Raw genomic sequence first — 144179 nt, 5'->3', positions numbered from 1 at the left:
GAAGCCTCCAAAGGCTCCCGGCACGCTTCTCTGATTGGCTGTGAGCCCCATAGTGCTCACAGCCTGTTTCATTTACGTGATTTAATGTCTACTTGTCCGTCGGACGAAATAGACATTAAATCTTCTTGCCCACCGATAAAAACAACTTGGTTCGGGCGTCGGGCGATATGATTCCCCCACCCCTGAATGTATGCTACGATATATTGTTCTCCGTCTGGTGTACATCTTACTTTAGGTCAGAAATTATTTTCTCCAATGTATTTGTCCAAAGATCAGTTTCTACCTGAATTGCTTTCTCTTCCGGCAACGCTTTGGGCCACGGGTCCGAACGATGTTGGCTGTCTTGAGATTCCACCTTATGTTGTTACTCTCAAGCCTAATGTTGAATTGCCTCGTATTCCACAGTATAGAATTTTCACTGAAGGTGAAAAGCGCTTTTGGAAATCATTCATGATTTGATTCAGAAGGGTGTGGTTGAAGAAACGAGAGGAAACATATGCAATAGTCCTATTCTTCCTGTTCTTAAACGCACTGATCCTTCTCAGCCTCCTGTATATCGTTTCGTAATTGATCTTCGGGAGGTAAACAAAATTGTTGTACCACAATTTCCTGTTGTCCCAGATATCACTGCTCTGTTGACAATGATACCTTCCACAGCGACTTGGTTTTCTGTTATCGATCTAAAGAATGCCTTCTTTAGCATTCCCATTACAGAAGAAAGTAGAGATATTTTTGGCATCTCTCTTGGAGGCCGAAGCTTCCGGTTCAAGCGCGCACCTCAGGGCTATTGTGAAAGTCCTTCTATTTACAGTCAAGCTTTAAAATGTCATCTTGATACTTTTCATTTGCCGTCTGGTGCTGCTCTTATCCAGTACATGGACGACTTGTTGATCGCTGCTGATTCAGAAGATATTTGCAAAAACGTGACTGTTGCATTGTTACGCCATTTGTTTAATCTGAATCATAAGGTTTCACCTTCCAAACTATAATATGTTCGTCGAGAGGTTACCTATTTGGGTCATCTCCTATCAAAGGAGGGACGACGATTAACTCCAGAATGAATTCAGGCGATTGGGCACATGTCTGTGCCATCCACACAAAGGGAGGTACGTGCCTTCCTGGGCATTACTTCCTATTGTAGACAGTGGATCCCTAACTTCTCTCTGTTGGCCAAACCTCTGTTGGCACTTACTTTGAAAGATACACCTCAGCCCCTTCCATGGACTGACGAATGTCAGAAGGGTTTCACTGACTTACGTGCTGCGCTATGTTCTGCTCCTGTATTGGGTACTCCCGATTACAGTAAGCCATTCACGCTATATGACCATGAAAAAGAAGGTTGTGCGTTGTCAGTTTTAACGCAGCGTTTTGGAAACAAACAGCGACCATGTGCATATTTTTCCAGCTACGTTAAATCCGGTTGCTAAAGCATTACCTAGTTGTCTTAAAGCGACAGCAGCAGCAGCAATTTCTATTCGACAGTCTGCTGGAGTAGTATTAGATAACACACTTATTGTTATGGTGCCACATGCAGTGGATACCTTACTAAACTGAACGAAAACACAGCATCTTACGAGTGCGCGTTTGTTTGGATATGAGTTGACACTTTTGGCTGGTGGTCATGTGCACATCAAACGATGTAACACTTTAAATCCAGCTACTTTGTTGCCTCTTCCAGTAGATAAAAACGATGAAAAACAACATGATTGTTTCCTCCGTACTGAGGAACAAAAGGAAGAATTGACTTGAAAGATACGCCGCTAGAAAATCCGGATGGAATTCTATGGGTGGGTGGTTCTTGCTTTAAGCTTCCTAATGGAGATACAGTTTCAGCCTATGCTGTTACTACTTTACATACAGTTGTGGAAACAGCCCGTATCAGACACAATTCAGCTCAAGCAGCAGAACTGATAGCTTTAACAAGAGCATGTGTGTTGTCAAAAGGAAAAAGAGTGAATGTATATACTGACTGACAGTATGCCTTTGGTGTGGCGTTTAATTTTGGGCGTCTTTGGAAAGAGAGGGGATTTCTTACTTCACATGGCACTAAAATACAACATGGTCAGCTGGTGATTGATCTTCTTGAGTCACTTTCTTTACCTGCTCAAATAGCAATTGTGAAGTGTAGTGCACACAAGAAGATTACAGATGATGTTGGTCGAGGAAATGCGTTTGCAGATGAAGTAGCGAAAAAGACAGCGAGAGATGCTACAAGTCGAATGTATGTTGCGGGTCCTGCGAATTGGGTTAGAGAGAGAGGAATGTATGAGGATACAGTAGAAAGTGTAAGGTCGATTCAGGAAGAGGCTACAGAGAAAGAATTGAGCAAGTGGAAAGAAAGTACAGGAATGTTAGATGAGATGGGATGTTGGGTGGAATTATCTGAGCACCAACGTTGGCTGTTACCAGACGCCTATGTACTCCCAGTAGTTACTATGGCGCATGGTCCAGCCCACTTAAGTGCGAAATGTATATGCAAGCTTCTGGCTCCAGTGTGGCAAAATGAAGGAATCCCAAAGTGTGCAGACAATGTAGTAAAACATTGTATTGTTTGTTTGATGTACAATCCAGGAAAGGGAACCCCAACTCCAGCGGGTCACTTTGCTCCTCCGATATATCCATTTGAGGTGTTGCAGATCGATTACATTCATATGGAACGATGCAACAACCTCAAATATGTTCTGGTGGTAGTATGCGCCTTCTCTAGGTGGATTTAAGCATACCCTCTAAAAGACAATACAGCCTTATCCACAGCCAAAGTTCTACTAAAATAATTTTTCCCTAGATTTGGTTTGCCGCGCATTGTCTGGAGTGACAATGGGAGCGAATTTGTGGGCCAAGTCATGCAAAAAGTTTGTGCAGGTCTTGGTATCAAGCAAAAGTTCCATGCGGCAAACCATCCACAATCAGCGGGTTTAGTAGAATGCTACAATGGAACTATAAAGCTAAAACTAGCGAAATTGCAGGCTAGTACAGGACTTAATTGGCCCGATGCTTTACCATTGGCTCTTCTATCCACCAGAACTGCTGTACACTCTCGTTTGGGACTTAGCCCTTACGAAGTGGTGTTTGGACGCCCAGCTAATATATGGGGAGTGACAATGGGAGCTAATTTGTGGGCCAAGTCATGCAAAAAGTTTGTGCAGGTCTTGGTATCAAGCAAAAGTTCCATGCGGCAAACCATCCACAATCAGCGGGTTTAGTAGAATGCTACAATGGAACTATAAAGCTAAAACTAGCGAAATTGCAGGCTAGTACAGGACTTAATTGGCCCGATGCTTTACCATTGGCTCTTCTATCCACCAGAACTGCTGTACACTCTCGTTTGGGACTTAGCCCTTACGAAGTGGTGTTTGGACGCCCAGCTAATATATGGGGAGTCCCTCGCCCTAAAAAATACTCAGACTTGCCATATCCAATGTTGATTGATTACTTGCATGAACTTACAACTAAATTGCGTGTTCTCCATCAACAGGTTCAGAGTGCTTTGCCGGAGGCTTCCACAGACCCAGCTCATTCCATCCGACCAGGTGACTGGGTCTGCATAAAGAATTTCCAAAGGACGAAAAATGTGGAGCCCAGGTGGAAGGAGCCTCGGTTGGTTCTCCTTACGACGAGAACAGCAGTAACGGCCGAAGGAAAGAAAACTGGATTCACGGCGTGCATTGTAAGAAAGTGCCTTTGCCCCTACCCTTTGTTCAATGGATGCGTAAGGGCATTAGTGACTCTGAGAGCGAGAAGGTTCCACGATTTGTACCTTTCAGTGATGCACGCCTGAATGGAACATTGTCTGAGAAAGAGGACGACGATATTCTTCAGGAAGCAATAACACCACATCGTCGCTTGAATACGACAAATCCGAGAACATTGTTCCGAGACCAAACTGTACCTGACAAAGAACACTATAACCTAAGACCTAGACTAAAGAACACTTAAGATTTTCTCTCTCCTATGTAGTATTCTATACCGGTTGCAGGGTCACGGTAGGAGTCTTGATTGTGACCTGAGTAGTGGCAATAGGCCTGCAGGACTTGCAGTGTCATAGGACGGCAGATAATCATAATTAAGTGATTGAGGAAGATTGCTGTGAGCATCCATTAGAAAGATGGAAACTACATTAGGTAAAAGAGAGAGAAAGGATAAAATGAAGAAAGAATTCTGTAAATTAATGTACAATCGTTTTAGTATAACCTTGTGTATCATTATATTATTGTGTATCCTTTTGGCGTGTATAAGTTGGATTATTTACGCTCTGCAGCAAAAAGTTGTCTCTCCTTCTACCTCTTTGTCTTCTCCTACTGTCTCTCCACATCTATTTCATACCCTTCCTCAACATGAGCTCATTAGAAGAACCGAGTATTACAACAATTCATTTGTCCAGTTATTACATCAACACCAATTAGTGATCAATACAACTGACTGTTGGGTGAGTGGACTTATGCCACATACAACAGAGAAAGGAATGCCGTATTTAGTTCTTCCGTTCTCTTATGAGGGTTCTGCTTGGGCTTATTTTGTTATCTTCTCCAATGCCTACCAAAGCAAATTCAGACGATCCGTTAGTTCATATATTGGTGGTCCGGATTTCAGTCATAGTTCACTGATAAAGGGGATGGTAGCTATGGCTAAAATCATGGAAAATAGTAAGATTTCCGTTGACGAAAGAAAAGCGTACACTAATTGGAACATCACCCATTATGTCACTAGCCTTAGTGATAAGGTTAAACAAGGAAAATCTCCACCGATTTGGACTATTCCTCATCAGGGAAATTGCTGTCTGCAAATTAATGGTCCGTCTACTGACGCCGTACAAAGAGACAACTGTTCCCACACATATGTCTACTCCTCTCAGAACTCGCCTCCTCTAGTACCATCTCAAGGCACGTATTTTATCTGCCACGATAGGGCTTACACGTGGTTGCCAACTGGTTTTTCTGGTACCTGTTATATAGCTTTCCTTCTTCCCCCTACATACACCGCTTCTGCAAATCATCATCGAAACAGATATGGCAGAGGGATTATTGACTCTAAAGACACAGCAGGACAAGAGGGAGGAGATTTCCTCAAAGGAATTCTTCCTTTTTGGGGTCCGATGGCCAACAGCAGAAATACAAGGCAACTGGTTTATGTCGTAGAAACCACTATAGACATCACTGTAGGAGTCTTAAGTAATATCACGGCAGAATTACAGGCAGATCGTCTTATGACGTTACAAAACCGAGTTTCCTTAGACTTTGTTCTTGCGGATCGTGGTGGAGTGTGCAAATTGATCGGGTCAAGTTGCTGTATTTTCATACCTGATGACGCTCCGACAGTATACCAAGCTATCTCTAAGTTACATATAATCTCTGAGTCGATTCATCAGGACGAAGGAGATTGGTCATTATTGGAGTGGTTTTGGGGACTACTGTCCAAATGGGGTTGGAAGGTATTGACATTCCTTGGAGTAGTTTTGACCATCATTTTCTCTTGTTGCCTTTGTATGCACTGTTGTCCCGCCATCTGCGACCTGTGTGATACTATGTGCATCCCTAAACCCAAACCACAAGTAACAGAGAATATTAGAATGATGCTACAGCAACAGCTCGATGACCTCATGGCCATCGACATTGACTCAGATTAACGTGAGTCTATGTATCTTGCCTGAGTTCTGGCAAAAGGAGGGTCTGAGGAAATTCGATTTTCGATCGTGATCGAATCGACCCGCCATTTTGTGCTCCGCCGCCATTTTGTGTTGCCCTCACTCAGGCAGCACGGCGAACATAGTCTTTTCTGCTTTTTCTGCAGCTTCGTGGCAAAATAAGCCTTCTGCCTCTATTTACAAAGCTGGTGTTAGCACTGTCCGAGTACACTAATCCCCGTCTGTTTTTTTTAATCCCTGTCTCAACTATCTGTTGGTTCACACTATTCTCTTCTGACTTTATCTTATCGTCTGGCCTTCGCTGTCCTCTGCTAGTATTCTTTCGTTTCACAACTGTCCTCCAAAACACACAAACGTATCTCGTCACCTGCGAGTCGACCACAAACCTGTTAATGAATTAGTTCTTGGGGAGGGGTGACAAATACAGTTGGAGGAGAGGCTTCTTCGAGTTACCCGATACTTTGTTTTCAAACCTTTCCTATTGGTTCTGTTTTTCAACCTTTCTTATTGGTTCTTTCTATATGTTTTAGGTGTGTTCTTGGTTAATGTATATTTCACATATGACCTATATAAGATTGTGCGCCACGGAGTGAAGTGGCAGTCTCCTGAGAACATACCGTGTGTACTTCTAGGACAACTGTACTAGCTGCAGCTAATAAAATCTGATCTTTTACGCCGACGGAGTGTCCCCGTGTCTCTGTTAGCTGAAGCAGGAGAACCCAGGAGATTAAGGCGTACCCTGCGCCGCCGGACCCAAAGGGTTCTGGTTCTTCAACCCCAGCCTTTTCACTGCCACGGTATCCAAAGGAGACAGCAACAGGGACAGCATGGAGCCCAGTCTTCTGTCCCCCTAGTTGCCCCCCACCCCAAGCCTCTTTAGTGTGCCATTACATCACCCCCTGGCACCGCCTGTGCAGTTCCCTATCCTCAGCCTAGCCTGACCCCCTTCAGACCCCACCCTTCCTTCCTAGCCCATCAGCCAGGGCCTCCTCAGTGCAGAGACTGTGAAAGACCTCACGCTTCTCAGCTCGTGGTTATGAAACGTAACCTTTGTCCCTATTGTGAAACCGCCGCCTGTGCGATTCTTGAGAGAAATAAATAGTTTCTGGAGAGGTTGCAACATTGCACTCCTTATCTTCAAGAGTCCAAATCTTCTAGGTGCATTCTATGGCGAGGAGGAGCAGAACCCCTTGACTCCGAGGGTCTGTGTCTTCTAGGCACCATCTGTAGCGAGGAGGAGGGACAGTCCTTGTTTTGGAGAGTCTGGGTCTTCTAGGTGCCCCCCTTGCCTTGTGGGTATGGGCCTTCTTGGCCCATTTGTGGCACTGAGGAGGGGTAGATGGAAGAACAGGGTTCTCTGAGCCAGTTTGGAGGTGTGGTTTACATTGCTCCAGCCCCTCCGCACTTTACCATGGATGGTACCCACATTTCTCTCTCATGAAGGGCTGCACAGTGGGGATAGTTATATGACCTGAACTGAAATTTTAACTGATTCCCAGAAAGATCTGGCACATTGAGAGTAGTTAGATGTGCAGATTTTCCTCGGATCTCAAGCAGCTCATCCACACGGGGCATAGGATAATATTGAATTTGGGCTTGCTGTTGAATTGGCAGAAGTCGATGCAGAACCTAATGGACTTGTTACCTTTTGTTTTTTCGGTGCTTTTTCCATAGTTTGTCTAATCTCCTCCCATAGGTTGGTAACCTTTGCCTTTAGAATGGCCACATATTCAAGTAACCATAGACCTTTATCTTCCTCCACTTACCAACACTCAGCTGCCATGTCCAACAATATTCTTGGCTCATGGCCAAAAACTAGCTCGTAGGGACCTTAGCTAGTGGAGGACTGAGCGTGCCTACGGTAGGCTTAGGCGGGGAACTCCACTCCACCTGCAAAGTTTGTGGAGTTTTCCATATTCCGCGGAGCACACAGAGTTCCAAAAAATTACCGCTCCTATGCTGAGTGGAGTTTTTTTCTCGCTCGTGCTTGCCAACTTCAAGTTGGCGAGTGGGAGCGGGGATAATCCACATCACGGCGTGATTTCTCAACTTGGACGGTCGCAGATGTTCGCGAATGCTTGCGTTGAGAAATCTTTTGTTCACGTTGAGAAAGTTGCAGCTCGAGTAGAAAATCTACTCAAGCGGCAGAAAAGAAGCGGAACCCTCCTGCGCTGCACATGGTGCCGTTTGCACTTATTTTACTGTGCGGGGCTGACACCTGGCGCTGAAAATTAGTGTGAACGGCGTGGCAAATGCACCCTGCCGCTTGCGGAACTCAGCGTAGCGCAGCAGAGTTTTTTGGTACGCGAAACTCTGCGAACTCTGCCCAGGCCTAGCCTACGGATGGCGAACAGGACGTGTGGCATTCCAATCCCTCTGTGTCTGAGACCAATTTCTTTAGAATGGTCCTGATAGTGTGGGTATACCACTCGACTAGGCCATCCGTTTGGGGTTGGTAAACAGAAGTCCAGATTTGTTTAATCCCCAGTATCTTACATACAGACATTAACTTCAACATGAATGGGGTCCCTTGGTTGGTGAAGAGCTGCTTTGGAAATCACATCCTGTAGAAGAACTGTAGTGCAACTGAGGTAGCGTTCATACTGGATAGTGGTATTGCCTAAGAATATCTTGTGGTGTATTCCACAAGGACTAATATGTATTGATAGCTGCAGACGAAGGTTACCAGGGACCCATGAGGGCCATCCCTACCCTCGTAAAGGGGATGTCGATAATGGGTAGGTGTCTTAAGGGTGCTTTGGATGCGTGAGTGTGTTAACCACGGGACACCTGTCTCAGAAAGCACAAAATCAACAGATATCAGAAAACACTGTGGCCAATATAATCTTCTTAACAAATATTTTTCCATTTTTTCCCTCACGTAATGTCTACCTCCAACCTGACAATGGGCCAAATGGAGAACCTGGTTCTCAAAGGGAAGGGGGACGGCCAAATGGGAGACCAACCCATTCTCCATGTTTATTCTTCTGTATAACAGACCCTTCACTACACAGATATATGGTCCAACCTGTCATTTTTCTTCTGCCATTACATGGCCCCATGCCTGTACTATGTTGGTGTCCTCCCTCTGGACAGCTCTGAAGCTACACTGCTCCCCCACTGTTCAGCTGTAGGTGAAGAAACAGAAGGAGGATTAGGGTCTCCTGCTAGTGCATAGAACGTATTGGCACGTTTTTCATTCCTAGACATTTTTCCCCTGATCTTACCCCCAGCAAGAGTTTCTCCCTGATAAGGTGCTTCCTCAAAACAATACGTCTCAGCGCCATCTCTCCTGGGTTAGGATACTAGTAGAAGGAAAATCCAGATAATCAATTCCTTTGATCAATTCCTTGACCAGGTGGGGGATTACACCTACCCTCAATCCTTCGAAATACCTTTCCAACTTATGATCACTTCAGCCACGCAGTACATCTTACTATCTCTGTGAACACACGTGATGGAGATTTTCTCTCCGCTCTGCAGCTGCTGCGGTTCCACACATTTGTGCCTAACCACATAACAATGGCATGTAGAGTCTATCAATGCCAATACAGGTTTCCCATTTAGCTCCAGTAGCTACCATTACCTCTTCAGGCTGCCATCCACCCACAAGACACGTCCATTTGAATACCCCACATCCATCAGTTTGGGGGTCTGAGGCTTTTGGGGACAGTTACCTGTGATGTGACCTACATTCCGCACACTTTAAGCATTGAGGTCCATGCCCTGGTTCGTTCCTGAGGTTGCTGGCAGTTTCTTGTTTTCAATGGACCTTTTGGGCATGGTCTTCGGGAGGCTTCTCTGGTTCTGGGGTAAGGAGGGCCATGCTCAGGGGTTGCTGACCCTGAAATCAGGGGGTTTGTGGTAACCACAGGTCAGGTTAATTGTGACTGGTACAGCGATTTTAGGATACTGGCTAAACCACGCTCTGGTGGGATGGTGTGTACGGCCTCCAAAACTGCTCCATATACACCTTTTCCAAAACATCTTCCAATGAGGTGGTTGTGGACTTAAACCATTGGTTCCCCAAGTCCTCTATCCTTTAGAACAGGGACCGGGGATTGTCATGGGCGTTCCATTTCTCCTTCCTGACCTTTACCCTGTAGAATTCAGTAGTTTAATCCGGCAGTTCAAATATTCGCTAGGTGCCTTCCTCTACTTGGTACGTCTGTAGAACCGAACTAGGGACATTTGGGTGGACTTTAACGCTGACTATGACATCAGTCAATCTCAAGATAGTGGTTTCCTGGGCCTGATGGTTGTCTGTGATTACCGTGGCCTGGGTTTTCAGGGCTACCTGAATGTTTTCTCTTTCTTGCTGCACAGCTTGTGTGTGTTACTTGACTATGAGCTGCAGATGTCTTTTTCCTTCAGCCAGCTGCTTAATTAAATCTTCCATGATTACTGGTTGAGTCATAACCACGGTCGATAAGGAATATACCGAATATCCTACTTCTGACACCGCTGTAGCAGGATGTCAGATATGAATCGGTGTGATTGTTTTAGTATTGTTTATTATAATGGCTACAAAAGCAATGGCCGAACCACACAAAAGATCTTCCACATGGTCGTGTTGAATCCTGCAGGGGAAACATTTGGGACGTCTTCCACCTCCGCCTTCCTGCACACACCTCCTGACTCACCGTTATTCCTAGAAGTGGGCACAGCCTTTTCAGGGGGCGTGTCCTGCTCGACCACTAGAACACTACTCAGCCTTTCACTCTAGCTGACAGCCATTAAGAGTGTACCGCTCACTTCCCCGTCCCTTGACCACAGGTTGGTTGTGAGAAATTATGACTCTCCGTACACATTTAGCAGAGCAAATGATTAATTCTGTGGGACATGAAGACTCACTGAATAAAAGTAAAAAAGACCGAGTTATACAAATGTATTCTGACAGAGCACACACGCCTCCAGTGCAGCTTCCTGCAGCTCATCGTAGGGTGTGCCTCGTGGTGTGGTTTCAGAGTGCTATAATGTGCGTGACTGATGCACTTTAGTACGGTGATGCGGACACTGTGCTGGGGTGACACCCCTACTGGGCAAGTATTCAGCACAGATCAAAACACTCACTCGGCGTGTGCAAAGGACTCACACATGCCCGAGCGGTCAGCTTCTGTTTATTTAACACCTCTAATGCGACCAGCCAAGGTGGTGCGTGCTGACATCAAGGCATATCGTATTGCCTAGGTAGCTCAGTACATCCCAGCCAATGTCAGATGGCAGGAATCACTATCACAGAGTCTCTCATTGGAGGTCAGATTGGGTCTCAGTCCTTATGAGTAGCTTCTCCCACCCAGTGTAGCCATCAGCACTCTTGATGTTGTGTGGGTCACATTCCCTCTCTGAGCCCCTTTTTGGGTGACCCCCCCCAGCCTCCAGAGCCCTCTGTTGCTGCTGCACCTTCTGATGTATGGTTATCAGTCCCTGGTATGTCATTGCCCTCTTCTTCCTCTCTCTCACGTGCAACAGTTGGTCCATATCATCACATGTTTCATGTGGTGACCTCATGCCCTCGCTTGGCAGTTATTTAGTACCATTTACTTTTGTCGCTGTCCACGCTCCTCTAGAGCACGTGCAGAACTTCCATCCCGGGTGGCAGTCCCTCACCAGGACTTGGTCCCCGACCTCTACACGTCTTTCCACAGCTTTTCTTGCCCTACTGGGTCTTTCTTGGTTTTCCGGTGCCTTACTTGCATGCCCGATGCTTCCAGCATGGCCAGACTCCAGCCTGAGCCATCCGAGATGCTGTCCTTTACATGCCTTTGTAACATCAGGGGTATTGGGATGCATTGGGTCTGCAGTGAGGGGTGTTGAAGTTATACAGTAAGAAATTGGTGCAAACTCTATTCCATGTCCATGTTTTGGTCTATTGCAATGCGGGAGGGCTTTATTCAAGGTCCTCATAAACCTTTCCACAGTGTTATCCATGACGAGCTATAATGGGATAAAGTCTTTTACCATTTCTACTGCAAAGTCATTAAGCAGAGGATTAGCACAGCCCCATCCACACAGAGCTGTACAATGACAAAAGCTGTTTATTACTCCTGGCACAGTATTACAGCTTTGGATTGGTAAAATACCATCCAAGCCAACCTGAAATGAATAAAAGCAATCCCTGACACATGCTTCACTATCATTGACTACCATTACCAAAGACTGCTATGTGGTGAAGCCCTAGAGTCAAAATAAAACACTAGATCGGGTAAGCCAGCAAAGCACAAGCACACTGAGTGGTAGCACACTGGAACATCAGCCCGAATGAGACCACTTCTTCATAAGAGGTTCTTGGATGGTCCAGTGTTAAAGTGCTGATGAGACAGCTGGCTCAATATTCAGCAAATGCTTCCAGGGACCCATCACAGATAAGCCCACGTCCAAGAACCAATGTTAGGCTTTTGTATGTCTGGCAGACCTAAATCAAACAAAAACCAGACTCGGGAACTGGGCTGAACATCCTGGGTCCACATATATGCAGTTTGTGGAGTCCATAGTAGGGCTACCAGGTGATGATATAGCACCTGAGGGCTGTGCAAATGAAAGATCAATAAAATATTTGAGGTCAAAGCAACCTCCAGGTTGGTCCACAAGCAGACATTGACTCTATGATGGTGGATGTTGGTCTTTTAAAGGATGACAAGAGGAAACTTCCAGAGTGCATGAAAGACAATGAAAATGTGCAGAGTGGACTTCCGCCTATCAATGAAACGCTACAATCACAAATATCGGATCTAACCAAACTTATGAGATTTTTAGAATATAGGGCAGAAGATTCAGAAGGATGGGACAGGTGAATCAACATAGTTGTAGTGGGCCTACCTGAAAGCATCAGCAATGTGACTGGAGGACTGGTTCTATCAATCATTGCACTCCAAGGCCAATTAAGTTTCTAGACAGTCAAGAGACCCCACAGGGTCCCTGTTGAATTGCTGCTACCAGGGGGCCTACTGGGGCCAAAGTTTACCCAAATGTTGAACTTTGAAGACACGGACATGATCCCAAGAAAGGTCAGGAAAGCAATACACCACACAGTGGAAAACAGCTTATAATTTTCCCAGATTATACTGCAGCAGAGCAACAACAGACAGCCTCTTTCCTGACGGTCAAATATAGACTGCACGACATGGGTGAGAGGTATGTGCTAAATAAGTTTCTTCATAGATTCAATAGAAGCCTGGGAAGAAATGCAAAATGGTGACCAGAGGCCTCCTCTTATTATGAGGCCTCAACAGCCTAAGAGCAGATGAAGCCGGAAACAAAGACCCAATTAGCTAGACAACCATTGCAAGCAAAAGTACATAAAGAAAAGTGCGCTGCAATACCTGCTGTCACTGACAGCTGAAAGTTCCCACTGGCAGCAAATCAGATAGCACTGATGGACACTTGATCTCAGTTTAATCAACAGTAAAAGATACAGACATGCCAGATGAAACACCTAGAAATGCTGATGATTTACTTTGATAATCTTAGTATGCCACTCTGAATAGCGATAACCAAAGTCCTGTGCTCTGAAATGATGAGACAAGCCTACCAGCCTCCAGTGGATGTAATGTATACTTGAAATGACTCACAGAGCAGCCGGGTAGGGGATCTTCCCCATTCGTACTACGCCAACATCCCTAACTATATCAGGCTCTCAGAACATTGAATGGAGGCTGAGAGATCATTTTGAAATCTGTTATTTGTTGTTGGTTTTGACCATTATCTAACCAACCTGGGGATCGTTACTTGGGAATGTTCTAAAGTAAGTGTTAGAAATTGGATTTCTGATTCAGGGGAGTGAAAACTCTTCTCAAGCAACAACCGCAATCTTTCTCAGGTTGAAACACAAAAGGCACCAAACGAACGTGTGTAGGAAAGTAGGATCTGCTTTTATGTATGATTACCCCCACTTTTTGCCTGGTGTTATGCTGTTTCTGACTAGTCTGACTGGGATCCTGCTAATCAGGACCACAGTCTCTGTGCTTTCTCCCCTAAATTGGATATTAATACGTCAATATTGTAGCAAAAGGTGGCAAATTAGGAAGCACCCTCACACAAAACCGACCGACCGCAAAAGCCTCCTACACTTTGAAAGTGCTCACCCACGATTGCTGAGGGAAACTCTGCCTATCGGACAATAATTGAGGATCCAGAGAAATTGCTCTTATCTTGACAGTTACAACAAAGAAGCAGACAACCTAACAAAGAAACAGTGGGAAAAGGCCTACCCAAAAAAGGTAATAGAACAAGCATGCAAGAGATCTCGTAATATACCGCGCTCCGCCCTACTGGAGATTAACATTAAAGCAGAAACGGAGGCACTTATGTGTCACCACGTACAGCTCCTCATCTAATGCCATCAAGAAAATTATTAACAAATGGCAGATTCTTACCTCTAACCAACTTACATTTGAGAAGCCCATGTTTTCCTTCAGACATAATAAGATCCTTAGGAACACTCTGGTCCATACAGACAGTTAAAAATCAAAACATAACAAACAAGTTACGTTGTGGAACCAATTACATGTAAAGGGCCACTATCCATGCGGCTCATGTGTTGTTTGCCAGTTCACTACCCACACTTCACACATTGATTTGGGCCTCGCCTACCCCCTGGGAACACCGAGACCACACAAATTGTAACACAGAGAATATAGTGTACATGATCACATGCCCCTGTAAATCCAAATGCATTGGCATGACTACCAGAAAGGCAAAAGTGTGAATAAGTGAACATAGGATCACAATGAGAAGAGCAATCTCAGCCACCAAACTCACAGCCCACTATCTTGAGAAAGGACACACAAACAACTGAACCATAAATGAGTATGGGTGACCTACACTTGGGACATCAAAAAATGTATATGGGCATTATACGGTGCCCTCATGATACAGTCCTACATCTCCACCTAGTACAACTACTGGTATACGAGTTAACATGGCTCCCTATCTGCCCAGTGAGCCCCAAGTCCATATCATGTTGCAGGGAACACCATACAGATGCGGCATTGACTACCGTACCCCCGCATAATCTTCACACATACATAATAATGATGACTGGTCAGCCGCTTTGTAACCGCAGTACTGATTACACTTCAACTCTGTGCCCAAGAAATAGTGGATACTAACAGTCACGTCAGGGGCGGTCTACCATCACCGCCTTACGAGATCCCTGATTTATTAGTGTAAACAGGGTTTAGTTGATAACTTACTATGGCCGGGGCGAGTAACCAACCACAATCCCCATAATGCCACCCGTCATGCAACTCAACTCACGGAACGAACATCATCAACAAGCACAGGGGGGGGAGCTCTGTCCAGAGGCCACCCGGAAATGCTCTGAGAATGACTTGGAAAAGTAGGTTCCCGGCACTACTCTTGACAAATGCTGGGAGACGCGGACCGAATAGGTGAGGCAGCGGGGCAGGACCTTTGAGGAAGTAAGCTTGGAGGTGATCTGAACTACGAGCACAGTGCGTGTGTAAAAAAACGAAAAACAACAACTTCTAATGAAGCAAATGTTTCTTTGATTTTGTCTCCTCTTTAACTTTTGACTCGTAATTTAGAATCCGACTACAAAGCTACCCCCCTCTAAACCACAGTCTCTCGAGACACTTTAATACCTACACACTAGGGTAAGATGATCTTTACATTACGAGTAGTCTTGAGATGAAATGAAAAGAATCACAAGCAGTACGCTAGCAGCAACTTTTGTATGAGTGGTGAGACGCATGATGAATGTTACGTGAAGATGTGTACAATTACACTTATTTCATGGGTTAGGTGGTTGGGTGCAAATGGCATCACCACCTCACATTAGTAAACGCCTTAGGTGAGTTTGACACCCTTAAGGCTTGGTTACGATTGTGATAATCACAGATTATAATTACACAATAGTGGCGAATTTGCACTTACCAATCATCAATGAAGCACATCAGCATATTTCCTGTTACTATCCCTCAAAGCAGAGCAGCGAATCCCAGTTACCACACCTGAATCATAAAAATACGTACTCTGTTACCATCCCCCAATGAAGTACAGCAGAGTACACCAGTTATCATCCCTTGAAGACGCACAGCAGTGTACTCCAGTTACCACCCATCTTTATAGCACAGTGGAAAATTTGCAGTTACTAATCATCAATAAAGCACAGCAGCTTATTCCCAGTAAAGAACACTCAATACAGCACATGAGCTTATTCTCACCTCACTGGAGCAAAGCAGTGTACTCCCAGTTACTACGCTTCAATGTAGCTAATTTGCAGTTACTGATCATCAATGAAGCACAGCAGCTTATTTCCAGTTACCTTCCCTCGAAGCAGAGCAGCGTAATCCCAGTTAACACACCTGAACCATAAAAATATGTACTCTGTTACCACCCCTCAATGAAGCACAGCGGAGTACACCAATTATTACCCCTCAAAAATGCACAGCAGCATACTCCAGTTACCACACGTCATTGTAGCACAGTGGAAAATTTGCAGTTACCAATCGCCAATAAACCACAGTAGCGTATTACCAGTAAGGAACGCTCAATACAACACAGGGAAGGACAGCAGCATACTCCCAGTTACCCCCCCCCCATAGTCCATTCCACTTTTCAATGAAGCACAGCAGCGTAGTCCCAGTTATCACTCCTTAATATAGCACAGTAGCGAATCCGCTGCTGCAAATTGTCAATGAAGCATAGCAGCATATTCCCTGTTACCGAAGTTCAATAAGGCACAGCAGCGTATTCAGTTACGACACCCAAGTGAAACACAGCAGAGTACTCACAGTTATCACCACTCAATGTAGCACAGTATCATTTTTATAGTTACTAATCATCAATGAAGCAAGGCAGCCTATTTCAGTAACCAGCGCTCAATACAGCATAGAAGCATATTCTGTTACCACATCTCGGTAAAGCAAAGCAGTGTACTCCCAGTTACTACTCCTCAATGTCGCACAGTGGTCAATTTCCAGTTACCAATCATCAATGAAGCACAGCAGGATATTCCCAGTTACCATCCCTCGAAGCAGAGCAGCGTAATCCCAGTTACCACACCTGAATCAAAAATCTGTACTCTGTAACCGCCCCCCAATGAAGCACGGCAGATAACACCAGTTATCACCCCTCAAAGACGCACAGCAACATATTCCAGTTACCACCCATCATTGTAGTACAGTGGCAAATTTGCAGTTACCAATCGCCAATAAACCACAGCAGCGTATTCCCAGTTACAAACTCTCAGTACAACACAGCAGCATATTCCCTTACCTCACCTCAGTGAAGCACAACAGCATACTTCCATTTACCACTCCACAATGTAGCACAGTCGTGAATTCACAGTTACAAATCATCAAAGGAGCACAGCAGCGTATTCCCTGTTATCAACGCTCTATAAAGCACGGCAACGTATTCTGTTACCACACCTCAGTGAAGGACAGCAGCGTACTCCCAGTTACCACCCCTCAATATAGCACAGTAGCAACTTTACATCTGCAAATTGTCAATGAAGCACAGCAGCTTATTTTCTGTAACCAACGCTCAATAAAGCACAGCAGCGTATTCTGTTAACACACCTCAGTGAAACACAGCAGTGTACTCCCAGTTACCAACTCTCAATGTAGCATAGTAGCGAATTTGCAGTTACCAATTATCAATGAAGCACAGCAGCGTACTCACAGTAACCAACGCTCAATACAGCACAGCAGCGTATTCTGTTACCACAACTCATTGAAGCAAAGCAGTGTACTCCCAGTTACTACTCCTCAATGTAGCACAGTGGCCAATTTGCAGTTACCAATCATCAATGAAGCACAACAGCGTATTCCCTGTAACCAATGCTCAATACAGCACAGCAGCGTATTCTGTTACCACACCTCAATGAAGCACAGCAGTGTACTCGCAGTTACCACCCCTTAATATAGCACAGTAGCAAATTCGCCATTGCAAATTGTCAGTGAAGCAAAGCAGCTTATTCCCTGTTACCAACGCTCAATAAAGCACAGCAGCGTATTCTGTTACCACACCCCAGTGAAACACAGCAGAGTACTTCCAGTTACCACCCCGCAATGTAGCACAGTAGCGAATTTGCAGTTACCAATCATCAATTAAGCACAGCAGCGTATTTCCAGTAACCAGCGCTCAATACATCACAGCAGCGTATTCTGTTACCACAACTCACTGAAGCAAAGCAGTATCCTCCCAGTTACTATTCCTCGATGTAGCACAGTGGCCAATTCGCTGTTACCAATCATCAATGAAGCACAGCAGCGTATTCCCTGTTACCTACGCTCAACAAAACACAGCAGCATATTTTGTTACCGCACCTCAATGAAGCACAGCAGCGTACTCCCAATTACCACCCCTCAATATAGCACAGTAGCGAATTTGCAGTTGCAAATTGTCAATGAAGCACAGCAGCGTATTCCCTGCTACCAACGCTCAATAAAGCACAATAGCGTATTCCCAGTAATGAACGCTCGATACAGCACAGCAGCATATTCTGTTACCACACCTCAGGGAAGCAAAACAGTATACTCCCAGTTACTACTCCTCAATGTAGCACAGTGGCACATTTGCAGTTACCAATCATCAATGAAGCACAGCAGGATATTCCCAGTTACCATCCCTCGAAGCAGAGCAGCGTAATCCCAGTTACCACACCTGAATCAAAAATACGTACTCTGTAACCGCCCCCCAATGAAGCACAGCAGATAACACTAGTTACCACCCCTCAAAGACGCACAGCAACATATTCCAGTTACCACCCATCATTGTAGTACAGTGGCAAATTTGCAGTTACCAATCGCCAATAAACCACAGCAGCGTATTCCCAGTAACAAACTCTCAGTACAACACAGCAGCATATTCCGTTACCACACCTCAGTGAAGCACAACAGCATACTTCCATTTACCTTTCGACAATGTAGCACAGTAGTGAATTCGCAGTTACAAATCGTCAAAGGAGCACAGCAGCATATTCCCTGTTATCAACGCTCAATAAAGCACGGCAACGTATTCTGTTACCACACCTCAGGGAAGGACAGCAGCGTACTCCCACTTACCACCCCTCAATATAGCACAATAGCAAATTTACAGCTGCAAATTGTCAATGAAGCACAGCAGCTTATTTTCTGTAACCAACGCTCAATAAAGCACAGCAGCGTATTCTGTTACCACACCTCAATGAAACACAGCAGAGTACTCGCAGTTACCACCCCTTAATAAAGCACAGTAGTAAATTCGCCATTACAAATTGTCAGTGAAGCAAAGCAGCTTTTTCCCTGTTACCAACGCTCAATAAAGCACAGCAGCGTATTCTGTGACCACACCCCAGTGAAACACAGCAGAGTACTCCCAGTTACCACCCCGCAATGTAGCACAGTAGCGAATTTGCAGTTACCAATCATCAATTAAGCACAGCAGCGTATTCCCAGTAACCAGCGCTCAATACATCACAGCAGCGTATTCTGTTGCCACAACTCACTAAGCAGTATCCTCCCAGTTACTATTCCTTGATGTAGCACAGTGGCCAATTCGCTGTTACCAATCATCAATGAAGCACAGCAGCGTATTCCCTGTTACCTACGCTCAACAAAACACAGCAGCATATTCTGTTACCGCACCTCAATGAAGCACAGCAGCGTACTCCCAGTTACCACCCCTCAATATAGCACAGTAGCGAATTTGCAGTTGCAAATTGTCAATGAAGCACAGCAGCGTATTCCCTGCTACCAACGCTCAATAAAGCACAATAGCGTATTCCCGGTAATGAACGCTCGATACAGCACAGCAGCATATTCTGTTACCACACCTCTGTGAAGCAAAGCAGTATACTCCCAGTTTCTACTCCTCAATGTAGCACAGTGGCACATTTGCAGTTACGAATCATCAAAAAAGTACAGCAGCATATTGCCAGTTACCATCCCTTGAAGCAAAGCAGCATAATCCCAGTTACCACACCTGAACCATAAAAATACATACTCTGTTACCACCCCTCAATGAAGCACAACGGAGTACACCAGTTATTACCACTCGAAGACGCACAACAGCATACTCCAGTTACCACTCAACATTGTAGCACAGTGGAAAATATGCAGTTACTAATCATCAATAACGCACAGCAGCTTATTCCCAGTAAAGAACACTCAATACAGCACAGGACCTTATTCTGTAACCACACCTCACTGGAGCAAAGCAGTGTACTTCCAGTTACTACTCCTCAATGTAGCACAGTGGCAAATTTGCAGTTACTAATCGTCAATAAAGCTTAGCAGCTTATTCCCAGTAACAAACGCTCAATACAGCACAGCAGCGTATTCTGCTACCACACCTTAGTGAAGCACAACAGCGTACTTCCATTTACCACCACTCAATATAGCACAGTAGTGAATTTGCAGATACAAATCGTCAATGAAGCACAGCAACGTATTCTGTTACCACACCTCATTGAAACACAGCAGAGTACTCACAGTTATCTCACCTAGATTACAGGCAGTTAGGCATTAATCAAAACCTCCCGGGGTACCAACCGCTTAAGTGCGGGAAAGGAGGCAATTCCTCTTTGTTAACCCCTTCGCCGTGGGGGTAATTCCCCCGCAGGGCGGGGGGTGGGCGTCGGCGCTGTGCTCGTGACGAGCCTAGCTCGTCATGAGGCACAGTGGAGTTGTGCTCATGACGAGCTGGGCTCGTCACGACTCCGCCCACTAATTGATTCTCCTGCACAAGCGGGAAATCAATTACGCGTGGGAGTGGCACGACCGTTATGACGAGCCTAGCTCGTCATGAGCACAGCTCCACTGTGCCTCATGACGAGCTGGGCTCGTCATGAGCATTCAAGGGGTTAAATAACCCTCACACACTCTAGTAGTGTCATGCTTCATCATCGGGTTCACCTTGACTCCTAAAGGTCAGGGTTGGCTCGACCATATTTCTGAGAGCACTTAGGAGAAAATGGCCAGGTTGTTTAAAGATTAAAAATCCTCCTACAGCTCCAGGTATCCCTTTATTCGTGGAATCATTGGGGATATTCAAAATGGAAAAAGGGGGGTCGCAAGGAAGTAATGGTCCTATGACCCTAGTGCCGACATGTTTCAGTCCTCAAAAAATGGCCTGTATGGGTCCTGAACTTTCTCCCGTCAAAAATGTTTCCCTCCCTGGTGTTATTTATCGAGGAATTTCTTATATTTTAGTAGAGGGCAGAAAGGTAAGTAGATCACTTAACTCTCATCCTGTTCCGTAATTTTTCATATCCATCTGTAAAAGAAACACATATTGGAATTATTAAGCGCATACTTGTCCAATCCACTCTGCACCTATGTCACCCATACATGCCATTCGGAACGGGTGCTATAGTGTGATTATAATCTTTGGTTATCACAATCGTAACCAAGTCTTAAGGGTGTCAAACTCACCTAAGGCGTTTACTAGTGTGAGGTGGTGATGCCATTTGCATCCAACCACCTAACTAATGAAATAAGTGTATTTGTACACATCTTCATGTAACATTCATCATGCATCTCACCACTCATACAAAATTTGCTGCTTGCGTACTGCCTGTGATTCTTTTCTTTTCATCTTGTTCTGCTTGGGTTTTCGGATCAGATAGAACCCGCTCAACAGAGCCTCTCTAACCCAGCCAGAACGTTACCCCCTCCCTAGGGCCTATCCTCACCTAAGAAACCACATATATATATACCACCTAAGGACAGGGAATTCCTATATATATATATATATATATATATATATATATATATATATATATATATATCAAGACCTCTTATAATACAAGTGGCGGCCTCGCGGTCCCAAATGGACCCAGGACTTCCTACCCAGACGGCAGCCTTAGCCTCGCGGTCCCAAACGGACCCAGGACTTCCTACCCAGACGGCAGCCTCAGCCTCGCGGTCCCAAACGTACCCAGGACTTCCTGCCCAGACGGCAGCCTCAGCCTCGCGGTCCCAAACGGACCCAGGACTTCCTGCCCAGACGGCAGCCTTAGCCTCGCGGTCCCAAACGGACCCAGGACTTCCTACCCAGACGGCAGCCTCAGCCTCGCGGTCCCAAACGGACCCAGGACTTCCTGCCCAGACGGCAGCCTCAGCCTCGCGGTCCCAAACGGACCCAGGACTTCCTGCCCAGACGGCAGCCTTAGCCTCGCGGTCCCAAACGGACCCAGGACTTCCTACCCAGACGGCAGCCTCAGCCTCGCGGTCCCAAACGGACCCAGGACTTCCTGCCCAGACGGCAGCCTTAGCCTCGCGGTCCCAAATGGACCCAGGACTTCCTGCCCAGACGGCAGCCTTCACAAGTTCATCCTATAATTACCATGACATACAACAAGGGAACCAGTGTTACTATGTATCAGATCACACAAAGACTGCTAGTTGAGCACAACCTGTTCCCCAGTTCGAGGGGCTCCTTTCTCCCTTATTCAGTTACCACTTACCTGATCAGGATTAACATCTGTTCATATCAAGTCACAACTGACTAGAAGAATAGGCTACCCTCTTATACAAGAACACGCAGTACATGTTGATTCACTACAAACTGGATACTTTATTTAGTCACTACATACACGCTCACAGAACATAATACATATTACATATGACCTGCAAAGAAAAGCGATAGATTAAGTTGTACACTCTAATAATAAAGGGGTTGACATCACCTTGGTCGTATGTAGCCTGCACTCAATGGTCATCTAGGTTCCCTTCTCGTCTGTGCCTTGGCTTCGCCTGGAAGTCACACCTCCGCAGTCACGGATCTACTCCCTTCTCCTTCTCCGAGTCACTGGGACCTCTTCCTCATCGGCTACTCTCTTTTCTTTGGCTATTCTGTTAGAAGAATATCTATCTCTCGGTTTTTCTCCACCTTCGAGTTTGTCATCTGTCTTCCCTGGAATAAGTAGTAGCTTTACTGCTTAACGGCCAGGTGCCGCCTACGGACTAAAAAGCAAGTGCCAGTATCTGCCTCAGACTTTCACTAATATAGAGGTGCATTTTCTCATGGAAAATTCCAGCCCGTAACCTGCCGCCCACCAAATTCTTGTACCTCCCCGTGCCTAGGACACTTTCCCAGCCGGCCGGCCTGATGTAGCGTCTTCGGCATGAAGAAAAATACAATCCTTCGATAAGGGCTGGTCTGAACCGGTTCTCTCCAAGCGAATAACACCTCATAACTAAAACATCCCCTTTAACCTAGAAGCATCTCAAGCTGCTGGAACAGAAAGAAAGATGGAGTCTCCCCCGTTTGAGGCCTACCAGGCCTGAATTCAGCACGGCTCCATGAAATACCCTCACTACAGGGCAGGCTATCCCTAAGACTAACGAATCTATCCCCTAGGAAATGTGTGCAGGCCCTGATCTATGGGGAAGAACACAGGATCACGTCGAAGTGCCTAGAAAATAGACTTCATTCACTACTCTAACCCTTAGGCTTGAATGTTAGAGAGACTGAAGTCACCCTAATCACCCATCAACACAATAGGGCCGGGAAAATCGAGCAGTACATTTCACCCTTGACTTCAGTCTATTATACATTCATTAAACAGAACTAACATCGGTGGAAGAATAATATGAAACAAAACTAACTGATCTATGTCTAGTACTGAGTGTACAGAATTGAAGCAGTGAAGGAATACACTGAATAAAGCAACAGATAGAAATCAAAACAGCAACAGCAATCAGAATACCACCTAATGTGTGACGTAGCATGTGTGCGTCAGGCAACCAATTAAAGAGCCAGTCAAACCAGCTCTGGTCAACGTGTTTTCTAACTTCTTCCGTTAAATCACGCAACTTGTCAATGTGTGCACGAATGGATTGTGTATGATCGGACAAGTTAAAACAACAGAGACCTTCGAAATCGGAGCAGTCATGTCCGTGTTTAAGCAAAAGATAATCAATGGCCGCTCTGTTTTGCAAAATGGCCCTACGTTCACCCTGGGCATCTAGTAACATGTCGGACAGGACTGTAGAAGTATGATTAATGGATTTCACCATCCAGCAGGCCATTTTCCCAATGAATTTGGCATTATAAACTGCCAGAGCAGGAACACCAATAATTGAAATAGCTAGGCTAAGGTATTCAGACTTGGAATATAAATGCAAAGATGAGTCACAATCCTCCTGTAACATCACAGTATCTCGAATCACACGAGAGTTGGCATTCGGATGTGATGAAAACATTAACAAACTGAGTCTCGTAATAGCACAAGGGCCTCCGGAAATGTTTGCAGGGACATATGGCCAGGAAGTATTACCACATGAGAAAAGCCATCCGGCAGGTAGTAACATCGTGCGATAATGACTGGGGGTAACTACCAAACTATTGCAAGTCATATTGTTCTGAACTGAAACACATGTGGTCGGTGTCCTTTGAAAGCACAAAGTCCGTTCATGAGCGGTAAATGAAGTGGCGCCTTTTAGTTTGAGGCGTAGACATTCAGAGATCGCACTAGGATTACACGTAAGAAAGAAGCATAAATCACCTTGTGTGATATTATAGGTAACTATTTGGGACTGGATGGGGGGTGGCTCGTTCGGCAGTTCAGTACATAAAGGGCAATATACATGGGTAGCAAAATCACCCAGGAGAACATTGGGACGAGCCTTTGAAACATTAAAAATGTGAATTAGGGTTTCCAACGAGGCAGGGACAGCAACCAAACAGGTCGCCAGAATATCGTGTACAGATCTCATCGGTGTCAAACAGAAGTGAGGGGCATCAGTCACCCTCTTGGCCAATGATGTCCAAAAGTTCGATGATAAATCCCACGCAGCGAAGGAACGCAACACTCGGGTTCTCAGTTCATCCCGGGTTGACGGGATCCCTCCTTTCTCGTCGTACCATCCCAAAAGGAGTCCAGTACCGACACATCCTGCAGCAACAGTCCAAAGAATGATCTGAAAAAGAATCAAATACAGGCATTAATCATTCTCGTAAATAACATTTGTCAGCCGGGACCGCCTCCCAGCTATCTTTCCCTGGTCTCATAACCAAAATGGTATTGTCCTGACCAGTGGCAATAACCTCTGCTTGTTCAGGGGGATTTTTAGGCGACTGCACCCAAACCCTAGCCCCAGGGTTATCCGTAGAGCCAAAACCTTTCTGGCCTCGTACAGTTAGCAAAATTGGGGCAGTGCCTTTCATTAATGTACCACTGAAAACAGGCATAATGAGTAATTGAGCCACTCGGTCAGTGCGGTGTATCAGTAAGTCAACCTCACTGCTATTCAGCAGGAGCACCTTAATCTCTCCCTGATAATCACTGTCAATAATTCCTCCAAGCACCTGAATGCCTTTTACAGCCAGCCCCGATCTAGGGGCGATTAATCCGAAATTCCCAGGTGGTATATGAATACCAACACCAGTAGCAATGATGACCCGATCCTTACTTTTTAAAACGGTGTCATCCATGGCATGCAAGTCTAAACCTGCCGACCCTGGGGTTGCTCTACATGGAGCCAAAGCTCCAGGAGTAATTTCCCAGTACATCACAGTCTCTCTTATTTCATTGGGCTTAGCATCAACATTCGGAGGAAACAAACGCATAAGTGGGGATTCAGCATTTAGGAAAGGACGGTTATTCAAAATCAATAACGCTTGAGGCAAAAAGTCTCGCCAATTCTTATACTTGTAATTTGTTAACTTACGCAGCTGGTCCTTTAGCAGGCCATTCAATCTCTCCACCAGGCCCGAGGCCTGTGGATAGTAGGGTATATGGAATATCCATTCAATATTGTTTTCCGCACAGAATTCCTGTACCAATCTTCCACGAAAATGGGATGCATTATCAGATTGAATTTGGAATGGCACACCATAATACATCATAATCAATTCTAATGTTTTAATGGTATTCAATTGGGTAGCTTGCTTACAGGGAAGGGCTACCAGCAGGCCACTGTATGTATCAACAATAGTGCAAACATATTGACAATTCCTACTCATAGGAAGTGGACCAATGTAATCAATCTGCCAGATTTGAGCGGGCAGTTTTCCGCGATGTAAATGACCTTTAACAATTTGGGGCACTTTACGCTGTCTGATATGTTGACAAACGGGACAGTGTAAGATAACATTTTTAATTAAATCTAGGGGAATATAAATTCCTCGATCAGCAGCCCACCTGCTAGTGGCCTTCTCTCCAAAATGTCCTGCCTTCTGGTGTGCCCATTTCGCCAATCCCGCAATGTCAGAATCTTGCCTGTCCACCACTGCCTCAGCAATTTTAGATTTCTCATCTGCAATGTTATGAAAAAATTTGTCAAGAGAATCTATCGGGGTGTGAGCATCCACATGGAAGATTGTAACAGTACTCTGTGGGAGCATCTCCCAAATCTCTTGCCATAACTCTTTTCCCCACAATTCCTTGGAATGTAACTTCCAATTATGGGAATGCCAAGTCGGCAACCAAACAGCCAGTCCATTGGCAGTAGACCAAGAATCAGTGAAAATATGACATGTACCAGGTAACTCTTGTTTCAAAACTTGATAAACAGCATACAGCTCGGCAAATTGGCTGCTTTTACCTTCACCAGTTGTGCTCAGCAATTTCTGTGTAACCGGATTATAGGACACCGCCTTCCAGTGCCGTGTCGTTCCTATAAACCTCGCTGAACCATCCGTGAACCAAACATGGTTTCTGTCCGCTGCGGACAAATCATCAAAAGGCTTACCCCACTTGACAGGAGACTCCTGTGCTAAAGGTACGGAACATTCACTCTCAGTCTCAGTTGACGGCGCTCGCGCCACCTGCTCATGTAAAGAAGCAACTCCTTTCGGGCCCACACGTGCCCTATCTTGTATATACCATTTCCATTTAATCACACTCGCCTCTTGAGCATGTCCAATTCGGTGAGTTTTCGGCGAACTCAGAACCCACTGCATGATAGGAATTTCAGGGCGCAAAACTATATCATGTCCCAAAGTCAATTGCTCGGTATCCACCAGAGCCCAATAACATGCAAGTAACTGTTTCTCAAAGGGTGTATAACGCTCACCAGCATCAGGTAACTTTTTGGTCCAAAAACCTAACGGTACTCTACTCCTGCCTTGTTTCTGCCACAAACTCCAATTTGCATAAGGGCCCTGTACAGACACATTCAAATCCACATCACCATCACGTACAGGCCATAAATCCAGAGCATGTTGAATTGCTTCTTTTGCCAGACTAAACGCATCTTGCTGTGGTTTACCCCATTCAAATGCATTCTTTTTACGCGTGACCCGGTACAAGGGGGCCAATATTTGACTCAAATGAGGAATATGCTGGCGCCAAAAACCAAACAGGCCAATGAAGCTCTGGGCTTCTTTCCTATTCCTCGGAACTGCAAAATCAAGAATCTTCTGTTTAACCTGAGGGATCACTTCACGGTGCCCTTCATGCCAATTAATACCCAAAAATTTTACAGACTGGGACGGACCTTGCAATTTATCTGGGTTGATTTCCCAACCTTTCCCACGCAGGCACTCAATGATCCTGTCCAATTGGCTCTGAACTTCCTCCTGTGTATCGCCTTGGATCAAAACATCGTCAATATAATGACATATCTGAATTTGGGAATGAACCGGTACCTCAGCCAAATGCTCTGCCACCAGCCGGTGACATATTGTGGGACTATGCACATAGCCCTGAGGAAGACTCCTAAACGTCATCTGACGCCCGTTCCACGTAAAACTGAACTGTTCCTGACACTCAGGGGCAATTGGAATAGAAAAGAAAGCATTAGCAATATCAATGGACGCATACCATGTACCTGGATGCTTTTGGATTCTTTCAATTAGGGTAATAACATCCGGCACTGCAACAGTCAAAGAGGGCGTGTGTTTGTTCAATTCTCGATAATCAACAGTCATGCGCCAAGAATTATCACTCTTACGTACAGGCCAAACAGGATTATTCCAAGCAGAAGTAACCGGGGTTATAACACCTGCGTCCACCAACTCCTGAATAGTGGTACTAATCTCCTCATGGCCACCTGGAATACGATACTGCTTTTGACAAACCACTTTTGTCGCCTGGGGAACTTGTATGGGAGGCATTCTTAAACGACCAACCCGTATAGGTCTGGACGATATATAATGCGTGGTTCCAAATTGGTAACACCCATCGTCTAGATGCAACGTCATTCCTTTCAAGATATCAATTCCAATTATGAATTCTAAGAGTGGCACCACTAGTACAGAATATTCTTTTCTAGGGATTCTACCTATTCTCATTTCAAGCAAAGTTTGAACTGCAGGGGTTTCTTTTCCACCTAATCCGGTAATAGTAAAAGGCTGACCTGTAAACTTCTTTGATTTTCCATGAAAAAGAGTGGCCTCCGCTCCTGTATCTACCAATGCTCGGGCCCTTTGGATATTACGATGTCTCCAATAAATATCAATATCTACATAGGGTCTATTATCTCGGTGAGCCCATCTGTGTACCGGAGCTTGACCTATTTCCTAGTCATTCTTGCTGCATTCTGTGTACCAGGACAAATCAGGATAAAGACTCTCACGTTTCTTAGGTATCGGTACCTCCTGTTCATATCCATTCCCCGTACGGAACGGATTTGAGTCTTCAGCATTGTACTGCAGGTTACAATCGACCAAACTGTGACGATCCTCTCTCCTCCTCAACTCAGGGGATTGATCCCTATCATCTCTACGTCTGCTGTAAACATAATCATTTCTCCCCCTTTCTCTTTCCCCCTCTCTCTCCCTGTCTCTCTCTCGACGGGGGGACACATCACGTACATAACGTCGATCATCACGACGAACAGAGCGCCCACGGCGGTCGTCATCACCGCTACCGTCAGAACCACCACGATCACACTCAGTGGTCCGAACACGCCGGGCACCCTCCTTCCGATCCAAACCACGTTTACGAAACAACTCCCACAAACGAGCGGTAGTCTCACCGTCAATGTCCTCCCTACGCACACCATCAGCTAGAAGACCAGAAAAGATATCACGCCTAGTAAGTTTATTTTCACCCGGAGTACGGGTGTCAGGCCGGGACTGACGTTCAGGTTTAAACCACTCACCTAACTCACCGAGTTGGCGTACCGACTCCAGTACCGTAGATAACACATTACCAGTCTGATTAATCAATAAAGTCATCATGACCTGCTTATAGGCAACAGGGGAAGACCGAATAATGCGATTCCGCACAGAAGATGTCAACAAACCATCAAGCAACCTGTCAGCAGTACCCAAAAAAATTGCCGTTTTCATCACCTCCTCTTTGAGACGTTGTGCAGCGTCGCGCAAAGTATACCACGGTTTGTCATTCACAGGCCAATCAGACTCAGTAGGATACTTTTGATTACAACCCTCAGTCGCCAATTGAAGCAAAGAAATTTGACCACCACCATTATAGTTACGAAAATGATCCTGTACAGTAGAATCCGAACTCAAGGAACAAAACTTCAAACAATCGCCAATATCTAACATAATACCAGCAGCGCCCAGTTCATAAAGGCGCACCATCCATGTGAGCAAGGTCTCACCAGCTCGCTGCCGAAATCGCTGCAAAATATCACTAAATTCCTGTTGCGTAAAGTCCTCTAAAGAGTCCAAAGAAATACCCTGCGGAGCAGCGGGAGACTGCTGCAACTTCCGACGAAAAACTGGATGCGCAGAGACCGCGGGACGAGCATCACAAGGAGCCCGATCAGTACTCGTAGAGGGATAATCAGTGTAAGAGGTATCGATCCCACCCGAAGAACGAGCGCAATCACGGGGTGCACCAGCAGAGGTGCGAGAAGCAGACTTACAATCATGACGGGAACGAGAAGACTCGCGCTTGGCAGACTCCTCACCCGAGGAACAAGAATCACTCGAATTCCAGATATTACCATCCCATTCATCAGGATTCCAATCCAGTCCGGCTTTCGCCACGACCAGACGCACCTTTCACGTCGAAACCCGACCGCGCCTGTTCTTGTATTTATAACGAGCAATTCGCACAGCCGCCCTTTCGGCAATAGTTTGGTAAGTCTCCAGCTTATCAGCAATCAACTTATTTTGACACCGCAACAAAGTATGAGAATTCTGAATCTCAACAAAGTGCGCTTCCACATCTTTAAGAGATATCAGTAATTTCAACAATCTCTCATGGAGAATCCGATACGCAGACAGAACAATCCAACCTCTGCGCCCCAAAATAGGAATCTCTTCACCCTTCGATATGGGTGCCTTCTGCAAACAAGTAATCACATTAGCCGGCTCCGCCAGCTCCAAAGAAGAATTCCAATTCTCACTCAAACCAGTAGAATCAGCCCACTCACGGGCCAAGGCTTCATAAGGCGTTGAATCCCATCCGGGAATATCAACGGGCAACTTAAAAGTAGATTTACATCGTCTAGAAAACATCGCGGAAAAGAAAAAAGAAGAAAAAGAAAAAAGAAGAAAAATAAAAACTATACACAGAAGTATACAAAAATAAAATGCAAACAAAACCACGCACGCGCCGAAAGCAAACACAAGACAATCACAACGCACACAGGTTTCGTAAACGGTTCGTGACGCCAAATGTTCTGCTTGGGTTTTCGGATCAGATAGAACCCGCTCAACAGAGCCTCTCTAACCCAGCCAGAACGTTACCCCCTCCCTACGGCCTATCCTCACCTAAGAAACCACATATATATATACCACCTAAGGACAGGGAATTCCTATATATATATATATATATATATATATCAAGACCTCTTATAATACAAGTGGCGGCCTCGCGGTCCCAAATGGACCCAGGACTTCCTACCCAGACGGCAGCCTTAGCCTCGCGGTCCCAAACGGACCCAGGACTTCCTACCCAGACGGCAGCCTCAGCCTCGCGGTCCCAAACGGACCCAGGACTTCCTGCCCAGACGGCAGCCTCAGCCTCGCGGTCCCAAACGGACCCAGGACTTCCTGCCCAGACGGCAGCCTTAGCCTCGCGGTCCCAAACGGACCCAGGACTTCCTACCCAGACGGCAGCCTCAGCCTCGCGGTCCCAAACGGACCCAGGACTTCCTGCCCAGACGGCAGCCTCAGCCTCGCGGTCCCAAACGGACCCAGGACTTCCTGCCCAGACGGCAGCCTTAGCCTCGCGGTCCCAAACGGACCCAGGACTTCCTACCCAGACGGCAGCCTCAGCCTCGCTGTCCCAAACGGACCCAGGACTTCCTGCCCAGACGGCAGCCTTAGCCTTGCGGTCCCAAATGGACCCAGGACTTCCTGCCCAGACGGCAGCCTTCACAAGTTCATCCTATAATTACCATGACATACAACAAGGGAACCAGTGTTACTATGTATCAGATCACACAAAGACTGCTAGTTGAGCACAACCTGTTCCCCAGTTCGAGGGGCTCCTTTCTCCCTTATTCAGTTACCACTTACCTGATCAGGATTAACATCTGTTCATATCAAGTCACAACTGACTAGAAGAATAGGCTACCCTCTTATACAAGAACACGCAGTACATGTTGATTCACTACAAACTGGATACTTTATTTAGTCACTACATACACGCTCACAGAACATAATACATATTACATATGACCTGCAAAGAAAAGCGATAGATTAAGTTGTACACTCTAATAATAAAGGGGTTGACATCACCTTGGTCGTATGTAGCCTGCACTCAATGGTCATCTAGGTTCCCTTCTCGTCTGTGCCTTGGCTTCGCCTGGAAGTCACACCTCCGCAGTCACGGATCTACTCCCTTCTCCTTCTCCGAGTCACTGGGACCTCTTCCTCATCGGCTACTCTCTTTTCTTTGGCTATTCTGTTAGAAGAATATCTATCTCTCGGTTTTTCTCCACCTTCGAGTTTGTCATCTGTCTTCCCTGGAATAAGTAGTAGCTTTACTGCTTAACGGCCAGGTGCCGCCTACGGACTAAAAAGCAAGTGCCAGTATCTGCCTCAGACTTTCACTAATATAGAGGTGCATTTTCTCATGGAAAATTCCAGCCCGTAACCTGCCGCCCACCAAATTCTTGTACCTCCCCGTGCCAAGGACACTTTCCCAGCCGGCCGGCCTGATGTAGCGTCTTCGGCATGAAGAAAAATACAATCCTTCGATAAGGGCTGGTCTGAACCGGTTCTCTCCAAGCGAATAACACCTCATAACTAAAACATCCCCTTTAACCTAGAAGCATCTCAAGCTGCTGGAACAGAAAGAAAGATGGAGTCTCCCCCGTTTGAGGCCTACCAGGCCTGAATTCAGCACGGCTCCATGAAATACCCTCACTACAGGGCAGGCTATCCCTAAGACTAACGAATCTATCCCCTAGGATATGTGTGCAGGCCCTGATCTATGGGGAAGAACACAGGATCATGTCGAAGTGCCTAGAAAATAGACTTCATTCACTACTCTAACCCTTAGGCTTGAATGTTAGAGAGACTGAAGTCACCCTAATCACCCATCAACACAATAGGGCCGGGAAAATCGAGCAGTACACATCTCAAAACCACTTGTAATGTAAAGATCGTCTTACCCTAGTGTGGAGGTATTAAAGTGTCTCGAGAGACTGCGGTTTAGAGGGGATAGCCTTGTAGTCAGACTCTAAATTAAGAGTCAAAAGTAAAAGAGGAGACAAAATCAAAGAAATATTCGCTTCATTAGAAGTTGTTGTTTTTCATTTTTTTTTACATACGTACCGTGCTCGTAGTTCAGATCACCTCCAAGCTTATCCCAGCCTCTTACTTCTTCAAAGGTCAAGATATAAGAGGAATGAACACAAGAAGTCAGACGAAGGACCAACAAGCAGGCCCAAGTTCAATGTAGATCTGGTAGTCAACCTCACAGATGAGACACTTACCCCAGAGGAACAGCGAGTTCTCAACAAGGGGCTTGCCTTTGTCCCCACCACCCAGATTGACAAGTTCAAGACCAGGTGTGAACTGAGTGAGTTCTTTAGGAAAATCCGGGTGAAGACATTCTTTGAAGGGAAACCCGAACAACTGGCCATGACACCCCTACGGCTTAAGTCTACATTTTGCCCGCCTACATCAATGATGTCCCCAGCGGTTATGGCGTTTGAAGAAGCAGTTACCAAAGAAGTGGAATTACTACAACTGAGGAGAGATGCCTATAACAATCCGAGCAAAAAAGAACGAGAAGCGCTCCAGTCGTTGAGCAACAGGAACAACATTGTAATGAAGCCAGACGACAAGGGGGGAGCCATTGTGATACAGAATGAAGACACCTATAGAGATGCATGTCTTACTCTCCTTTCGGATGAGAGACGTTATAAATAAAATACAGAGGGACTCCACAGCACGTCTTCAGAAGACCATCTCGACACTAACAGCAGAAGCACTGGAGAACAATTAGATCACAAAGAAGGAAAAGGACTTTTTCATCACAGAGGAACCCAGGACTCCCCTACATTACACAATACCAAAAATCCATAAGGGCAGGATCCCTCCCCTGGGCGGACCCATTGTGTCTGGCATTGGAACCCCTGTCCAAATACACGGCTTGTTTCCAAAGACCTCTCATCACCCAGATCAGATCTTATATAAGGGATACTAAGCATCTGCTCAATATCCTAGCGGACCTAGAGTACAACCACACACAAGAAACTATGACCTTCCTGGATGTGGAGGCTCTGTATACCAGTATTCCGCAAGAGGAGAGTCTAAGCATGTTTGAGAACACACTGCACACTCAAAAATGGCCATGGGAAGCAACTATTGAATGGATCATGACTTTGATGCACATGGCTCTCACAGATAACTTCTTCAGGTACGAGGACCAACTCTACCTACAGGTCCATGGGACTTCCATGGGCAGTACTTTTGCCCCTAGTATTGCATGTCTGTACATGAGCCAACTGGAAGATGAACACATCTGGTCCAATAACCCATACTCCGGCAGAATCTGCAGCTGGCTCAGGTACATTGACAATATCCTTATCATCTGGCATGGAGAGGAGGGAAGCACAAAAGATTTTGAGAACTGGATTAACAATCTGAATCCCTTTTTACCAGTTTCCCCTTTCATGTATTGTTGATTCCACGTGAGTAAGTAAGTGAGTAAGGAGAGTTCAAATGACCTACTTATATCGGAGGAGTGGCATTTCAGACAATAAATTAGGGTGAGCTATTTCAGACAATAAATTAGGGTGAGCTATGACATGTGGTAGACGATGATATGCGAGTTATGAGATGAATCACAGCAAGCAAACATACAATGACAATTCAACTGCTCCAAAACCAGAACATTAGAACTCAGACCAGATAAGACATCCAGCGAATCCCCAATAAAAAAGAAGCAGAAAATAAAATAACCCTGTTGTGAGACAGTCCATTCATAAAAGGATTCTACAAGGGGGAGAGTAATCAACCGCAATTATATAACATTAGCATGCACAGAGAATGCAATAAAAAGATTGAATAATGCCCAAGAGCAATAATGTATTAGTAATAGCCAAACAGGTAGTACAGACATTGGAATAGAACAGTCACTTGGGTATAGGAATGTTAGGGTGAGGTGGCTGGTGAGAGACATCTGGACAGGCAGAATCCGGTGATGTCTGCCTGAGATAAGGACACTTTGGAAAACAGTATCTTACAAAAGGCCACCAGGGTATCAAAGATTCAGGTTTTCCCACTATGTTCCTTGTAGAGTCTGGCCGGGTAAAACATTGCGTACCGAAGACCATATTTATGAAGTGTGTCCGAGCCAGTCCGGAGGAGCCAGTTGGGGAGACAGCTTACCTGCCACGTTGCTTCCCGTAGCCTCCCGCTGCCGCTTTGTTTTCGCCTGAGTAAACACTGAGTGGAGGGGAGGGAACATCAACTCCCAGCCATCCCCGCACCGGGACCCGGAAGCCGGAAGCCGGCGGTGACTTTCTCGCGCCTGGAGGCGCTATATCTGCAGACTCGGCCCCCGCGTTGCGGGACGCGCGCGGGCGTCGCCGGGCTAAGCCCGGGCATAGGGCGGGCTGTCTGTGGCCGTCCGGGGCTGGCCGAGGCTGGGCTGGGTTACTTTCTGTTTCAGTGATTTTTTAAGTTATCGACTATACACACCTGGGATATAGTGTATTTACACACCAGGTTGTATTCGCAAACAAGGATCGGTTATTGTTGCGTATTTGTATTTTAACATTGATTAAGGAATTCTGGTAGATCCAGCTTAAGGCTTTTTTACTGGTGTATATTTTCATTATAGATTTGTTTGTATATTTAGTGAGCCAACCATGTCTACAGCTAACAAAGAAAATGGACGTTCTAATATAGCCACCCATGATAATTACCTTGTGAAAGTAGTCGACAAAATTAACAAAGAGCGTCGACTTTCTTTGAGTCGGGGGAGTACTTCGGTCCCCTTACTTAGCACTCCCAATTCACCCACTTTATTGCCTACCTTATTAGGGAATGGTAGTGGCAATCTAGAATGCCCTGTACTTTCAACAATGGTTACCAATGAAGAACCAGACTCTACCCTGACCGCGCCAGATTTGCCTCAAGTACTATTAGCTTTATGCTCTCCGGCTCCGAGAGTGCAGAGAGTATTAAGATCAGGGAAGGGTGTTGCTAGGTCAACTATCCCAAAACGGGGGGGAATCATCATAACAAAAAAAGATTGGACCCCCCTACTAAGTGTGTTGTTAGTGATCTAGGTATAGAAACCAATAACACCCAAGTAAAACTAGATCCCAAGCAGTTAGAGCTTTTGATTAGCATAATAGATACGAAGCTTGATAAAATTATTATGCCTCTAATGGATAGACTTGATACTCTTTCAGAGGAAATTAAGAGGCTGGGTGGTCTTTTGAATACGCATACAGGGACAAAGGTAAACTCAGAGGACTCGTTAACGGTTAAGGCTTCTGAATCAAAAACTCCCAAGATTCCCAATGGGGGTTTATGTCCTAATATTGTAGTTGTATCTAACTCAACGGTGGGCCAAAGCACATCACCTAAATCTACGGCAGTGGATAAGCCAGGGAACATCGCCATTAAGCCTAAAAGTTATGGTTACTCTACGCCTAATTTACCCCCGGAATGTGCACCATATGTGGTGGTTTTAACAAATGTTCCGCCACTTCTGGACACCGGGTCTCGTAGTAATCAAGAAACCCACGAGTCCCTTAAGAATAAAACGGTGGCTTGGCTGAATCGAGAGTGTGGTTACCCAGTAGCACTGTCTGATCAAATTTTAACCACTACCAGAGCTAACTGGATAGGGAATTCTTCCAAAAGTATTAGTGGCGATTGTGTGATTGTCAATTTTAACAATCCCCAACTAGCTACTACTTCTCTGCTCAGAGCCACATCTCGACCCTTGAACGATCAGGGAATTTCACTCAGACCGCTGGGGTTTTTCTATCAACATGTAATTAATAAACCATCTAATGTTTTTAAAAGGGCTAGTGGCAGTGCCCCTAGTGTGCCCAGCAGGTTTGAGGTGGTTTCATCCAATCGGTTTCAATGCCTGAGTGGTTTAGATTGTAACGATTGACTGGTTTCTGATGTGGCGCTCTGTGAAGATGGAGCAGTATTCTGTGGTGCAGTGTCCGAAGGAATTACCTCCGGGCCGCTAGGTAATGTTAGTATCCCTCCTGACTTTTGCCCGTTAATTGGCCTTGCGGGCGATGTTGAGGGGGCTAAAGGAGCAGTTCCTGCAGCTGACAACCACAGTTTGAGTCTAAGCATATTTCCCCAGGTTGAAGGCATTGAAACATCCTCTGGGTCTATGAGTAGCTTTTTTGTCAGCTGGAATGTTGCTGGCCTAACATCCAAAGAAGATAGCCTGGGGTGGTCAGAGTTTATCAATCTTTTTGATATTTGTTGTTTTCAAGAAACATGGTGTAAAAAAATTTCAGGTTACAATGGCTTTGTTTCCTATGAGGTACCTGCTATTGCATCCATCTCTGGTAGAGCTAAGGGAGGGCTTTTGGTTTTGATTTCCATCAAAATCCCCATTTTTGTTAAAAAACATGTTCTAGTGGGGGCCCATTCACAGATTTTATGGCTATGTGAGAAGGATGGAAGAAACATTCTTTTAATTAATTTTTATAATAATATATTTGACAGCACTAGGCACTTGGTGGTAGATGCACTGAGAAGCGCACTAGATGATATTATCGAGGGTTCTAATGTTGTTTTCGAATTTATTTTGGCGGGGGATTTTAATACTGTAGTTTGTCCCCTCTCTAACCATTGTTTGTGTGGGATTACCAACCGCTTTGGGGATGTGAACCTTCATTTTCCTCATAATAAGTATGGGGATTCTCTGAACCATCTCTTAGCGGCCCTTGATATGGAAATATTGGTTACTGAAAAGAATGATCAAGGAGAAAGTATCCCGACATTTACAGGGAGGGGGCAAATACTGTCATTGATTTTATTAGTATATCGTCAAGCCTTGTCCCATGGAGTTTGGCACCTAAGGTCGTGGATATTGTGCTTAGCGATCATAACTGTATTGTTGTAGAGTTTGTTTGGTGGAATAAAAAACCTGTACTTATACCGGAGATTATAGATAATATTGAACCACACAGACCCAACGGTACAAGGTTAAGATGGAATGGTGACAAAGCGGTTATGACGTCCGATTCTATTATCAATAGCTGCTTACTTGAAATCACTGTGATTCTTGAGCAGGCTGACGTCACTGCCGATCTCGTTCAACATTTTATCCGAATTAATTCCATTATAGACCGAAAATTTACTAAATCAACTGAGTGTAAGTCTAAACAACATAGGGGTTGGTTCGATTGTGCTTGCACTCGTGCTCTTAAAGAGCTTAAAGACGCACTGGCAACAAAACCTAGAGCTAGGGACCAGGTGTCTCAGCTTAGATTAAACTATAAGAATACAGTTAAGCGCAGGAAGATAGAATTACAACACGAGGCCTGGGATAAATTGACACAGGCCGCCGAACGGAAAGATTGTACATTATTCTGGGCCACGGTTAATTGCCCTTTTTTAAAAGATGAGAAGGTTCCGGAATTAACCTCAATGGTTAGTATGGATACATGGATTTCCCATTTTTCTATTATTTTTGATTCAGATAATGTTTTGGCCAATCAAAATGATTGCTGGCCCATAGTGCCCTTGGATATTAGTATCACGGAGGTTTTAGGTAGCATTGGTGCTAGCAAAGGTGGAAAGGCCCAGGACCCCTATGGGGTGCCCATTGACGTTTATAAATTAGTGCCGGAGGTATGGGGTCCTATGCTGGTTAAAGTTTTTAATGCCGCAGTCTGCTTTGGGGTGCCCCCAACTTGGGAGGAATCAATTATCATACCTATCTTCAAGAAAGGTGATCGGGGGATGTGAAGAACTACCGCCCCATTTCCCTGTTGGATTCCTCTGTAAAAATAATGAGCAGGGTACTCCTGGTTAGGCTGGAAGAATGGGCAGAAAATAATGGCATTCTGGCAAATTGTCAGTATGGGTTCAGAAAGGGTCGCGGGACGATCGAGCAATGCCTGAATCTCGAACTTTTGATTGGGAAATACATCCAGGCTAGGAAGGGCTCTATTTATCTCTGCTTTGCAGATTTAAGTAGCGCCTTTGATTTGGTGGATCATGCTATTCTCTGGGCCAAGTTGATTGAAATGGGGGCCCCTGAGGGCATCATCTTTTTCTTGGCCCGTCTTTATGCAAAACTTCGAACTAGTGTTGGTATGGTTCTAATGGGGAGTGTACCACTAAATTCCGGATCGGGCGGGGCATAAGACAGGGATGTGTTCTTGCCCCCCTGCTTTTCACCCTTTTTATCAATGAAGTGGACTCTGTCCTACAGTCAGTAGTGGCAGACGCCCCTAGAGTTAATAACATCAATGTCCCGGTATTACTCTATGCGGATGATGCCGTTTTATTGTCCAGGACCCCGATAGGTCTTCAACGCTTAATGGATAGGTTTTCACAGTTTATTACATCTAGAAAACTAGTGAATAATAAAACCAAAACTTATACCATGGAGTGTGGTCCGGAGAAGAGTAAGCCTCACTCTTATTATATTGATCAACACAGGGTCAAACTAGTGGATAATTTTAGTTATCTTGGAATCACTTTCTCCAAGAACTGTAGTTGGGTCAGTGAGCATACTAGTGTTAGAGCTAAGATGGCTAGAAGCTCCAATGGGGTGTTTACTTTTGCCACTAAACTTGGGGACAAACTGATAAGTGATATGCTCAAGATCTTTAAGTCACGTTGCCTTTCCACCGCCCTTTATGGGGCGGGGATCTGGGGCTTTGCCCCGGCTGGGTGTTTACAGGTGGAGGAGAATGTCTTTCTCAAAAAATTGTTGAACCGACACAAATCTGCTTCTAACGATTTAGTTCACAGTGAACTTGGTATCCCATTTCTAAATGATCTGATTCTCCTAAGGCCATTATTGTTGTGGCGGTCAATCTGGTTGAAAGAAGAGACGTCATTAAACAGAGCCATCATTAACGACTGTCTCACTGCTGATAATTATTTAAAGATCCCATGGATTAAATATATTATCAACCGTTTTCAGGAGATTTATGGTATTGATATCAAAGCTGATAGATATGGGGCCACAGTAATTTCCAAGTCAGAAATGAAGCAAATTTTTCTGCTGTGTAAAACTGAGAGTCGGATTTGTAATAATGGAATTCTATCTACCTGTGTGCAATATAGCACTATGAATGAATTGAAGGGTTATCAACCGTATTTAACCCAGGTGACTAGAGTCTCTCACAAGTTTGTTTTAACCAGATTCAGAATGGGGATTGTGCATAAACTGGTCGCATTCCCTTCTGTAAACAAGCAGCCCGTTGGTCCCTGTCCGTGTGACAATTTGTCAGCACAAAGCACGATGCACTTTCTTTTGTTGTGTCCATTGTATGGGAACTTTCGTGTAGCTTTTTTAAAACCTATCTTTGTAAAATTTGGTGTTAGGACAGTACATGATTCTTTTAAACTGCTTTTTAATCTACATCATCCTGATATTTGTTTCTTTACTGCAACATTTTTACTAAAAGCAATTAATGTCAGGAAAAGTATGAGTTTTTAAGTATTTATTCTCCCCCGTCTGTATTATATGTCTCTATTTGAGTTATATGCCGTTTATTGTGATGTTCTGTATTGCTATCAATTTTTATCATGTATGTGCTTATATGGACATTATTTTTTGCTCCGAATAAAGCCTTATGAAATGAAATGAAGTGTATTCTTGACATCACCAAACTTTCCGCAAGCCGCTTGCACCGTGGGGGCAAAGTCCGGGTAGAGTGGGATACTGGCACCCTGGTGGTGGAGTGGACCATGATCCCAGGAGAGGCGAGGGAACTGTCCCTGTCCTTATAGTTGAGAAGAAGGGTTAGGAGATAGCGAGGTGGCATGCTTTCTGGGGGCCGAGTACCAAGGAAGCAATGGACCCGTTCCACAACAAAGGTGATAGAAAAACTGGAGCGGTCGAAGAGATCGATAAGAAGTTGCTCCATGAATGCATCAGGTCATCCCGTGTTGGTGGTTTCTGCAAAGCCAGAAATGCAAATGTTTTTCCTGCGAGATCGAGTTTCAATATCCTCATTCTTAATTGCAACTTGCTTCAGGATGCATTCCATCTTGTCCAACATTTTCTGCATGGTGGCAGCGCCATCATCGACCAAAGTATGTTTTAACTTCTAAAAATACTAGAGGGACTTAACCAAAGCCCTAAAAAGACTTTAAAAATTTGGAAAAATGTTCATTTAAACAATAGAGTGAATCTAAAGACAATTTTTGGATTGTAGCCGTGTGTTCACTTATTGTCAGAGTGGCCAGGCAAATGCAAATCTGTAGACCCCACCACTGATCCACCAATGTAGGAAGCTGGCTCTGTATATACTATTCCAAAGTAATGTATAGTGTGCACAGAGGCCAGTGGATCCCCAACAAGCCTTGGTACCCGCAACTGACGTGGAGTACTAAAAGGAACAACCTTTGGGACCACTAAGGTCCAAGGGACTCACCAAGTGCAGGAGAGTCAGCGCAGGCCGCAAGCAAGAAGGGGAACCCACTGAAGCAAAGGAAGACCCTCAAGAGGACCCACAGGCTGAAGGTACAGGGGTCGCAAGAGGACCTCAGGCATCTCACCAAAGATGGAGGCCACGGTAAAAGGGATGCTGTAGGAGGCTGGCTTAGTATATAGTGTTCACTCATGTAAGTGTAGCACCCGGCACTAAACCAGACAACCCTTCTGGTGATTTTAGTGGTCTCAGACAACCTTAGAACGATCTCTAAGTGGTAGCTATAGAGACCAACCTTCATGCTTAGTCCAGAAGGAGTGTGAAGCAGCTTGTTTTACGAGTACTTAATCTTATGGTATAGGTCAAGTGAAAAAGAACCACACAGTGTAGTTATAGAAAAATATATATTTATTATTAACACTCACTACAACAAAGAAATATCTTCTACCCAGATATATAGACACAATACACACAATAGTTTGTCAATAGAATACGTAAGGAGCAGAAATACACCGTGTTCTCCAAACCAAACCAGACTAAACCATATACTAAAATAGTGGACTGTGAACCACGACTTAAGTCAAGAATGGATCCAGAAGACGTAGAAAAGTCAGGGACCCAAGGAACCTCCCAAGGTGAGTATCTAGGAGCTAAAAAGCGTGAGAGGGGCACTCCTGTTGTACTTCTCAAAACAGTTTTATCAATGTAATTCTATGTTGCGTGCAAACAGGGATAGGGATCTGCCTGTGTCCCTAGAACTAATTGAGCGTGTATTCAAGATTGTACCTGAAGAATCTATTTGCACTGCTATGTGTATTTAACATACAATATCAACAGTTAAATCACGTTCACCAATGTTAAACCATATGATATACAAGATCTCAATAACAAACTTCTGACAACCAATTTGTTTTTTCACTGATTCATGTATTTAACCCCTTCGGTGCTCATGACGGAACGGTTCCGTCATGAGCCACGGTTGAGCTGTGCTCATGACGGAACCGTTCCGTCATGACCACGCCCGCGCAAGATTCCGTCAGCACAGCGGCGGAATCTGCGCAGCATGGAAGGGGTTAACTCAAATTTTTCAATGTATCAAAACATTAACAACATTAATTTGTTTAATAAACAGTGGTATAGTTACAGGTTATACAGCGCCTTAGGAACAAACGCACATAAATCAGTTCAGAATAGTATTGACCAACCTCCCCCAAAGTTGTGGCCAAAGCCAACATAGAAATTCCCAAAATCCTCAGCACATGTCTCGTACTTGAGGACCGGACAGACTGATCTAGTTGCGGCTGTACTACGGCATGGAGCGGGGTGCTTTTACTGATAATTACGGATATGCTCACTTCAAAGCAAGGATACTAGACTTACTCGCAGTCTAAAGCATGTGGGATGGAATTATCACCACATGGAAAGTTGCTACTAATGACATTGAAGCCTTGAGAAAGTCGCGGGACGATTTCCCAGTTTGTTCGACGAAACACGTGTTGGCTGATCAGAAAGAAAAGAATAAAAGAAAGAGAAGATTTCTGAAACTGTGTTTATAATTTGTGTATACTTGCATTGGTATTTAATATTACACTACGGACGTGTGCTGAGGATTTTGTGAACATTAATTCGTTGTTTGTTAACAACATCTTCATCTGTATCATCCTCTTTATAAAGTTGCCTTTGCCCGATGCATTTCGGGACATAAAAGTCCCTTCTTCAGGGGTCACTGTGTTTAAATGAACATAAAAAACGTAATTACCAAATAAAACAGAAAAAAAAAATTCTTTATAAACTTGAGGAATCTGCACAACTGCCAATAACACCACGTAGAGCTAGTGAAGTTAGTGTGTTGAATAAATGCGCTACGTAACATCACCACTTGTGGCACCTCCAAACTGAAACCGACACCATAATTATTCTGTGTAGAATAAACAGAACCAAATCTGCCATGCATACTCACCATGCAAACAACCTTTCCTGTAAAATAGTATGTTTTATCAGTAATCAGTATGCTGATACTGATCTTCAATGTACAGCCATTATCACGCACTCACGTACCACGTACCTTATGAACAAAACAGATTCAACCAGTTTTCCAGCGGAATTCCGTCCTCTATGCCTCTCCACCAACACAAACTGCAAAATGAACCCACCAGTTAGCGCTATAACTAACCAACCTGACTGAGTCTCTTGCTGTCTATTAACCAAAAACGCTAACCTGTTCTCTGTTCTGTAACCCTTCAACAGCTATATGCGTGGGCTCCTTCCGGGAGGACTCAAGTTTCTCAAACCTCCATATGATTAAGCCTTTAAAGTCAATAGTGAACACTGAAATCAGACTACGCGACAACAGATGGAGCAGGACCTGCTGTTACAGGGTGGCCATCTTAAAGCACCTGCTTACCCGAATGATCAACAACAGTGCTCCATATTTACTCTTTGATACATAGTCCTGTGAGCTTGTGCTAAAACCAGAATAGGGACAATTGCACCATAACTAATAATCCAATCTCTGTATATCGCCGACAGACAACGGTGGCCATATTAGGTTAGTAGTGGCATGTGGCGACGTGAACCCTGATACCTGCCATGTCAAAACATTAAAGTTTTATCTGTGTTTCAGTTCACCTACAATAAGCAAGAAAATGTATACTGATTTTCTAACATACATTGATGACACTCCAATTTTGATAATATTAATTTCTCCTAATAAAATCAGAAACAAGAGCAGAGGTCTTCCTTGATGTAATTTATCCATCTCTTGCTAGGAAGCTTTATTTGCAGTTAAGGCACGGTACCTTACCGCTCAGGGCATTCACTCACAAATGGGCAAGATCAGAAAACGCAGCCTGTCCGGCTTGCAATCACAACCTAGAAGATAATATTAACATTAAAAAAAATATACGTGTGAATAACAATACTCATCCTATTTTCTGCAGTGAAATTCTAAATGTGTGTGAATAATATGTGGTTTCACAAACTAGCCACAATTCAGTATATTGAAGTTATCTGAAGGACGTGCCAAATGAACTATAAAAACAACTCATTTCCATTTCGTCATTTAAACCAAATGGCATCATGGTATTACTTTCTTTTATCCAAAATGTCTCTCGTTGAAAAACAATTTTATTGGGATCAGATGAAACTCTAGGTTTGACTATTTCAAGAACCAAAAACTGTAATTGAGTAATATTATGACGCTGATCTGCCCAATATACTGCTATATTGGAATTCATATTTTTGTTCCCAATGGTACTTTTATGCTCAAATATGTGTGTCTTCACTTTTCGTTCAGTCTTCCCGATATAAAGAAGGCCACAGGGGCATTTGATGCAATATATAGCATTCTTTGAGTTACAATCTGCAGTATGTCACAAACGCACAATTTCTCCTGTTCTAGGGTGAATGATGTTATTCCCACAGATTACATTATAGCAATGTACACAATTTTGAAATGTTCTCATGCCTTTCAGATTTGACTCTTGAGCTTTATCTGATATTGCTAATAGTTTTAAGACCGAGTATAAGCAAAAAAGGGCCGTTGGTTGACAATATGTCTAAAATCTGCCTCATTTTGCAAAAGTTCCCACCTTTTCACAATGATTCTTTTAATGTGTCTTGATTGCACAGAGAATTTAGAGACGAACACCATGTGTTTTCTCTCATATTTAAATTGTTTTTTGAGTGGTTCATTTAGTTCTTCAAGACCTATACGTTGTTCAGCGTTCTCCAAAGTTGTCACTGTATAGCCCCTATTTATATATTTGAGCTTAATCTAAGCTATTGCTTCTTTGCAGATTTCTTGTTTTGACATGATCCTTTTGAACCTCATCATTTGTGAGTCAGGTAGATTATCCAGTAACTGTGGAAAATGAATGCTTCGAAAATGTAAAGCATTGTTCCTGTCAGTGGGTTCACTTGGTTAAGTTTCAGTCTCATTTTTTTCAATCCAAACGTGCAAAAAGCGATATGCGACTTACTGATGATATGGGTGAATTTGATACTCTCATGTATGTTATTTAAAGCTACAATGTTAGCCTGTAATGCTGACTCAGTATGTCGCCAAATTCGAAAAATGTAATCTATGTACCCATAGTAACAAACTAAATGTTCGCTCCACTCTTTCACAGCAAAACCATGATCAGACTTGAGGGGCTTGGCTAAATGAGCAACAAGATGGCCGCTTGCCGGCCGAAAACAAAATCCGACATTAATCCGGGTGATTGGGGCTAACTACTAGGCTGAGTCGAGCTGTACCGCTAGCGGACTTGACCAGTCACTATTCCTGTAAATTTTTAACTTCTACAGCAGAGTGGAGCCCCTGCCGTGGATGATAGACAGGGTCAAGCCTACCCGGGGCCTGGGCTGCGGTCTATCTGTGTGGGAAAAGCGAGACGAGATCTGCGCTCACTGGCCCGGACGACGTGTCAGGGATAGCCTTACCAGTGGAGGAAAGCGACAGGTGCAGAGGTAGGAAACACCGCAGATGTACATAGCCGTAAACAGATCCCTCTAAAAAAAAAAAAAAAACGGATGTACCGCTCAGCGAACTGTGCTATCTGACTACTTGTTGGAAGGATCCGTGATAAAGCAGTCCAAAACTGAGCGTTCAACTCCAGTGATGCTTGAGAAGGAAGACTCTCAGCCTTGACTGAAAAACATTCCGGGTGGCTGGGTCTGAGTCACCCTGTGTCGCCGAGACCGACACTGTGGGTCGCAGTGAGTGCAGCGCGATCCCACGACTGGAGCCATAACGTAAGTGTGGCTGCCTGGACGGATCTGTGATAAAGTAGTCCAAAATTAATCGTGCAACTCCGGAGATGCGAGAGAGGGAAGACTCTCGATGATGCTGAACTGAGGTGGCCCAGACTGAAGAGCATTCCGGGTAGCCAGATACGCATCGCCTGCGTCGCTGAGACCTACAACTGCATACCCAAATCAAGGTGGGTGCAGCGCGATCCCAGAACTGGCACCATAGCGGTGGTGTGGCTGCCTGGACGCACAGGGCGCTTAAACCCACACAGTATACGCGAGGGGACCCAGACTGCGATCAATTAAGCACCAACACCGTAGTGATGCGACCTAGCTAGTCACCTACATGCGAGTCGATATTCAAGTGACTGGGTAGGATACAGTTCTACATACTGATCTCTGACAATAGAATGGCGGCAGGGCTTGAGCCACGCACTCCGTGGAACTAACTGAACCTGAAGTTGCGTACCGGGTGCGGACCACTGCCAACTAAGGCACAAACACATCCTAGCAACCGGTCATTAGCGAAGGTGCCTTGAGGTACGCAACCTAACATCCCCACCCGGTAACAGCACACTTGTGAAGTGACACTTGGCACAGGTCCTTCAAATGTGCTTACCAAGATCCCAGGCAACTACAGTGTAATACACAGTAATACCAACGGCAGCCAAAACATACTAGAGTGTAAGCCAGTGGGTCAGACCGAGCTGGGCCAGCTCGGTCTGCGGAAAGCCACAGACAGGGCACGCTGACACACATGTTGACTGGAGGCGCTGCATTCCTAGACTGGTCAAGCCATCACATCTAAGTGCTGACGGATCCTAACCAGCTAGGAGTGGAAACTTTGCTGCTGCAAGCTACTGAAAACCAGGCACAAGGCACAAGGAGACCACGAGCGCACAGCAGGGATGGAAAATGGGGAAAAATGATGCAAAACAAACCAAACTGTCGTTCGATAACAAAAGACTCACAAATAACACTAAAATCGGGATGCAGAACCAGCCCCTAGCGAAGTACCAGAAATTCAGGAAGACGACCTTCAGAACATACTTCTGGAGGTAAAAACCAGCCTCAAAGCGATCAACACAAAACTGGACAAGCTCCCCGCCCGACTCGACCAAGTGCGGAAACGTGTTGACACTCACAAAACACGAATAGACCAACTAGAAAATAGAATGTCAGACGCACATAATTATTAAGTAGAATCAAAGGAACATTTACAACAAATGAAGAAGGTCTTAAGCATAATCAAAGCGAAAAATTAGGACTTAGAGGCCCTTTCCAGAGGGAACAATATACGTATTACTGGCATACCAGAGACCATTGCGGCACCCATAATGGAGACATATGTCGAGGGCCTGCTAAGAGAGATTTTTGGACAAGACCTATCTACAATGTTTATTGTGGAAAGAGCGCATTGATCTCTGGCCCCCAAGCCCCCGGTCGGTGCTACTCCCAGACCACTTGTGGCCAGACTGCTAAATTATAGGGATAAGGATGTTATCCTACAGAAAGCCAGGGAAAAAGGAAATATCAATCATCAAGGAAATAATATATCCTTTTACCCGGACTTCACCCCCACAGTCCAAGTGGCCAGACGCAAATTCGGACCAGCTAAAGGTCTACTACAACAATCTGGCACCTCATATGCGCTCTTCTATTCAGTAAAGTTAAAAGTTACACACGATGGCGTAGCTCATTACTTTACCGATGCCAAATCTGCCCTTAAATTTGCTAGACACATAAGCAAACTGAAAAGCCCTTCATCCCAAGCTGGATGAGTAACATCCGATGCGACCCTCAGTGACAATGACAAAATCCCAGCAAACAACCTACACTAATTAAGTCTCTGCTCCCAAAAACTGTGCTGGAGCCAAGGAAAAGAGGCAGGAATAGAGGTGAAGAATCAAAGGACTAAAGTCTCATTGGCGCACTCGACATGGTCATCTATACCAGAACAATGTATGCCCCATAGCTACTGACTCATAGTTCGGCCACCCTGCCACACGGTAGGGCAGTAAGCCGGTGACCCCATGCCCCCGGGAGATCTCCCTTGGGATTTCACAAATGTTAGTATTGTTGTTAGTAATATTAGGAGGTGGGTGGGATCAACTGCACAACCTGATTGGGGGGTTGGTGTGGGTGGCGGGTTGGGGAGGGGAGCTGTTATTGTTTTTTTATGGCAGCAGACAGACAACACTCAGCAATAGATATCACATGGTCACTCGTCACAATAGATACAAAACATGCCAGACATGCCGTAATTCCTTTCCACGGACTCCTAGGTATGATATAAAAGCGCGACAAATAAATCTGACTAGATCCCCAACAGGTCAAGTCAGATATATGCATGGGTGCCCTCTGGGTAGAAATGATGGCCTACGCATTCCTGACCTGGAACATCCGTGGCCCCAACAATCATAGGAAGGCACGCCTCATCCAAGCTTACCTTGCTAGACACAGCGTGGACATATGTTTTCTTCAAGAAACACATTTAAGCAGTACTGAATCCAACAGATTACGACATAAACGCTGAGAGGGGGGTCTACTCCTCCATATACTCAAATTATGCTGGGGGGTTGCCATATTGATACGCCAGGGTGTTGACCGGGTGCTGCCCCAATCCCAGATAGACCAAGAAGGTCGATATATTATATACAGTTGGGGGTACAAAGATTATCATGGTTGCGATTTATGGTCCAAACACAGACAACCCAGAATTTGTTAATGATATGTGGGCTGAAGTGGTCACACTAGGTTGTGATACCATCATATGGGGCAGCGACTTCAATGCCATTTTATGCGACACCACAGATAGACTGGGCACATCACGAAGCCTACATCCCCAGGCAGGTAAAGCACTCAACACAATTATTTCTGATAATCAACTAGTGGACATTTGGCGACCGCGTAATTCTAGGAGAATGGAGGGCACCTGTATCTCGGCACAACACAAGGCCTGGTCCAGGCTTAACCTCTGGTTGGTGACGGGAGACGTGGCGACATGGACAGAAGAAGCTACACACTAGCCCAGAACCCTGTCTGACCATGCCCCCTGCACACTCAAAGTGCTGTTCCCTATGTTAATCCGGTGTGAATTCACATTGAGATTGCCCCCCATGCATTGCTAGATGCGGCATTTTGGGAGGAAATATGCGGGGACATTGTCGAATACTTCTCCTTAAATCAGGGATCGGTTTCATCCCCTTCAACACTATAGGAGGCCTTCAAGGCCGTAATCAGAGGAATATGTATTGCTAGACAAGCAGGGGTTCTAAAAGCCATCAGACCAACAATTAAGAATTTAGGGCCAGATGTATCAAGCAAAATTGCGATCGCAAACGGTGAAATTCGCAGAATTTCACCGTTTGCGATTGCAAAATCGTAGTGTGCAATGTAGGGAAGAAAAAACCCACTTGCAAAATAAGGATTCGCAAAATTTGTGATTCCCTATTTTGCGCACGCATTTAGAGGATCACAATTTGCGATTCGTTAAATGCTATTCTAGTAGCCAACGCAAATTGCGATATTGCTTTAAGGAATCGCAAATTACCAACAACTTCAAGTTGGTGGTAATTTGCGATTTCCTAGAAAAATTCAGTTTTAACATTTTTCAAAGTGCCATGTGGCTCAAATGCATGCCCTTAGGGCATGTATGTGCACCACATGTGCACACATGCACATTTCAGGGGTGCAACAGGGTGTCCTTTTGGAACCTTTGCATCCTTGAAATTGCATGCGCAATTTGCGTGTACCTATTGGGTACTCGCAAATTGCGCATGCAATTTATATTAATTCCTATGGGCCTCTTGGCCCATAGAAATGAATGGGAAGCCATTCCTCATTTGCGACTCGCAATTTACGAGTCGCAAATAAGGAATGCGTAGGAATCGCAAAATATTAGCAGATTCCTACATACATTGCATTTTGCGAGTCTATAATAGTGAATCAGTAAAATTCGCTATTATAGACTCACAAAATGTAATGTTGATACATCTGGCCCTTTGAATCTACTATCGGGGATTCGGAACTTAAATATTTCGATACCAATGATCCGACACATCTAGCACCTATCCGTGAAAAAATCTCAGAATTCGAGGAGGAAGCAAACAGAGAAGTAAAATTTTGGGGGAAATACGCATCAGCTAAGAGATACGGTGAAGGAGACCGTTCAGGCAGAACACTTGCCAACATTCTTAAGCCCTCACATAGTGCACCATACATAACAGAACTACTGGACAGTGACAATAGCCCAATCAGAGGCCCGCAGGGGATACATGATCATTTTACTAAATTTTATACCACGCTGTACACTTCTAATTCATCCCACATAGACAACAAGCTCGCAACATATCTTGACTCACTTGAACTACTCTGGCTCAGTAGAGGAGCACACAGAGAATACTTGAATGAACCATTTACTACTGACGACATAGTACAAATTATAAATAGGCTCCCAGCTGACAAAGCTCCGGGGAGTAGAGGGTCTGACAACTGCTTTTTACAAAGGCTATGCTATGCTCCTCGCACCTCACCTCATGGCAATGTACCAAGAGTCACTTCAAAATGGTTCCCTCCCCCCACTACTCGGGAAGCAGTAGTCTTAACACTACTCAAACCTGGCAAGTTCCCAGATCGTTGCGATTCATAGAGACCCCTCTCGCTTATCAATATCGATAATAAAATGTATGCAAAACTCTTTGCAAACAGACTGCAGCCCCTCCTCCCCCTCCTCACCAGAACAGATTAATCCGGTTTCATACCTGGGCGATCAACATCACATAATTTGCGGACCTTTTTTTCGGTACTACATTACCTAGATCCCCAGACTCCTGCCTTGGCGTCGTTGCTTGATGCCACCAAGGCCTTCGACTCACTGGAATGGTCATACCTATTTTCCATTCTAGCCAGGTTGGGACTAAGCCCCCTCTTCATAACGCAAATCAGGCTATTCTACTCTCAACCGACAGCCCGACTGCTCGCAAACGGCTTATTGTCGACCCCCTTTAACATTACCCGTGGTACTAGGCAAGGATATCCTTTATCACCCCTCCTGTTTGCCATAGCTATGGAGCCACTCGCCGCCAGAATTAGGCAACACCACAAGACACGAGGCCTGGACTTCACAGTTAGGGAATTAATCATTTTCCTTTATGCTGAATATATTCTATTATATATAAGAGACCCTAGGGAGAATCTGCACCCTGTACTCCGTGAACTTACCACATTTGGTGGCCTATCAGGCGTACAGATAAATTGGGCTAATTCAACTTAACTCCCTCTCATATGCTCAACTTCCCCATTTGACTCGGACTACCCTATCCAATGGTGGGCTATGGGCCCGGTCAAATATTTGGGGATTTGGCTGAGTTGCGACATACAGGATTTCTGGGACATGAACTATGGGCGGATAGTAACATGGCTGGAGGGGGAAATTGCTATTTGGTCTAAGTTTTCTATATTCCTTGCCGGTAGAATTGCGATTGCCAAAATGATTGTGCTGCCCAAATTACTATACATATTCGCAAACCTGCCTCTACAACTAACTCAAACCTTCTTGAGAACACTGCAGTCTTTGATGGTCTCCTTGGCATGGGTGGGTAAACAGACGCACATATCGTGGTAGATACTAATGATCCCATTAGCTCAGGGTGGATTGGCTGCACCAGACATCGCCCTGTATGCTTTTTGCGCTCTGGTGCAGTATTTACACCACTGGATTTTTCCCACTCATTTCCAACTTCATGTGGCGGTGGAATCTGACAGAGAAGCCCCAACACCATTAAGTGTAGTTTTATATTGACCCCATAGGAGGCAAACTACTGCACTAAACACAACCGAAACACTGAGCTGGGCCTGGGACATGCTGCGCAACATGACAGGTTACCCGATCCTATATGCACCTTCTTTTACACTTGCTCAAAATCCACAGATGCCACCACTGGAAGATAAAGGGAATATCGCGCGGGCACATAGGATGGGCCTTGTTACGTTTGCTGACCTCTACCTCCACATAGCCTGGGAGTGTCCTCTAGTGGCAAAATTCTGAGTTGAGGTATTCCAAAAGATCAGTGAGATTTTGGTGTTCAATATAAACCCATCACCCAAAATCAAACTCCTGCGATATGTCAGGAGGCCCCGGCCGGAGGCCGCAGATTATTGGCCATGCTCTTACTCCTGGCGAAACGAAGAGTTGCCATGCACTGGGGCAAGCGGTACGCTCCCACCATTAAGGCGTGGATCTTAGACATTACATTCTGTCAGGAACAACTGAACACATTCTGGGAACTGCTACCAGTGGCATCTAGACACAGAGACATTTGGGGGCCCTTTCAAACTTGGCTAAGCACTTATAACTTAACTCAAGACCAAGCTTCAGCATTAGTTCACATTTCAGATCAGGACACACGGCAAGTAAGTGATTAGCTGCCCCTAAGACGTAAATAACACAACCGCACCAACACTCTATCTGGTGAGTTATATTGCATAATACAGAGTTGGAAAGAGGTGCTCTTGTAAAGGATAAAAATATGGTGGAGTCAGGTGTACCCTAATGTGCAATTTAGGAATGTAAACGAGCTGTCTTGCTTCCTTTAGTGTTGTTATGGTTGTTTTTGTTCAATTGAAACTTCTATAATAGGATACATGATATCACATGTACACTTGCTGACGTATATATACTTTGTTCAAATGCCAATAAACAAATATAAAAAAAGAAAAAGAAAACATGATCAGACTTGAATATTTCCATGAAAATATTGGCGTAAACTGGGGCTCCCCCAAAACCCATGGAGGTCCCACTGATTTGCAGAAAGAAATCGCTTTGCCACTCAAAATAACTATGGTTTAAACGAAATTGCAAGATTTAGAGTAAAAACACCTTGTTGACTCACAGTGCTGTCTGAAACAATGCCCATTCTGTTGCTTCCATTCCCTCAAGAAGTGGGATAGATGTATAAAATGCAGTCACATCCATGGTGCATAGAATCCAATTTGTCATGTCTTCCTTAGGTAAAGCCATCAACTGATTCAGAAAATCTGTTGTATCCTTTATATATGATTGCCAAGATTGCACAATGGGCTGTAGAAAGTGAACAATATATTTACCCAAAGGCTCAAATAAAGATCCACAGCCTGATACGATTGGCCTAAATGGAGGGTTCCTTAGATGTGACTGCGTTATATACATCAACATCAGATAAAGCTCAAGAGTGAAATCCGAAAGGCATGAGAAAATGTCAAAAGTGTGTACATTACAATAATGTAATCTGTGGGAATAACATCACTCACCCTAGAACAGGAGAAATTGTGCGTTTGCGACATACTGCAGAGTGTAACTCAAAGAATGTTATATATTGCATCAAACACCCCTGTGGCCTTCTTTATATCGGGGAAACCAAACGAAAAGTGAAGACACGCATATCTGAGCATAAAAGTACCATTCACAACAAAAATATGAATTCCAATTTAGCAATATATTGGACAGGTCAGTGTCATAACATTACTCAATTACGGTTTTTGGTTCTTGAAACCTAGAGTTTCATCTGATCCCAATAAAATTCTCCTTCAACAAGAGACATTTTGGATCAAAAAATGTAATACCTTGATGCCATTTGGTTTAAATGACAAAATGGAAATTAATTGTTTTTTATAATACATTTGGCACGTCCTTCAGATAACTTCAATATACTGAATTGAGGCTAGTTTGTGAAACCACATATTATTCACACACATTTAGAATTTCACTGCAGAACATAGGAGGAGGTGTGTATTGTTATTTACACATATATTTTTTTTAATGTTAATATTATCAAAATTGGAGTGTTATCGATGTTTGTTAGAAAATCGGTATGTATTTTGTTGCTTATTGTAAGTGAACGGAAACACAGTTAAAACTTTAATGTTTGACACCACAGGTATCAGGGTTCGCGTAATCACATGCCACTACTAACCTAATATGGCCGCTGTTGTCTGTCGGCGATATACCAAGATCGAATTATTAGTTATGGTGCGATTGTCCCTATTCTGGTTTTAGCACAAGCTCACAGGACTACGTATCAAAGAGTAAACATGGAGCACTGTTGTTGATATACATTGCGATCGTTCGGGTAAGCAGGTGCTTTAAGATGGCTGCCCTGTAACAGCAGGTCCTGGTCCATCTGTTGTTGAGTAGTCTGATTTCAGTGTTCACAAGTGACTTTAAATTTAAAGGCTTAATCATACGGAGGTTTGAGAAACTCTTGTCCTCGAAGAAGGAGCCCACACATATAACTGTTGAACTGTTACAGAACAACGGAGAATACGTTAGCGTTTTTGGTTAATAGACAGCGAGAGACTCAGTCAGGATGGTTAGTTATAGCGTTAACCAGGGCGTGCATTTTGCAGTTTGTGTGGCGGAGAGGTATAGAGGACGGTATTCCCTAGGAATCTGGTTTGTACATAAGGTACGTGGTACGGGAGTGCGTGATAATGGCTATAAATTATAGATCAGTATCAGCATACTGATTACTGATGAAACATTCTATTTTACAGGAAAGGTTGTTTGCATGGTGAGTAAGCATGGCAGATTTGGTTCTGTTTATTACACACAGAATAATTATGGTGTCGGTTTCAGTTTGGAGGTGTCACAAGTGGTGATGTTACATAGCACATTTATTTAACACACTAACTTCACTAGCTCTACGTGGTATTATTGACAGCTGTGCAGATTCCTCAAGTTTATAAAGAACAGTTTTTTTCTGTTTTATTTGGTAATTATGTTTTTTATGTTCATTTAAGCGCAGTGTTCCCTGAAGAAGGGACTTTTATGTCCCGAAATGCATCGGGCAAAGGAGACTTTATAAAGTGGATGATACAGATGAAGATGTGGTTAACAAACAATGAATTAATGTTTGTATGACATTGTAAAAATGTATATTACTAATAGCATTAATGTTTTGATACATTGAAAAATTTGAGTTAAATACATGAATCAGTGAAAAAACAAATTGGTTGTCAAAAGTTTGTTATTGAGATCTTATATATCATATGGTTCAACACTGGTGAACGTGATTAAACAGTTGATATTGTATGTTAAATACACATAGCAGTGTAAATAGGTTATTCAGGTACAATCCTGAATACTCGCTCAATTAGTTCTAGGGACACAGGCAGATCCCTATCCCTGTTTTTATTTTTATTTTTTATTTTATTAAAACAACAAATAATTTGCATATACAGTTTTACAATCACGGTGTTATGGACATACAGTCATTCTGTATACAGTTTCCACAGGGACAGCATAATTTATATGACCGTAGTAATGTTATATGTCATCATCTGAGTCATGATCCAACCCCGTAGATGTACAGATGTTCCCCCTATATACGTTCCATTTGCCCCATACCCTTCCCCATTTCTTTGGGCATTTTCTGTGAATGAATGTGGCCTTCTCTGCTACCATGGCTACATCCATATCTCCACACCAGTCCATTAAAGTTGGTATACTACCTGCTCCCCATTTTTGTGCTATGTTTCGTTTGGCTATCATCATGCCTGTCGTTGCCCACTGACGTTCAGCATGATTGAGGTCTGTCGGTCCCCAGATGTTGAGGAGGCAGCATTTAGGCTCAGGCGGGACTTGCTTCTTGATGACCTCTGTGATGGTTTCCATCACTGCCGCCCAGTATGGTGCAAGCTTTGTACATTTGCACAAGGTGAGATAAAAGGTACCTATGTCGCCATATAGGCGTAAACAGTATGGATCAGGAGTTCTTCCCATCTTGTGCAGTATTACCTGTGTATAATAGGTCCTGGGTAATATTTTAAACTGTACCAACCGGAGTCTAGAGAAGATTGCCACCTCTTTAGGTGATGCAATCGCATCTCGCCAGTCGGGGTCGTCCATGTCTCCAACCGCTGTCCGCCAGAGCGCCCTGAGTCAGTCAAGTGGGTCTGTCCGGTTATTGATAATTTTTTTATAGGTGAGTGAGGTGGCTTTTTTGTGTCGATGATCAGTAAGCAGTCGGTCCTCTAAAGTTGATGATTCAGGGAGTATTTCTGCTGTTGTTGGGAGGGCTGCATCTATCGCGTGTTTAATTTGCATATATCGGAATTGTTCTCCCGGAGTCATCATGTATTGTTCTTGTAGGTAGGCAAAACTGACGACCTCTCCATTGTGCCAGAGGTTCCCCAGCCGGGAGATTCCTATCAGATCCCATTTTTGAAATCCTTTGCTTTTTCCCAATGTTCCTAGTTTGCCTGTGTCCCACAGTGGAGTGTGTTGTGTCAGTCTGTCTGACCAGCCCAGGTGCTTGGTTACCGTGTGCCATATATGAATTGTGTGTGCCATTGGGCCCATGAGGTCTCGGGTTTTCCATTTGTTATAGAGCGCCCTATTGACGCCACCTTTCCCCAGGATCACTCTGTCTAGGCGGTAGGCAGGGTCCGTGTCAGGTACATGAAGCCATTGATTGATGACTGTGAGTTGTGAAGCCCAATAGTACACCTTGATATCAGGTAGGGCAATCCCGCCATCATACCAACTTCTAACTAGTTTATTCGCTGCCACTCTTGCCATTTTGCTATCCCATAGGAGAGCAGCGACCTCCGAATTTACTGCTCTAATGTATGAGTCGGGGACTGGATAGGGCGTGTTGGGTAGGGCATATAAAAATCTGGACAGGGCCATCATTTTGAAAAGAGCCGCTCTACCCTGTAGGGTGAGTGGCAGTGCTTTCCAGTGCTTGATGTCGCGTTTCAGCCTTTACAGCGGGGCTTGCAAGTTAAGTGTTATGAATGTGTCCGGATCTGACGTTACGTGTGTGCCAAGGTATTGGAAACTATCCGTCACTATCTGGTCCATGCATCCCTTTGGGAGACGTGGAGGCCATCCATGTAATATGTAGAGTACGGACTTATCCCAATTAATGGCATACCCCGACACCGATCCAAACACTGCGCAGATGTTGAGTAATGCGTGGGGGATCGTGTGGGCGAGACGATATATAATAAAACATCATCAGCGTAGAGGGAGATACGATCTTCCCATCCCTCCCTCCATTTTAGACCTCGGACCACGGGGTCCCACCTAATCCAGGCCACCAGCGGTTCCAGGACCAATGTGAACAATAAGGGTGACAATGGGCAGCCCTGTCGCGTTCCCCTACCCAGAGTGATCTCCCGTGATATGTGTCCATTGGCGACTACATGCGCCACAGGGTTGGTGTAGAGTAGATGTACCAAGGAGTAGAACTTCGGCCCGAACCCTAAATGTTGAAGGACCGCAAACAAGAAAGCCCATTCCACCGAGTCAAAGGCCATTTTTGCGTCCTTCGAGAGGACCGCAGAGTCTTCCTGTACTGTGTGTTTCCGAACCAGTACACCATGCAGGCACCTGAGATTCAAGGCTGTGTTTCTGCCAGGCATAAAACCCGATTGGTCCGGGTGGACCAGTTTGACGAGATGGGGTGTCAGCCTAAGCGCCAACGTTTTGGCTAAGATTTTTGCTTCTGCATTGATTAATGAGTTCGGTCGATAGGATGTGCATTCCGCCGCCGGCTTACCAGGTTTGTGAATGGCCACAATGGTTGCCAGACGCTGATCTCGTTTCGTTTTCAGCATATACGGGGCTATCTTGTCCGCTGTATGCTTATATAGTTCTATTGGGATGCCATTAGGACCGGTGGATTTGCCCGATTGTATCTTTGAGATGGCTGCCTTAAGTATGTCTACAGTAATGTCTGCTTCTAGACCCTCAGTTTCTTGAGGCGTGAGCCTCGGCATGTGGATGTCTTTGAGGAATGTCAGTGCTTCCTGGACAGTGGTGATATTCGTGGATGTGTAGACTCGTTCGTAGTGTTACGCTAGTGCAGTCACCATTTCTTGTGGGTCTGATGTGACATCCCTGGCTTCCACTCTAATCTGCGCTATCCATCTATTCGCCCATTCCCTCTTGTCTAACCAGGCAAGATGTTTGCCTGCTTTGTCCCCGGATTCATAGATCCGGAGTTGAACTGCTTGTAGACGGGACTTTGCATCAGCCCAAAGGTATTCTTTATATTCCTGTCTTTTAACGCGCAGTGTATGTGCCGTAGCGTCAGTGGGATCTACGGCATGTTGAGATTCTAATTGCAGTACCTCCTTCTCCAAGGTCTCTATTGCATTTTTCTTTTCTTTTTTATGTCCCTCGATGAGGGAGATGGCCTGTCCACATATCACTGGTTTGTATGTCTCCCACAGCGTTAACGGGGAGATGACTGATGTCTCATTTTCTTGAAAATATTGCATGGTTGCAGGGACTAGACATTTCTTGATTTTTGAGTTTAGGAGGAATCCTGGATATATGGGGTACATGCGACTTTGAATAGCGCAGTGCTCCAGAATCTCCGCCTTTACCGTGGAGTGATCAGAGATCCCTCTGGGTAAGTGTGATATCGTCCCCTTCCTCCCCATGTTATCTAGTGCCGTGAATATGTAGTCTATGCGGGAGAGGCTATTATGAGCTCCTGAATGAAAGGTGTATTGTCTCTGGAGTGGGTTTTGGAACCGCCATATGTCCAATAGACTGTGGGCTTCTAAAAATTCTGCCAGGGATGAGCTTAAACGATGTTGGGGGCGGGCAGGCGTACGGTCCAGTGCATCATTTATGGTCATGTTAAAGTCTCCCCCTAGTATTAAATCCCCTTCCGGTAATGTTAGGAGGAATTTGCCCAGATCTTAGAAGGCAGGGGAATGTAGGGCGGGCGGAATATAGACAGTCACTAAGTTAAGCAGACGACCCTCCCATTGAATCGAGATTGCTGCAAATCGGCCCTGGTCATCTTTAAAAGTGCGGTGGACAATGAGAGGGAAACGCTTTTGAGCCAAGATTCCCACCCCCGGGATCCTGTGGTGAACTCTGAATGCACTACCAATTGGAACCCCCACCGGTCAAGGGCTTTACACATGGATCCCATCAGGTGCGTCTGCTGTATCAGTATAACTGCTGGGGCCGTGCGTTTCAGATATTATAGCATCAGTCCACGTTTTATCTTGTCCCTCAGCCCATTGACATTCCAGGAGAGGAACAATAACGTTGGCGTTGTGGTGCGTTGTGTCTTTGGATCAGACGAGGCTATAGAAGGTGTGAGTGTTCGTGTCATGTTGGATAGCAAAGGTTAGTGTGAGCCTATTCCCGTAATGACTGTGTGTCATTATTTGCAGATCGGTAACTATCAAAACGTTAACATTAAAAAAAAACTTGTATTGCAGATATACATTGTTTACATCTGAATTTGTCACTCCTCCGCCCCTACTCAGTTTGAGTAATGACATAAGCATAGAATCGCATTTCCCATTCCTAAGGGGAATAAGTGAGAGTTCAATCATCATGCCAATACATAATAATAACATTATCCTCCCTACCCTACCCATGAAAAACAAGTCCCCCCTCCCTGCATCCCTGCCTAGTAGGTTCAGAACTACCCACCACCCCAATAGCAGAGTGCCTATGATCCCAAAAATAATGAACATTAAACGTAGGGTCGTGCGGTGTTAGCGCCCAATAGTCTCTCCCTCCAGGGCCCGCAACAATGCCCCAACAGTTTTGAGGGTTAATAACACTTTCTAAAGTTCCATTGTTGATTCGGCATTATGCCAGTCCGATATTGAGTTGGCAGAGAGGAACATGTCGTGTCCAAAGGACGGGTGACCCCCCACCCCCACAATCCAAAGGGGCAAAAAAGAGATATATAACTACAGACCCGTAAAGTTCATGCAGTCTTTCATTTTCCAGCGTGTGCCGTATCACTGCCAGGGCTGCCAGAGCGGGAACTTCTGGATCTTGATGGCTATCTCATTTTGTCTCCACACCAGTGTAGAGAGTCTTTAGGACGTTGCCCAGTGATCCCACTGTCTTTTTCCTCTCTACGGCGATGCGTGTGGGATGGGCCTTCGTCGAGGCAGCGTTGCGCCTCCTCCAGTGTCAGGAAGAACCAGGATTTGTCCCCATCAATTACTTTCAACTTGGCTGGAAAAAACATCATGTACTTGAGTCCCTTGTCCCTAAGAGCCCGTTTGATCCCTTCGAAGGAACGTCTTTCTCGCTGCACTTTCAGAGTGAAGTCCGGGAAGAAACGGACCGTCGCATTATCGTAGGGGAGGTCGCCATTGACTCTAGCTGCTTGCAGGATTGCATCCCGGTCGCGAAAATTTAGAATACGCGCTATGATAGTTCGAGGCAGCGCACCAGGTTTTGGCTTCGGGATTGGGGCTCTATGTGCCCTTTCTATAGAGAACAGTGGAGACAGTCTTTTGAGCTAGAGGTGATGCAGGATGAGGTCTTCGAGGAAGAGATCCATACTTGGACTCTCTGCCCCCTTAAGCACTCCCATCACCCGTATGTTGTTGCGGCGGGCTCGCCCTTCCTGATCATCCAGGTGTAGCGCCATTTCTTTATGTTGATGGAACAATTTTTGAACCTTTTCCTCCAGTTTACGTGTCGCAGCCTGCAGCTCCCCTATATTTTCTAACGTGGCACTGACCCTTTCAGACGTTTTCCGCATATCAGCCCGCATAAGGTTCATCTTGATCGTGACCTTGTCGATTTTCGTTTCTAGATTAGTTCCAACTGTTTGTATAGCTGCCATTATTGAACTGAGGGATGGTTCTTCCGCGGTTATGGCGTCGTCTCGCGCCCCTTCTTCCTCAGCGAGCTGCCGCGGTACCGTGTATTTGTCCATCTTGTTGACTTGGACGGAGGCCGTAGCTCCCTTTGGCTTTGTCATGGTGTAGTGCGACACCAAGGCCAGGCGTCGTGTGATGGACGAGGATTGTCGTGTCACCCCCAGTCAGTATTTGTTGCTGTCCAGGGAGTCCGCTATCAAGAAGGATTCCAGCCTGCCTTAAGGCGGGAGCGCAGTGACCTTCAAAGAATGTTGATCTGACCGTTCAATTGGCCACCCACGGGCAGGCAAGGGGGGGGCCAAGACCACACCTATACACTCTCTTCGTTTGGGTCCAGCAGGTTGCCACGTGTGTCACTCCTTCCCATCTGTACTGTCTCAAACCAAGGTATTGTGTTTGTACTGCACAATCTGATTATCGTATCAGGTTCAGTGGTCTAAGGCTGCCATTCGTAAGCGGTGATATCTGGCCGCAGGCCAAGTTCTCGTCAGATTTTGTTCTACTTTAGAACCCCCATTCACGCTACGGTGTTCTCACGGCGCAGCATTACTGCGCCATGCGGGATCGGGCGTGTCTAGCATGCCGGGGGGTGCAAAAGTCTCACCGGGTCTCACCTCGTTTGGCGCGATGGCCGAGTCAAACACTAGGTATGCTGTCACTCGCGGTAGTAGGCGCTCTGGTGGTCTGAAGCTGCCGCTCGTAGGCGGTGATATCTGCCTGCCGGCCAAGTTCTCGCCGGCGTTTATTCCATTTCAAGATGTTCCCATGGGTAGCCCCCCTGTTCAGTCTCTTGGGCCCCCGCGGTGCAGCGTTGCCGCGCGAACCGGGATCAGGCATTTATCCTGCCGGGGGAGGGGGTTCAGAAAGTCTCACCGGGTCTCACCTCGTGAAGTATAATGGCCGAAGAAAGCTCTCGGGAGGCCACCACTTGCAGCGATGAGCGCTCTAGTCCCAGGCCACAAGCCGCGGGCCTTGTGCAGTTCAAAGCCCCGGCCTCACGATTGCGCTGTAGGCCGGCGCGTTCCACAACTCCGCCTCCTTCTTGCTGGGGCCGCTGCGTCACTGTTGAGTTGAGTGACGGCTCGATGTAGCGGCATTTTGTACAGCCAAGGCTCGGAAGACGTTCTCTCCGCCGCACCTCGATCTCGGGGACTGTTTGCTGTGTTCTTTCCCCCTCAGGCTGTCGGAGTCATATCGGATTTTACGGGCTATGTCGCAGGCCCTGATGGAGCTCAAGAGCTACGCCGCCATCGTGGTCAGCACCAAGCCACGCCTCCCATCCCTGTTTGCACGCAACATAGAATTACATTGATAAAACTGTTTTGAGAAGTACAACAAGAGTGCCCCTCTCACCCTTTTTAGTTCCTAGATACTCACCTTGGGTGGTTCCTTGGGTCCCCGACTCTTCTACGTCTTCTTGGTCCATTTTTTACTTAAGTCGTGGTTCACATTCCACTATTTTAGTATATGGTTTGGTCTCCCCCAGGTGACCACTGTGTATTTCTACTCCGTACGCATTCTATTGACAAACTATTGTGTGTATTGTGTCTATATCTCCGGGTTGGAGATATTTCATTGTGTTAGTGAGTGTTAATAATAAATACATATTTCTAATAACTACACTGTGTGGTTCTTTTTCACTTAACATATACCATAAGATTAAGTACTGGTAAAATAAGCTGCTTTACACTCCTTCTGGACTAATCCTGATGGCTGCTTTCCATAGCTACCACTTACGGAGCTTTCTAAGGTTGTCTAAGACCACAAAAATCCCCATAAGGGTTGTCTGGATTAGTGCCTGGTGCTACACTTACATAAGTGAGCACCATTTACTAAGCCAGCCTCCTACAGCATCCCTTGCACCGTGGCCTCCATCTTTGGTGAGCTGCCTGAGGTCCTCTTGTGACTCCTATGCACGCCTTCAGCCTGTGGGTCCTCTTGAGGGGCTTCCTTTGCTTCAGTGGGCTCCCCTTCTTGCTTGCGGCCTGCGCTGACTCTCCTGCACTTGGTGAGTCCCTTGGACCTTGCTGATCCCAATGGTTGCTCCTTTTAGTACTCCACGCCAGTTGCGGGTACCAAGGCTTGTTGGGGATTCACTGGACTCTGTGCACACTATACATTACTTTGGAATAGTATATACAGAGCCAGCTCCCTACATTGGTGGATCAGCAGTGGGGTCTACAGATTTGCATTTGCTGGGCCTATCTGACAATAAGTGAACACACGGCTACAATCCAAAAATTGTCTTTAGATTCACTGTATTGTTTAAATGAAAAATGTTCCAAATTTGTAAAAGTCTTGTTAGGGCTTTGGTTAAGTGCCCTAGTATTTTTAGAAGTTAAAACATACTTTAGTCGATGATGGTGCTGCCACCATGCAGAAAATATTGGACAAGATGGAATGTATCCTGAAGCAAGCTGCAATTAAGAACGGGGATATTGAAGCTTGGTCTCGAAGAAAAAACATTTGCATTTCTGGCATCTCAGAAACCACCAACACGGGACGACCTGACGCATTCATGGAGCAACTTCTTATTGATCTCTTCGACCGCTCCAGTTTTTGTATCATCTTTGTTGTGGAGCGGGTCCATTGCTTCCTTGGTACTCGGTCCCCTGAAAGCACACCCCCTCGCTATCTCATAACCTGGCCTCTCAACTATAAGGACAAGGACAGTTCCCTCTGCCTCTTCTGGGATTAAGGTCCACTCCACCACCAGGGTGCCAGTATCCCACTCTACTCGGATTTTGCCCCAATGGTGCAAGCAGCTTGCCTAAAGTTTGGTGATGTCAAGAATACACTCCATAAATATGGACTTCGGTACGCAATGCTTTACCCGGCCAGACTCTGCTAGGAAGATAATGGGAAAACCCGAATCTTTGATACCCTGGTGGCTGTGACGACCTTTTGTAAGATACTGTCTTCCAAAGTATCCTTATCTCAGGCAGACATCGCCGTATCCTGCTTGTCCGGATGTCTCTGACCAGTCGCACTCGCCCAAACATCCTATACCGAAGTGACTGTTCTATTCCAATGTCTGTACTGCCTCTTTAGCTATTACTAACACATTATTGCTCTTGGGCAATATTCAATCCATTTATTGCATTCTCTGTGCATGCTAATGTTATATAATTGCAGAATCCTTTTATGAATGGACTGTCTCACAACAGGGTTATTTTATTTTCAGCTTTTTTATTGGGGATTCGCTGAATGTCGTATCTGGTCTGAGTGAGGGTTCTAATGTTCTGGTTTTGGTGCAGTTGAATTGTCATTGTATGTTTGCTTGCTGTGATACATCTCATAACTCGCATATCATCGTCTACCACATGTCCTAGCTCCCCCCACTTTATTGTCTGAAATGCCACTCCTCCGATATAAGAAGGTCATTTGAACTCTCCTTACTCATTTCCTTACTCGTGTGGAATCAACAATCCATGAAAGGGGAAACTGGTTTTGTCTTATCTGGCATAAAGATCTCCTTCCTCCAGGAGACCCATCTACCTCCTAGAGCCGACCACATGTATGCCAAAACCTGGGGAATCCACTGTTATTTCCCCTGTTACAGTTTGTATTCTTGTGGCACATGCATTCTCATCCATAAAAGTGTTCCTTTCGCACATGCCATTCTGACCCCAATGGTCGTTATGTTCTCCTTCAGGGTATCATTGCAGGTAAATGTGTTGCATTGTTGAACATCTATGCCCCAAATGTAGATGACCCTGATTTTTTTCAAGACCTATTTGCTCTATTGAGTCGAGTAGACGCCGATCGGGTGATATTGGGCGATGACCTCAATATGCTGCAATGTCTACATTCCGATACCACTAGCATACACTCTACTGATAAACCTCGGGCCGGAGATGTATTTAGACACATATGCGCTGCGTGAAGCATGGCGCATGCGCTATTCATCCACTTCTGGATTCACTTTTTGCTCCACTCCCCACTCTCCAAAGTCTAGATGAGACTAGACTACTGGTTTCTCTCAGCTATTGTTTACTTCTGGGTTTAGGAGATATCTGTCCTCCTTTGGATGCTTTCTGACCACTTTCCCATTCTGCTCCAGCTCCAGGTGCCCTTTGGTTGTGGTGTGGAGCACACCTGGCGGTTCCATTGTGAAGCCTTTTATGACCCGGTGTTCCATAGCAAACATCTTGAATCTGTTACTAAGTATTTTTTGTGGAATGTGGGAACTGTTTATACCCAGGTCACCCTTTGGAAGGACTTCAAAGCCTATATTCGCAGAGTGTGCATTTCGAAACATACTGGTATCCTTCGCGACATCCGTACCCAACAACAATGCATCGAGACAGAATTGCGAAACATAGATTGCACAGTCACTACTGGTAGGGAATCTCATCTACATCAACGTTCCATTTTGTTGACAGAGTTCCACGATCTCGCCGACAGGGATGTTGCTTACCTGGGAAAACATGCCAGAGCCCGTCACTACGGGAAGGGGAATCGTCCTGGTCATACTCTACCTCGCCTGCTGCGTTCAAACCGACTGCATAATTATAATACTGAACTACAGATGGATTCTGGAATGCAAATTGTGAGTTGAGGGGAAGTTTCAACAGTATTACCAATATTGCTATGCCTCCTGAATCTCAGATGTACCTTCTGAGATCTCTTTTACCTAGAGGGAATCATAATTGTCTGACTTAGGGATGGCCAGCATCAGTTTCTTAGTGTGACGATCGCCTTGGAGAAGGTGACACAGGCCATTGGCACTCTTTACTGCTCTAAGGCTTCTGGCCTTGATGGCCTTACAGGGGCCTTTTATAAGGCTTTCAAGCAGCAATTGGCTCCCCATCTAGGAATTATAGAATGAGTCCCTGACTACCGGCACATTGCTCCCTGCACTCCGCGAGGCAGTTCTCACACTAATGTTAAAAGCAGGTAAAGACCCTGTGTGCTTCATATTGTCCCCTCTCTCTCCTGAATTTAGATAATAAAATCTTGGTTAAAGTCCTCGCTACCAGACAGTCACTGCTGATGGAGCAGATCCTTTCGCCTGTACTGGTTTCGTTCCCCACCGATCCATTTCCTTCAATCTATGCATATTTTTTTCTGTACTCAATAAAGTCTCACCAGCTACCTCTGCAGTAGTGGCCTTATTGGATGCCAAAAGAACATTTGAATCTCTGGTGTGGCCTTTTTTGCATGCCGTTCTGGCTAAGCTTGGTATCCCTCCCCTTTTTATGTCTCTAATTAAGCTCTTATACTCCAACCCTCTGGCCCGCATACGTGCCAATGGTTCACTTACTGAATCATTTCCTATTAGGCAAAGGACCAGACGGTGCTGCCCTCTGCCCCCCTTCCTTTTCATAATAGCCATGGACCCCATGGTTCAATAGTTGCAAGACCACCATGTACATACATCATGGTCTACAGCTTACTCATGGTCCTGTATTGCTTTCTTTATGTGCAGATGATATTATGTTATTTAATTGTCACCCTCCGGATAACCTCCCCCTCTCATGCAGGAAATCGTCCGCTACGGTAATCTTTTTGGTCTTCAGATCAACTGGCCCAAATCAGAACTACTTCTGTTAACAGACTCTGCACAGCCACGTCCTGCTGAATGCCTTTCAAATGGGCTGTGGACTGTACCAAATATCTTGGCAAAAGGACTCACAGAGACAAGGACCAAATCATGTAACATAACTATGGTCCGACACTGGCTGATCTTGCTATCCAGGTAAAACATTGGATTAAACTACATCTCTCTATGGCTGGTTATGTGGCTACTGTTAAGATGGTCGCACTCTCCCATTTTCTGTACCTGTTCTTAAACATCCCTATCCCATTATTATTGGCTTTCTCCAAATCATTACACAGCCTCCTTTTACGCTTGATCTGGCAGGCGGCCGCACCCTATCCGCTGGGAGACTCTTAACCTCTCTTATGATCGTGGAGGTCTCTGTGTTCCAGACCTTCACCTTTACTATCTTGCTGCCCAGTGTCAATACACTGTGGGTACCACCCTTACGCCCGCATCAACCTATTTGAGGCCTCAGCGGGATCAACGGGACGGACTATTGCCCACCAATATCCTGCTGAAGGGCATCCCACTGGATGCTACTGATGTTCAAACCGCCTACACAATCTGCTGGGCATGACACAGTTACCAACAGACTTTCAGCCTTGGCCTTCTTTTTTCCTCAGCCCTCCCTCTTCATGATAATCTGTGGCTCCCACTTATGCGTGAAAAGGAAGTAGGATATAACTCGGAAAACACTGGAGGGAATGCAATAGTATTTTCTAATGTGTTGAAATGGGGCCTGCCCACGGATATACAAGCAAGCCTAGACGGAGTAGTGGGACTAAAGGCTAAACCGTGGCCAGAAATACAAGCCCATATAATCATTATTTCAAGCGAAAACAAGAAAAGGACAAGGAAAGTACAGAGCAGGCAGAGAGGGCCACAACTGAGTTGGTACTACAGAAACTTAAAAAGGCAAGTACAGATGGGGCACTTGTAGCAGCACCACAAATTGCTGTCACAACGCCAATGCAGGTGCAGGCACCAGGAGGGCAGTCAGTAAGTAACACAGGAAAGAGAAGAGGAGGTTATTCAGGGGGCCAAGGGCCAATGCAGGGAAGAAGACAAGGAGGATATAGGGCAGGACAACAGTTTTATTACTGTGGCAATATGGATCATTTTGCAAGGGAATGTTGAACAAAAAAAACAATGAGCAAGCGCAGAGATGGATTGCGACACAGAGGCAGACGAAGCTTCAAAATATGCAATGGGCTCCCTAACAGCAAGTAGCACAGGGACCCCTCAGGTTCAGTGGACCGCATAACAGAGGCTAATGTCAAAGAATATGCCCCAAGTTGTCAGAAATACTAAAGGAGGCACCACACAGGTCCAGATGGGAGATGTAATTGCACAAGGAGGTAATCCCTTTTCTGCACAACCCCAAATGTTTGGAGGGGCCCAACCATCAGCTTTACACAAAGAGAGAGCCCAAAGATAACCATTATGTGTTCTATACTATTGCTGACCCACAGATCATATGAGGAATGCACTGTGATGGTAGCCATAGACGGTCACCCCTATGTGATTTTATCGATACTGGGGCTGGTAAATCTTGTATAAAAGAAGGAACACTACCATTTTCTCACACGTCAATTGACACACAAGGGTTTTCTAGGGTAGTTACAAGGGTTTCCTTTACTGAATCAGTGAACATGACAGTAGGAGATATGCAAGTTGAAGAACCATTGTTATATTCTCCAGAGGCCCCGATCAATCTTCTCAGAAGAGACCTGATGAGTAAGCTGAATATGACTATCTCTTTTTTTGGAAGATGGGCTGATCGTATATTACACACCTGATATCAGACCAGGTAGGATGTTGTCACTCATAGCTCATGAGGACTTGGGACAATAGGGCAGAGCAATTCCTCTGGATACAGAGGGCTTTTTGTGTGTCATATATGTTTTGATAGTGCATACACCAGCACTCCTAGGGAAGACATTGCAGATACCAAAATAACTATTGTTCATACCTGGGAGACCTGTGGATCCCATGGAAGAACCTGACATGGTGTAGAGATAATTAACCCTGGGCGGAGTATGCAGACTGGTGCTCCTCGTAGTTCCGCGGAGTTGAATACAAACTCTGTGGAACTACGCTCCAGCTCCACCACGGGTCCAAAAAAAAAGGGTAATATTTTTTTTTTTAAACCCACTTCCCTTCTCTTCTGCCTGCCCTCCTCCTTGCCATGGTGTCAGCTTCTTCCGTTGTCCTCCTCCTCACGTCCCCGTACGTATTACGTCTTGCGTGAACTGCGCATATGCAGTTCACGCAAGACGTAATACGTACAGGGAAGCGAGGAGGAGGACGACGGAAGAATGGAGATACTGGGGTGAGGAAGAGGACAGGCAGAAGAGAAGGTAAGTGGTTTTTTAAAAATGTTTTTAATTAAGGGTCTGGCCTCGTACTCCGCTCCGCCACGGAGTCAGAGTTTTGCGGCAACTTCGCAATCCCAGCAAGGCACGGAATTGGTAAAGCTCCGCAAACTCCGCTGGCGGAGAAGAGTACTCGGCCCGGGGTTAGAGATAATGGCCCTTGAAATAGAGCCACATTACATATTATTAATAGTATGTGACAGGAGGCAAGCAAAGTGGGCATCAGTAGTATTTATGGATGAAGAGGTTAAATTGAGAGACATATCAGATGAAGAAATATTTGATGATAGCCCATCAATTGAAACAGTGGTATTTCAAATGGACATTCTAATCAGAGTACAGTTGCAATACAGGACGATGCCAAAAGATACATAAGACCGTACAATGTACAATGTGAGAAAAAGATTTGGCAGAGGTACCACAGAGTCTGTGGACAAAGGGACCACACGATTGGAGACTGATTAAAGGAGCAGAGCCTGTGAATATAACACAGAAACCCAGGGTGATACTGCCCAGGGTACGTCAGTATCCCTTATCCAAAGAAGCAGAAGGCATCTTTCCCACAATAGAGGTGTTACTTGAGCAGGGAGTAATATGCGATAGAACATCATTGTGTAATACCGCAATTTATCCAATAAAAAAGTCTAAGGGGGGACCTTGGAGGATAATTCATGATTCCATCCCCTGAGCAACATAGTAATTCCAAAATTTCCAGCGGTGACAGATTCATGAGGCATACTGACAATCATTCCTACAGATGCCACCTACTTTTCAGCAATTGATTTGAAAAATGCAATTTTCAGCATTACACTGAAGGCTACCTCGATTGTGAGTCACCGAGTATCTTTAACAGGACAGTGAAAAAGGATTTAGCAAACATAAAATGCAAAAAAAATGTTTTACAGTCCGTGGACAACATTTTGGTGTGTAGTCCCACTGAAAACATATGCAGGTATGATGTTATTGGTCTCCTTTGCTAATTGCAGAAAAAGGATACAAAGTGGACAAAGACAAATTACAATATGTGCAAACAGAAGTTCATTATTTGGTACAGATAATATCCATAGATGGGAAATGGGTGACACCTAACAGAGCCGAAAGCATCAGAAACATGCCCAAGCCCACCACAACAAAACAAATGCAGCCGTTCCTAGGACTCTGCAATTATGTGAGAAAGTGGGTATGTTATTATGCCACCCTGACTGTACCACTTTTTTTTGTTAAAAAAAAATAAAATTATTTATCCATTTTACATCATAAGAAAATCGTTAACAGATACAGGTCACTTCACAGCAACAGCATTATCAGAGAGTGATATTGGGCGGGCAAATACACTTGTCGCAGCATACATCAGTACATAACATCTTTCAATGTGAATGTCAGGCAGTGGATAGCATTACACCGATTGACATAGCAGCAAACAATTAAAAGTATTGCATATAGAGGCGTGTCCCGTTTTACTTTGCCCCCATCCCAAAGCGCATGCTGCCCGTTGAGGTCATTCCCGATGTCCACATATGGAGTACAAAATAGGAGTGTTGCATGTCCCATAGCGAACTTGGGAGTGTGGTTGACTGTTAAGGATAGGTTATGTGGTAGTCTGAAAGCGTGTAGACATGGGCTCACAGGGCGCCAGGATTGTTCGCTCGTTGGGTGTGCTGGTCCATGCCACAAATGGGGTCCAGCTCTCTTTAGGCCTGGACGCTGTAGGCATTAAAGCCCAGTATGCCATCAGCATCTCCTGGCAGTAAGCAATGTCATGTATCCATGTGTCTACTTTGGGTGCCCTGGGAGAGCCCCAGTTTATTGCAAAACGACGCTTGGCCAAGAGGAGCATCATGGCCGACAAACGACCAGTGCCCGGAGGGGCCTCGGCCACATGACCCAATAGTTCAGTTAGTGGAGTGGGGTCCAGCCGGGATCCTGTCACTTCATTAATAATGTCAAATACGTTGTCCCAAAACTGTGAGATGGGTTTACAGGCCCACGCCAGGTGGAGCTGACTGTACCAATTTTGACCGATTTAAAAGAGTACCACACTAATGGGAATAAAATAAACTCAACTGATGGCAGGGATCCTCTGATACATTAATCATTAGAACTCCGTAGCCAGATGCCACTACCATCTCATTTTTAAGCACAGGTGGCTGAATTAGTGGCCATGATTCAAGCATTGCAGTGAGCTGAGGGACTAGAGGTCACCATTTATTCAGATTCAGCATACGTCACCACCACTGTAAATTCTGGCATTCACAGATGGGAAAGGAGGGGATTTCTTAAATCTGATGGGTCCCCCATGGTACATAAAAATGTATTGGCACAGCTAAGAACAGATTTCAGCCTCCCATCTAAAGTAGCAGTGATAAAGTGTGCAGTGCACACCAATCAGGATGACCTTATTTCCAGGGGTAATGCTCTGGCAGATTGGCCAGCAAAAGAAGCAGGTAAAGCATCTCCAAATTATAATCAATGTGAATAACACACATTAGGTATGGTGACAAGTAGGCAATAGGATGGTACAGACTTATCGCCCAGAAAAGCTTTAGGCCTCCCATCTAAAGTAGCAGTGATAAAGTGTGAATTGCACACCAATCAGCAAGACCTTATCTCCAGAGGCAATGCTCTGGCAGAGTGGGCTGCAAAAGAAGCAGCTAAAGCATCCCCAAATAATAATCAATATGATGAACGAACATTAGGTATGATGACAAGTAGGCAATTAGATGCTACAAAATTACCGCCCCTATCTGCCGAGACAGCCAAATTACATTTGTGTGAATTTCAAGAACCTCACGAAAGAGAGCAGTGAGAGCAGTGAGGCTACACTCAGTCAGCAACATATTTCATTTACAGACAAGAGAGGACAGGCAAGCCACTAATGCCTCAACCCCTATTGTACACAGCTCTAGAGCATCTACACCTCCCAGCACACACCGCTCAAGAATATCTTCTTGCTGCATTACAGGCATATTGGTTTCTTCCACAACTATCTGAAATTATCACTATGTACATTGTAGAATGCACAGTATGTTAACAGTATAGCCCCAAGCTGATCTTAATGGTGATCACCTCACCAATATCAAGCCCCACAGGTCCATTTAAAAATCTACACTTGGATTTTGTTGACATGGTAGAAAGATGTAACAATTATGATATCTTATAGTAATTCTTTGTAAATTCTCACTATGGATAAAGGCAGAACACTGTGTACATAATGATGCTAAAGCATCAGACAATTTTCTGATATGAGAGGTGACACTGACGTGGTGCGTGGCAGAAGCACTCCGCTCCGATAACTGGCCTCGTTTTGTCAATGCAGTATTTCAACACATTTGCACCTCCCTAGGAATAAAATATAAACTGCCATCTGTTTATCATCCCCAAAGTAATGGTATTGTGGAGCACCGGAATAGACTCCCCAAGAATAAAATAAGCAAATTATGTTCTACTCTGCAGAAGAAATGGTTGCACTGCCTTCAGCTTACTGGGTATGTCCTCAGAAATCAATCATTAAGCTAAACCCGTTTAACACCACATCAGACAGTGACAGGGCATCCCATGCACACCCCTTTAATGAGAGCACGGCAAAAGACAGATGCCCTTAAGATAGCTGAGGTTTTAGGGTGTGAAATGAATTATTTGTCTGAGTTAATGAAGTCTGTCAAGTTCTTCTCTAAACAGGTATTGCAAAAGGAGAAGACCGCCTCTGCCCAGTAGACCAGTATGATACCTATTGACCAACAAGTTTGTGTGCGGAATTTTGTCCACAAATGGAAGGATCCCAGATTCGACGGCCCCTTCTCAGTGACAATAAATACCCCCACTGCAGTGAAAGTGGATGGACTAAAACCATGGATCTATGTGACAGATGTGCGAGTGGATCTCGCCTTGCCTCAGACACTTCCATACACAGAAAGAAGGGGAACAAGATGGGGAAAGGGAGGCACAGGAGTAACAATGTCTCCCTTCAAAGAGTAAGTGGAGCATTTCGTCGACTCTACTAGCGGACAGCTATGTATTGCTGTTTTGTTTTTCTTTTTATATCTTCTAATGCAAGTGGCTACAGTGTAATGGTATTTTACCTCACATATGGGACTATGTAAAAACATCACATGCTTGCAGAGAGCAGTACCCGAATAGAAAAATACATCCCATAGTATTCATGCTCGCTTATTAGATAATATATGGTATCAGCACATAGCAGAGATAGGTACGTAGACTTCTAACACTTCTTGCTTTGTTTGTTCTTTGATTCCACATGCCACCAACTCAGATAGGCTACAGTCGTCCACAGACATACTAAATATTACCATGTATCTGTTACATCTTTTCCTTTGCAGAATACGAGCGCAGATGCAACCACCGCGGGTCAAACAGGGAACATTCCTAGTACACACCCCATAATATGAGAAAGAGTTAGCAGATGTATGCACATTCTATCAGACCGCAAAGAGCTAGTAGTGAAGTTAGATGCAATGGTCAAGATACGGATTTTCAGGTAAAAGGATGAAACTTGAAGAGCTAAAATATTGCAGCAGGAATTTTTAGTTTAGGGGCATCCTGACCTATACTCATCTACAAGAATTACTCCTCCATACCCCGGCTCCACGATTGTCAAGAAAGACCATATTTCTGAGCAAATGGATCAGTATACGTCCATGGTCATTGTCACCATGGCGCTACATTTTGTTGCAGGGCACTTTCTCTATGGAAGGTGAATCGGACTGAAAATAGCACATGACAAAAGTGGCAGGCAGTGTGGGATGAGAACATATCTAGACTCACTCATAGGGCAGGTAAAAACCCCATTCTTTTCTCTTTGTGTTTTTGGAGAAATGGAACAGTCCCTGTGGGAAACAACATCAATTACAATGTTACAAGATAAAATGCTGACGTGCAATGAGGCACCTCAGGCCTAATGGATTACTCTGCAACTGTGGTGAGTGGCTGTATACAAAACATCCTTCAGCTGGAGAGGTCTCTGTTCTTTGGTCACTGTGCACACCCCTCGCTGGTGTTTCCAGGACCTTCCTGCACCATAACTGTAGGAAGAGAGCTGCAGAGTATTTCAATAATACAGCCTGGCTGTTCAATAACACACAGCTCTACCTCTGAAGCAACCTTGCGTTTGTTCAAGCAAAAGCGTCTGCCATTGGCTTCAGATTACTCGATCAATGCCACTGAGGATGGCTTTAAAGCAGTCAAAAAAGAGTTGCCAGCTATGAGAGTAATGCTTATGACGCATAGATAGGTGTTGAACCCTAATGATGGCTATGGAGGGTGGAGTATGTGCCAAGATTCAAACTGCTTGCTGCAAGCATATTGCAGCCAATGACCAAGATACTGGAACACTAGCAGACGCCATACAAACTCTGAATACCTTGCAAAAAGAGGATGGTGGGCAAGGGGGTTGCCCCCGAAGAATGGTTTTCAGGGTGCTTCACTGGGGTACCATCCTGGATGTCAGGACTATTTAAGGCCTTGTTACCTGTTTTTGTAATCTTGCTATTGATGTTCTGTGCCTTCCAGATAGTGATAGGATGTTGCAAAAGGGTTAGTCAGAAGTTGGGTGGGATGTTCACTGCTAGATTGGTCAATAAAATGCAGGACGTTGAGGAGAATGTATACACATTAATGACTCCCAGCAAAAGGGAAGGTGAGCAAATAGTTAAAATCACAAACAAAGGGGGAAATGTTACAATGAATATAGAAAATGAAGAAGGCTTACTCATGTCAATGAAAGAAGTGTACAGATGTATGTGTTAAAGGAAAAATACAGGCCAAAGATGTCTACAATAGCAGAATAAAAAACATAAATGGAGTCAGGACCTGGGGGTAGGGAATTAGATACAAGCTTTAATAGAATAAAGAAATATAATTTGACACAGCAGAATTGGAAAAAGTCACACAGCGGCATTGCAAAAACACGTCACTGAGAAAATAGCAGCACAGGATAAGTGTGAAGTTAGGCCTTGCAGAGCAGTAGGCGTGTAGGGAGTAGAGCATTGTAAGGCTTCAAAGCACGAGACAAACCAAAGACACCAGTAGTGCAGCAGTGGCTTGAAAATGTAACAATAACATGTGCATGAGTCGCAATCCGTAAATGTGTTGTTAGATGTTTTTGCAGAAAGTATTAACTTTTGATATTAAACGATAATGTTGTGCTTAAGCAAATGTTTGATTTAATATGCAAATGTATGACATATTTACGGTTACAAAGCTATAAAAGAAACTGTCTGGCTCATGGTAAGTTGAAGTTCAGATTCCAGCTTCACAAAGCTAACTGATCTTCTGCGCACATTTTATAAACTCTATGCTATACTGCCAACAGAAGTCGTTTCATCTTTTCATTTGTGCGGCAACATAAGGGTCCTTTCACTCCCAAGGTGATTAAATGCTGTAAGTGTCACCAAAAGAGACACTTAAAGTTGGACAACACAGTGAAGGACACAGTGCCAGTGGCACCTGTGATAGCAAGTGTGCTTTCAGTTCAGGCAGACATGAAGAGAGGCTTAACTGAGTTTAACTTAGTCACCAGGGACATCTGGCAACTCAACCCAGAAGCCCTTAAGCATGGCAAGTATCAATGGAAGGAAGGTTCCTGCATGAGGGATACTGGTGCCCACAGGACTATGGCTGAATGGAAATATCTCAAATCCAAGGAGATCAACCCTGGTTCCAAGGGTTATGGACTCATAGCTAGCAATGATGATGTGGAGTACCATTCTGCCAGAGTGGAGGTAGAGGTGAATGGCAAGAAGGCCTTGGTCAACATGGGGATACGATAGAAGCAGGGCTCTGGGGGCTTTCTGGGGAATGATCTGTTTGAACCTGGGTTAGTACCAGGCCCTGAAGCCTATATGCCCTGTATTTCATCAGCTGTGCTCACTAGGGCACACATGGTAAAACCACTTCCTAGTGAGATGGGAACCACTCTAGCAGAAGACAGAATAAGGGGAATAGGCCATAACAAGAACAAAGGACAGATTCTGAAAAGGTACATGTCCTGGTGTCTGCACCTCCTGCTCCAGTTGGAGGGGAGGGTGAGCATCCAGAGACGGATAAGGTGTTGAAGTCTGGTTCACTGAGGAGTTTTGTAAGGCATAGGGTGAGTGTCGTACACTTGTTGGCCTGTGGAGTACTGCTCCGGAACAGGTCTCTTCTGGAGTAGTTGGAAAGCACAAGGTGACTTGGGAAGATGAGCTCCTTTACAGTGAGCCCACAGACCTAGAGCCAGGATCCAACTAACGGGTGGTGGTTCCTCAGGTACACATGAATTTACTGTTGCAGCTAGCCCATGAAGTACCCTTAGCTGGTCACCTGGGCATCAAAAAGACAAAGGACAGGTTAGCATCTCTGTTTTACTGGCCAGGAGTTGGTCACGATGTGGAGAGGTTTTGCCGTACCTGTCTGGTCTGTCAGGCCAGCGGTAGGTCTGGTGGCCAGACGAAGGTACCCTTGGTGCCCCTACCTGCTGTGGGGGTACCCTTTGAGAGGATGGGGATTAATATAGTTTGTTATGTGCCTGAGTTAGGCCCATGTAGAAAAGCTTCACTTTTCTAACATTGTCCACTTTCTGCACAACAGCATTTTACTATACCCTTTTCCAGACATTTGCGTGCGTACGCCTGTTGGATTAGTTTCTCAAAAGCTGCTTGGCTTATGCATCTGGCTTTGTGCAACATTATAATGATGCCCTGAACACAGAGTACAAGGCTTTTACGCACGCTGTACAAATGTTGTTCTATCTTTATCAATGGGGCGACAGGGCTATCTGTATATCCATAACAATGCTAATCTACACCACGTACATCGCAAGGATGCTTTTTATTATAAATTAATAAGAATTTCCGGGGGTTAGCAGAGAAAACACTTCAGCTGACATAGAAGGTTCCTGCATGCTGAGGCTTTACCAAGCAGTTGCCTAACATCTCCATGAAGTGTGTCCAGTTAATGACCAGGACGGGGTTCTACATTCTTTCCCCCCATGTAATGGGGTTGGATCATCCCTTGGCATATTCTTGGCTATACACCTACATACACTCTAGACACACATAGAGAATGGATTGCATAGTAGGAGTACATTTGATCACTACCCTGTACCATATGACTGCATATGTACACTGTTTTAGCACCATGGTGGAACTATACCAGCTATTTACCATTTTGGTGCTTGTGATCACTTTCATCTGATTCTGGCTACTTATTATTGCAGCGTATGTATTCTACACATGAATAACGGTTCAATAAATATATTGAAAACGTCCCATTGTGTATTTTCTGTAAATTTCTCCGAGAACAAGAGAGCACAAGTGACTGAGCGAAAGGGTTCTAAATCTGTTAACATGATCCCTGAGGGGACATGGTTGTCATGTTCAGTGGATGCCAGAAATTATTCACTGCCTGTTTGGGTTAGGGGGGCTGACAGTGGCACTGTTAGATAGTTGGCCTCTAGGCCAACATATATTGCAGGGTGAATAGAATCAGTCTAAACACCTCACCCAAAGTTTATGTTGTCTAACAAACACGCAGGTCCTATGGATTAGTCGGAACTACATGACATGGCGCCGCCAATGTTGGTTAGGTTCTTATTTTATGGATCGCCTAAGTAGTTCAATTGTGCTACTTCAGATACTCCTGCTCAACTCCAGGAGACAAATCTGCCTCAACTGAGTAGGTAGACCCTATGAATTGACTGTAGGTTGTTCAAGCTTGAAGTATAAAACTCCCCATAGTGTTTAAATCCTATATCCATAGTCCATTCATTTAATTTACTTTTTCCCCCCAAACATTTTAAAACAATGGCTGATGAGGAGGGAGCAGGGGCACTAAATATCACAGAGTACTGCAGACATGCAGTTACTCTAAAACTAATAACATTTTGGTCTCCCCGTCACAGGAGATGTTACTTTCGTGGTTGAGGAAAACAAATCATTCAGGACAAAAGTAATCTACTTCTGGGTTCGATTCCCAGTGGCAGATGCTGGTACACAACTGTTTCATATCTATATTGAGGAAGGAGCACCATATGAATACACTCCATATGAGGACATAGAGATTCCTCTCTCGTACCAAGAACATATTAATTGGTTTAAAGGCACTCTCCCACACACTACAGAAAATGTGAGACTTGGTCCGCTCAGTAAAGCAGGAGCGACATGGCCAGTCTTAGCAGCACACTCACCGCATCCTAACACTGCTAATTAACTGCAGCAAAAATGCGTAGACTATACAAAGATTTCATGAAAATTTACAGAAATCTCACACAGTTCAAAATGCAAACACTTACGGTAAACCCTGCGCGGACTGCTCAAGCTGCACAACCACAATTGGCTACTACAGATATACACCCATAAACACTGAATGCCATAATAGGAAAGATTCCCACCATTCGGGAGCAAATTCCCTTCTGGATAGCACAAAAAAACAAGCCAGCTTGAAGCAGTGTTTCCCCATATGAGTCAGCTGGAAAAACACAGAATATTGACTATTTGCTTGCCAATGGGGGTGGCTCCCCCGATGTAAGACTGCGCAACTTGGGGTACAGTCTTCGCTCCCGTTTACAGATTTTACCACTTCTCTAGCTGTTTTGCCTGACGTACTGAAACAAGTACAGAATGAGTATGGGGCAGCACCTGCTCTGGACTTAGGAATGAAACTGATGGGCAATTTTGCCGCAGTGTCAGCCGTTATGTTAAGTAAGATAAAAGAGGAGGCAGCAGCATTGGACATACACTAACGCCTGTGGGATTTCACTCCTGCATGCCAGGAGAGGGAATTGCCTAAAATTGTTGAAGAATGCAACACTATGGAGAGATAAGTTGGAAACCAGATCAGGGAAACCACAAATTAAGAGTAATTCTGAAAAGAATTACTTTAAGCAAGCACCCGATTGGTGGGTCTCCTCAGCAGGACTCCACTGAAAAGAAATATAATTTTAGAAATCGTGATAACATTAGAAAGCCTGATAGGTATCAGCATACTGATACGAGTTCCTCTCATTCCTTTCAGGAGTCATCTGATACACGTTCGAGAGAGGTGGACGGTCAAAGTGCAGATCAGAAGAGTACATCAAACCGAAGAAGGAATCACAATGCTATCAGACTACATCATTAAAAAAGAAGAGAAATCAAAGACTCCTAAACTTCAATTTCAAAAGAAATAGGTATCTGGATTTAAACGTAGGCATGCCCAAAATACTCTGCTATTGAACGGGGGTGGTGAGTGATGATACTGGACAGCGCAGCAGAAGTCACGATAGCTCGGCATAACCTGATGGATTAACTAGCGGTAGTAGCACTAAGTGAGCAGATCATGGTGGAAATGCCTGATACTAGAGTAAGTGTACCCCATCGTTTATACAAAATAACAAAAGAACTTGGCGTACAGTTACGATATTCTCTTGGTTGAAAAGGATTGGCCAACTGAGTTCGTAACGGAGTACCCAAATGGGGAAATGGTAATTTTACCAGGCTTTCCCGACATTGTTACAGAATCAGTGAAACATTTTTATGTCAAGCAGTGGGTGTTTGAGCTAGCTCCTGCACTATATCGCAATCAGGTGGAGTAAGATGATGAGTCACCTCGTCACGAGATTTGGTTGAAATCAACTCCTCAACCCCAAACACAATACCCCATAAAACATGAAGCTAAAAAACAAGGTAAGGAAGTCCTTGAACAACTTGAATGCCAAGGCGTAATAGAAATTTGCACTTCATCAATGAACTATCCCTTGTTTCCTGTAAGGAACCTAGACAATTCATACCGTTTGGGGATCACAGACATTTGAGCACATCTACTCGCACATTCGCAGTACAAAATGCACACAGTGCTGTACTAATAAATAACATTGTGCAGAAAAAATACAAAACAACATTAGATATCTCAAATGCATTTTTCTGCCAAGATATAGCACCAGGAAGCAGATATTTGACAGCATTTTCAGCGCTAGGCTCACAGAGGCAATTTTGTCGATTGCCCCATGTGAGAAGTTGGCCTGGTATATGCTGTCCACTAATTAAAATGGGCACCTTGCACTAGTCCAAACGAGCCTTATGATGTATGAGGTCAAAGGTAACCTTTAGAAAGCTATCCTAGTGGTAGCTGTGGAGAGCAGCCTTCAGGCTTAATCTTGAAGGAATGTAAAGCAGCTTGTTTTACCAGAATATCACCTCCTATATTGACCAAATGAAAGGAGAACCACACAGTAGTTATTTAAAAATATGTATTTATTAATATAACACTCTTTAGTATCCTCTACACGAGGATAGAACACAAAGCACAGATTACGAGATCAACAGAACAGTTGTAAGTAGCACAATACACAGTGGGCTCCAAGAGACCAAACCATATACTAAAATAGTGGTATAACAATCACAACTTTGGTCAAGACACAGTCTAGAGCACGTAGAATCACTGGGAGCCCAAGGAATCACCCAAGGTGAGTAGATAGGGACTCTCCGGAGGACAGGTGCAGTGTGCTAACACGACCGTGGGCTCCGTACAATTCTATGGGGAAGTAGCGGTTACAGTTTTAAAGTTTAAGGACCCTTCTAGGAGGACTTCGAGCAAACCCTTTGGAATTTGAGAGGTTGGAGAGCCACCCCACCCGTGGATACCATAGTACCTGAGCTACCTATCCCAGAGAAGCCGGGTGCATAGGTCTGGAGTGTTGTTGGAAACTGCCGTCGTTCTCAACGGAGGGCTGTGAAGAAGTACTGCTGCCTTGAAGGTGAAAAGTGTCCAGAGGAATCCAAGCCTGGATTCTGGAGGGAAGGAACCTAAAAGCAGAAGGGACAGAGTCTGGGTCACTTCAGGGTGACTAGGGGCTCGGTAGACGAATGCCCACCGATGTCAGATGCTTCAGGTGCGGAAAAGGGATGCTTGACTCTGCAGCCTTGAGGACCAGGAGACATTGAGGACAACCAGGAGCCAGAAGGATGTCGAGTGCTGAGGGGTCGGTGTCCGGCGGGAGCACCAACAAGCATTGGCAAAAGCAACCCACGCAGGAAGGTCAAGCAGGTTACGGTGTGGATCAGCAAGGTGCAAGAGACTAACCAAGCAATGGAGAGTCAGGGCACATCTGGAGCAACCAGGAAAGCCCAACAGAAATCAAGATGACCCTCAGGGGGACCCACAGGCCAACGGACCAGGAGTCGCGAGAGAACATCGAGCAAGATTGCAAAGTACCAGCTCATGGACCACTCGGTGCGTTGAAGCCAGAGTTCTTTGGTGCAAATACTGCACTAGGTCAGGACTACACAAAGTCCAAGGCACAAGCTTGGGAATCGCCAACAAGCATATGCAACTGAAAATGGATGTGGTGCACAGGGGTTCGGGTAATGCAGTCCCCACGAGGGATACTGGCCTCAGACTTGCTGAGAGGGCAGATCGACCTCAGGGACCTTTGAAAACCTACCTCCTTTGTTAATGAAATCTGTGGAATCGGCAGGAGGTGAGGTGCAGCAGACCGGTCAGTTGCGTTGAGGTGCCTGCAGTTGCAGAGGAGTGACTCCTTCACTCCAAGGGAGATTCTTCAGTTGTCCTTAGTGCACCACAGGTCCTGTATGGAGCCTGTATGGAGCAATGGCACAGGCAAAGCTTTGGACGGAGAGGGAGACAAAGTCGAGCCCAGTCGAAGTCCAGAGTGTCCAGACGGTCAAAGGTCAGTGGTTTCTTCTTGTAGAATCTTGTCCATGTAAAATCTAAAGTCTTACAGCCAGGTAAGCCCTTTTTTGCCCACGGTAGAGGGTTGGACAGATTCGAGGGGGCCCTCCTAGGGGAGGGTCAGGACAGAGGGGTGGTTACACCCATGTCCTTTGTCCAGTTTTGTGCCAGAGCAGGAGCCAGTGGCTCCCAGAACTGGCTTGAGCTGGACTATGCAGAAGGACACCAAATGTGCCCCCAGTGCAGACTTTCAGGCACTCTCAGAGTGCACCCACCCAGCCCCAATACACTAAATCCTGTCTGGGAGGTGGTCACACCTCCCTGTGACAGGATGCCTATTGTGCTGCCTTCCTCTGCTCGAGCTTGACTCAGCAGCAGGAGGGCAGAAATGTGTCTCTGGTCGGAAGCATTCATTTTGTGCTGTCTGGGTCGAGAATACTGGCACTGGATAGACCTGTGACCCCACAAAGCTTGCTTCTGAACGGTGGAATCATACCTCCCACACCGATTACTGGTGTGGAGGTATGATTTCAAGGTGTTTGATACCAAACATGATATATTTCTATGCAGCTGTTTTCAAGATAACATTTACCGCAAGGTTATAATGCACCTCTACCTATATGTCCGGCTGAGTCACAGACAACCCGGGAGAATGGTTCCAAAGGCTGCAGAGGGGCTTTGCTCATGCAGGGGCACCCTCTCACTAAAAACCCAGCACCCTGCTTTCAGGATTGATAAGGCCTGCTATTGGGGTGACTTAGAAGTTTTAAGTGTAGTGACCTTTAGATATAGTGAACCTATATCTAACGTAAGTGGTGCAAGCACCATCTTACACAGGTTGCAGTAGCAGACCTGTAGTTCAATTTTGCATGGCCTCTCATGGGTGGCAGAATACATGCTTCAGCCCATGGGAGGCCTCTGGGATACCTATGCCCTGAGTAGATGGGTGCCATATACTAGGGACTTATAAGGCTACCCCAGTATCCAATCTGGAGTGTACCAAAGTACATGTGTAACAAGTTAAAGGAGAAAGCAGGTAGACTGGGGTCCTGATTAGCAGGGTCCCAGTCAGACTAGTCAAAAACAGTGAAACATCAAGCAAAAAGTGAGGGTAACCTTAAGAAGCAGATCCTACTTTCCTTCACCCCAGGGGTATAAGAATAGCCCTGGGACGTTCTCAGCCAGAGTAATAGAGTTACTTCAAAATTTTGATGAGGAGGCATTATCCTATGTGGATGATATATATCTAATGGGCGATTAATTAATGGAACACTTGGACAGAGTAGTTCTGAAGTTTGCTTCCAATAGACTACAAATTATATTTAAAAAAAATCTAAAATGGCTCAATTCAATATCTTATTTTTAGGATACAAATTTCCAAGTGAAGGAAAAAGTCTGGCAACACATTTTTTAATAAAGTGCGTGTTGCTTCAGCTTCCAACAACTCTGAAAAGACAGCAAACCATTTTTGTATTTTTTTATTTTAGCGGGACATTCATTTTGGATTACGCAGAACGGGTATGACCATTCTACGACTTGATAAGACCAGATACTTTAAGCATACACAGAACACAGGCTCACACAAAATAATTGTTGTAATCCCGGTCCTGACCTTAGAGACCATCACCATAGCAAGAGTTCCCAATGCCAAAGCATTACTCCACAATGGATACAATGGGCTAACTCTCTCATTGCAACAGTTGTAGATTACATACTTGACTCAACATTACAAACACAAGTCTTTCTGCAGTACAAATAAGAATATACTCTGCAGAATGAAATAATGCCTCTAAACAAATATGATTACATCATCTACACAAATGGGTCTGCGCAGCCTGCAGTATGTTCAAGACACCAATATTCTGCAGCGTGCGCAATTGTAAAGGGGTGTATACATGAAGGAGAATTTTATCCAGAAAAAACTTGCATGCAGTCCCTTGGGGACTGCACAGCGCAGCTGGAAGAACTCAAAGCCTTGGTACTTGCATTGCAGAATACGGATTATGGATTCCCCACACTAATAGTGTGTGATTCGTATTCGTATTTACCTTCACTAGTGGGGCCAGAATGGATTTTGTGATTCTAAGGGTTGCACAATCAAGCACAAGATACTTGGGAACAGGTAGCAAAGCTGAAAGAATGCTTGCCACAGGTTCATGTAAATCACACAATGAGTCATGAACATTTGGGCGTTCACGTTGCCAGGTATTGCATGGCTGATGATGGTAAGGCAAGAGTTTGTACTGCTGCAATCGCTCGTTCTAGCATGAGAATAGACAGAGACATCATGGTGGCTAACAATGCTGTGCACAACGACACACACCTGCCAAAAGGCTTTCCACTCAAGTACTCTTTCAAGTTAGATGCACAGAACATACCATTTGCTTACATTCCAGGAGTGGGGGATTAAATCATACCAAACACTGACCACAGATTAGGATTAATACTAACTGCACATGAGGGTCTGGGTTCAGCACACACAGGAGTTACTGCTACAATTTCACTATTGCAGCAACGCTATTGGTTGCCAGGTCTTACTAAACAGACTAAGGACTTTGTCCTTAAATGTGACATCTGCCAAGAGATGAAAGGTTCCACGTCTGCTGATTTCAAACAAGCCTCTGGCTTGTGTATATTTGGATCACTGCGGCACCTTACAATCTGACGGGCCATACAAGTACATCTGGGTTGCAGTGGATTTATGCTCCAGATTCCTATGGGTAAGGCCACAGCGGCCAGCTGACGCCTGAACTGATATCAAGGACTTGAGAGTCTTCATTGGGACACATGCAATTGGCACACTAAATTCCAACCAGTGTCGAACATTTAGCTCTCTAGCTTACAAAGAAGCCATAGGAAGTTTGGGTGCAACCTTGCGGTACTCCCCCCTCTATCATCTGGAGGGAAATTTGGTAGTTGAGAGGAAGAACCGTGACTTAAAGCAGTCATTAACAGTGAGGGCACTAGGCTCAGGTCACAGTTGGGTCCATCACCTATATGGGGTCCAAATGGCTCTTAACAACATGCAAAGAACATCCCTAGGTGGTCGTACTCCATATGAAATCCTGTTTCGAGTGAGAATGTGGGTTCCAGACCTCCATAATGTCAGCACAGTGGCGGCAGACACACCATTTAACATAATGAACGTTTGGCTGTTTTTCAGGAACTAAATAAATTCCACAAAGCAAAAAGCAATATTCAAGGAAAACGCACCACCACTGAGAAAAAGTAAAGGTTGTTCCAGCAAGAATTTGCTGTGTCCCGAAGATTGAATATCTGGCCAGGGAGAAAAATGTGCCCCCAAAAAAAATTTGCCCATCTTACAGAACACCCATTCGTGTCCTAGCTGTCGAAGGTATCACAACTGTACTTCTTCCGCCCCTTGCCGGTCAGCAAGACAAAAGGTTTGTCTCAATTGATCTGATCAAACCACATGATGTGCCAATTCTCAACAGTAGGCCCGTGGATTCCTGGGTAGCCACCGCACTTCTCTCACTACCGTACAGGAAGTTCAGATAGAAGCTTTTAAAGCTAAAGAAAATTCTTCTCTTCAAAGAGAAGCAGTAAACAACAATGAAGTATTTCTTCTTCCTGTTGAAACAACTACAACTGTACAGTCAACTACTAGTAAACAGCACACTGGCAATGTGGGCTCCAAACGGTGCACTGGTATGTAATTAATACAAATTCTGTTTTCTCCAATGCTCTACATTTGTGACCCCGTTTCCAAGGGACCACCCGAACACAGGCTCAAGAAATAACCAATGAAAAGGAGCGATCAATTCTATACACGATTATCCGTTCCAAATTCAACAGATGGTTAAACTGTTCCCTAGCAATAGATCAAGTAGTCATGATGTGATGAATGAAAGTTATTCAGGAGTCTTGCGAGTTGCTGTGAATCCAACTTTATTTAAAAAATGCCAATTTGACAGAAGCAATCCATTCGGCCAAGCCAACGCATTTCCTCCCAGTGGGGCTTCATCAGGGCTTGATCACTATCCCAATGTTGTCATCCACCCAGTGTTGGATCCTGTTGTTATCTCATAAATCTTCATAGATACAATTGTGAACCACTAAATGGAATGTTGCGCTCCCCTCTTATATTCAACCTTTCTGTTTCCTGGTTCGTTTTCTCTATAATTTTTTCTTACCATCTTGTCTTTACATGTATGACTACTAAATTGTCACAATATGCTTTGTTTTTCCCTAGCCTTCACTTACTAGGAATATACAATTAATACCCAAAACTGATTTTATTTTGCACCCATAACTCCCAATACACCACTCGGGAGGCACTCTTTGTCCCGTTGATCGGTGGAGACCGGAAGACTACCGTTACTGGCAGCCTTGGGGCTCTCACCAAAAAGCAGTTGGAAATCGTCAACCTGCATTACAAACGGGTAGCAGGCTCTCGTTTCCAACGTACATTCCTGTCCCCCAGCAATGCATAGAGGACCATCCTGGATCACAGAGGTAAGTTCATCATATTAAGTCTTTCACTCCTGCTGGTTATATTTCAACAAAGCGGAGTATTACGTTAGTTCCCTGCGTACCGCTACAATTTGAAATAATGCTTGGTCCATAAGACTGCGTGGTACGGAGTGCGTGGATTGCCATCTGTAATTTCAGCAAAGCGGAGTAATACGGTAGTTCCCCGTGTACCGCTTGCAATTTGGAAATACTGCTTGGTCCATAAGACTGCGCGGTACGGAGTACGTGGTATGCCTTTTGTAATTTGAGCAGGCGGTCTACTTTTATTCCTGCAATATGTTTCCCTGTGTACCGCTTACAATTTTGAACACTGTTTGGTCCATAAGACTATGTACTACAGAGTAGGTTGTATTCCTTCTTGTACTCCTAGCGTGCCGTCTACTTTTATTCCTGAAATATGTTTCGGCAACACATCCTCCTGGTGTTGTTTGAACTCCGCAAGCATGAATGTAAATTAATAGGATTTGGCCCGCCAGTCTTTAGCCTACGGCGTGAGATATGTGCCAGCTCATGATCTTATGGGTTTTGTAAGCTTAGAAGCAATGCGAGACTGCTCAGATGATGTAAACACGCCTTGATCTTGCATTGGACAGGTTTTTAGTTATAATTCATGGCCAAACTTAACGATATTGCCAACATCAATACTCCCTACTTTTCAGAATGAGTCCCTTGTTTTGCGCTCATAGGTTACGGTAAATGTATGTAAATGTATAGGTATTTATATAGCGCCGATCACCACTACGGGTATCTCAGTGCTGTACTCATACCGCTGAAGGAACCCTTCCTGGCTTTCCATGTGAGGTGTCCACTCCTGGGCACCCCCATGGTGAGGCCAGGCATCCCAGCACTGTTGGGGCCATTGTGGAGATTAAGCAAGCTATTGCCCAGAGTTGCAGCGTGGGACCCATGATTAGAATAGGCACTGAGGCGAGAATATCCGTTCCGTGGAATTTATGGCCCGAGACCCTGCCGCGACGGGAATCGAACTCTGGTCCTGGACCAGTGCTCTGCATCGAGGTCTGCCGCTCTAACCATTGAGCCACACTTCTCCACAAAGGATGTCTAGGATAAGAAGCACTCACCTGCAGAAGTCAGGCATGGTGCCTCAGCTGTCCATAGCATAGATGCTTAAGGTGCAAATCCGTCTCTAACCTGTCTGATAAAGGTTTTAGTATTAATGAAGTGTCTAGGTTTTAAAATTGTAGCAACAAGCATAATAAAAAGCAGAGACCAAGTCAACTTAATGTATGATAACAACATCTCAATTGAGGGAAGGCACTACTCACTCTGTGCTCATGTTGCTGCAGACAGAGAGAGTATGCCTAAGTGTGTCTAATGTCAGTGATACAGAGTAGAATAAAGTTTTGTTGAAAAAACTGTAAAACACTCAATGGAAGTTGAGTGTTTGAAACCTAGACACTTCATTAATACTAAAACCTTTATCAGACAGGTTGGAGACGGATTTGCACCTTAAGCATCTATGCTAGGGACAGCTGAGGCACCATGCATGACTTCTGCAGGTGAGTGCTTCGTATCCTAGACATCCTTTCACGGTGTCATATTAATCCCTAGGAACTGCCTAAACACACTTTGTGAGAGGGATCCTTGTGGGTGTTAGTTGGGGATTCTTTTCCTTTGTTCATTCAATGTTTATGTAAAATTCTGCCTTGACAATCTTTCTGACTCCTAGTTGACAAAATTGGCTGCTTTGTTTTAAACTATTCCATAAACTGCTTGGTATGTTGTTTATGTCCCCTTACAGGTACCACCGGTGAATCCATCATCTTGCTTTCCTTGGGTCACTGGTTTTGTATCAAATCCAATATACCTGCTCAATGCCTTGTTGTATAATTTTTGCACACCTTTTTTGAAGATATCATTTTCACAGCAGTAGCTTACTTAAGATGCTGAAGAAAGCCACAACAGTCTCTAGGTCATTCGCTGAAACATGTCGATCTAAGCTCAGCTCGATTAGATCTAATGGTTTATGTCGTACCTTTTGTTTTTAATCCTAGCACAAGGTAGCCAGAATACAAATGATGTGGTAAACGCTGTAGCTAGTTTTAATCCACTTCACTACCAGCATTGCATTGCATTCCTCTTAACACTCTGTTACCTCACATTGGGTTTTGGTAACAACTCCACTTACAAAAAAACCATCTCTGAGCTCCTCCCTCGCAGTGAGGGGGTAGTAGCACGCACCATGATTAGGCTTCATGGTGCGAGGGGGATTTCAAATGATGAAGCATGCCACCTCTGGGTGAGAAAAACTGTTTTTTAAAGGGAAGCCTTCTTAGTCAGCCTTCTTTGTCCCCCTTTTCTCTTGATAGACCCGAGGACTCTTGTGTGTTTTGTTATTTGAATTAGGGAGTTCGCCCTCGCTGGTCTTGGAAATCTCCTCAGACCCCCTTCTGTGTGTACATGACCACATTACACTCCAGGATATATTCAGTGGGCAACATAGTATCTTCTGCAATTGAAGTCATGCAGCAGGATATGTCTATTTTACAATATGGACAGTCACCACTCCGTTCAATTGTGTTATTAAACTGGACCCTTCAAGCCTTACGTTCTATACAACCTAACTGAACGACAGATATTAATGGCATGAAGAGATGCAAAGTATACCATGTTGCACATTGAAAAATTAGATCAATTACCTTTCACTGTTGCTGAGACGCGATACACAGATTGTATAATCCATGGTTATATTACCCTGCCAGTCACGACATTCCAATTCCAATATTGCCTACAGCACCACCAGGTAGGCAGATATGAAGTGTTAGGGGAAGGATTTGTGCATGAATACCGGGAATTGCCCTTCAAGGTTAGCTGCAGGAATGAGGACACAGAAGCTTATCTCAGTGGGTCAGACTGTGAGAATAGAACCCGCAATCACTTATCTGGTGACGGTTAATTCCTTGGGTGCTCGTTTCCACCTGCCCACACAGTTAGGGAGGCAACGCTATGGCCTTTGATAAATATTTCCAACATATGCCTTGATTCTCTGAACAAGCTGAAAGCATTGCTTTTTCAAATGGATGTGGCCATAGCATTTGATCTCCAGGTTGCCAGGTCTGCGTCAAAAATAGAGATGCTACTTAATACTAACTTCCCACTGTGTTTTGGGGAGCTGGTACACCATATCTTTAACATGTCTGATATGAAGGGAATAGCGCACTTTTTAAAATATATTGGCTCTGGAGCGGTTAGCACCTTTCAGTCAATTTTCAGAGTTATTCCATCATTCATACACTGCAAGCTGGGAAGTGTTTTTGGAAGTTTCTGCTCCACAATGGACGTCCCATTTCGATCTTGAATGGAGACAGCACTGCCTGTGCTACAATGCTGTGAGCGCATGATACACTGCCTCTGCACACATCTGCTTCAAGAACTGAACGAGCATTGGTTCATAATGTTCAGGCCTTTGTGACCTCACTGCGTACAACCTATATTTTGCTGCCTCTTGTCCAGTCATGAAAGCGTGCTAGATTTCTGTCTCGGATCGCAATTGAATGCGCCATTGGACATTGAGGTGCTGATGGACCCCTTAAAGTCCATGGGTATAGTTGTCCCCAGCGTATTCCATTGCTACTGAATGCCTTTTTCTAACCTTCCTGGAATACATTGTCTCCTAGAGAACTGGATACCGGCTCTGCAGAACACTTACAGGATGTAGTCCCTCCCACAGCGGCTGCTGTGGGAACTAGATGGACCCACCTTTGCTCTATAGACTTGTTTTAAGGTGCGCCCCCTGGGAACGCTGTCGGCAGTTGCTGGCAGCAGCAATGTTGCAACTACCATTTGGAACACATAAACAATTGCCCTTTCGATTTGGTGGGAACTATTTGGCTTGTTTTTTAACAAAGTGATTTTTTCTTCTCTTCTATTACTCTACTTTTGGGCATCTTGGCTTTCTTTGTGCTTATATTTCAAGCAGTATGTTTTAAGATGTTTTTTAGAATACTTCTAAAAAAATTGATTTTAGAGTGATTTTAGATGTTTTAAAGTTTTATAATTTTATATGACTGGCTGGTCTGTAGATAGCCTTTTAGTTCGACCCTTAGTGTGGGTGTTATATGCCTGAGTTAGGTCCATGTTGAAACGCTGCACATTTCGTACATAGTCTGCTTCCTGCACAATAACATTTTACTATAACCTTTTGCACGCATTTGCGTGCATACCCTTGTTGGATTAGTTTCTCTGAAACTGCTTGGCTCACGCATCTGGCTTCACGCAACATTATCATGGTGCCCCGAACACCGAGCGCAAGGCCTTTATGCACGCTGAAGAAATGTTGTTCTATCTTAATCCATGGGGCGACAGGACTATCTGCGTATCGATAACACTGCTAATTTACACGTACATCGCAAGGATGCTTTTTATTATAAATAAATAAGCATTTACGAGGGTTAGCAGAGGAGACAATTCAGCTAACATCGAAGGTCCCTGCATAATGAGGCATCCCCAAACAGCTGCCTGACATCTCCGTGAGGGGTGTCCAGTTCGTGATTAGGACGGGGTCCTACATTCTTTCCCACCAGGTAATGGTGTTGGATGATTGCTTGGGGAGATTCTTGGCTATACACCTACATACACTCTAGACAGACATAGAGTAGGGATTGCATAGTAGGCGTACGTCTAATTACTACCCTGTATCATATGCCTGCATATATACACTGTTTTACCACCCTGCTGGAATTATACCTGCTATTTATTTTCCATGTTGGTGCTTGTAAAAACTTTCATCTGCTTCTGGCTACTCATTATCACAGCACATGTATTCATATAAGAATAACGTAAATATATTGAAACTGTTCTATCGTGTATTCTCTGTATGTTTCTCTGAGAACAAGAGAGCATGAGTAACTGAGAAAAAGGGATCTAGATCTGTTACCACGACCCTTGAGAGGACAGGGTTGTCATGTTCAGTGGTTGACAGAAATCATTTGCTCCCTATTTGGGGTTAGGGTGGGCTGATGGTGGCACTGTGAGCTAGCTGGTCTCTAGGCCAACATATACTGCAGGGGTTGCATGGAATCAGTCAACGCACCTCACCCAACTTTATGTTGGACAACAAACGCGCAGATCCTATGGATTAGTAGGAACAACACAAACAAGTTGGTCAGTTCCTCATCCTCAGTCAACAAATACATTCTAATTCGGGTGTATCATGTCAACAGGTACTCTGAGGCTGTGGCTTTCAGGAGCACTACTGCCAAGGTGGTAGCTAGGGCTCTTATAGGGATCTTTTCCAGGATTGGATTTCCACACACAGTGGTTATCGATAGGGCAACAAACTTAATCTTGTCTTACATGAAGGCCATGTGGGAAGAGGTAGGTGTGACTTACCACTTTTCCACCACTTACCACTCCCAGACCAATGGTTTGCTGAAGCGCTTCAATATGACCTTAAAGAGCATAATGAGGACTCTATCTGATCCCCTCAAGAGGAAGTGCGATCTCCTTTTACCATGCCTGTTGTTTGCTTACAGGTAGATAGGGTTCAGTCCCTTTGAACTACTTTTGGGCCATCCTGTCCGAGGCCCACTGACTTTGGTCAAGGAGGGCTGGGAGGGCAGCCCTAAGTCCCCCTACCCATGATGTGGTGGACTATGCCCTGGGCCTCTGTAGACTGATGGCCCAGCTCATGAGTAAAGTAAAGAACAACTTTCAAGTCAGCCAGGAGCTGATGAAGGAGTGGTATGACCAGAAGACTATGTTGACTGGGTATAGAAGTGTGGATCCTGAAGTTGATTTCAAACTTAAAGTGTGGAGGACAAATGGTGTGGCCCCTATAAAGGTATTAGGAAGATCTCTGATATCAACTATTTAGTCGACACAGGTGCCGCACAGAAAACCCAAAGGGTGTTCCATGTTAATTGGCTGAAGCTGTGTCTTCGCATGGATTACACGGTTTCTTTACTTGTAATGGCTGAGAAAATGTAAGAGGAGAGTTAGCCGCTCCCTGACTTATTGCAAAGTGAGCAGGAGGATGGTGTGGTATATTGGTCATATAGGACACCTAGGCATGGGTGGGGTTTGTTGGGGTTTTTAATGATCAAACCGAATGGTTACAAAGGAGGGTTAACAGTCGAGATCTAACTGAGGCCAGAAATTAACAAAACAAAACAAGACGGCTTCGTTTCTTTCACTACAGTCACTGTATGTTGGGGTGGCTCTCTCTTTCTCTGGGACCGTCGTGGGGGTCGTCTTTTGGTTCTTCGCTTCGTCTTTGGCAGGACACAGGAAGAGGGGAGTATGGATATGACCCTTGGAGGAAAACAAACAATAATCAGCCTGGTATGCCCCTTCTACGACAGGATGCTTACCACCAAACTTTACCCAGGACCGGGACCGGGAAGTTTTAAAGGGGTCTAAAGGAAAGGGGCCTCAGTGTCAGCAAATAGGTTTGTGCTGTTACCACCCTGACCGCCACCAACCCGTAGTGAAATAATGGTGAAGTGGTACTTGCCGGAGGCCACGGCCCTCCTGGGTCATAGCAGGGGGATTCTCACTGCCCTCTTCCTCTCCAGGCCGGCTAGACTTTCTGGCATTGCCTCTAGGCGGTTCCTCTCATTGCGTTACCGTTTCCTTGTCCTCCTTACAGCACCGGAACTCGTAGCTGGCTCCGTGGCTCCGGGTCTTTCGCATCAGCCTCCATCAACGTCTATTCGTGCTTCTTGGCGTTCTTTTTGTCCTCTTCTCGCCCCTCCTCTCGACGGACCGACGTTCCATCACACACAGGGTCTGGGCTGCTAACTTCCTCATTCCGGTGTCCGATCTCGGGCGCCATGTTGGAAATCCTGCCCGAGAGAGGTGCGGGATTACAGATGGTTAGGTTAAAAGAGTTAGGCTTGCCCCTGAACTGTCACCTGAACAGCAGGTGGAGTGTAAAGAGCTGCTAGGGAGATATTTCATTTCTTATCATTTACCCTTGGGCTGACACGTGTCTGTATTCATGACAGACACAGGGGACACCCAACCTATTAAGAGCAAGACGTACAGGATGTCAGAACCAGTTTCAAGAGTGCATCAAGACTAAAGTGGCCAAGATGCTGGACCTGGGTGTTTTTGAGCCTTGTCACTGTCCCTAGGCCAGCGCAGTGGTGTTAGTGACTAAGCAAGAGTCAGTTCACCTGCGCATCTGTGCGGACTATCACGGTCTAAACACTGTGACAAAAACTCATGTCCATCCTATTCCCCAAGCTGAAGAGCTGGTGGATAGGTTGGGCGCTGCAAAGTAACTTAGTACTTTTGATCTAACCAGCGGTTACTGTCAGATTGCCTTAACCCCTGGTGCCAAGAAGAAAAAACAGCATTTACATCCCCAAGGGATCTTCTACCAATTTGAAGTTATTTCGATTGGATTGAAGAATGCTTTTGCCACTTTCCAGCACTTAGTCAACCATGTATTGCCTGGAAGAGTTCTATGTGGCTTATCTGGATAACATTGCTGTGTTCAGTACCTCCTTGAAGGACAACATGGAACACCTGGAACAGGGGTCCAACCAAGTGTCAAGTTGGGCAGCCATCTGTTGGTTATCTTGGGCATCAGATGGGTAGTGGGAAGGTATGCTCCCTGGAGGCTAAAGCGCAGGCAGTGTTGGACTGTGTGATTACCACTAACCAGACCCAGGTAAGGGCCTTTTTGGGCCTTACTGATTAGGACCAAAGTTGATCCATTAACAGTCCTGACCTTTAAGAGGCAGCCCAGGAAGGTGATCTGGGCTGAAGATTGTCAAAAGGCATTTGATGAATTGAAAGCAGCACTAAGCAATGCACCTGTGTTGAAGGGAATTCTCGACAATACTGGACAGGGAAAGGAAATACCCGTCATAGTGTGGACGCCATACTAAAACCAGCCTGTCTCTTTAAAAAGGTGGGTCTGAGGAAGACAACAACCTATTTAGAAGACACAGGGTGGAGGATGAAGAAAGTCAAAGAGCAGGAAGAGGGCATAAAGGTGGCAGACAGAGGGAAGACGAATGTCAAAGCAGACGCAGAGAGTGAGGAGACGGGACCAATTCAGGAAGGAACAGGAGGGGTAGCACTCCAGGCATTTTATTTTATTTCTTTTTCTTTTCTTTGGGGCACAAAATATATATATCTTTTTTGTGTGTTAAAAATACCAAACAAAGGAAGCACACGGGTACATCTGTCCCAGAGAGGACACAGATGGGCATAACAATTCCCAAAGGGGAAAGAAACACACCTGGTGATTACTACTGGTGTGGGGAAGAAAACAGATAAGCATTTCAAACCCATACTCACTGCTCGCCTACTTTTTTCATTTATTTTCTTTTTGTTTCTTTTTCATGTAACTCAGAGGACCTCCACTGGTGCTGATGAACCTGGAGGAAAAGAAGATCCTGATTAGCCCAAGTAGGAGTGTCCCTTATGAATGTATAAACCTTTCAATATCAATAAGCAGACATCACTGAGCCACCACAACAGCCTCCTCACATTTACCTCCGACCCAGCCTTGTAAAACCTCCACAAGTAGTGTCAGAAGTGGGATCTGGAAGTATGGAGGCCGTGATAAATAAAATGTCTTAAAGTCAGGAGAAATTAGAGGAAGCACTGGAGAAATTTTGCAATGCCGCTACAGAAGATCGAGAGGTCATCCACAAGGTGTTGGCATCCCAATCCACCACACAGGAAGCTGCCTTAGTGAGGCTGGTGAATTCCTTAGGCCAACAACGGGATCATACTTACCCTACTGTTGCACCCCCTGGAGTTAGAATAGTAATTTTTACCCCTATACTATCCAACACTTACCCTACTGTTGCACCCCCTGGAGATAGAATAGTAATTTTTACCCCTATACTATCCAACACTTACCCTACTGTTGCACCCCCTGGAGTTAGAATAGTAATTATTACCCCTATACTATCCAACACTTACCCTACTGTTGCACCCCCTGGAGTTAGAATAGTAATTTTTACCCCTATACTATCCAACACTTACCCTACTGTTGCACCCCCTGGAGTTAGTATAGTAATTTTTACCCCTATACTATCCAACACTTACCCTACTGTTGCACCCCCTGGAGTTAGAATAGTAATTTTTACCCCTATACTATCCAACACTTACCCTACTGTTGCACCCCCTGGAGTTAGAATAGCAATTTTTACCCTTATACTATCCAACACTTACCCTACTGTTGCACCCCCTGGAGTTAGAATAGCAATTTTTACCCCTATACTATCCAACACATACCCTACTGTTGCACCCCCTGGAGTTAGAATAGCAATTTTTACCCCTATACTATCCAACACTTACCCTACTGTTGCACCCCCTGGAGTTAGAAAAGTAGTTTTTACCCCTATACTATCTAATACTTACCTTAAATGCAATTTAATATTATGCGTTGTAATGGTATGCGTTGTAAAGGTAGTTTTTAAAAATGCGTTGTAGTGTCATGCGTTGTAAGTGTAGTGCGTTGTAATGGATTATGCGTTGTAAAAAATGCGTTGTAAGTGCATGCGTTGTAAAAGTGTGCGTTGTAACGTCATACATCCTCTAAACGCACATCACCTCCTTGAGTAAGTCTTGAACTGCTCTGTCTCGCTACCCTGAGAGAGTCAAGTGCTGTAGAGGAGTACTTGGTTATCCAGTTTTGGGTCCACTAGTACCAAGGCCCCAGGACACCAGCTGGGAACACTCCAGTTGATGCGGTTGGAGCAAAGTAACCCCTGAGTGCCCTAGCGCCCAGGAAGCCGGGTCTAACAGTCATATTCTAATTTATGGACACCTCTTAATCGAGAATATGGCCTCAGATCAGAAACTCATCTAGGAATGTATCAGCTCTTTTTTTGCAGTTTTATACAGTGCTAAATCGACTCCCCACCACCAAAAAAACAGGAATGTTATGGGGAGCCAAGGCCAACTGGTCAAGGGAGCCACTGGTTGAGAAAGTTTGGGAATCACTGGCATAATACCTCCCATCAATATGAGTCTTAAATATCTCTGACCCTGAATAAATAAGACCTCTGTAGCAACATATGGTACAGGACACATTCAATGAGCCAGCGCACATAGGCGATAACATAAGATCCCATCCTTTGCCATCAATATTTGCATATGTAATGGGGGAACATATCCACCCTCCCGTTCTTGTTTTTTTACTAAAGCCCTTAGTGACAATACTTTATTTTTGTAGCTGGAAATATCTATCATATCATATTTTCTTACCTAAGAATTAGCGATCACAGATTTTTCACCCATGTCTCACAAAATCTCTCAAAAACACGCCCAATAGCCAGATGATAACTACAAAACACTGGCCCAAGGCAGTTGAGGCCACACAGATAGAGCATGCCAATGTCTGCAGCCCTTGGCACCACAAGAAGAACAAGGAAATGGCTCCACTCGTGACCTCCATTTTGGGAACAAGTGAGCGGCCTAGTTGCTCTATAGGGTGCAGCAAGGACTCACAGCCCACGTGCCCGATCACCAGCAGATATTATATGAACAGCTAAGGAGGTGAGAATAGTAATATTCAGGCCTCGGTGCAGCTCCTTAGATGATTGGGCCACGAGAATGCCTTGAAGTAGTGAGTATGGCACAGTCGTTTAAGTGCCCATACGGCATAGTTACTTCTACGAGTTAGCTCATTCTTACGAGCATGACATGATGGCTATGATTTATTGTTTTTTTTACCCCATAGAGTATGACTACAGGCTTGCCTTGTCACCGGAGGACCTATGATGCAAAAGTCTTGCCTCATTTTTGTATGTCGTGTTTGTGCTTTGTTTATGAGTGTTATTGTGCTTTGTTTTTTACGTCACAGGGATCACTGTATTATTGGATGTGCTCACCTCAGCAAGCATTGTATTTTAAATCACATGTCCTGCCACGTAGAAGTGATTCATAAGAATATATAATAAGCATATGCAGAGAGCTTTGTTTAATTTACTAGCATAAGCGCCATGTTATCCTGTTTTCTGCAAAAACTTTGGCAGGCTAACTCTCTCATTATATATTACAGGCTGCCAAGCAGTAACACCAAGTAGGTACGTTTTATATTAGTATGCTTAGTGTGTGAAGTCACTTTGCCAGTACTACTTTAGGGGTGGAATCAGGGAGTTAGATCTTTGGTCCTGTGGGTCCTGAGGAAAGTCCATGTGGATTGGCTTAAAACATGTAAACCTAGAGAAAGCAAGGTATATTGCAATCTACTCCTTCTATTCTCTCTCCCACCTTTTTAACTATACCGGCTTGAGGAAATAAAAATTATGAGACCTATGTGTCCCCTTGGGCCCCCCCAACGCTCTATGTACACATGCATGTATCCCATGCATTTCCCCTCCATGGCCTGTCTATCATGATGCTTATGCTATGAACGTGGCCTGCCATCATCCAGTCTCCCATGAGAGAAACGACAAATCTGCTCTGAGGCCTACACGTTTTGCATCATGTTTTCCCGTATTTTCATGAAGCCCATTATTGTGGCTCAGCCAGAGCCGAAAAGAGGTTTCAGGCCTCAGACGCTCTGAAAGCTGCAGCTGCGTATCCTTGGCCTTGCACACTTGGGCCTCAGCCAAAGGGGCCCCGTCCGGGGTGCCGAGACAGTATTGAGCACGGTTATCTGCTTACTCCTACCGAAACCACATTCCTGCCTGGAGAAGGAGGGATAAACACGACCCGTCTGCAAAGGAGAAAGCCTAGCCTCTCTGTCTCTTTTTGTGTGATTGCAAAGCTCACGTCAGTAAAAAGCCCATAGCCCCCATGTAAGGCCTCTGCAGTAAATGAAGAAATAGATGCCACATTGGCTCTTGGTGATGGGCAACCTATGTCACAAATCAGTCCCTGCTCCAGACTTTAGATATCAGATAATACAAGATGTGCTGGTCGTCCTGACACTGAAGGCCTCACTGAAGGCCTCTCTTCCAGACTTCCCGACTGCACAAGCAGCCCTTCCCCACGTCAATTACACGTCATGCTCGAGTTGAGCACAAGTAAGGCAAAGTTCCAGTAAAGTTCCAGCTGATCACGCAACCCCCTCCAGGTATCCACCCACCTATGACACTCACCTATGACTCATCAAGTGGACGCCCACATGGACGCCCACCTTCACGCCCACTTACACACCCACATGCTCTTATCTCATTCTCTCTTGCTCCGCCTGAAGCACTCCTTCTTACGTATAATATCAAATGTATATATACTGTACTCTGTGAATAAAGTTTGAGAATATTGAGAATATATTGAGAATTCCCAGCAGACGACCCTTCCTGATCCCTTGTGGTGATGGAACTATTCTCCCTATAACTCGAGTTATTGGAATAAAGCCCTTTTGAACCTGATACCACAGACTCAGCCTCTTGCTTTATGCATGATCATATTGATAAAGAAATTCTGAGTGCGTAATACTTTATTTACGACATTTAATGGCGCCCGAATAGGGACAAATCTCTTTTCCCACACGCCGGAGATGAAGGTCCAGTTTTGCCCCCTTCCACAGCCGTGACGGACTTCAAGTGCGCACGTCGCGGGTTTTCCCGCCAACTCCCTCAGGCCAACGAAGGGGACGGACTGCGACCAGGCATCCATACGAGGCGGTGAGGATTGCGGATCGTCCCGACCCAGAGCCCACCCTGCGAGAGAGCTGTGTCTGAGGTTTCTAGAGATCCACCTAAGATACGCCATTCCCTGCGCAGCGTCAAGTGTCCGAGGCCTTCAAGTTCAAGTTCAAGTTCTGCTTCCCGGTGAGTTTTTCATGGGGGTTGCAATAAAGACGGGTTCATTTAATGAACACGGTAAAGACTTGTCTCACTTGTGAGACCGGTATGTTCAAGAGCATGCATCAAGAATTAAAGAATTAAAGAATTACAGTCCAAGTTTTCAGGTGCACCGATTTAACTGTATGAATGTTATTGTCTTAGTCAGGTTCAGTTAGGTTTGAATGTGTCAGGTTTTTTATGTAAGTTTGTTTCATTGTGATTTTTGTTTTTGGGTCATTGTGATTTTTGTTTTCGGTTACATTCCAACATGCCGTTGTTTTCAAAACTGCGTAAGATATGTACCAGAAAAGGTGTACTAGAGGAACCAGTTAACATTCCGCCTAGAGACACACCTGGACATTTCATGTACTGTAAGCATGGTTTAGATGCCGTGTTGTTTTTAGAACTATGGGTGGATTACACGAAGGATTTAGAGACAAAGTATCGATGGCCTATCACGGGAACGTGGGATGCGGAATGCATTATGAAGGTAGAGGAAGAGTTATGGAAGAGAAAATGTAGACCTGCTCAGAAGGATGCCATTGAATTTTGGCGCAAGGAGTCACATAGAAGGACAGAGTAAGTGTTTCACAAAGCCGAGAGAAGTAGACAGGAGTCTGAAAAAGCCAAAGAAAATAAGTTACAGGAGGAAGGGGAGCGGGTAAAAAGAGAACAGGCTGAAAGAGAAAAAAATACTATCGTTGCTGGTATTTATCGCGTCCTTTCAGAGGAACTAGCAAGAGTGGCCCCAGTAGAAAGACCAGTTAGAGTGCCACCGCAAGTACCCCTATACATGTAATAATGATATAGTAGCCCAAAGGTTCTTGAGCCTCCCACCAAACGAACAGCGCATAGCTGGTGTTTACATGGTCCAACATTTGATTGCGTTGTCAAAAGGAAATTGAGAGGGGTGTAGCTAGAGAAAGAGCAACACCTGTGATTTGATGACACCCCTAATGTACAAAGTGTTAACGAAAAAATAATTAGTGATCGGTTAAAAGTTTAGCTTGAGAAAAATTGTGGGTATTTCGAATTTGCAAATTGTTCAAGAATACAGGTTTGTGTTCTTGGTGGTTCAGTGAGCCAATGTGCTGGGTCCAGACGGTTGTGGGTCCTGATTCACGCTGAACATGCAGAGACTCCCAACTATTAGAGGTTGATAAAATAAGTACGTTATGTGCTGTACATTATTCACAGTGAGCGTTTCTACTAAACTGAGATTAGAAAAATAAGATTACGACCCCCTGAGAACAAATTGTATATAAAAACGATCTTTCAATAGGGCGAATTATTGCAGTTTATATGGAATTGAGAAGACTTTTTGTCTTTGACAGCTTCAGAGTGAGGTCCGTGCACACCGCAGCGGCCCTCCTACTCGTCGCGGCTTAGCCCCCGCTTCAGAGTGAGGAGGGGGTGGGGGCTGAATAATGCAAAGCTATGCAGAAATCGGAGACAGATTCTGACCTTGAAGCCAAAGTGGGGGCCGGGAAAGGAGCAGAACAGAGACACTGCTTAGAAAGCTTCTCTGACATAGCATCTGTGTAATGCCTGCAGCCGGAGAGCCTTGAGGGCCAGGAGTAGATAAAAAAAAAACAGATGGCTGGCAGCCCAGGCTCAAGCCGCGCTGAGGGGCTATTTTTAGCTTCTCTGATAAGACAGGGCAGCTGAGAAATGAAAGTCGAGAAACATTTCCTTTGTTCGATTCTGTACAAGACCAGTGCCCCGAGGAAATGTCTATGTTTTATTTTTTAGCAAATGTTACATTGCTTCTAGACAAAAAGTAAAATGATGCTCTTGCTTGAAATTTTAAGGGCTATATGCCTATATAAAAACGATTTTCAAATTCAGACAATTTTAAATTGTGGCCCAAAGCTGCCACCAGTTGGATTGGCAAAATGATCCAAAGGTTACAAGTATGAGAAGACACATGAGATATGCGCCTTCAAATAGGAAATCAGGGTACATTGTGTTGAAATAAATGTATTTTTATGTCATAACACCTTTCCAAAAAGAAATGTTCGTGTGTTTTTCATTTTTGATTATTGTTGCTGGTCCTGTGTGTTAGAAATAACGCAGTCAGTCCAGCTGACAGCTGCTCATCATTAGGATGAGCTTCTGTCAGATGGGGGTGAATAGGGCAGGAAAATCAGTTATTGATAATAAGCCTGACAAATTAAGCAGGCCAGAATGTTCGCCTCTGAGCTGTAGGTACGGTAATTGCGCATCACTGCTCATTTATATATGTTATTAGTTATTACTAAATTTCACAGACATGATATTACCATTATCATGCTGTCAAAATAGCAGACAACACGTTATCAGTGTATGTCTAATTGGTATTGGAGATGAATAAAATAAAAAAGTTTATGCAAGACTAAAATATGTGTCACATGACTGCCTTTCTCTTATAGACAGGCAGCCTCGGTCATATGTTTCCAGATTGGACATTAAGGAACAATTATGATCTGTACACTGGCATCTTAACACTTGAAATGTCTGTTTTAAATAAGGACTGCCACCCCAGAGTGACAACTCTGCCTTTTAGAATGTTGTAAATGGGCTTCCACAAATGAGGCTCGGTATTTAGGGTAATGAGAAAATATCTGACAGGATTTCCTTTTTAAAGTTTGCTTTAGTAAGCTCATTCTTGTAAATGGTGGCGCCAAAAGTTGACATGTTTTTAAATTAGGCTATTGGGTTTGGGCTTCTGAAGGGAGACGTTTGAATATGAAAGGCGAGGGATGCAGCTTATTGTATAGGTGGAAATTATTGCAAAATGACTGATTTCTTTAGCAGATAAATTATTAATTATGAAATTATCAACATTAATAAATGTTCTTAAACTTGGTTTTCCAAATATTTAGAAAGCTTAGCATTCCTAGTAGGGCCTCCTAGCATTAATATTGACTTCAGGTTGGTGTAGGTTCACATAATAGGGACATTTGCATATGAGATGTCATTTGGCCAGCCTATGAGCTAACACAATGAGGTTTGTACATTTGTTAGAAGGATTTCTCGCCATTTCAAATACGCTGTGCATCTCCTATAATTTTGCTTACGCCCAGTAGCTACACACAGGGATTAATAGTGTTGACAAGACACAGGGTTTGATAGTGTTTGACAGCAGTGAAATCTGTTTCAGATTTCCTCCTGTCAAAAAGGGGGGAAGGAGGAGAATATTGGCTTCCTGCTGGCCCCTGAGGAGGTTCGCTTCCCGCTAGCCCCTTAGAAATTAAGCCCCTTGGAAATTAAATTAGCCCCCTTAGAAATTAAGCCGAGGAAATAGGTATGTTGCTCTTCCCTTTTCTCATGTTTTATTGTGATCTTTCAGGGGAATTAGTTGTGGGCAGTTTTTTTTTTGTTCTACTAAGCTTAGGCGACTGACACCAGAACGTATTCAATTGATTTCTGGCCTTTCACAGCCCAAGACACAAAAGGAGGTACGTGCATTCATTGGCCTCACTTCATATTGCAGGCAGTGGATCCCCCAGTATGCTTACATAACCAAGCCCCTAATACAGTTGACGACACAGGAGATAGCTTCTACTAATGTCCTCCCTTGGACACAAGAACACACTGTGGCATTTGAAGAATTAAAAAGAGCTTTATGTCAAGCACCAGTTTTAGCAATCCCTGATTACAACAAATCTTTTATGCTTTTTGTGACAGAGCGAGATGGAACAGCACTATCTGTCCTAACACAAGATCATGCAGGAAAACACAAGCCCTGTGCTTATTTTTCTAGTACATTGGACCCAGTAGCACAGGCTTTGCCTGCGTGCCTAAAATCTGTTGCAGCAACAGCCTTAGCCATAAGACAAAGTGACTCGATAGTGCTGGGCCACCCCCTGACAGTACAAGTACCGCACGCAGTGGAGGTTCTCTTGAACCGAACACAAACCCAACACCTGACTGTAGCGAGACTGACAGGTTATGAGCTGACGTTATTTCAAACCACACATAGAGATCAGACGATGCAACATACTGAATCCTGCTACTCTTTTGCCCTCCAGTACAGAAAACGTTCCACCACATGACTGTGTTGAAGTAATACATACCGTGACTAAACCAAGACAAGACTTGACAGACGTTGCACTCCCAGACCCTGACCTAACACTCTATGTTGACGGCTCATGCATGAGGACGGGGGCGGGAGAATTAGTGGCAGCGTATGCAGTGACCACTGCTACTGAAATCATAGAGACTAAAAGAATAGACATACTGTCAGCACAAGCAGCAGAGCTCATCGCTCTGACACAAGCGTGCATAAGAGCTAAGCACTTGAGAGTAAACATTTACACCGATTCACAGTACGCATTCGGGGTAGTTCACAATTTTGGAGTACTGTGGAGAGAAAGAGGTTTCTTGACCTCTCATGGGGCCAAGATACAGCATGGCCCCCTTATACAAGCCCTTCTGGAAGCGATACATTTGCCGACAGCCATAGCTATCCTGAAATGCAAAGCACATACTAAAGCCACAGATACCATTTCTCAAGGCAATGATCTGGCAGACCGAACTGCTAAACAGACAGCTCAGACCCCACTAGACATGACGAACTCACAGATACCATTAATGACCAAAGCCATGACAGTCAGGGATCCTTCCAGGGATGTACAAGACATACAGACACATGCTACTCTAGATGAATTAAAGAAATGGTCGGAACAAGGCGGGGTACTGACTGATCAGGGTTGGATGACTAAGGGCAAAGCAACATGGTTTCTTCCTGATTCGATGGTACAAGTGATCATAAATACCGCACATAGTCCTGCACACTTAGGAGAGAAAGCAATGCTAGACAGCTTACAGAATATATGGTTCAACAAGCACCTGCGTGCAGCAGCGAAACAAAAGGTCAGAACATGTATGATCTGTTGCCAATTCAATCCAGGTAAAGGCATTCCGATGGAATAAGGTGGATTCCATCCACCTGACCATCCTTTTGAAGTCCTCCAAATGGATTATATCTAAATGAACAGATGTAGAGGTTACAAATATGTCCTGAACTCATGAAACAGGTGTCCCTTCTGTTAGGGTATACCTGGAAGTTCCACTGCGTACGACATCCTGAAGCAGCAGGCCTTGTAGAAAGACACAATCAGACCCTAAAAATAAAACTAGCAAAGATTTGCGCAGACAAATGTGTAGATTGGATGGTAGCCCTGCCGGTTGCCCTCTTTTACATGCGAATGGTAGCCCATTCTAGAACAGGCTTATCTCCCTATGAAGTGGTCTTTGGTAGACCACCGAATATGTGGGGCACTCCAATGCCTAAAAAGATTACTGATGTTGATAGTAACATGCTGACAGATTGCCTGGCTTCCTTGATGTCTGCACTACTCTCTTGTCGTTCGCAGGTTGCTGCCGCCTTCCCTGACAACACCCAGGTCAGGGAACACTCCATCGCTCCTGGATGGAAGGCGCCGAAGTCAGTGCTCTGGACCACGAGGACAGCCGTTAAAGTCAAAGGGCGGAAAGGATGGTTGCACCTTCACCACTCTTTTACAAAGGAAAATAACTTTTCAGACTTTGAGCACCATTTACTAGAGGAGACTCCTCAGCAGGAGTACAAAGCTAAACTTAGATCTAAAAAGTCAGAACCCGTTTGATCAATTAAGTCCACTAGGTGGTGAAGCGGTTGAACATGTATTCTGGCTTGCATAAGATCTCGAACAATCAGAATGAGAAAAAGAGCAAGATGAAAAGCAAATACTGTAAAATATTACGTAGTAGATGTATAGTGACTTTGAGTTTTCTATTTCTTCTGTGCATCACGATAATATGTATCAGCTTAATACTACATGCTATTTTTCCTCCTATTGCCTCACCCGTACACTCTTCCACTAATGATACTATACTGCACACATTTAGTGATCTGCCATCCCATGAGCTATCATATCGACTTGCCTTACGCAACAATACCTTTATTCAGATGCTGCACCATTCACATCAGACTAGCAATGCTACAGACTGCTGGGTCTGTGGCCGACTTCCCCCGTAACAGAAGGTGAAGGGAGTGTTGCCTCTTTTCCCTTTTCCATTCTCCCATAATGGTTCTTGCGGAGCATGGTTTGCCTTAATGACATCCATCAACGGTGATGCCAAAAAATGTCAAGACAAGGAGTGTAGAGGCGACTGGGTATGGGGTAACTTGAATAAAGTCATGAATGAAGCATGTTTCCCAGATGAAGAAGGTCTTCCCCAAAGGAAAGGTAGAGATCTAGAAAATGAAGAGTATCTGCAAGGAAATGCGACCCTCGACTTTATAGTGTTGAATGTTAAGCCCATACACAATTTAGGTCCATCCTCAATTACAGTCCTGCCAGTAAAAGGGAACTTGTGTGTCAGAAAAGAAGGCTCAGTACATTTGGGGCACAGCGAGTGTGATACTATAATAGTGTTTAAAGACATAGGAAAGTCCTATTTCAGAGCATCACGACACACCTACTTTATTTGTGGCCAGACAGCCTATGTACAGCTGCCCTTGGACTGGGGTGGGACGTGCTACATATCATTTCTTTTATTCCTAATAACACACCGTCTGTATACAAAGCAATAACAAGGCTCCACAAGATTGCCCAAAGCATACACCAAGACCCAGACACGTGGACTTGGTCCAGTTGGCTCTGGGGAATAATATCGGCATGGGGATGGAAAGTGTTGACCGTCTGTGGGTTAATACTACTAAATGATATTCAGTTGTTGTCTATGTCTGCAGTGTGGCCCGGCCATTGCGGCCTGTGTGCTACTGCATGTGTTCCACATCCCCATTTACAGAGCATTGAAAATGGAAAAATAATGCTGCAAGAACAGATCAACTGTCTCATGAGAATAGATGTGACATGAGGGTCCACTAGGGGACAAGGAGGGAATGAGGAAATAAAAATTATGAGACCTATGTGTCCCCTTGGGCCCCCCCAACGCTCTATGTACACATGCATGTATCCCATGCATTTCCCCTCCATGGCCTGTATATCATGATGCTTATGCTATGAACGTGGCCTGCCATCATCCAGTCTCCCATGAGAGAAACGACAAAGCTGCTCTGAGGCCTACACGTTTTGCATCATGTTTTCCCGTATTTTCATGAAGCCCATTATTGTGGCTCAGCCAGAGCCGAAAAGAGGTTTCAGGCCTCAGACGCTCTGAAAGCTGCAGCTGCGTATCCTTGGCCTTGCACACTTGGGCCTCAGCCAAAGGGGCCCCGTCCGGGGTGCCGAGACAGTATTGAGCACGGTTATCTGCTTACTCCTACCGAAACCACATTCCTGCCTGGAGAAGGAGGGATAAACACGACCCGTCTGCAAAGGAGAAAGCCTAGCCTCTCTGTCTCTTTTTGTGTGATTGCAAAGCTCACGTCAGTAAAAAGCCCATAGCCCCCATGTAAGGCCTATGCAGTAAATGAAGAAATAGATGCCACATTGGCTCTTGGTGATGGGCAACCTATGTCACAAATCAGTCCCTGCTCCAGACTTTAGATATCAGATAATACAAGATGTGCTGGTCGTCCTGACACTGAAGGCCTCACTGAAGGCCTCTCTTCCAGACTTCCCGACTGCACAAGCAGCCCTTCCCCACGTCAATTACACGTCATGCTCGAGTTGAGCACAAGTAAGGCAAAGTTCCAGTAAAGTTCCAGCTGATCACGCAACCCCCTCCAGGTATCCACCCACCTATGACACTCACCTATGACTCATCAAGTGGACGCCCACATGGACGCCCACCTTCACGCCCACTTACACACCCACATGCTCTTATCTCATTCTCTCTTGCTCCGCCTGAAGCACTCCTTCTTACGTATAATATCAAATGTATATATACTGTACTCTGTGAATAAAGTTTGAGAATATTGAGAATATATTGAGAATTCCCAGCAGAAGACCCTTCCTGATCCCTTGTGGTGATGGAACTATTCTCCCTATAACTCGAGTTATTGGAATAAAGCCCTTTTGAACCTGATACCACAGACTCAGCCTCTTGCTTTATGCATGATCATATTGATAAAGAAATTCTGAGTGCGTAATACTTTATTTACGACAGGCTGGAGGACGGATTAAAGTCTTACTTACCTACCAGGCACGTATTTTTAAATCTCCCACAATACCTCTCCCACTCTGATTCTTTTCATAATTTAGAGCATACTAATTAGTGTTCCGACATAACTCGCAGGTAGTAGCATGCCACGTTCTGCAGCAGAATGGGAGGAAGCCAATCATGAAGCATGTCACAAAGGGGCAACCCTGGTGGGTGAGGGTTATGTAAGAAAACCTAGAGTTTTGTCTCTATCTTGTGGCGGGTTAGCGCAAAGAGTACGGATGTGCTCTCTTGTTTTGAAGATAATCAAATAGGAAAACGAGCCCCTCTGTGATATTTCTCTCATCTTCCCTTTTCTTTTGAGAAAACAACATCCTGCCCATGATCGATAATGGAAGAAAGCTCCAGAGCTGGATACTACCTTTCAGGGGTGTCACTGCCCTAACTATATTGCTCTCAAGAATGTCTAGCGACAAAGAAGGGTACAAAGTTCCTCATGTACAGTGACGAAGAAGAGCCATTAAGAGAATCTCTCAGCTGGTTAGTGCTAAGAAAGGCCGGTCAGAAAAAGGGGAAGGAATTCCCCTAATTTGAACTAGTGCTCTCACACACCCAGCAAGCTAGGTGTCATGCTTCATCATATGAGCACTGCCCCTCGTCAAGTCGGCGCTGCAATCCTTGATGGGCTCCCGAAACCGGGGCTCTTTATCGGGGATCTTTTGTTCGAGCCGAGGGTGCTTGGGGGTGAGGGGCCTAGTGTGGTGTAATGTAGCAGAGAAATCTGAATTAAAAGGGGTTAGTTGGTCCTAATTCAACTTTATTCCAAAGGTCAACTACCCTATTAAAAATGTGTAGAGTGGCTGATATGCTAGGAGTTAGGTGTCTAGGTAAAAGCTCTACTCTATGTGATCAACATGTTTCTTGCCACAGACGTCAGGAGGATCAGGGCAATTCGTCAGGATCAAGGTAATACTGTCTACAAGGTGCTATCTACATACCACTTCTTATAGTTTGTTCCTGTAGGGAAAAAGAAGAAACTCTTTATAACAAATAAAATAGCTCTTTATGCTGTACATAGCTATGAATATTGTGTCAAAGTGATCACCGTGAGAATGTCTGCCTCATCATGGTATAACTGAGCCCCCAGATAGTGGCACAAGACAGATTCCCATTGAAGACCCCATTCGCTAATGTGCCTGTCAGGTCCAATGGGATTGGGTTTGTCAGAGAAAATGCAAGCCTTCATCCAATTGGACCTTAATCCTGGCAACTTACCAAAGGTGTGCACTACTGCCAACATTGATAGCAAATCTGATGTAACACTCCTAATATAAAGCAGTATAACGTCTGAGCATAGGGATATAATATGTGTGGTGTGCTGTATGAGATATGTGGATTCCTCTATCTTTCTTATCACATCTTATTTCATTAGCCATGCCCACCATTGCCATAGCAAAAGTTAAGGCTGAGAAACCATTCATGGTGAGTCCACCTCTCTATCTTGTATGACTCTCACACCGTTCACCCTGTCTTAAAGCATGTGAGTGGTTGAGCAAATATGAGAGAGCGACCCATTGCATGATATTAGGCCTATGGATGAGTATTCTTTTGACTGTGAAGTTAGTTTGGAATCCTATTGTGCCAAAATCTTTTTCTAGATCAGTTATGACCACTACCCACCTCAATATGGTGCAAGGGGTCATGTCCAGGTTTTGTAACTTCATAACTTTTCTTGGTGAGTCAGAAAGCAGTAGTGTATACCTATGGCTGCAGGGGTTTTGCTCCGGGCAATTCAATTATCACTTTTCTAACCCCATGGACATTAAATACAGCTTCTAGAGCTGCTTTTAAGTTGGAAGTTAAGGACCCCATTCTGGACATGCTACAAAGTTTTCTAGAGCCAAGCCAGAAAACTCAGTATTTTCCTTACAACAACTCAAGAAATAACCAAAGAAAACTTCACTAATACCCTTTTCAGTTGTTATCACCTTGCCCTCTGTATACTGTATTCTAGTGCTTTGTCTCCTGCAGGGTTTCGGTTTGGTCAATCAGGACAGTAGCCTCCTGGATTTATCCTGCTTGCTATGCCATTTCATTGTGTATTCTTTGCCTCTTTATTATTTCCATTAAGGTGGCAGAGTGTTTCTCCCTGGGTAAAAGTTGCTCTTTTTTATGTCCAAGTCTAAACAGAGATCCTGTTCCCATTCCCTGGTGCAGTGGTCTAGCGCAGTCATTTGCCTCTCTAATTCTTTCCTGTCTCTCTAGGCCATTCCTTATGATGTTCCCATGATCGCCATCTACTATTCTATCAACCTGTCAGGTGATGTACCGATGTTCTCCGTGAAATAGTGGCAAATCTATTCACTCATAGTGTCCCTAAACATACAGTCCCTAAACATAGAGTCCTCCTGTGCAGAAGATTGAAGTCTCCGAGTAGAGACTGCTGACCCAGGACAGACCCAGGACAGAGGATGGCCCTAAAGAAGCGATCTTGGCCGAAAATAAAAAAAAAAAAATAACAGAGATATGAGATACTCTTTGTATTCATGGCCTTTGCTTTTGAAGTTGTGAACACATTAGAAATGTATTCTCTTATAAGGAGGGACCATCACTATATTCAGGACAGGTGACAGGATGGAAACTGCTCCCTACAACTGATGCACCAAGGATGACCTTTAATTACCAACAACCATGTGTTGCAGCATAAGATGGAGTGAAAATATTCAATTTGTCAAATTCTGAACGTTGCGTCGGACAGCCTTAGGGTGGTCTTTTCCCAAACTTTTTGCCTTCTCCCCTCCTGTTTTGCTCTAATTCGTTTTTTCTGGCTTTCGGACTCTGTACACTCTGTTAACCAGTTCTAAAGTGCTTGTGCTCACTCCTTAAAACATAGTACCACTGCCCTTCTCATGACTGGCACATATCATTTATATAGAGTGGCATAACATGTATCCAGGCCTATAAATTAAATGCTATTGGTGGGCAAGCAGCACTTATTGTGGAGTGGAGAAGTGTGGCTCAATGGTTAGAGCGGCAGACCCTGATGCAGAGGTCTGGCCCGGGACCAGGGTTAAATTCCCTGCCTCGGCGGGTCTTGGGCTCAAAATTCCACGGACCTGACAGTTCTCGCCTCGGTGCCTATTCCAATCATGGAGTCCCACTCTGCAACTCTGGGCAATAGCTTGCTTAATCTCCACAACGGCCCCCACAACGCTAAGGATGCCTGGCCTCCACCTTGGGGGTGCCCAGGAGTGGACACCTCACAGGGAAAGCCAGGATGGGTTCCACAGCGGTATTCGTACAAGCGCCTTGAGACCCTTGTGGGTGAGTAGTGCGCTATACAAGTATCAATTTACATATATCAATTTACATTTATTGTGCTACCCACTTAAGTAGCCCTTTCAAACATGTCTCGGGCTTGTCATTGTAGCCTATGTGCAGTTTTAAACTGCCAATTCAACTTGGAAAGATAACCCTTTGCCAGGCCTAAAAATCCTATTTTTAATACCAATAAGGTACCCCTTAGGCAGGCCCTAATCAGCCCTAGGGCAGGGTGCCGTGTATTTGAAAAGTTGGACATGTCGTTTTAAGTTTTACATGTCCTGGTAGTGAAAAAACTCCCAAATTCGGTTTTTACTACTGTGAGGCCTACCTCTCCCATAGAATAACATTTGGTTACTGTATTCCTTTTATTAAGCTGTTGGGAAAGAAAAGTCCTCTGCACGGTCAGTGACGTGTACCCCTGCCACGAATGACCTACTGTACTGTTGTCTGAATCCCTAATTCTGATTTTTTTGTCATAAGCGAACACGGACATGACCATAACCATGACATCATGACATCGGCCTGTCTTTCGGACTGCGGTCTTGCTGGACCAGGAGGGATGCCCAAAGCACAACCTCATAGTGGTGGAAGGCTACTGCCTTCGCCAGGAGTTGAGCAGCACAAGCACGGTGGTGGCAGCATACCGTGTAGTGATCAGCAGTAGGGTACAGGTCTTGTTTACCCTCTGCCACTGAAGTGAGGCCTACAGACTACTCACCAATTTAAAAGTTCTTCTGCTGTGTGCTTAACTCACCCTTGGCCTACATCAGTTAGACGTGGAAGTGCTACGCAACGCAGGAGTAGTGCCTCTGCATGTGTGCCTGTGAAGGGTACAGTGCAGGGATAGTTCTGCACAGTGTATGTTTGGTTAGTGCACGTACAGAATGTATGTATGCTTGTTGGGCTACAGTACACAAGAGATGCAGTCCTGGGCAGTGCCGCTCAAGGAAAGCTTGTGCTAAGTCTATATGTGCTTGCATAGTGTAAAAACACATGAAGGGTGAAGTGTTGTGTAGCAAACACGATGATAAGTGTGTGTGCTGGCAGCGTGTGTGTTATAAAAAACAAAAGTCCACCCTTGTATAATGCAAAAAGGCTTCAGTGGTGAACAGAACGCAGAGATTGAATGTGTGTACTGAATGAATTTGTGCATGTAATGGTACAATGAATGGAAGTAGCAGTGCTGTACGAATGTATGACAGAACAACGAAAGCCTTTACAATAAAGGCTTCTACAGCAGCTGCGGAAGAACGACATTACCATTACAACGCCAGTTACAAAACCAAAGCTCTTATCGTACCGCATAGGGTATCATGCAAACTAACGTAATCACAAACGTAAATATCAACCATTTATTTACCTACCCATACTGTTAAAACGCCAATTTTAAATAAACATAAGCAGTCTTTGTAATCTGAAATATTAAAGATATAGAAATTATATTTCCCAAAGTTAAAGTGTGACAAAATGTCAAATACACCATCCTAGTTAAGCCGTTTATGCTGTAGTCCAACCTTTTTGTTTACCATTTATTTTCCGTGCTTCCTGATTGTAAATGGCTTTGATTGTTTGCCCTCCTTGTCATCCGTTATTAATCTGTAGGTCCACAAGCTCCTCTTGCCGATATCCAGATACACCCTCTGCCTTAATTCACGTCACGTGGGGTGGAATATTTCCAATGGCCGACATTCAAACAAGTGGAAGCTTGGCTTTTGACTCGCCTACCACACACCTCTGCAGTCCAGCCGAGCCTCCGACCCTGCCAGCACATCAATAGAGGTAATTCTCTCACACTCTGCACCCTTATTCAAATATTTAGTAACTTCTTTCCGCTCACCTTTCTCATACTCATTTGTGCTAAAGCGTCACTTTTTTAATATATCTTTTTTGTTGATTTTCATATTTATCATAACAGTCACATTTTCATCCGCTTAGGTACACGTTCAAGAACTATGCCAGTGGCTTCATATCTTGTTAGCTTCATATCCCCGAATCACAGCCCGCCCAGGAACTGGTGGGTCAGTTTGGGGAATTGCGAACAGTTTAGGTGGGTGGATCCATAGTAATGCCATTCGTTGTAATGGCAGTCTTGTTGTTAAAGCGGGCTTGGTAATGACTCCCTCGTACTTCCGGATTCCTTGTAAAGGCGTCTCGTACTTAAGCCTTCATAGTACTGGATGTTTCCCATGCTGTACAGTAAGTGTGCTGCGAAAGCACACTGAGTGCTAATGCACCGCAATGGTACATTACATGTGGGGCTCTGGCTTCCTCTTTAGGAGGTCGGGCCGGCTTGGTGAAGACTGGTGGTGGGTGGAATGTTTTATTCCGCCCACTGAATTTGGTGAATCTGCATTACTCTTGCAGCCCGGAGTTCCGGCTTATTATGCCAATCACCGTGTGGCACAGTTTTTTCCTGCGAGGCTCCAGAAATGAGAGCAAGATTTGGCCTCCCTTAGCTCCATTTTCTAACAAGGGTGGTTGCGGCCAGAGGGCTGCTTCACGCGTAGATTTTTTGCCGCTCAAGTAGATTTTCTACTTGAGCGGCAGCAAAATCAACTTGAATGGCCACGCAGTCGTGCTAGTGGCTCTAAATTGCAGTGCGAGCAGCGCAACATGCATATTTTCCGCTTGCTGGCAGAACTCTGTGAAATCTTGTGCAGATTTTTTTATATAACTCCACAGAATTCTGCAGAGTGAAACTCCAAATGTTCCACCCACCCCTAGTAAAGAAATGAGAAGAAGAGGAATCCCCCCACACAGATTTGTGTGCTGCTGCATTCCTGTGAGCTGGGTGTGACACACCGCCGGAGGGAAAGCAAGGCTTCCCCACTACACTTCAAAGAGTGCTCTTTGATTCAGTGATAGATCACAAGGAAGGGGCCTGGACACATCTCAGGAAGGGAGTTGGGGCTGATAAAGGTATCATATTGGGGAGATATTGGGGGGATTTTGGACACGTCAGGGTGAGAGTGGGTAGCGGACTAGTCTTCCCGCTGACACTACTTAACCCGATGCAAGAGCGCACGCGCAGCGGCCCGCGCCTAGTGCCAGAACCCCTGTGCATTTTTCTGTAGCACGGAGAAACGTGACATATTCAAGAGATGAGTTATTGAGGCTGAACCTAAAGAGCAAAACATCTTGCGGTCCGCTAATCGATCTCAGGAAGGAGCCAAAGAGGTGCGAACACTGTAGGCTGCAGCTTAGCTATACGAAAGTGAAGACCTTGATAGCACAGCAAAAACCAGCACCCAGGGTTAACACTAAGGAGATTAAAGCTGTGTTAATTAATGCACGCTCACTAGTAAAACACAACACGGAACTCTCAGAAATGATAGAAAGTTACAAGCTCGATCGGGCCTTTATAACCGAGCCCTGGGCAGATACAGCGTCAGACCCAGAGCACTCCCCGCAGGCTACTCCATGACCAGAGCTGATAGAACATACAAGCGGGGGGACTAGCTATCATTTCCAGAGAAGAACTGAGAGTGGTTGGATGTTCGACACGCAGCTCACCGGACTGTGAAATGTTAGCCTTCCGTATACTACTTAATAACAACTATACACTAAAAGGACGTCTTATATATCGTCCACCGAAAGCCCGGACCCCGCTGATGGACAATATTAGTCCCTTCTTGGAGTCCAGTATAAAGTGTTCAGATTTCACAGTATTAGGAGATTTTAACTATCACCTAGAAAAGGAAGAAGACCAAAACACTACCGCGCTTATTGACACTATGGCAAGTTTCTCTTTGGGACAGATAGTCAGGCAAGAGACACATGTCGCGGGACATACCCTGGATAGAATCTTTACTTCTAATCCCAGGGTAAAAATTTCGAAAGTTATCCCTGTCCCTTGGTCGGACCACAAAGCTATAATATTCACTGTGCAGGATAACTGGCAACAAACACCATCAACTAGCACCCACACGCGGTAGCTTATCATGATTGGGCCAAAATCAACATCCCAAATCTATAGGCCCTACTACGAGCATCAAAACCAAGTTTAGACTCAGACTCTAATGTTGTGGTTAATAGCCTGGGTTAAAACAGCGGTAGATGCGGCAGCCCCAAAAAAGTGCTTTTTGCCCAAAATGAAAAAACCCTCTGAGCCTTGGTTCTCAGAAAAACTTAGAGAACAAAAAAAAGTATGTAGTAGGTCCGAAAGAAAGTGGAGAGCTAATTATGATCAGGCGAGAAAAATTGAATATGCATACACCCTGTCAGAATACAAGAAATTGATTATCGAGGAAAAAAGCAAATATTTTACAAAGAAAATTTTAGAGGCCAAGAACCCTAGCAGCGAGGTGTTTGATACAGTGAAAAAACTAGCCAACCTCCCAACGAATTCTCAGAAGATGAATAGCCTGGAATTTTGTAACGCTCTAGGGTAATTTTTTATAAACAAAGTTGAGACAGTGTACAAAACCTTTACAGATAGCAATAACTCCTCTTCTGAGAGAATTAAGCCAGGGCCAGATACATAAGTACCCGGCACGTGTTTCTCCTTTTCCTCGCCCATGGTGGAACAGATTACCCAAGTGGTAAAGACTACCAAGTCAGGAGCCCTGTCTGACCCTTGCCCTCCTCAAGTTTTTCATCTGGTCCCAGAAATACTCAGTGAGCAACTTAGAGCAGTGTTCTCTGAAATGATACAATCAGGTCTGTTCCCAGAGGCGTGGAAAACAGCCTCAGTCCGGCCTCTATTAAAGAAACCTAACCTCGACCCTAGTGAACCTACTAGCTACCGGCCGATCTCCAGGATTCCCTTCCCATCTAAGGTGCTGGAGAAGCTATTCAACATGCAGATTACAACTTTTATTTCCGCCGGAGACCTCTTGGACCACTCACTATATGGGTTTAAAGAGGGCCACGGAACAGAGACTGCTTTGGTTATGGCAGCAGAGGAACTCAGAAGAACACTGGATGCAGGAAGGAAGGCCGCCTTGATCTTGTTAGATCTATCGGCAGCCTTCGATACTGTCAACCATGAGATTTTAATTGGTAGACTAGCGGAGTTGGGATTCCAAGATGCCGCCATTACTCTACTGTCTTCCTACCTAACGGACAGAACTTTTGTAGTAGAAGTGGATGGATCGGCATCTAAATCTTTCAAACTGCCATGTGGGATGCCCCAGGGCACCTCCTTGAGCCCCACACTTTTTAATATTTATGTGGCCCCTCTGGCAGCGATCATCAGGCAATGTGGTTTCTCGGTGGTCTCCTATGCCGATGACACCCAGGTGGTGGTATCAGTCTCAAATAACATCGAAGACACAGCCAATCGTTTCAAAATCTGCATGTTGCAGATAAATACATGGATGCAGACTAACTGCCTTAAATTGAACGGCGAAAGAACAGAGGTTCTTCTACTAGAGTCAAATACCTCCTTTTGGTCTCCAAGATGGTGGTCGGCTGATCTTGGTGAATGCCCAACCTCTGTCCCAAAGGTCAGGAACCTAGGGGTTGTATTTGAAGAAAGGCTGACATTTGAGTGTCAAATTAATAAGCTTACCTCCACCTTTTGGGGTATTTTAAAAATGATCAGGAAAATCAGCCCTTTTATCCCCCCGGATGCATTAAAAACGCTGGTCACAACCTTGGTTCTTTCCAGACTGGACCACAGCAAAGCCCTATATGTGGGGTTACAGTCTCAGTTCTTATTGAAGCTTCAGCGAATGCAGAATGCAGCAGCGAGATTAATTCTGGACATCCCTAAATATGAACAAGTTTCCCATCGATTAAGAGACTTCCACTGGCTCCCAGTGGAAAAAAGGAATTACATTTAAGTCACAATGCCTAGCATATAAGGCGCTACAGGGTAAAGGACCACTGTATTTGAGGACACACCTCAGAAGATATGTGCCAGCCAGAAATTTAAGGTCAGCTCATTCACAATTACTGTCAATTCCCAGGTATAAGCAGGCTCGCTGGGGGCACAGAAGCTTCCAATTAGGGACAGCGAAGACCTGGAACCGCCTACTGAGCCCGATAAAGAACAGCACGTCGCTCATGTCGTTTGGAAGACTGCTGAAAATATGGTTATTCACCAACTGAAATGTCAGGATTACCAGGGCCTGCCAAATTTCAGCACTCCTGCCAATTCCAGCGCCAAGACGCCCTTGGGCATACGTGCGCATCACAAGTTTATAAATCAAATCAAATCAAATCATAAAGAGTATGTCTGGGAGCCCGGGATTAACCTGTTTATGCACATAGCACTGTTGGTGACATCCAGGTGTGACCTCAGATAATTTCAATGAATTGTGTTGTGGTTCAATAATCCTCAGAGTCATGTTTGTATGACAACCATCCCTTCAGAGAAAAGGAGAAAAGGAAAGATGTCCACTTCAAAAAAAGCAAAACCCCAATATAAAACTTCAAAGGCTCTGACCCAAAATCACATTTGATGTCTGGAAAAGAACTCCAAAAAGGTGAAATTGAAACCAGAAACCAGGGCCGGACTGGGAACCAAAACCGGCCCTGGCAAAGTGTTCGGCCGCCCCCCCCGGGGCTTGGGTGTGCCGCCGAGCTCTTTGCCAGGGCCCGTTTTCGGCCGATTTTGTTACAGGACCGATTTTGCAGCTATGCTGCAAAAACGGCCCTGTAACAAAAACGGCCCCCAGGGGACCAAAACCGGCCCCCACCTGTGCGGCCCACCGGGGGATTGCCCGGTGCCCGCGTCGGCCAGTCCGGCCCTGCCAGAAACGTTGTCAGCTGCTAAGCAGCCAGTTGGGCGGTATGAGGAGGTGAAGCTCCTAGCTGTGATCGGCTCAAGGGCATGGAACAAACTGCCACCTCAGCTTCGGCAAATTCCAACAGAAAAACTCTTCAGGAAAGCCCTGAAGACCTGGGTTTTCTCCCTTACAGACACTGCATACAAAGCCCTAGTATAATATGCACAGGACCCCTCGAACAACATCAGTTAGCCAACATGTTCCATCTATGTTGACACCTAGCGCCAAGATGCTCCTTGGAGCGATAGCTGCGCTTTACAAATGCACTTTCCATTCCATTCCATTCCAGCTCTGCAAGACTTCTGCCTGTGACCAGGACTTGGGGCAAAGTCCTGCTAGTCTCCCTGCTGGGTGAGGGGACATCACCCAGGACACCAAGATCACAAAGGAGGGTTTGACAGGGATTTGCCTGACAACTACTAGAAAGTCGACCTCAAGGGGGATTGTGTTATTGCTTCTGAATGTCATATACCTTAGCATCTGCAGAGTTAGAAATAAAATACTTCTTTTTTATATAAAAGCAAGTATTGGACTGGACATTGGTTTATTGTCCTTACCGTTTGCACTTTGAGTTATGAGTCGTGTTCACTGACCTATGTCTATTTACCCCCAGAGGAAGACTTGATTGCTTGACCACAGTCACCACTGAGAGTCCAGTGCAGAAGGAGTACTTTACCCAGTTGCTCAGAATCCATAGTTGGTCGGGCCTTGGGATACCAGGAGTAAATGGCCGCTACCACCACAGTTGACCCCCGTGTCCACCGCGTACCCTGTGGCCCTCTGAAATGGGTTCTTACATAAGTGATAACTTTTTTCGGAACTGATAGAAGTTTCATGCTTTGTTTTTAAAGAACTGTAATTAAAAATCTACTTTAATGGTAAAGTGAGATTTTAGATCTCTATGCTGAAAATCCCGCATTTAGAAAGTTGCCACTTTCTTGTCCTAACTATTTGGTGCCTGCAGCCTGTGCCCTGGTCACATGACTGTGATTAGAGTAGCAGTTGGCTTTTGTGCATTCCTCTTAGACAGTGAGACAAAGGGGGACCAGAAATTAGGGGGGTGAGCCATCCTGCCAGGATGTGTAGAGTGGAGCTGTTCCCTGTTCCACTCAAATTTCAAAGGAGCTGCTTCAGCATACTTACAAACAACTTCACACTAGCCCTTTGTCAACCCAGACCACTTGGCCGTAAGAGGAGTATGGTAATTCCAGAACCAACTGTAGGGGAAAACCCCAGAAGTTTCTTTCACTTCAAAGCTGGCACCAGGTATATAAATAGACTCTCAGACCTACTCTTCAGTTCATTCCTGGACCCACAGAGGACACTAATAAAACCTGCCCTGTTCTTTAGAAGACTGCCCTGCTGCTTGCCAAGGACTACCCTGCTGCTTGTAGCCTGTGTTAAACTCTCAGAGGACTGCCCTGCTGGCTTGCTGCTATGACCCAGGACTACCGGAGTGACTCCAAGTGCCAGCTGGCTGGCCTCTTGTTCTGAGCTAAAGGGACATAAAAAGCTCCAAAACTATTAATTTGCACATAGACACTGCCTGAAATGAGTCTTACCCTCCAAGTTGTGCCCACCCTGTCCATTACCACTTTGAAAACGGACTTCAATAAACTAAGCAGACTCAAAGCACTATTGTTTCAACAAGAAGTCGCTCTCACTTCTGCTTGAGAGACCTTCGAATTGCAGGTGGCTAGAACATCTAGTGAGATTTAGTCACTGCTGAATACAAATCTCCTACTACATTTTGGGAGGACTGATTCACCAAATCTTTAATGCATCTGATACTGAAGGCCTTGCACATTTTTTTAAGCTTGTAGGTTCCGGCCTTGTATCATCTTTTCAGACGATTTTTGGAGTAATTCTGGCCTTTATCCTTTCTATTTTTTCCAGCACCTTCTGTGGTTTTCCACTTATCCTCTTATTGGCGTTTGGAGTGCTGGTACTTCTGCTCCTGTTACACAATGGATACCCATCCTGTGGTTCTGCACAGACCAGGCCCTTGGCTACTGTACCATGAACGAATGCAGCAGCTTTTTGGATGCTTGCCGCTGGCAACGCTGAGTGTGAGCTATGGGCTTACCTTTCGCTTTGCCTACTTCACTTGCGTGCAACCTGTTTTCCATTTCCGATAGTGCCCTTTCTATTGGGCCTTGGATTTCTGCCTCCCCACATCATCAGGAGCTGACCCGGATTATGATCTGTTGGTGGGTCCCTTGCTTGCCCATGACCAGGACTGTTCTGGTTACGCCTGTAGGATGCGTGCTGCTGCACTTGGAGTATTGGCTTGTTGGGATACCTGTGAGGCTGCGAAGTGCCTCTTACAAGACAGCTTCATCGAATATCAGGCAAGTTGCCCTATCCAGCAGATCAGAGGACGGTAGTGGTGGATACACAGGTCGCACATCAATGATTGAACACATTCAAATGGGCAAATAAGTACAGAGAGCAAGTAGATGAAGGAAACAAACGAGTATAAAGTGGTGCCACTCAGGGTAGAAAACACCCTACTACCTTGGGTGCAAAGAAACACAGGTGACCACTGAGGTGACCTGTGAAAATGATATTCAACAAAGATTTACCCCAGCACTCCTAAAGTTTAGAATTCCAGTTTATGACATTGTTCCCTGAGGACTATTGTAGCATAGAAACTACTTTAGCACAGGAAAACACTAGAGATATTACTTATCAAAAAATATTCATAAATGTATTCCATACAGAATTCAAATTTAGCTAAATGTGTTTTTAACAATACTTTACAAGACTGAAAACACTGATAATTCTGACAGATGGTTACAAAATATGATGTCTTATGTTGTAAAATCGTGATCCAGTCCTTGTAGAAAAATGCAAAAACAGACAACACGTGTTTTGTCACATCCATGACTTCCTCAAGGCTGTGAAAACAATAATACGGACATATACATACCATTAATTTTACCTTACATTACATGACAAGTCTTGTGTTTTCGAAACCGAAGAGTAAACGGGAAAATAAAATTCAGAAAAGAAGAAAAAGAAGGTCCAATATCCGTGTGCATAGATGGAGAGGGTTTCACCCAAGTGAGAGAAAAGAGGAACATGTTGTCCCATAGGCAAGAATATATTTGAAGAGAAAGAAAGGACCTTTCCATAAGTAAGTGCGGAAAATGCAAAAGAGATCCAGAACCAACAAACTTGGTGATGTTTCAAATTAAGGGGAAAGAAAAGAAGAAGTACCGCTCAATGTAGGAGCATACAGAAAAGAGGACAAAGATTTAGAGCTTCTCGTAAGTTCTAACCTCTGAAGATTGTTGAGTTATGAAAAGGTGGTTGTTCGCAAGTAGACTCCTTTGGTAAAATAAAGAGTTCAGATTCCAAATTAATTCAAAAAATAAGTAACGGGATGAATTAGTGCTATGACACATTTGTATGTCTGATTATATTTTAATCTCTACGGTCTGAGCTTACTTCCAAAAAGCCACTATACCGACTTGGGTCGCCTTAGGTTAAAAGTTTGTAGTTGACACTTGATGGATTATAGTAGGGCCCTAATGAACGGAATGGAAATTGAGAGCCGTTACAGAATTAGCAATGCAATCGTTATTAGCAAGGTAGTGGACAGCACCTGTACAGGTGAACTGTATGGGGGCAAGCACTTACGTTTCATGCGTGTCGCTGGCGGAACATTTCAATAGAAGACTGTGTTGATAATAACTCCCGGCTAACGTGATAGGCCCCTAAAATATACAAAGTACATTCTATTAGCATCTATATTTAGCATCACCATTACCTTACCTGACATAATTGTGTGATAGAATAACAGTGGACATTGCAGTATCACGAGATGGTACAAAATCCTCTGGTGTAATGCCCCTTCCTTGTATATTTCAAATCCAAACAGGTACTACACACAACCGAACCACTCAGGGACATAGAATGACCCTATAGTTTCGAAAATACGTGCCAAACATTACCTTTGTATAGGTGCTCACCGTTTCTCAATATGACAGAGATCACTACTGTCAACCATTAAGGGTATCATTTTGAGCAACATTACTACCAGAGACCTGAAGTATTAATCAACACTCACCGTGTTTTAATGTCCAAACACGTGCTACACACAACAAAGATATTCAAGAACTTAGAACAACCCCATCGTTGTAATAATAAGTGCCGATCGTTAATATTACACAAGTACTAGCTGTTACTTAATGTGACAGAGACCACTGCTGTCTGCCATTATAGATATCATTTTAAGCCACATTGATACTAGAGACCTAAGGTATTAGTCAACACTCACCGCGTTTGATGAACCAGCCTCCTGTAATCGTGGACCCAACTGCGTCCATATCGCAGGTAGCGGGATCGGCGTTTTGAAACTGTTTATGAATATGTGCGGTTTCCGTAACCGGAACTACACGAAATAGAAACAGGACTAGTCACCCTGGAGGAGTGAGTCCGTAGCTGGAATCTCACGCTGCCATGTTAGCCATTTTGGAAACGTACATTTCAATATTAAAGTCCTGTCTGGTTGGAAACACTTTTAAATGCATTTGGATATAACCGCATTGGCGGAAACAGAGAACGTTTTTCCCCCTTTCCCTTCTCCAGTGAGGTGAAGCACCAAGAAAGTTAAGTGTAGAACACCGATGTCACCCGGTCAAAATTCACCGTCCTGAGCAGTGGCTCCAAGCTTGGAGTCTTGCTACATATATCCTGTGTGACATACAAGTATGTCAACAAAGTAAGGGTTTCACCATAAAACGTACTGTGCTACGAGCGAGTAATGCGAGCAAAAGTTTTCCTAGACAAAGGCCAACAGCGGCCATTATGAAACGGAGCAATATTCCTAATGTATATCAAATAGGAGGATTAGCTTGTAACATCCTATAATTGAAAGGGGGCCAAACAAGTATGACCACTAATTTTACTATCGAACCTGGGTTAAAAAAATACAGTCTAGTTTGGCTACCGTGTATTTGTGTGGTCGAAGTCACAGTGCTTGAGAAGTGGATAGAAAGTGAAGTGGAGGAAGGAAGCATAGGAAGACCCAATAAGAATCACAGTACATGGTACAGAAGGTGGAGGAATAGGCAACAAGTGATAAAAATACAGTGAGCAGACAATTCCCAAAAAATATTGTATCGACAGTACTTCCACAAAACATATTGTATCAGCAGTAAGAAACATTCCAATTCCCCACGCCAAAGGTTACATTAAGGATTCATTGTGATACAAGCATTCAAAATGTCTCGAGTTAGTCATGTTACAGCGACTGGGTTGAAACATAGCTGTGAGACAACCAATAACATATTTACATTGCTGGCCACCAAATTTCATTGGTCAGTCCGGCCTACATACAGATTCAATTTGAAATATTGGTTTGCATGTCAGTCAGATAGAAAGACATGCAGCTCTTTATCGAAATTTAGGCCTCTTACTACAGCTCGTAGTTTCAGAATCCATTGTTTCTCAGTTCTCTTAAGAGTTAGTATTCTGTCTCCCCCTGATCCAGCGGCGCACCAACAACAGATACTCCAACACCATATATTCACCTGGGCCCATCAATATTGCATACACTTTAATTCACTTGACTAACTACTGGGGGGTGTTTGTTTATCACTGATCAATAAGTTCTTTCCATTTGGTCAATGAACCAAATTAGTTGGAACTAGTTGGTGGTGATGATGCACATATCCAACCTTGCAAATAATTCATCAATAATATTAAACACAGACTCAAGAAGTTTTAAAACCTTTATCTAAAATTTAAAATGTGAGTGAAACATGCAAAATACACCACGGACACCTTCAATCATTTAGGAAGGAAGATTCAGTCAATTTAAACACTCTCACGAATTCATCAGATTGACGTTGCTCAGAAAGAGAGGATAGAGACAGCAGTACAGAACAATAATATACGAATCATATAGTTACCACAGATGGTGTGAAGACCAACCCCCTAGCCACAGGGCTGGTAAGGGTCCCCTGGGAAAGATCAGGCGACAAAGGCTTCAGGACAGGATTTAGGACAGGACAGTAGACCTTACTAGAACCGACGACTCGCCGCACCCCTCTCTGACACTCTCTCCCTCCTCGAGATTCTTCCGCGATCTTCTTTCTAATAAATTTCTTTAAGTCTTTATTGAATCTTCTTCAGCATCTCAACATCATCGATAATTCCGACAGCATCTTCCCTCTCAGCATTCTCTCAGGATCACACACACCCAAATTAACTAAACTACCTTAGTTATACCTTTTGGGATTCATGTACCACCCCCTAAAGTTGCAATATCGCAAAAATGCGATTTCTGATTGGACAGGCAAGGGCGTTTTGGTCATCACACCATGATGGAATAGCACTTTCTTTGTTCCCAAACCCATCCCTTTATTAATATTCATGTTATTTTATTCCCACCCGAGTTCATCCAAAATTGTAAAAATTTTTATAATAATGTTCATATGATTTCTTTCTCTGCACATCAGACATCCGCGTTTCCCAGGGTTTAGCGGTCGATGGCCTTGGATGCGGTCCAATCATAGGATCATTCTTCCAGGGGAAGTATAGGTCACACATGCGCAGATGGTGTTCACTCAAGTACTCGAGTTGTGGCAAGAAGGCCCAAAATACGAACTAATAAAAGGTCAAAAGAAAAAAATATGAATTGAAGAAATATGATTTCACTGTATACCACCTACATCTACTCTATTCCCCTTTCTTCATTAAGACTTTCCCTGCATTAGCTCTTTAGTAATAAAGCGTTTTCTAAATAACAAAGCAGGTGCCATGCATATGGGTCTTGAAGACGCCATGTTAGTGCTTACTGCTCATGTGTGAGAAGTTCCCTCAAAAGCTATTACACGTCACATAACGTAGGTGCAATTGACGCATGCGCAGTAAATTTTTCCCTGTTAGAGCCGCGCTTTTAGTCTGCTATCCGTATTAATGGTTAGTAAACACATAGGCAAGCTTCACCTTGCATTCCACGGTGCGCGTAATATTTTGAAATATATATACAAATATATCTATATATATATATATAATTTTTTTTTGTATTCATCCTTTTCGATTAACTCTATTTGGGTGGAACATAATATGATTTGGCTTTGCTTATCATTGACTCCTGTTTGTCTATGCACTATGACCTGGCCAAGGGGAGGGTGTCACGTGGTCGCTAGGAACATTGTCGACATATTTAAGTTAGCATGAGCCCGGTAGCCATGATGCTGCTTTTGCGCACGTTACTACATGCCTTTATTTTTGCACAACTCTATTTATAACTTTCACATGAGAACTCTCTGCTGAGCTCTTTCTCTGCCCGTTCCTGGAGTTTAGTCTGAACATTGTGAGTAAGGTCGATAAACACTGCCCCTTGTTATTCTGTTCTGGTTAGGCCCTAGCACTTAGACAAAACATACGAATGCAGCTGTTTTTGCTGGAAACTCGTACTTTGATATTATGGGGATGCATGCTTAGGTAAAACACACTTTGAGAGGGACCTTTCCAGAGAGAAGAGCAACACACACCTGTGATGTAGAAATACGATCTATGGTCTTAGGTTTGGGGTCTGCTGACACAACCCAGAGATCTTCTATTATATAATAATCCTTTTTCTTACCAAGGGGAGGGAGCATAGGCACTGTAGTCCTTTCTCCAAAGTATTTGTATAATGACTTCTCCCTTCATGATATATGGCCTTCCTGCAATGCTAACGATATTGGTGTTATGCATCTTTATGCTTGTTGTGGCACGTATACTGCATTTTAGAGCACGTTAGTTTAAATAAATATTTTAAACTATCTTCGTGTCTCAGTCAGATCTTATTGTGGACAAGTACGAGAGTGTAAGCGAAAAGGTGTGTCTTGTTACCGCGATTCTTCAGAGATCCGAGAGTGTTGTGTTCTGGGGTATCTAATCATTGGTTTCTCCATTTGTGAGTAGGAGAGCGAGTGAGACACTATAGCTAGTCGGTCCTGGGCTTGTGGGCACTAAGGTGGTAGGAAGGCTTAGCCCCTATACACCAATGTCCCATAATCCTGTGCATAGTGTTGTGTATGTGCAGAATCCCTGCAACAACACATGGTCTAAAATGGCTTCCTTGGTTACTTTCACTGGCAGTAATTGAACTGACCAGCACAGGGGCATATCTGCTCAAGCAGGTATGTCCTCACATGTAATACTAACCACCCTGTTTTAAAGCTGTCAGGCCTTAGCGCTTTAGAAATACCTTTACCATTACCTTCTGTATGGGTGAATTACAAGTATCACATGAAGGGATAGGAGACATGGCACGCAGGAATGTGTTACATCTCGTGTTTTCACTTTTGTCTGCAACAAGACATGCAGCCTGCAACAGCACTTGTGCCAGTGCTTGGTGAGGTATCCCTTAGGGTGACACAATTCATGCTGCAGCCCGTAGGGACCTTCTTTAGTACCTCAGGCCCTACGTACCAGGGTCCCATTTACTAGGAATTTACAGAGGGTGCTAAAGGTTTTGCCAATTAGGGGAAGAACTGTAAAGTTTTAGGAAAGAGCTCTGATCCTCGGGACCTGGTTAGCAGGAACCCAGTGCACTTTCAGTCGAAATCACATCACTTACCAGACAAAAGTGGGGGTAACCATGTCAAAAAGAGGCACTTCCCTACAACTGGAAATTCTGTTTGTAGTGAAACAATAGCTGAAATCAACTTCAAAGTAGAACAGCTTTGGGAGCGTGACCTGAAATCACGATGACACTCTTGCACCTTCACAGGAGACCAAGAGTGATGGAATGAGGCCAAGTCTCACTTGGACTCTTGCGTTTTTTCTTAGATTTGCCTGTGGACTTACATTATGCAAACAACCTATTCCAGAAGCAACCTCAGGAGCGGGACAGGGATCTACCTTAAGACTTCAATCAATACCGCGCAGGGTCTTGCGGTGCCTCGCAAAAAATAACTTTGCTTCCCGGTCTTGAATGGCTTTCGGGATGTGTTCCAATCCCAGGAACATGGAAACCACATGTGGGTCAGTGACAGGCATTTATTTGAGACATTTCCCACAGGATTAAAACCCTGTAGATTTGGTAGGTGACATAGTTACCTTGCTTACTGAGAATTTTCAGAAGAAATTGTTAATGGAAAGAGTCTCAAAGAGACCAGTTTTCGCTCCAGAGCCACATCTGTTGGTGTGAAAACAATGGAATTGATGTCAGCGCGCATGGATGGTGCCTATATAACTCCGCGCAAGCCACAACTGTCGCGAACGATCTCAACATAGAGCTGCTGGTGCAGCTTCAGGAGCATAGCTTCAGGAGGTTGTGAGGGATGTTACAACCCCCTAAAAATGTAAATAGTTGGGTAAAATTGCTTTCAGTTGGGTATGGTGAGGTGTCTGTCGTATTTCACCTGTAATTTATACATACAGACAGATAAAAACACACACACTCTCGTCTCTGTTTCAAAGGTCTCAAAAAAATGTGGGTTAGTGTGAAAAATATTGTTTTAAACTGCTAACAAGGCACACTGCCTCTTAAGCACCCCTTTTGCTCTGCTTCCCATATAATGTATTTTAAAAAGCTATGCCAGCAATATGGAAAGTTTAGTTTATGAGTTCAAACAAAAGAGTTTTTTGTACAGCAGACATGCTGAACTCGCACATTTGAAGGTGCTCTCATATGTGATGATGAAGAAAATGGCGGGTCAATGAATTAAATAATTTCCCCACGATCACATCATTTGAAACCAGTTTATGGGTCAAGAGCATTGACTAGGTGTCGCGTTTGTGTGACGCATGTGCATACGCAGGCATACAGGTGTCCACAAACCAACACAGGACAGCCAGCCATGTCACATGGTTCACCAGACATCCTCACACACACTACTAACACCCCTTAGAGCTCCCCATTTTCTGTACCTCAGACTTGTGTTTGCAGTGTGACGTTTTCCCGCCATATCTGACCTTTTGCGTCACACTTAATGCCGATCATAAAAGGAGGGCGATGCTGACATCTCCGGGCCTGCTTTGTCTTTGCCTTGAAGGGATATAGTTTTATGGTTATAGAGAACATCATGAAAATACCAGAACTACAAGTACCAGAATGCAATTTTAAATTAATTAACTGCCTATATATCTTTTACGTTGATCTGTGCTCGGTGGGGTTAGTTCCAGTACTGTGTTGTCTTGCATTCTGATATGTTTAGCATTTCCCTTTCGTTATCCGAAACTACAGGTGAAAGATTTTAACGTATAAATTGATGATGTATTTACACGAGATCAGGGGTAGATAACTTGTGTTCTGGTTTCTGCATAGATTTGTGGATATTCAGTTTCTGGAAGCCTTAGGCATACGATCAGTGCTTGTTTATTACACTGCTGCTGCTCTGTCGTTCAATCACATTATTCCCCGTTGATCTTTTAATATTTTATTTTTATCATTAAATCTTTTAGATTACATCTTTCAGTATGCTCTTTAATAAACATTCTCCTACTTTCAGGCCCAAAGTGTTTACATGTTTTAAGAACAAATATATTCCCGTGGAACAGAAAACAAAGAGTTCAAACCTCTTGATCGAGGGTTTTCAGCAACAAACATGTGGTGTCGCAGTCTAGCAGTCGGCACACTGGCGCGGTGCCTGATGGGACAGCGCAAGGGCGCGCAGTGAGAACGGGGCACTGAGAGGAGTGTACGCACGGCTCTCTCTCTCTCCACAATAAACCTCTCATGTACAGCAGCTACAGTCTCCGTGACTTCTTACTGGGGGACCTACTCACCACAGACTGGCGACGAGCTCGAACGGACCCCGCTGCAAGTACTTACTCTAAGCGCCGCATCGCATGGCGCACACGGCGTCAAGCACGATTCATACGCCACGGAGAGGGAGAGCGGCATTATCAAAGCCGACGGCCAGCCTCCCGCAGATTGCGCGTTCTCTAACCTACTCCTGCATGAGGCGCCACAGCTCTGCAACCGCAAGAAGTGCTTCTGGCGGCCATCTTACTTGCCCAAGTGGATGTGCACACGCAAGGTACTCCAGGCACACCCTTCTGCCACGGTGCGACCCAGGGCCACTGCACAAACATCACCTGCGATAGTGGGCTACTCCTCTGCCTCTAAGCCACCTCATCCCACAGCGTGTCCTGCATCTGGCATCTCAGTGACATGCACAATTGCGTTATTCCAGGCAGTCATCTTCTGCGCATAGCCCAAATAGGACTGGGCAAGAGTTAGGGTGTCCCTGGACAACCACTACCGCCCAGGGCCTTTGTCAGAAACCCGTAGGTGACTGATTGTGCAGCATACAGGTGTACCCCCCACTCACCTCCGCAATGGCCTACTACTGCCTGCTGTGCACTTCCCATTGAAGGCCTTCCCCAGCAGGAACACTCCAGCCCATCACAATGTGTGCCCAAACCTTCTCCTTAACTAATCCAGTACCTTTCCTCCCCCAAGCCGGGCGAGCCGCCCATGAAATGGGCAGATTGGAAGGGGTACTTCCTCAACTACTTGTCTGTACAATCTAGGACCAGAAGGGCTGCGAGTTTATGAGATTATGGTTAAGAAACCGAGAGCTGCAACGGATGAAGATGTGTTTCAACATGCACTAGACAATTTAGACAGTCATTACCAACCTGTCATTTGCACGGCCATAGACAGATACAATTTTTTCCAGCGGAAACAAAGCGGCACAGAGACAGTAGGGGACTATGTTGCAGCACTCAAAAAACTAGCCATGCATTGCAAATTTGGTCACCTGCATGACGACTTAGTGTGTGATCAGATAATAATGCACACTGTCAACACTAATGTACAGGAAAAGCTATGGGTGAGTGGGGAGGCGCCCCTTTACGAAATCATAGCAATCGTTAAAAAGGCCGAATTGTCCTAAAGGTGTGCAGTAGCTGCTAAGAAGGACAGTGACAGTAAACCCACAGTGTGCAAAGTAAGCGACAAAAAAGCTCCTATGACAGGCCAGCCCCCACTGCAGGGTACAGGTGTGGCTGACGGCCCACAAAGAACTCGCCAGGGCCCACCTGGCCTCCTCCTGAAAAGAAAGGTTCCAGCTACAGGTGCGGCAGCCAGATGCACATGGCCAATGACAAATGATGCCCAGCCTTCCATGTAAAAAGCTCCTTTTGTGGGTTTATGGGACATTTCGGCAAAGTCTACAGAAGGAGACCCAGCAGTACCTCTGTAAAAAGTGTCATGTATGACTTGGAAGCAGAAGTGGGGGAAGGGGATGGTGATGATGACTGTATTTTGTGCATAGATGAACAAGTATTAGGTATAGATTGCAGTGCCAGAAAGAAACCATCCTGTCTATTGACCATAGGGGGAGTCCAGATATCCATGGTAGCAGACTCAGGGTCCCCATTCACGATTAGACAAAGGGAAATCTGGTACAGGGATTTTGCCAACACCATAGGGTACCACCTACACCCTACAGACGTACATCCCGTCCCCTTCACAGGGGAACGGATCCCCATGGTAGGGTTCAGACAACTACAATTCAAGTTCAAGGGGCGAGAGACCACAGGCAAATTGTACTTGGCAGAAAAAGGACCCTCGGTCCTCGGATGGGCCGACCAAGGAGCTTTAGGCATCCAACTCAACCCCAGCGGAGAAACGCAAGTGCTTATGACGGACGACCCTCCCAGACCTGACGTAGCCAATCTGCAAGAAGAATTCCCTGATGTCTTTGGTGGGACCATTGGGCAAATGTCAAAGTTCACGCACAAAATCCAGCTGAAAGATGGCGCAGTACCTGTAAGCCACAAAGTACGAAACATCCCTTTCAACTGCAGGGAAGCCGTGCAACTTGAATTGCAGCGCCTGGAAGACAACGGCATTATAGAACCCATAGAAAGCGCAGAATGGGTGGCGCCCTCAGTCGTGGCATGGAAACCGAACGAAAAGGTGCGTTTTTGCATCGACCTTCGAGAATTGAACAAAAACATACTAGTAGACAAATTCCCACTGCCAAGAATCAACGATATGCTGGCCCAAACCAAGGGAATCAAGGGGTTCTCGACAATAGATCTCACAGCCGCATACCATCAAATTTTACTTTACCCCTCGTCCAGGAAGTTGACCTCCTTCATTACTCCATTCCGCTGCTACCGATTTCGGTGACTGCCATTCGGGCTGGCGTCCGCCGCATCAGTATTTCAGAAATGGATGCACAAGTTGTTAAAAGACTGCAGTGATGTCTTATACTTCCAAGACGACATACTCGTAATGGGTAGAACAAGACAGAGCACGATGCCAAACTTCGAGTGGTTTTACGGACACTCTCAGCAAATGGCCTCACAGCAGAATTGGAGAAATGCAGGTTCGGTCTACGCACTGTCACGTACCTGGGGCATGAGATCAGCGAAAATGGAATCTCTCCAAAGAAGGCCAACGTGGAAGCCATCAAGTCGGCACCCAGACCACGAACCAAAGACGAAGTTCGCTCTTTTCTGGGATTAGCAGAATTTTATAGCAAGATTGTCAGGAACTTCGCAACCAAAACTCACAGTCTGCATCAGGTGTTGAAGGAAAGGAACGCGTTCAGCTGGACGTCGGAATCAGACCAAGAATTTGAGACTATCAAAAAACACATCTGTGAGGCCGTTCCACTGCAAGGGTTCGATGGCTCTGCCCCCAGCATTTTTACAACAGATGCTAGCGAGAAGGGATTAGGGGTGGTCCTGTTGCAATGTTCCACAGACGGCACGGAAACCACCATAGGTTTCGCGTCCCGCTCCCCCGCTCCCAACGAGGAGAAGTTCAGCATCATTGAAAAAGAAATGCTGGCATCCATCTGGGCCATGGAAAAGATTTGGCAGCATCTATGGGGCTCCCGGTTTACCCTCAGAACAGACCATAAACCGCTGATCAAAGTCCTCACGTCCAGCGGGCACGCAAAAGCCACCCCGCACATCGCCAAGATGACACTCCGGCGCCTGGATTTCGTCTACGATGTGGAATACTTGCCAGGCCACAAGAACAAAGTGGCAGACTTTCTCAGCCATTCCGCTGCGATGGAGGGAGCACCACACAACAACGAATGGGAAGAGTACCAAGTGGCACTCATGGCAGACCAAGAGACCATCATCTGTGCGCAGTATTGGGAAACAGCCTACGAAAATGACCCGGACCTGTCCAAAGTGAAGACCTTCGTCACTCAGAGCTGGCCTGAGAAGAAGCACTTGAAGGACGATTTCGGAAGTATTGGGAAGTGCGCGATAAATTGTCCCTCAGCGATGACGCCACATTCCTACAAAGTCATTCCCTCGAAGGATTTACTGGACCGCATCCTAAGCATCCTGCATGAAGGCCATCTTGGAATCGTGAAGTCAAAGAGGAGGGTGAAACAGTCGTGCTGGTGGCCAGCCGTTAACCACTCTGTGGAAAAGTACGTACGAGCATACCAGCATTGCGCCAACGCAGACAAATCACTGATGATGCTGAGACCCCCTATGGGTGAGTTCATCACTCCTGCCAACCCCTGGGAAGAGTTATCAATCGACATATTGGGCCCTATCCTGGACTTGTGGGGGATACCCAAATATGTGATCGTCCTCGTTGACAGATACTCCAAGTGGCGGGAGGTGGACATCCGCGACAAGGTGGACATTGATGCCGTCATTGTGCTCCTAATCAATACCTACTTGAGGGAAGGGATTCCGAAAGTCCTCACAAGTGACAATGGTCACCAGTTCACCTCCGAGAAATGGGCAGCCTTCACCGGGAGAAATGGAATCAAGAACAAACACATGCCAGTGTATAACCCAGAAGGTAACGGCCAAGCCGAACGGTTCAAACGAGTAATCATGGGCTCGGTCCAAGCGGCCATCAGTGCGGGCAAGAACTGGGAAACAGAAATCAAAAACATGGTGTGGGGCTATCGCATCACGCCCACCCTAACAGGATACAGCCCTTTCAGGATACTACGAGGAAGGAAACTGTTTACAAGAGACAACCTGGTGTGGATGGACATGAAACTTCAAAGCAAATGGTCACCAGCAGTGGTCAGAAGCAACATAGAGAAAGCTCAAAATATCTACAAAGATAACTACGACAGGAAGCATGGAGTGCGAGAGGTCTCCTTAGCACTGGGAGACTGGGTCAGAGTGAAACTGGGACACTTAGGGAAGACAGGAGACAGCAAATTCAGCAAGCCCCTGCAAATCAGAGAACTCTATTCCCGTTCGGCCCTACTGAGCGACGGCAAAGTATGGTCCCACAGCAGAATGGCGAAGTGCAACAAAGACATCCAGTGGCAAACCAATGGCGCCACCTCAACGGCAGGATCCCATGGAGTAGACTCTGATCTCGACGACAACGCATCGCCTGTCGGCGCCAGGAGTGGTGGCCCGATGAGGGGGACAGGGGGTGATACCGTGACCACAGGAGTGAGGAATAACGATGACTCCACACAGCACACACCACCTCAGGAACCCAATCACACAGACAACCCAGATATTAGGCAAAGGGCTTCCCCCTCACATGACAGTGGCCAGGAAGAGAGTACCACGAAAACCAGTTCACACGTAAGGGAAACACACGAGGAGCAGGCCTCCTTTACACGCACAAGCAAAGGCAGGACAGTGGTGCGGCCAAAGAAATATAACGAGTTCACCATGTAGAATTGTCCTGGGTGTCAACTCACCCATCACCCCTTAGCAGCCTCTGAGCAGTGTTACATCTCTCTCTCTTTATCTCTCTCTCTCTCTATATTCTTCCCTCTGCTCTACCCACCATGTAGAGCAGCAAGTTCTCTAAGATGCAGCAGTAACGTTTACCTATTGGGGCTCCTCCGTTGGGGGTCACCACACAGAGACTATGTGCAGGCTTATTGTTCATGTAACTCATTGCTTATGTAAGCAAAGGCATTGTTTTGGTTACTCTTTTGTGTTGTTGTTAAAGAGGGAAGATGTATGGTGTCGCAGTCTATGTCTCAGCAACCACATGACTGTCGCGGTGCCTGATGGGACAGTGCGAGGGCGCGCAGTGAGAACGGGGACACTGAGCTACAGTCTCCGTGACTTCTTACAGGGGGGACCTACTCACCACAAAACACACATGCATTTCACTTTGCACTTCATTACGTTAATAAACCGCAAAAACACAGCCACACAACAAATACTTACATTATAGAGGGAGCAGCAGTGAATTAATTATCCCAGCCCACCTGATGACGCCACCGAGCCCCAGTACCACCGGTAGTAACAACAACAGTAGTAGCAGCAGCAGGGTGGGACAAGTTAAGCAAAACAAACCTTTACATCCGAGGACTTCCTCCAGACACCGCTGACCTGGATCTGGTCAAACTGTTCCAGCCGTAAGTACTTTTTTTCCAATGGAAATAAAATGTAAATCTTAATTCATTTTTCAATGTGTGTAATTTGAGTGGTAACCTCAAACAAAAACGCACGTTAAAACATTAGTGAAGTAAATCAGTTATTCAACCCTAGGATTCATGCTTTTAAACTGGTCACTGTTGCAGGTGCGCGCGGGCCTAGCAGCGCAAGCACTATTGCGGCGCGCCAATAATGGAGACCACACAGGTGTACTGGCTCGGCGCGAATGCCTAGCAAGGCGCGCCCCCTTTATTAATACAACGGCGTACGCCACCGTCGTGGCGTACGCATAACGTCCTTTGACTGCGCGCTCTAGCGTCGGACGCTAGAGCGCTAACTGCAACATCCCTCTCCAACTTGGATGATGAAACCCGGATTTGGACAACATAGTCACTCACTTACTTGGCATGAGAAGTCTTTGAGGCGGCTGCTCGGCGGGGAATTCCTCCTCAGTCCATACCTGGCCGTTGCTCGGGTGTTGGGGTTTGACGGGCAGTCCGGTTCCGCCCCGCTGGCCGCGGGGTCAGGGTGTTCCGGCTCTGTTGTCGACTCGTGCCTGCTCGGGGGTGACTGGGGTTCCATTTCGGGGAGCTGGGTGTTTTCTTCCTCGTCCCCTGCGGTACCGTGTCGATGTTCTGTGGCCTCAGGCATCCGTTTGAACCACGAGATGTTGCGTGTGGCCGATTCGCCCCCTCTCCTTGCTGTTACCATTGTTCCGTGTCTGCGCTCCACTGTCCAGCTCCCGGGCTCATACCGTGATTTGAACTTCCCCCCTGGTCTTCGGTTCCTTATGAGGACATTGTCTCCTGGTCTTAGGGCGTGTTCCCGACTGCTCCTTGACTGGCTCACTTGCTGGTTTCGGCACTTCCGTCGTTGCAGCGCTTGTTCCTCCTCAAATGGTGGAGGGGCCCATCTTGGTGCTGTGGGCAGACCATCGCGGCGAGTCCCTTTTAGCATGAGGGCCCAGGGGGCCTGTTTGGTGGAGCAGTGGGGTGTGCTCCGATATTCCCCTAGGAACCGTTGGATCTCTCGCTCAGGGTCTTGCTGCTCAGCGACCGCTATCCGTAGGACTTTATTTAGTGTCCGCATAAAGCGTTCGACCTCGCCGTTGGCTTGGGGCCATTGAGGGGTGATCCACCTGTGACGTATGCCCTGGAGCTCGAGGAACTCTCGGAATTCGTGGCCTTGGAACGGTGGCCCATTGTCACTTTTCAGTTCCGAGGGGCGCCCGAACATGTTGAACATTTTCTCTAAGGCTGGTCCTACAAACGTGAATGCCGTGGAGGGAAGCGCCTCTACCAGGGGATTTTTGGAGAAGCTGTCAAGGACTACCAGTGTCACTCTCCCGTCTTGGAGGCTTCCGAAGTCTACGCTGATTCTGTCCCATGGGTGCTTTCCTGGTTCTTCAGTTACGATGGGGGCTGAAAGTTCTGGTCCACTAGTTATCTGACACGCTGGGCATCTCTTCACAACGTCTTCCACTGAGGTGTCCATCCCCGGGAACCATACCTTTTCCCTCATCCGGGCTTTCATTTTCTCCGTTCCCTGATGCCCTTTGTGGGCAAGGAGGGTGGCTTGGGGGCGTAGCGCGGTGGGAATGACGATTCTGGCTCCTCTCAGGATGATTCCTTCCCTGGTTGCACTGAGTTCGTTCCGTATCCGCCAGATCTGTTGTAGGTCTTTTCTCTCGTCATCCGTCCAGGTGTTGGCGGACTGTATGAAATTGGTCCAGGACCCCTTCTGGAGGGCCTCCCCGGTTTTGGTCATTACGGTGTCGCTCTCTGCTGCCCGTAGGATCTCCTGGAGTGTCAGCACTTGGGGGCAGGTCAGGGCGGCTACTAGGTCAAGGTGTGCTTCGGCGTCGTCTTCCTCCTCTCTCCCAGTCGGGGTGGACTCACATCTGTCTGGGTGTCTGGACAGAAAATCGGCCGGATTCTTGGCGCCCGGTCGATAAGTTATGTCCATGTGATATTGTTGCAGCCCGATGGCCCATCGCTCTACTCGTGGTGGGGGGTGCGGTGCTGTCCCTTTGAAGAGGGGCACTAACGGCTGGTGGTCCGTCACGACAGTGAACGGGTGTCCACAGACGTATAGGTGAAAGTGTTGACAGCCCCACTTTATGGCCAGCGCCTCCCGCTCAATTTGGGAGTATCTTTGTTCGGTTGCTGTGAGCGCCATGCTCGCGTACGCCAGTGTAGCCCATCGCCCCGGTTCTTGTTCTTGGGTGAGAACCGCTCCTAGTCCCACCGGGCTGGCGTCAACTAGCAGCTCGGTCTTTCTTGCTGGGTCAAAGTAGACCAGGGTGGCCTGGTCGAGGAGCGCGGTTTTGATGGCTTGGAATGCGTTGTCTTCGCGAGGTCCCGACTGCCACGAGATGTCGTTCTTTGTGAGGTGTCTGAGCGGCTCGGCAATCGTTGCCAGGTTCGGGATGAAACGCCCGCAGTACGTGGCCATCCCTAGGAAGCTGTGTACCTCTGAGGCCGAGGCTGGCGCGGGGGCGTCTTTGATGGACTGGGACTTTCTTGGGTCTACCTGGATGCCGTGGTTGGTGAAGGTGTAGCCGAAGAACTCGATTCGCTGCTGGAACAGCTGACACTTGTCCCTGTGGAGTGTGACTCCATACTCCTTGAGTCATGCCAGCGTGGCCCGGACTCGGCGATAGTGCTCGTCCACGATTGTTGAGTGGATTAGTATGTCGTCACTCACATTCATGACTCCGGGTAGGCCTTGTAAGATGTCCCAGATAGTGTTTTGGAAAATCTCCGCCGCGGACGATATTCCAAAATTGAGTCGCTGATACCTTCGCAGCCCAAGGTGTGTGCTGAAAGTGGTGATGTATCTACTTTCCTTTGCTAGCGTTAGCTGGTGGTAGCCGGCGTTTAGGTCCAACTTGGAAAACCAGCGAGCCCCGTTGAGGTCGGCAATGATGTCATCCATGGTGGGCGTAAGGTGTCTTTCTCTCTTGATGGCTTTGTTGGGCAGCCTCATGTCAATGCACACCCGGATTTTGCCTGGTTGACGGGGCTTTTCCGCGATCACCATTGGGGACACCTAGGGGGTGGGTCCGGTGACTGTCTCTATAACCCCTTGTTGTTGCAGGGATTCTGCTTATACACAGAACTATGCGTAGAACCCCAGGACCTCAGTGAGTTGTGGTGTACCAGAAACTCACCTCAGAACCCAGTATCCGGCTAGCATAAGTGTCCCATTCGTTATCCGAGATTTAGCTCGGCGGTCCCAATGAAAAGACAACCCAGAACAAGCAACTCAGTACATACTCAGGAATGGTGGGAATCGGAAATACCTGTTCGTATATTATTCTCACATCAGTCCACAACAAGAATCAACAGAGACACGGTGAAAATAAAAAGAGTTTATTTTTATAGACCACGTGTCCTAAGATGCAGTACTTTGGCTAATACAAGCAGACAAATGATTAAAATCAAAACCATCAACATAGTTACAATTCCATAGAATATAAAAGGGGTGATCATGTTATAATGACAGTGGATACTACCACCTTCCCTTTACTAAGAAGCTAATATTATTATTAGACTAACAGAAGGTCTCTTAGGCTTGAATAGGGGACCCCATACCTCAAAGATCAGCTTAGTGAAATCACATCACAGGAGCATCAGGAGTCTTCTCGCAGGAAGGCTCGTCTTCGCTCTGAATAATAAACATGATGTCCGTGATATTAAAAGCACCAACTTTCAGGTATGTGCAGCTGCTCGTGTGTTATGACTAAATAGTGGGTCGATCAACCTAGAGTGGAAAACATGCATTGTCTAACAACTCAGACTGTTTGTCACATCGTGTGCAGACCAAGGTCGCCTCGCAGAGCTCGGGATGGTAACAACAGATTGCTCTCGTGTGAGGCAAAACTCAAGTCAGCAGTTTGTTTAAGCAATAACATGTGAACGCAGTGTCGTGTGCAAAAGCAGCAAGATGGCTTTCTAACTCCTAACGTGGTTATGCTAACTTAACAATGTATGTACGTATTAAGGGAGTCCTTACTACATGCCCCCTTGATCGAAGCACTACTTAGTATGCAAGAAAAGAGAGAACGCAGAGTTCAAGCGCGACAGAGCAGAACAAGGCGTATCCAATTTAAAAAAAAAAACTGGTCAGTTCAGGCAAAGTTCGAATAGGAAAAAAACAAAAGTGGAAAGAAAAAACAAAAAACCTCACACGTGCCGTGGGGGGTGAAAAAATTAAAAAACGCCTCACCGGGCAGAAATGCAGTCGTACAGTGATAGTTCAAGACACGTGAGGAAAACACAGTGGGCGATAGTTCACTCAATCCATGAAAGTATATGCAGCATATGTGGCCACTGCTTCCAGCAGAAAATCATTGGCACGGCCACTGAAGGTTTCAGCCATCCAGTTAATCAAAGAAAAGGAACATACATGTTCTTCTATTAGCGGAGCCTCTAGCACCATCAGAGGGCAACCAGCGTGTACTTCCAAATAACTCATATCCAAGAAGTCATATGCCGCTTTCGCGATGTCCCAATTACCCAGGATACCATGCGCCGCACCGCAGGCCATAATCCGAACACCAGAACAGGCAGACTCGTGAGACACTAAGGGCCTCATCAGTCGATCATAATCCGGGTCCGGAGACACCATGTTGGTTAAGCACAAATCCATAGGCCATTCAAAGGGACAATCTAGGCAGTGGAAGACAGGTTGCACGCAGGTGAAGTAGGAATACCGGAAGGATAATCCATATGCCAGGCTCAAAGTCGCCAACGGCAGGACACCATAGTAATCAAGCATCCTGTCACGAAGAAGCTGCAGACGGGACAGGCTGTCGTGTGGCACAGAAAGAGCAGCCATTCCGCAAGATGAAAAGTAAAAGTAGCACACCTGCCACTAGCGCCAGAATTAACGGGACACCTCCAAAGACGCTCGAGAAAATAGAATGAAAAAATGCCGGAATCACACCAAAAATAGTTTGGAAAGAGGTCACGAGGCCCGAGCCCACAAGCTTAAAAAAATGAGCCAGGCCAGTCGTGGACGAGGCATTGAAAATTGTTTGGATCAAAGCTCCAAAATGCAGGGGGAGGTCAGTATTCAAAAGAGCCTGTACCTCAGTGCGCGTATTTGCTACGTGAAGGACAAATGTTTCCCGGGAGGAAGTCAATGGCACCTCCTTTTGGGACAATAGCGCTCTTATTCTGCTCATCTGGTTGAACTCTGCTTTCAAGGTTGGAATCGAAGGCCAGATGGAAGCATCTAGCCTCCCATGCGGGGGAGGAAACAGAACGTTATTGCAGCAGACAACCCTCTGTGATACAGTTACTATATACGGGATCCCTACTAACATCCCGCAGCAAGCTTCATTGTTTAAAATTAAATAACTACCGTTTGCAAGCAGCGTGAAAGATGGCGTAATCACTGGTACCGGGATACCTTTGAGGACGCAGGCCAAATTCGGGGCGTGTACATTGCAAACTCTGTGCAACTGAATGTGCCTACATACAATAGAATGATCAGGTGACGTTGTACATTCTTCACCCTTCAGATAAACCTCAGTACCGTCCCTTGTACATCTATACGTAAAGGGGAGGGACCAGACTTCATGTATGAAAGCGGTACCCAGCTGTTCATATCTACCCAGAGCATAGTGTTTCATACAAGAGGTAAACTTAAAAAGTGCGAACGGGAGAGTTATCAATCCGTGTAAGAGCCACACTGCGGAATCGACTTCCGCTACAGAGAAAGGTAACGGCTCCAATTTTTCAATATGTAGCAAGGAATATGTAGCATCCTTCATGGACATGAACTGCTGTTTGTCAGTAAGGTTAAAGGGAAGAAACAAAGATGTTGTATTCAGATAGTCCCAAGGGACCTTCCCTGCCTTCAATGTTTGTAATGTCCATGCAAACTGCATAACAGAACGCAACTGGTTTTGACCATGATACAACACAGACATATCATCCTGCACAATATCCACAATTGAAGAAACAATATTATCTAATGTATAAATGCGAGAAGAAAGAGTGTTAATGCTGTTATCAATAACTGCTAATACTTTTTCCATATTAGCCTGATCAATAGCTCTCAATCTTGAAGCTGCCTCAATTTGCGACAGTTTCCATACTTCGTTGTAAATAGCATACGCCCCTCTCCTGGATCTGCCACCCACAGGACCTTTAACAAAATCATTCAAATCTATTTTGTCATGTAATTTTGATAAATGAACTTTGACAGATGCCAAGGTGGAATGTCGCAGCCAGGACTGACATAATTTCCCTACAGAGTATGTAGTTACTGTATGTGACGACTCAAACCGGGGGTCCACGCGATCTTGCGTATACCCCGGTTTCAGTCTTAGAAAACGACGTTGACAGGTATCAGAACTGCTTTGCCAAATTAACCATCCCTCACTATTAAATTTCGAAATATTGAAAGATGAATTAGAAACTAATAACCGCAAAGCAGGAAGGGACAGATCTGTGTGATTATTCCAATTTGGGTAAGCCCCCAGATCCGGCACAGAAGGCGAATTTAGTTTTTTAGAAGTGGCCAATCCGAAACAGGTGGTTTGGAAGATGGTTGCATTTAAAAACAACATATGATTTGGTACTAGACATGCACGGTGTAAAGCTTCAGTTCCCTGAACCTGCCACGGTTTGGAACCCCAAACCGACTTAAGATCAATAGTAGCCTTCCATAGATCATAACCTTTGATTGACAACTCATCCATAAAGGACTTAGAATATAGCAATTTGGTGTGTGTCAGTCTAACCTTGGAGGCAGACTCAGGCTTAACTTTAAAATAAAAGGACCCCGGGGCGGAAACACTGAAATCAGTAAAATAAGTAAACTTATCAACTAATGTATGTGAACTGCCAAACGAGGGGGTGGGACAGTGTTCCCACGGGGTAAAATTTACAAAATTTCTAAACGTATTTGCTTTATGCAGGAAGTGATTGCCATAATGTTGAAAACAATACTGTTCTGCATAATTAGCCGCATTGTCATACAAATCTTCAGCATCAAAAGCGGCATAATATTTCAAATCTGAAAACAGTGCCTCAATGGCATGAACATCCCAATCATCAGAACGTATGTTCTGTTTAACTACATCACCCATAGAAACACGAAACACATTAGGCACATTTATGACCTCTGTAGGCCCATGAATTTGAAATTTAACTGCATCCCATGCGATTCCATCCATGACGGGCCAGGCAGTAATATTCACAAAAGTCTGGTCCCTTTTCATGATGTGGGATGAGGAGTGGGGGGCCAAAGTTCCATTGATAAGTCTAATTGTCGATCTCTCTTTGAGATAATGGCCATCCACCAAACGGAAGAAAACTACAACAAATCCAATGGACATGAACAAAAAAATACTGAAAAGCAGCAACCAGATGTATGTCCAAGGGGCTATCAAAAAATGTCTCTTAAACCAACTTACAAAAACAGCAATGTTCGATGGGGGAGTTGAGGGCAAAGAGTTAGTGTCAAAGGAAAAACGGGACTGGCCAAGCGCTGTAGATTGCAAAACAAGCGAGGGTCCACGCGTAGGATAAGCATACTCAGTCTCTTCGGGCAAACCACCAGCCGGTGGTATCAGCAAGGGATCAGTAACTGAATGCATCTCGATGGCAACATCAGACAAGGTGGTAGAAGCAGGAACCATCATTGAATTTCTTTGCATTGTCTGGCATGAAACTGCCGGAGTCATACTAAGAAGTATCGGCCACTCGCTGAAGTTTGACATTGTCAATAGAGATGTACCTGTTTTCTTTGCGACCAGGAAGTGGAGGTAAAATTACTGTTCTTGTACCCTGCACTCCAAGCACTGGAACTGGTGCACGATAAGAGGGGCCGAACTCCTTCTTGTTCTCCACCTTCTCACGGACCAGATCTCCAACTCGGGGTAGCCAGCCGACTACCGGAATCTGAACCTCAGCTTCAGATGTGGAGGGCAAATGTTCTTTCGAAAGAGAGTCTCTGGCTTCTTGTAGAGTCTGCAAAACAGCACAGTGATCATCTACGTCAAAGGGTGCGGTTGACGCCGCAATGTCTAGACCATCAAGGTCTGGAACAAACATTCTGATTCCGAAGAGCATCATGTACGGGGTCCGCCCACCCAGAGACCTTCTAGGGAGATTATTAAGTGCACGTTGGACGTTATACAAATGGGCTAGCCAGTTCCGGCCTGTGCCTAAAACACGTGCTGTCAATGATTGCTTTAAGTCACGGTTCATTCGCTCCACCACACTATTACCCTCAGGTCGGTAGGGAGACGAAAATTTGACTAGGACCCCCAAATTTTTCATAGCCTCCTTGTAAGCCTTAGAGGCGAACGCAGGGCCCTGATCAGAATGGAAGGTACCACACGCAAAAGTTCCCACAAAGACACGCAAATCCCTGATGACAGTCCGCGAGTCAGCACTCCTTTGTGGCCATACCCATAGAAAACGTGTGCACGAATCCACTGCAACCAAGATGTACTTGTACGCAGTATCAGAAGAAAAAGGACCGCAGTGATCTAAATAAACACAACCAAATGGCCTATTAGAGATGTACAGCTGTGTCTGTGGTGGGCGCGCAACAGTAGAAGGTTTAATCAAGAACATAAGCGCGCGCTTGTTTATATAAACCAAACCACCAGTAACGTTGTTGTAGCAGAGATATTGTAGCTGACACACCGGCGTGGGCTGACGCCAACCCCTCGTGCGCAGCTAGGATCAGTGCTGGTCTGCAGTCAGCATTGGGAATAATTCTGTCACCAACGTCGTTAATCCTCACTAATGGGACGTTATCAGGACTTAAATGATAAATATAACGAGAGGGAAAACCCTTCGGGTAATCACCTCCCTTCTCTGTAGCAGCAATAGCTGCCAAGATGTCATCATCAATCTTACTTTTGGATCTTGTAACTGCTGCCACTAAGTATGTAGCCACTGCTGTTTTCGCTGCCTCGTCAGCTAAGCTGTTGCCGACAGCATGGACACCAAGCCGCTGGTGACCAAGAGTGTGAATAACACTTACGAGAGGGAGACGTTCTTTAAAGTCTGCCACTCGAACCCAAAGCGTTTTATGCTTAATTGTGCTACCTTTAGTGTCTCGATAATCATTCTGAGACCAGAAGTGTAAATTGTCATTGTAGGACTGGACACAGTAGAAGGAGTCACTCACTATAAGAGTAGTGACTCCGGGATCCGCAAACTCCAGTGCAAGCACCAGAGCCCGGAGCTCCGCTAATTGCGCGGTACAATCACCCAATGACTGCGTATGCACTGCATCAGATTGGAATTCACCATTTACGAATGTACCTACGACAATTGCGCAAGCCGCTGAATAAGCGTGCTTCGATCCAATTGCGGGTTGCGCAGACCCGTCAGTGTATATGACACAATGGTATTCTTCGAGCGGGCGCAAAGACAGAGGTGCCGGATGAACGAATTCATACTGCAAGTACTCTTGAGTCTGTAATGAGGCATCAAAGATGTAAGTGACGTCTGGCGACGTCAGTGTTGTGGCCCATTGTATCCACCGTGGATGCAAAGCTTTAGAATTTGGTACACTTGCTTTAGTCACTGCCTCCTGTACTGCTCGATTTTCCCGGCCTTTTTGTGTTAAAGGGTGACTAGTGTGACTTCAGTCTCTTACCATCCAAGTCTAAGGGTTAGAGTAGTGAATGGAGCCTATTTACTAGGCACTTCGACATGATCCTGTGTTCTTCCCCATAGATCAGGGCTTGCACACATATCCTAGGGGATAGATTCGTTAGTATTAGGGATAACCTGTCCTGTAGTGAGGGTATTTCATGGAGCCGTGCTGAATTCAGGCCTGGTAGGCCTCAAACGGGAGAGACTCCATCTTTCTTTCTGCTCCGGCAGCTTGGGATTCTTCTAGGTCAAGAGTTATGTTTTCGTTATGAGGTGTTATTCGCTTGGAGAGAACCGGTTCAGGCCGGCCCTTATCGAAGGATTGTATTTTTCTTCATGCCGAAGACACTACATCAGGCCGGCCGGGAACGTGTCCTTGGTACGGGGAGGTACAAGAATTTGGTGGGCGGCAGGTTACGGGCCGGAATTTTCCATGAGGAAATGCACCTCTATATTAGTGAAAGTCTGAGGCAGTTACAGGTTCAGTCCGTAGGCGGCATCTAGCCGTTAGCAGTAGAGCTACTACTTATTCCAGGGAAGACAGACGCCATCTTGAAGGCGGAGAAAAAAACCGAGAGACAGATACTCTTCTAAGCAGAATAGCCAGAGAGGAGAGAGTAGCCGATGAGGAAGAGGTCCCAGTGACTCGGAGAAGGGAGAAGGGAACAGATCCGTGACTGCGGAGGTGTGACTTCCAGGCGAGCCGAGGCACAGACGAGAAGAGAACCTAGATGACCATTGAGTGCAGGCTACACACGACTAAGGTGATGTCGACCCCTTTCTTATTAGAGTGTACAACCTAATCTTTCACTTTTCTTTGCAGGTTATGTGTTACATAGTAATGTTATGTGATTGCGTATGTAATGAGTAATAAAGTACCCAGTTTGTGGTGAATCAACATGTGCTGCGTGTTCTTGTATAAGAGGGTAGCCTATTCTTCTAGTCAGCTGTGACTTGACATGAACAGATGTTAACCCTGATCAGGTAAGTGGTAACTGAATAAGGGAGAGAGGAGCCACTCGAACCAGAGAACAGGTTGTGCTCAAACTGGCAGTTCTTGTGTGATCTGATGAATAGTAAAACTGATTCCCTTGTTGTATGTTATGGTAATCATAGGATGAAATTGTACTGAGGCTGCCGTCTGGGCAGGAAGTCCTGGGTCCGTCTGGGACCGCGAGGCTAAGGCTGCCGTCTGGGTAGGAAGTCCTGGGTCCGTCTGGGACCGCGAGGCTGAGGCTGCCGTCTGGGTAGGAAGTCCTGGGTCCGTCTGGGACCGCGAGGCTGAGGCTGCCGTCTGGGTAGGAAGTCCTGGGTCCGTCTGGGACCGCGAGGCTGAGGCTGCCGTCTGGGTAGGAAGTCCTGGGTCCGTCTGGGACCGCGAGGCTGAGGCTGCCGTCTGGGTAGGAAGTCCTGGGTCCGTCTGGGACCGCGAGGCTGAGGCTGCCGTCTGGGTAGGAAGTCCTGGGTCCGTCTGGGACCGCGAGGCTGAGGCTGCCGTCTGGGTAGGAAGTCCTGGGTCCGTCTGGGACCGCGAGGCTGAGGATGCCGTCTGGGTAGGAAGTCCTGGGTCCGTCTGGGACCACGAGGCTGAGGCTGCCGTCTGGGTAGGAAGTCCTGGGTCCGTCTGGGACCGCGAGGCTGAGGCTGCCGTCTGGGTAGGAAGTCCTGGGTCCGTCTGGGACCGCGAGGCTGAGGCTGCCGTCTGGGTAGGAAGTCCTGGGTCCGTCTGGGATCGCGAGGCCGCCACTTGTATTATAAGAGGTCTAGATATATATATATATATATATAGTAGGAATTCCCTGTCCTTAGGTGGTATATATTTGTGGTTACTTGTTGTGAATAGGCCCTAGGGAGAGGGTAACGTTCTGGCTGGGTTAGAGAGGCTCTGATGAGCGGGTTCTATCTGATCCGAAAACCCAAGCAGAACATTTGGCGTCACGAACCGTTTTCGAAACCTGTGTGCGTCGTGTTGTATCGTGTTTGCTTTCGGCGTGTGCGTGGTTTTGTTTGTATATTCTTTGTGGTATACTTGTGTGTCTAGCTTTTCTTCTTCTTTCTTTTCTTTTTCTTTCTTTTCTTCTTTCTTTTCCGAGATGTTTTCTAGAAAGTCGAAATCTACTTTTAAGTTGCCCGTTGATATTCCCGGATGGGATTCAACGCCTTATGAAGCCTTAGCCCGTGAGTGGGCTGATTCTACTGGTTTGAGTGAGAATTGGAATTCTTTTTTGGAGCTGGTGGAGCCGGCTAATGTGATTACTTGCTTACAGAAGGCGCCGGTATCTAAGGGTGATGAGCTTCCCATTTTAGGGCGCAGAGGTTGGATTGTTCTGTCTGCGTACAGGCTTCTCCATGAGAGGTTGTTGAAGTTGCAGAACTTGCATAAGGATTTGGAAGCGAACTTTGTTGAGATTCAGAAT

Source organism: Triturus cristatus, chromosome 4_2 (genome assembly GCF_964204655.1).
Source record: "Triturus cristatus chromosome 4_2, aTriCri1.1, whole genome shotgun sequence".
NCBI classification, from domain to species: Eukaryota; Metazoa; Chordata; class Amphibia; order Caudata; family Salamandridae; genus Triturus; species Triturus cristatus.
This window is presented reverse-complemented; position numbering follows the sequence as displayed.